The sequence below is a fragment of the Anopheles marshallii genome, chromosome 3, assembly GCF_943734725.1.
Source record: "Anopheles marshallii chromosome 3, idAnoMarsDA_429_01, whole genome shotgun sequence".
NCBI lineage: Eukaryota > Metazoa > Arthropoda > Insecta > Diptera > Culicidae > Anopheles > Anopheles marshallii.
The window spans coordinates 8,184,093-8,322,628 of NC_071327.1; the positions used below are offsets into that span (position 1 = coordinate 8,184,093).

General features: G+C 43.5%; 3 protein-coding genes across 3 annotated transcripts; 1 reads left to right on the plus strand and 2 right to left on the minus strand.

Annotated features, from left to right (window-relative positions):
- The first annotated feature begins 10,880 nt into the window (after window positions 1–10,880).
- LOC128716178 (uncharacterized) lies at window positions 10,881–115,695 on the plus strand. Its single transcript, XM_053811099.1, has 23 exons — window positions 10,881–11,539; window positions 24,175–24,276; window positions 25,018–25,106; window positions 34,412–34,513; window positions 36,703–36,821; window positions 65,498–65,562; window positions 66,245–66,476; window positions 67,498–67,634; window positions 68,344–68,449; window positions 73,775–74,041; window positions 74,108–74,398; window positions 76,829–76,963; window positions 78,698–78,814; window positions 79,457–79,674; window positions 80,387–80,536; window positions 81,384–81,563; window positions 83,318–83,456; window positions 89,557–89,766; window positions 100,848–101,242; window positions 109,651–109,783; window positions 113,822–113,960; window positions 114,040–114,648; window positions 115,085–115,695. Exons 1-23 carry the CDS (start codon window positions 10,881–10,883, stop codon window positions 115,693–115,695), a joined length of 5,205 nt encoding a protein of 1,734 aa, XP_053667074.1.
- On the minus strand, window positions 37,281–61,149 carry LOC128716179 (uncharacterized). The gene is made up of 12 exons (XM_053811100.1): window positions 61,086–61,149; window positions 58,436–58,740; window positions 57,780–57,952; window positions 57,474–57,536; window positions 56,306–56,446; window positions 55,999–56,128; window positions 53,771–53,904; window positions 52,042–52,186; window positions 48,906–49,171; window positions 44,397–44,486; window positions 43,449–43,584; window positions 37,281–37,844 (listed from the first exon to the last, which is right to left on the minus strand). The coding sequence occupies exons 1-12, from the start codon at window positions 61,147–61,149 to the stop codon at window positions 37,281–37,283; spliced, it is 2,211 nt and encodes a 736-aa protein (XP_053667075.1).
- A 5,401-nt stretch (window positions 115,696–121,096) lies between the features above and the next one.
- LOC128715939 (importin subunit alpha) lies at window positions 121,097–122,840 on the minus strand. Its single transcript, XM_053810863.1, has 3 exons — window positions 122,775–122,840; window positions 121,278–122,687; window positions 121,097–121,189 (listed from the first exon to the last, which is right to left on the minus strand). Exons 1-3 carry the CDS (start codon window positions 122,838–122,840, stop codon window positions 121,097–121,099), a joined length of 1,569 nt encoding a protein of 522 aa, XP_053666838.1.
- Window positions 122,841–138,536: the final 15,696 nt, after the last annotated feature.

The following is a 138,536-nucleotide window of genomic DNA, read 5'->3' on the forward strand; positions in this document are numbered from 1 at the left end:
TGGGAACCTTGCGAGATTGAGATGTAAACGGGAAAACCAATCAAACTGTCATCAGTTCCGGTGTGTGTCTCGATAGGAAAAATCGGCTCAATAGATGCGTATACGCATACAAATCAATCAGCTTGTGTGGAAGCACCAGAAGAAGCTTTTTCTTCTCTCTGTGCAATCTTCTCCGTGTGAAAAAGTCCTTCCAATGTGCGGTGTTTGATTTCTTGCCATCCGTTTTGGAGACACCTCGAGTAAGATCCCGTCACGAAAGTAAGCTATTGAATCGCTTTTCAATCGCTTACAAGCAGGTCGAATTCATTCGGTCAACCTGCTGGCAGCTCAATTTTGCTCGAAAGTCAATCCCGTAAACGGCGCGAATAAACGGAACGAATGCAAACGTTTCGCAGCAGCTCAAATCAAACATGATAATGCATAAATTTGAATTTTTGATTAATGGCTAACAATTTCATCCATCTCCATCCCTCACACGACCAGCCAGCACGATTACCTCCCCGTAACAATCAACGCTGGTACGGTTAGTGTTTCGCGTTTTTTCGGCACTGGCACCAGAAATGGTACGAACAGAAATTTCATTATCCTAGCGATCGAATGGAAAATTGGCCCCCGGGCATGGAAATCACTTTGGCTCGGTATCGGCAAAAAAAAAACGCTTGTGACAAAGCATCGAGAACGAAGAGCCCAAAGCACGGTGCGAGTGGGCTGGGGGAGGTTTTCTGCGGGAAAAGCTTGTACTCACCCATCGCCAATCACGAACCTCCACCCACTTTGACAAACAAAGTTCGAGAAAGCTGTTGCGTTTCGTTCGATGGCATATTTTACTTGTCCAGTGTGTGTGTGTGTGTGTGTGCCAGTGTTTTTTTTACCGATCCGTACCAATCATTCGAATTTGCCACTTGTTTTTTTCACTCCCCCTCCAAACGGTCCGCTGTAGGAGGGTGTGGTATGTAACGTTGGCCATATGGTTGTGTACATTTTTCTTACTTCTGTGCCTGTTGTAGTTTGTTGATGGACTGCAGCCCGAAGCATAATGTACCCTCCTGGTTTTGAAACCACGCTTCGCAAAGTATTAGTTTGAATTGATTCGATATGGTTACCGGCGGTTGGTATCACGCTAATGGAAATAAAACAAAAACCACAAATCAATACTTGCAGCAGTAGTAACAACACCACCGGTAGCAGTGAAATTGACTGTTTGAAAGTGCAGTATTTGCTAAAAACAAAAACTTTTACACCGTACGATATTGATTGATTTTGTTTTTGAGTTCGTTTCGCTAGTATACAAACACTCCGAGTAATGGAGACGCCTGGTTGTTCAAGCAGTACGGACGATGGAGACGCCTGGTGGTTGAATACAATTGAGGAAAAATAATTGCTAAACTTATTGTGCGGTTGGGTTAGATTGCTTTTTGCCATGATAAAACTTTGAAGTGTGCAATATATCAATTGGTTTTCACGATTTTTAATAAGAAAATAAGTTAATTAATTATTGGTAGGGCTTGTGTTGTTGTGAAAATCTTATTTCTCCACTGAAAATTAATGCACAACCGATTGTGCATTTAATTTGGGATAATTTAAAGAAAACCGTGATCATTCGCTGATGGCGCTGGCTTTATTTTCTTTACCTTTGATTTTTTAGCAAATTGTTCCATTACATTATACAACAAGTGGATTAGAAACCATCTCCATGGGCACCTTTAATCTTCCCACGATTGAATTTTTGAAAACCCGCGTTCAAAAGTGACCCGAGTGCCGATCTGCATACGAAAAAAAAAACGTGCTATTAATTGTGTTTACCTTGCCGAGCACACGGGTCTTAAAAAAATCGGCACGAGCCCGGCGACTACGTAGCCACATTGACTTAGTCTTTCCATTTAATTTACTGTTTATTTTTTACCAACCATCCACACCCATTAGTTACCCGCTGCTGGTGTCAATCTTCTGCCAGCGAGGTGTCCAGAGTTTGTCCGTAGATTTTTTTGGGGCCGCTAGCACGGGTGTGACGATGAGAAAATCCCACGGTAAACATTCATAGCAACGCTAGGAAATCCATCCATGGGGATATTTTTTTTTATTCCTTCCTCGTGCGAGGAGTTTACCTTTTCCAAATGATCTCCGAGCACCTTTCCGCGTTGAACAGGATGTGGCAGCAGAGGCAGAATGTTTTACTTCCATCCACCATTTCATGTTTTCCCTGTTTGTCCCTTCCGACTCTCTTTTTTTCGTGACATGTTTGCTTGATGGCACCTGTCATTAGATACTGTGACGAAATAGACCGTTTTATACCACAAGATTTACCTGTACAAAAAAAAAAAAATTCATCCCACCGCGTACACTCGTACCGGTTATGCTGGGGATTCCTTTATGGCGACCGTAGCACGTCTGCAAAAAAGGCCAGATTTTTAGCAGCACAAGGATAAAGCCGAATCTCACCCCAGCCGTTGAGTGTCTTAAAACCTGGCGATCTCATTGTGCTCGCTTTCCCCAGACGTTGGACAGTGGTATTCCAAAGAATAGCTCATTTTATGGTGAACTTTGAAAGCTTCCGCTTTGTTCCAGCATGGTTTTACTACGCTGTGCGGAGTTTTTTTTTTGTCATAGTGACGCGTTTATGGTTATTTTGGGAGTATTGTGGCAATTTTTTATTCCTCTTGTCTCGTCCCAGCGTCCCGTTGCGTATCGGTCCCTTCGGTGCACCTTATCAGAGGATTCATTGTTTTCATTTGTTAAGCTCCTCGTTCGTCGTCGTGCCGGTTGGTCACGTATTTTAACAACACCGAGCGTTGATGATCTTGCTGTTGAACGCACAAGCAAGGAGCAAGAGGATATGTTTTTCCTTGCGGTTAGATAAAATGTCTTCTCGAGCTACTTGATACGAGAGCGAGAAGAGGGCCGGTAATATGTCTGCGGTGGATGCGATAAATAATTCAGCTTTATCACTGGTTTCATCCTAACTAACCTTACGACGTTCGCCCCATCGCAAGCGAGTAGCTTTAAAATGCAAATGAAAAGCACGGAACAGTAATCCGGAGTCTGTGTGTCTTCATTAGGCTAATTTTAAATGCTTCATTCAAGTGTACCATTACTGTGTCTAATGCAAACAATCAACCTTTATTCTGCGACGTTCGGAGGGTGAAACATAATGCGCTTATTTCTCTCGTTCATCGTTTACTGCAAGTAAGAAAGTAAAAACGTAAAAAAGCATATTGTACAATGGGCTCAAGTCACCGTCGTTGTATCATGCTGCCAATTCGTACCTAACGAAGCCTTAACCCCGCCATTTAAACAAACCTTCTCATCCAATATGTTAGCGACTCGTCTTTATCGCGCATCAATCAGCTGTCAGTGAAAATCGTTAACTGATTCTAGGCTCGTTCATCTTGCGCTGCCAGACGGCATTTAGTAGTCGTTTGCACGAAACCCAACCCCCCCCCCCCAAAAAAAAAGCAACATCAAACCAGGCTCCGATAAGCCCGGATAAGGAAAATCAGATTTATTGATCTGCCAGCATACCGCATTGTGACGAAACGCAACCGTACGACTGATAATGTTTGAGCAGCGGAAAGACAGCACGAAATTGACTGTGACGCATTTGATCGCAGCGAGTGATTGGTGCGCCTGGAATTAGTCGTTTGGCATGTGACGAAAAAATAAAACGAATCAGTTCTAGGAGCATGAATTGTTGCGAATCAAATAACTGTAGTTGAAATAAATAGATTAAAGTGAATTTATTCGTCCACTGGAAAGGAATATCTTCCATGAGGGATAATTGAAGGCAATTACTGATAGGAAGTATGGAATGTTCCGGGCGAAATATGCGATTCGAAAAAGGTTTTCGTATTTTGGGATGAGTCGTGTAGATTTTTTCTTCCATTCTGATACTCGTTTTTGTACAAAAAAACACTTTCACATATTCGCTAACGAGATATGTACTGCATGGAAACACAATTCTTATAGCTATACTTTGCAGCATTGTGACAGCATCATAAAATAAAGTTTATGTCACGCTTGTGTAGTGTGTCATAAGTGTAAAACTCAAGCAATATAAACATGCTGTCGCACAAGCAGTGGATTAAGCGTACGGTGAGAAAATATTGTCATTTACCCTTATCCTCGTTATGCTGTGTTGTAAGGCACTCAGTTGCGTTATAAAAAATCACACAAAACAAGATACATTTCAAGCATTTTCCGGCATACCTTCACCACAACAACCAAACATTGCTTACTTTCATCGGTAATTTAAACCGTTTATCACAGCGCTCAACATGATCATAAATAAAATATCAACCCGTTGCGATCTTTACCGTGGCACGGCAAAAAGTTGTGACATCAGTTGTGTCTCTCATTGACTGTCACCCAGCGGGTGGAACGGCTAGCACGTTTCTTTAGCCGCGAAAGATTTAATCCCTTCGTGGCGTTAATTTTCATCATGCCTATCTTCGTCACCGGAGGCGGCAGTAGCAGAAACAATCCCGAAACGGACGCTGTCGCATGATGATCTTAATTCGTGCTTAATTATTCAGCCACTGCCCAGCTGGCCTCGCGGATGGGATGAATGACCGGAGGAGTTCATCCTTTTTTGTAATGCTGTCTTTAATTTTGGTTGGGAATGGGTACTTTACTTTCCATGGAAATGGATGAAAAGAAAGGTCGGTCTTTAAGAGAAGCACCATGAATCTTTAAGCTGGCTTAGTTTTTGTTTTGTAACAGCGTCCTTGACAATACGTTTAAAGAGAAAACGGTTTATGCATTTATAGTGACTTCTAGGCCATATTTAATTAAAAATAAATCAAATTCCAAAATTCAAAGCACATCACAAGAAACGGATGACCTCCAGGAAGATATTTCCTTGATGATCGATGAGCAAAATTAAACACAAGCACCAAGCCAAAACCCAATATTTCCATCGCTGTATAAACGTCATCGATTTGTCATTTTTGTCCCACCACTCCGAAATCGGAGAATCCAATTAATACCATCAACTCATCGCAAAAATTCCTGCCTCTTATTGACATTTTCACACACACACACACACACATACACATACGCAAACGCACAAGATTTTCTGATGATTGTGGCCTACATATCTCGTACGGAATGCCGCAGATGCTTGCGACCTTCGTTGGAATCTTTAATCATTCACCACGAACGAGGCTCGCCTGTTGTTCACTGTTGCCAGTACCATCCTTCATCGGCTCTCTTGTGTTTTACTGATGGGGATTTGCGTTGAGGGTCCCCTCAGCGTGACAAATCCGGAAGGACAAAAAGGTTCAATATTCGTAGTGCCTTCCTTTCATCTTGAAGATGAGTCATTCTCTGAGATTTCCTACGTCCCTGACTGTTTTGCAGTGTCTTACGGGTAGGGAGCAACGAAACACCTGCACTGAATCTAATGTTGGCGTGCGTTGAATCGATGCCTATTCCCGCTCGATGACGGATGGTGCGTTGGGATTCGTTCGATCCTCCGGCTGCCTTGACGTCGATTGATAAGATATCACACTGGAGGTGGAAAACCAATAGGTGGTGTATTTTTCCTTGGTGTGGTCTCCACCAAACATATCCACGCAACATATTAAACCAGCTTCATCTTGGGAGCAAGATTACCCCAATAGAAAGGAAGGGCAACCAGAAATTCGTCTTTCGATTATCTTCATGCGAGCATGCGAGATTTCTCGGCACGGATGCCGATCGGTTCACGTACCAACATCTTGGGAGCTTGAAAGCGTAAATTCCAGTGATGTTTAGCACCCTTCACACTCCAGCCAAAAGCCACCAAATTTCACCTTTGCGGGTAAATCATTCCTACTTTACTGGTTGTGTGGCTTTTTTCTGGATGCTTCCCCGTAAATATGTTTGCGGGTGTGGCTAACAAAGCCCCACCGAAGACGATAATGATGGCGGGCAGGCTGCGCTGCACGAGTGCGGAATAAATTGGAAGGTGTCAAAACGGAAGGTTAACACATTTCTAGAAGCTTTTCTTTCGCTGTGTGTTCGCACCACGAAGCTCACTCACTCAAAAAGCAATCCCGCAACGATGATCACAAAGACATTTGCGATTACCGCGGACGATGATTGAATTCGTGTGACATGTTCCCTGGCTTCGGTCGGGTCGGCACTGTGGCAACTGAGCGTTCGTTCGCTTGGCATTTCCCGCGCGGCTCGATACAGTTTTTGGCGTTGGGATTGTGGGGTCGTGGCCAAAGTCAGATAAGAGACGACACTCATCATATTCATCATTTTGATTTATTTGAATCTGGCAACTCCCGCTTCACCACCGCTGGTGGTGATATTCTAGGAAAATTGGCATCGAAAATTGAATCGCGGTGTCATCCGCTCCGTCCGTAAGGCTTACTTCCTATCCGTACGATGACTTTAAGTGACGGCCAGGTTTATCCTTTTCCCTCCCACCCCTCCGCCAACCACACCGTCCGCTTGGAATGTAATTTCAATTCCGGGAAAAAAGAACACGGGGGAAGCAGGCGCGCATTATCCCATTTGATTTGCAGATCCGTGCACATGGATGTGCACCGCACGCCGGCATTTAATTCTCTCCCTTTATCAAATAAATGTCATAAAATCAACAAACAATCGTCACCCGCATCCGCCCCAGGGACACCGGCGGTGGGGTAGAATTATTCATGAAAAGTTTCCACGGTTCGTGACAAAATGCGTAAAATTGGAATCAATTTCCTCGCACGCGCCATGTTTGTTTTCCCGGTTGTAAATTCATCGGTGTTTTGTCGTCCCGCTGCCTGAAACCGGTTCCAGGGGGCAGGGAGTGAGATTGCAGCTGAATTAATACGAGCGTCCGAACCCATGCTGACCGACACCGTCCAGAGGGCAACAAGTTTTATTATGTTTTGCCGGCCGGGTACGCTACCGATCGAACACGTAACGCTGTATCGAGGGGCACAGTGATGGTGATTTGGTTTATTTTCCATTATACAAACCACAAACTCCACTGGACTTGTCCTCTGTTGGCTGTGGCTGTGGGTTTTAGCCCTTTTTTGTGTTTATTCTGTCGCTTTTACCTCTGCGAGCGTGTGTGCGGACGATGCAACCGACAGTCGGTGACAAACGTGTCATCGATCGCGAAAAACCCACTACTAATTTATGCTTCCACAGGCACTCACTTTCGGACAAATATCATTTGCATAATTACATACCGACAGCTCCCGGTTGTCCAGCAGAATATCGGATGCCGCTATTTGTTTATACATCTCGGAAGCCCTACAAAACGGCCAATTGCAACGTTGTTATACAACTTCAACGATTGACGTTCGATCGGTTGATGAGTTTCGATTGTTTCCCTGAACGATGGGGAACAACAACTTTTTCCACCCATGGTCGTGGACAGTGGTCAGTGTAACCTAACCCATTCCGGAACGGTGCCCGCCGCTATGCCGGTGCTATAAAATTGGAATAATCAACGAGATTGTTCATTAGCGGGTAAAGCTGACTGTTGCAAGAGTGATTAGCCATTAGTTCTGTTCCGGTGGACATCGAGCAGCTCATCAGACAAATGAAACCGGGCAGCCTGGTGCCTCGTCGCCAACGAGCACGGATTAATTTGATTGAATTTGGGAAATGAGATTTTAACAGTTGCTTGTCGCTTTGATGCCATCCCGGCGAAGATGACTGGACAGTATCCGTGCATATATTATTGGAAATTACTTCGTTAGCGTAATGGATGGTCAGACAGTAGGATAAATGTGGGATTTGCTAAAGATATCTCCTGTTAGACATCGCAAATGCAGATGGATAAAATATGATTATGGCAATGGCTTTTCGGTAGATGATCAAACGTAGGTGCAGATGTATTTGAAGGCTGAATGGCATAAATATTCAATCTAAATCATAATAATTTATTGCGCTGTGCAAGTCAATTAGAAACTTGTTGAATGTGTTGGAAAATCATTTAAGCGGTCGGTCTAGGGGTGTTCTCCCCGCGTACGACTTTCGATGCCAAATGCTGGGCCTTGACACGGCGAACTATTCTTAAACATGCGCGAACTAATTTCTCTAGTCACTAATTTGGAAGGCTTCATCCCATGTTCGTCTTCATATTTTATTTAATCACATTCAATCTTTTTTTTTCTGTCAGAAATTTTATGTAAAAAAGAAACACAACTGCATAAAATGCATCGTGTGGCAATCAACCACAATAGCAATCTTAATTACTGTGATGCTTTTTTCCCCCGCAGCAAGAGAATTTCTTCAAATAAAACATTACTTAGCACGACATGCATTCCTACGAAACAGTTCTCTTAAACGTTTGCACTCACTCGTCTTGTCTTGATGAAGCATGTCGTGTCTTTTGTACACGAAAAGTAAATTGCACCTCCTCCTCCTACCATCACATCCCACACAGCACAGCGCAACAACATGCATGCTAAATTTATTACGTCAACAACTGGTGATATTTGCAAGATTACTGCTGCGAAAAGCTGAAAGGTCCCACGCTGCTTCATAAACCGCGTACGCGCGAAAACATCTTTGCTATTCTTTGACTGTACTGACGCTGTACACCTGATGCAGCGCTATGAAACGCATGCTTAATATGGCGCTCATTTGAACTAGCGCTTGAAGTTGGGTTTTTGCACGTGTTACGCAAAGCATGATGGTGGTAACCTTGCGCTGTGACAAATGGAACGCATCAACATGTTACAGCTGTCTGGTATGCGTGGAGCACAAATCACCACGCGATACGTTTTATGCGCTTGGCCGTGGTTTGCTTGCTAGTTCCACGAAAAGTTATCACAAACCCCAAATAAATGGTGTTGGTGTTCGGGGAAACGTTAGATGCTTCCACAGCTGCCTTATCTACTCGGTGGATGGTGTAACATAATCCGTTAAGTTGTTGCCATTTTGGCAATCTCCGCAACACAAACGGTGTAGCAAGGAACCGTCAAAAACTAGGATGCTTCGGTGAAATGTTTCCTTCTTGCTGGTTTTGTTGGAAGCGAAGGGGGAAGATCGATAAAACGGAAGCATCAGTTCTTCCGGATCCGAACATGGAGCTCGGTTTGGAAAGATTGAAGTTTACCATTTTAGTGCGGTAAACCATTCGTTCTATAGCAACGATACTACAAGGTTGTACCTCCAACATTATCGATACGAGCAGATGAGCGACAGGCGTCTTCCGATTGGTTACTTCCAGTAATATGGTTTATTGCGAGTTTCCTTGCAAGGATCTACAGATGTTATCGATTAGGTGGGTTAGATCAAGTTCCAAAGACATTACTATAAACTTGTGATGCAATGCCGACCTCTTCTATCTCCGATAGTACGAATTGTTCCATAATTAAACGCTCACACTGAATAGCGTAGCGTTTGTTTTCAAACATTAAAAGCCATCATTAAAGCCATTGATCCGTTTTATCAATTAAAAAAGCAACCTCCTAATGAGGTCATGTGCCAGATAGCAATCAACTCGTTCCCTCGAATGAATATTTAATTAAAAATTAAAACTCCATAACAATGATCAATAATTTAAATCGCATCAAACGCCACAACCTTCATTGTTGCAACGGGTGCATCACAATGCAGATGGCGCCGTTACCGCACGCTGCCAACCGTGAAGATCGCTTTAACTGTGCGCTTATCTATTCAATTCCACTCACGTGTGGCTAGAAACGTCACAACCAGTGTACAAAACTGCGTACAGCTCGTTAGTGCCGGGTTTCGCAACGAATCCATTCCCACCCACCCTCGTTGTGCATCTGTATGCAAATGCGGCAACAACGGAAATGCACATTAAAAGGGTTTAATTAACACCATATTTAACATTTCTCCGCTCTCGCCAGTAAACAAAACGGCGGCTCGGTTCTGGTTCGAACAGCTTTAATGGTTTTCCTGGATGAATTTAGTGCTTTTGTTTTCCATCTGCTTGATTAATACGTGGTGAAACTGGCAGCGTGTAAACAATCGCACACAGATGTGTGCGCATCACGCGGAAGAAAGGATTTGCGATGAAACAATAAAACTATTTAATGTGTGCCAGTATCGCCATCCCGTTCTCGTTGGGTGGAAATGATCCTTCGGGCGGTATTTCTCCCCAAAAAAAAAACAAACAGATATTTAGTTTGTGTATTTAACGGTCGCAACGAATTGATATCATTTATTTACGATATCGATACTGATAAGAGGCGAGCGAGGAGGAGTTGTCTAGCAAAACGCGGTAGATTTATGTTGCCGCCAATTTGTGGATTGGTCGGAAGAGCGAGTGTGGTGGTGGTAAATTCGGTTTGAACACCATCAGGGTCGCCGGCACGATGCGCAATCCATAGTCTGCATCGTCTCGCATACCAACCCATTAACCTCAAATACCATCGGCCATCAATTTTCAATCAACCTAGAGCGAAATTAAATTTTAAACGCCATGCCCCGCTGAAATGTTGTGTTAATCACTATCCTGTTACCATTTTCCCTCCGTCGCATCTTCGTATAATCATGTTTCTCTCTCTCTCTCTCTCTTCCATTTTCAGATAACACCCCACTATTCCGTGCGGTCGCTGCTGTTTGGTGTTTGGTTAAAGCCCACTTTTTTGTTGCGTTTTTGTTCATTACCCCGGAAGCTGTCCATTTGACCGATGGCCGAACGACCGCAAATGATTAACGAGCCATAATATTGAAATCACCTGACAGTGGGCACATAAATTTACTTGCCCGGGCACGTAATGGGTTTGGGGTGAGTTTGGTGCGGTTACGGCCTAAGAAAACACTTCCGCCAAGAAAAACACACCACGAACGAGTGCTTTTGTTTACGAAACGCCAGCCTCGAACGGATTGTGGAAGTGCACGGCATACGCGAAACGCGGTAGTGCTGCCGCGTCAAAAGCACGCCCTGCAATGTACGAACATCCGGTACGGTTATGTTGAGTGGTTCGGTCCGGTTTCGCAGCGTGCGATCTCCGATGTTCGCAGCGGTGCTCTGCGTGCACGATCGTCTGCTGCTACTGCTCGTGCTGCTGACGTCCTTTGGATGTGGCGAGCTCGGTTCGGCCCAGACCGGTTTGATCCGGGTGGAGCACGAACAGGGACCGGCCCTGTCGGCATCGTCGCAGCTGTGCGGCGGCAGTACGCTTACCGCACCGCACGGTGTCATCTCCACGCCCAACTTTCCCGCCCGGTTCCCGGTACCGATCAGCTGCACCTGGATCATCGACGCATCGGCCATTGTCGGTGCGAACGTGTCGATCGTGCTGTACCTTACGCAGCAGTACGTACTCGGCGGATTGCGGTTCACCGAGTACATGTACTACAGTGACGACTACAAGGTGCCGAGCATGAACGTGTACGAGTTGAGCGAGGACGACGTGACCAGCGTGCCGTGGATACGGTTTAACAGTCCGTACCTGGAGGTACGATTCACCATGGACAGCTTGTACGGGACACATCTGCGTGCGCTCGATCGGCTGTTGGATGTGTACGGGTTCAACATCACGTATGAGGTGGACACGGTTAAGCCTCACACATGTAACGCGCTGCGTTGCCGGTTTCTTGGCAACTGTTACGCGAAGCAGGATTTCTCGTAAGTATCTCATGCTTGTATTGCTTTTTTTCGGGAACATTTAGGTTGTGGAGTAATCCATCGTTGTAAATTGAAGTTTTACGAGATATCTATCAAGTTATTTAAACCTTCGGTCTGTATCTTTTACTTACTATTGTCGATTTTATTTTATTAGTTGGATGATTACCACAAACTTAAAGCTTGGCACATGGTCCAAGCTTTGAAAAATCTTCCAAGCATTTTCCAACATAAGTGCCCATTTTATCCTTTGGAGTTTTAGGACATTTTGACATGTTCCAGGCATGACCTGGTGTTCGACAGGAGTTATTTTGAAGGAGTATAATGTGACTTGTTCACTGGGTTTTGTAAACCTTACCCATTTAGAGATCCTTGTTGTTCATGACGTTCAAGTCTAGTATTTCCCATCAAACGATGTCTTATCTCTCCAGGACATCCTCAATGTCGGTATCTCTTGGGATAGTGATCAGATTTTACCATGGGATATTTTTTCTTCTGATATATATATTTTTTATTTGAGATACATTAAATATAACAGTCTTCTGTAACTATTCAAGGATCTCTGGCATCTTCAAGACTCTTGGAAAAGAAGGACGAAATATTAAGGGACGATAATAAAACAAATTAAAGAAAATCATGTCAACAACTTTAGATAAACAATTACATTATCTTTCAAAATATTTTGATAAATTGAAGTGCCATACTTAGCAGATGTCTCGTTTGACGTTTAGCGTTCATCAGCAGATGGCATTATCTATGCAGTCTTTCAAATTCTAGAAAAATGCTCCGCGCAACAGACATTTCTTGGAAGAAAAAGGTCCAGAAAGTATCCCACCGTAGCTGGTGGAACAAAAAACTCGCTTCACCGTGCCGTACAGCATCGTAATTGCTGCGGATGAAAAGTTTTTCACCCATCGACATTAGCGCAGGCACGTCCCAACATTTCCAACCGTAAGACAACCTGTCAAAACATTCGTGCTTGTTAATTTATTTCAATTGCGTCACAACGGTGCCGCAGACGTAGCACTGCCCATTCATTATCACTTCGACAGGACACGTGTCCTGCGACAGCAAACGTTCCTTCACACCTTTCTTTGTCCCATTTCTGGTTACCAATTATTCGGTAATTGGCAGAGCGTGTGCCGGTTTCGTTTCGAGGAAAAACGGGTGGTTCTATTACTTGGAACGCACCACAAGACGGCCCGCTATGATGCCATTTTGTTGTCAGTGCTGCCGGCAGATGAAGGTCCTTGAAGTCTTTGTTGTGGCTTGAAGCGTGAAGCGATGTCACGGTAGTATGCTCCGCCGCCTATCCCATACGAAGAGCGTGCGATTGTTAGCTAAACGTTAGCAGAGCGGTTGGTTTGCCGCTCTAGCATTAGCGTAGCCATCGAGAGCCTGCAATTAGTGCGTTCGATCCAGAAGACAGACAACGTGAGGGTTGACTTAAGCTTCTACCCAGTAATTTTACCTTCGTGCAATCGTTCTAATCGTTTAATGCTTCGGGTACTTCGGTGGTACTTCACGGAGAAGGTAAATTAAGCTCCCCCAGGTCGCTTCTTGGCGAAACGGTTGGCTTTGCATCTGCCTGGTGGTCGCACGCACTTACACGAGCACGTATCAATTTCATCTGCAGTTGTGTTTATCTCGTACTGCCGACCAACCGACACATCTGGTCAAGACGTGAGAAGGCGAACCCGGTACGGTCAGAGGTGTACCCATGCCGTGCAATTATCCTATCAAGATCATCGTCTACGTTTTGTGGTTTACGAGCTGCCTGGGAAGCGAGACCATCTTACCGCAAGTCCAGATAATTGCACACTGCAGCTCTTTTTTCCCATCTTCCGGTGCCTCCGAAATGAAGCTAATTAAAACAATTTACGCAACAGTGTGTTTTGCCGTGCCGGTGCCGGACGGACACGATCACCGTAGACGAGCGGCTGACAAGTAAAGCTTGTGGTTGCCCCCATGGAGAAAAGCAACGGAAGAAAAGCACAAACATTAGCATTAACACCTCCGAAAGCATTGACGGTACGGGCAACGGTGACGAAGTTGTCGACGGCACAATGCGGTACGAACTTGAGGCATTCAGCCAACCAAGTGTTGCCTTGGCGTCAGAGCAGAAAAGAAGAAGCGCCCAGGATGTTCGCTGCAACACGCTACTGGCAGTAAATTGCCATCGTGCCGAAACGAATGACAGGGATTTATTCCCCATTTCCTGATGCGCTTTTGCATGCTCGGCTCGGGCATCTTGAGCGACCATTTTCACACCGCAAGAAATTTCACAGCTCGCAAGAGCCATGTCGACCGTGGTGAGGTGACACGCTTCCCGAAGACATATGCATGCTATCAACGGGTAGCGGCATACCAAGCCCTAGCACATCCCGCATGTCATCGGGGTGAGCAAATGTGTCCGAGCAGCCGAGATGGGGAGGGCGGAAAAAGAAACCAAATATGTCACGGAGCAAAATATGTTCTTGTCATTCGCGCACCACCCCCGGGCACAAGCTACCGCCTTCGGCCCGGCGAGGCTGCTTTGGGTGGCGCGTTGGTTCCGTTTGTCGTACCGGCACGATGCCGCTTTTCCGGGAAAGGCCAACGGTTGGGTAAATATTTTACCGCGTCGAAGAATGTCGCCGGAGATGGTACACCGTGTGCGGACCGTGTGTAAACATTTGTGCTGGTACAATGTTGGCAGAGTGTTACCATTTTTCCGGGGTGTTATGGTGTAATGTGTGTGTGAGAACGGTATGCTTAGCATGTTTAGCAGTGGCCGATTCTCTCGAAGCGATGCGAAAACGAACGGCAGATGCGATGAATAAGTAAAGCTAACTCCTTGCATTCTTGATTGTTATTCATCCGGGATTCCGTTCGTTTCGGATGGCAAATGCTGTGCCGCCAACGGTGGGGGCGGGGTTGCAATTGAAAAGTTAAACGCAAAATTTAAAGCACCCGATTGCACGTCCAGTTGCGAGATTTTTCAAACCTGCCGAGCAGAAATTTCATGAAAAGCAGTTGCAGTAAAAAGGGAGTTGGCTTCTTGGTACAAAACAAAACGACTTATTTTCACTTTCATTCCTCAGCGGCAGCTCGTATTTGAAGGTTCCGAAAACTCCGAGTGCCCGGCAGAAGAAAAACTTCACTCCCGGGAAAACCACCACTTCATCTTCATCGGACGCAAAAAGCCGCACAAAATTGACTTGCCTGCCTTGAGTGAGCGGATTGCAAATATAAACCACACCGTGCCGGAGCTAACCCCAGGAGTCATTGGCACGAGGCTAGGAAAAGCCGTCCGAAATTATGTTCCTCAATTATCGCGCACCAATCGTGGCTGCAAACCCGGTCGACCCGGTATCCCGGGAAGCTTTTCTCGGACTTTTCCTATCCCCCAGTTGTGAAATGAGTTCGGGAAATTTTCTTTCCCTTCCAACCACCTTTCACCGTGTTTCGGCACGGACTGTGAAGCAGCTGTGAGTGAGGTTCAAGTTTATCCATTATTCTTCCCCGATGGCGGTAAGATTTTTGGCTCACCAGCCAGTAGGTCAAGATCTTACCTCTGTGCGCAACGGATGCGAATAGAAGCTTGCGAGGAACGCGGGTGTTGTGCTTCGTATTTTGCGCTTGTACCAGTTTTACGACTCCATAACGCTTTTACCGCTACATTTGGACGTGTTTCTTAGGGCCAGCAGGTGATGCTACCATTGCAGTTGTTCATCTGTTCGTCTTGTCAGAATTGTGCGGTCTCCATCAGTGTCAATTTCATATCCGCTGGCACCTGCCGTGTGATAACAGCGTTGTGCTTTTTGGCTTTCTTTTTGTGATTTTTTTTTAAGCGCACACCATTATTCATGTTGCAGATGTTTTTGTTTCGTTTGGACGGTACAAATAGAGGGAAACTAGTTTTTTTTTCATAAAGTTTCAGCATTAAACTACTATTTGTATTATGTCTTGACTTGATGCCCAAGGGAAAACAAGTCCAAAATCTTGTAGTTTACGCGAGAGATTCATTTCTGTAGATGATTTAAAGATAATCCAGTTAATTCAACACGTTCGGGAAAAAGGAAGTAAGGTGTTTCTTAGTACCTTATTTCTTTTTCTTATAAAAGTTACAATTGCAATCGTAGTGAACTGAGAAGAGGTAAATAAAATGTGTCCGTGATATTTAAACGAATTCTACATCAAATTTGATACTCTCCTGCTACCTACCTGCAGTGCTATGTGGTTTTACTGTGTTTGTTTTAAAGTTTTGTTTGTGATTGATCTTATCATATTAAATTTTTATATAATGTTATATGATATTATGATCTTATAAGAGATTTCTATATTAAGAGTTGTTAGAGGAATTAGCAGATAGTACAAACTTCGAAAATTCCTTTTTTCCAGTTTTTTTTAAATCCTACGTCTAAGAACGGTTCAAAGCTTCTCTTCTTCCCTATTGAGATTTTGCTCTGCTCTACTCTCTGCATCTGATTAAACATCTTTCAATAGTACTTCCAGCAGTCAGTTTTCTCTCGTATACCATTGTAAGATCTTCTTACGAAAGCGTAACAAGCAGTAACAATCGACTTAAGGGATGTCTTATTAAGACGATCGTTAAACAAACACTTCGGTGGGAAGTGTTGCTTGCAAAGACACGAAAACGTACAACAGCTTCGACAATATGAAACAAGCGCAAACTTTCACTTCGTGAGTAATTTTCGTACTAAAACACATTAATTAATAATCACTCCTTCCCAACTTATCACTTTTCCAATAACTCATCCTCATCATGTTTTTCGAGAAAAAAAATACACTTTATCAAAAATCGAGATAGAGATATTGCTTCGGCAAATTAAAAATACATTACGTTCCAGCAGCAAACGATTAAACTTTGCCAAACCGACCTCAGCGAACCTTCCGGTAACCTGAGGTCATATTCGTTTTGCATTATACATGATAAATTCAGTCCCGCATTCGGCGAAAGTGCTGCAAAAGGATTTTGATTCCGGGTGGAAGAATTTTCCACTCCGTTCAACCGGAGCACCGGAAGTAGATGCTGCTGATGACTTTACCAGCATTGCCGGGAGTACGCACGGCAAAAAGCCGGAAGCATCTTTGAAGCGGTTGCCGCTTGCCTTACTGCTGTAAAGGATTATCCCGTTTGCAGTTCGTACGCATCATACCACCGGCACCTTACTTCTTTTACATTTCCGGTTGGCTCGGGAAAAACCAAAAATCCTCCGCAGATCATTTATTCATGCAACGGGTGTCCCTCCGTACGGTTCGGGCGTAGAATTCAGGTCGACAGGATACGGGAGCTGATGCAGAACTTCACCCAGGTTGCTTCGTAGCTCATCATAGATGCTTCCGGTAGGGTTTCGTGGACGAGGCTGCGAGGTCGCTGATGTGTCTTCCGGAAACCCCGAGCCACTGCGTAACTATTCTCGACCACGAAGAGACGAACGGAAGTTTGGTGTTTTTGTGCGCCTCTCCTTCGCAGAAAGGAAACTACTAAATGACGCATGGGAAATGGGCCAACCCCTTCAGGGTAGGAAGTCGTTAGAAAGCTGACCGACCGGGATGCCTTTGATGTTGCTGCAAATCGTTGAGTGGTGGCCGGGTTTCATTACGAATGCAGTTTTGATTTATGCAACTCATTTCCCGATGCATAAACGGTTGCAATGGCCAGGAGCGTTCGACACGGACGTGTAAGTGTGAACGGAGGTTTGTTTTTTTTTGTTTGGTTTTGGCCAGCCTTCGTCCCTTTTGGCTCGTTTGAAGTGCAAAATGTTTATATTCATACATGCAGATTGGAGTATTGGAGATCAAAATTCAATTTCTCCCCAACTGCCACATCACATGGGTTGCAAGTCGAAGGTTTTAAGTATTCTTTGCGTTTGATGCCTTCTTCGCAAGATTCCACCGATACGAGGTGGTACAAAATTCGATGAACTTTTTTATCGTTATTGGTGTACCATCGTTTGCCGATATGCTCGTCGCACCATTAGACTTAAGTCGTCCAATTACGACACGGGTACGCGCACCGAACGGACGTGTCTAATTCAACCAGGAGGGTTTTTTTCTCTATCGTGCCAACCATTAAAGCGAATCGAATCATTTCAATTCCCTCTCATATCACACTCGCAAAGTCTGCTTTACGGTAATTCCTGCAACCATCAGCAGCGCAGCAGCACCGATTAACGGGGCAAACATTAGGATTTTGCCGAACTTAAACCCCTTGTACGGCGCAAGGCAATCAAAAGCCACCCGAGCTTAAGCTCGCAAACGATGCATTATTGGTGCTTAAATAACACACGTTCCGGCACGTACTGCTGCTAAATACGATGCCTCGAATCAAGCACTGTTTGCTCGTGAAACAGAGAAAGAGGGCGAAATGCAAACCCGAAAGGGCTGTGTGCTCTTTTGATAGCAATCAAGCATGCGTCCTTTCCAATCATTTATCTCGTCTGATAAGCCGGGCGAGAAGGTGTTACGGTTCGGGTTGGCATCGAATGCAGTTACCTTGGTTCTGCCCGCCTGCTCGCTTGCCACCCACCGCTAACCAACACATGCACCATACACTTATTTTGTGCTTTCGAATGAAGAATTATGCATGAACCAACTGCTTCAACCGTAATCATTTATTTGTAAGAAACGATTTCGGGCAGGAAGCACAATCTGAGCTTTCCAAACCAACCATTTAAACCGATGCTCAACGTCTTTATGTAAAGGTTTATGTGGCTATGAGTATCTCTGGCCGTGTCAGTTGGAAGGCTCGTGCTGTACAATGGAACGCTGCTAAATCATACCACTACCTGCTGGATGATGCTTCGGTTTTGTGGTACAAATATACTGACCAACAACATGATAATCCTATTCGGCAAGTGGATGGGTTGGCTATTTATTACACACTACGAGAAAAAGTGGCTTCTGCCTGCTATTTTGACCCGAATGCTTGAGCCGAGCCTTCTGAAGGAGAAAATTTTAAGGTGCGTTGTATGCAGAGTGTTAAAGTGGTAGGAATTATCTGAATATAATTCCAGTTCTTTGTAAGCTTTGAAATGCATTTATTTATGAAGAAGCACTATGATTACAACTTTCGTTTTAAAACTCGTTTTATTATTATTTGAGTGTGGTGGATCTTGGCGAAAATCGTTTATTTTTGGTTGTGATTCTATGTTGCTTCATGATTCTATGTTATTCATAAACAAATTTCTTAAATATTAAGGCATTCAAACTTTTGTTCTGTCAATTTTTAGTTACCAAAGATATTGACATACAAAACAACAAAAGTAAGAAGCAATTCATGTGTCCCGAATTATTACATTACTTCATAAATTCGCATGAAATTCCATTTCTGCAATCACACGGTGCATGGTTAAAAGCGACTCACACGCATAGCACTGCATACAACCCATCTTCGGAATGATGTGTAACAGAAAATGGAGTAGAGAAGAGTGGAGAAAAATCTGTGAAATACCCGTATACATTGTTACTGCATTTACTGTTGCTATAGTTTGCTTTCTCGAGTGAAAAAATGCCATCCGTAACGCGGATAGTCATACATCAAACAAATGTGATAATGATGTATTTTGAATGCAGTTCATGATGGTGGCACATAGATCAAACGATGCAATGGCAGTGGCAATAGTGTGCATTATTTTTCCATGAAAATTCCGCAGTCAAAAGGGGATTGGATTTATTACATGCGTTTACAAGAATTTAGGTCAGCCCTTATCGATAACTTTAAAATTCAGTAAAATTTACAAATATTGCCTATAAAAATGCCAATAAATGGCGGGGATTTATGGATTGAACTGAATAAAGCAACGCAACCTACGAGAGGTACTTCCTGGTATCTTGGCTTATACAGACTGTTAAAGGTTTTGGTTCTTGACAAACTGGTCTCCGCCCGCGATTCTCAGTATTTTTGCTAGTTTGATACAATTCTTGATGTTTCAAACTATACACCAACTTATTGTTTCATAAACCATAACCATATCGTCCAGTTTTCTGTACATTTTTTTTTAACAAAAGTCTTTACAAATTTTTCCCTCCCATGCCGTATCATCAAACTATGAAAGGTGAACCCGAAACTCCTGGCACTGTCTCAATACGCTGGCTTAAGGTTGGCCAGTTATCCTTTATCTTTAACAATGGTACGAAAACAATGAAGTCAACCAGCAAAAGAAACCATGATTCAGGTTGATTTGCTATTGCACCTTACTCTGCGAACAGCAAAAACACTTACACTGCAACGTCCACATTGCTGTGTTGCCCTCATTTTACACAACATCCACGGCGTGCAAAACGTTCACTCATTCTCGCTCACTCGTTATTCCATCGCATTGTCCAAGGTGCAGACCCGGTTACGAACGTTTTAGCAAGAAGCGGCTATTGTTTAGTCATTTGCGCTTTTTTTCAGTCGGTTTACCTCCGTCACGCTCCGAACCCTTCCCGTGCCATAGAACACTCACGACTGGAGCACGATCGCATCCTTACCGTTGGACGGATATCCTATCCGGGGATAACACGGATGGTTACGTGCCGACGCTGACCGACGGATGGATAAATGTAGCACCAGTAATAATGAACCATTTTCGCGTCAACCGGGGGCGCTAATGGAACGTCACAAAACGCTGTCATTGTGATCGCTTTTTTCCCCCCCAGGAATGGTCCAAAGACGTGCCGTTGTTCGGTGACTCGAATGGTGTTTGCTGGATTGCTGCGAACGGCACAGTGCTGGATGGACGTTGGTTGCTTAAGGTAAACCATGTCTGCACGTGTTTTATGATGCTTTACTGCTTTAAGATACGAAGCATTTGTTTTGGTTGGAAGGAAAAAAACACAGATATGGTCTGCGGAAATGATTTCTTTGTATAGTAATATTTTGCCCCAAAAGAAACATAATTGTTATATAAAATTGTATTTTTTTGTTTAATTTTATAATTTTAGTTAAAGAAGCATGCTTGGAGATCTAACTAAATCGTTAAATGATGAATTTTCTTTAAGAATCGACTTTCCTGGACATTTATACATCATTCTACTCGTCATACTGCAAATAGCCTCTAATGCGCCCTAAAATATCAAGTGTCGTACAACTGTGCACTAGACATGAAAACAGCATCGTTCAAACAAACAATCTTTAACCGTGGATCGTTTACGTTGCGCACGTGCGAACATTTTTGCTCCATTTGTCACAAACGATCTTGCGGGCGAACCGTTTTCCTGAACTACCGTATCGAAAGGATAAATTGATAGTACGCGACTTGAGGTTCCAGAAGGTGTACAGATCAATGCATGGCGACATCCACCATGTCTTCATGTATTTGCCGAAATGAGGCGGAAAATGATATTACGCGCCACGGCTGATTGTATGGCCGATTCAGATGACACCGACGTGTGCTGGGGTGCTGCTTGTCCGCTAAGCGTTTAATGGCGCTTGAGGCCATTTTCTCACCCACGGTCATGAATTAAAACGCATCAACATCCCGGACACGGACGCACAAGGAACGATACCACGATAAGGGACATCGATTCCGTGTGATGTGCCGAGAAGTTGGGGTCATTTATTACCCGCCATCCGTACTCCGTACTCCCGCCGTTTTGTAGGTGGAAAAGAACAACACAGAACAACAGCAAAAAATGGCCAAGCGGACGGGAAGGAAGCAAGAAAAATGGCCTTTGCGCGACTCGCCCACCACTGCTGATGGGGTGGACATGTGATGCCGATGCGGCCATTTCTGGCAGTGACGTACGAGTGTCGAGCAATGATTCGTTAATAAATTATGTGCTTCCCGGTTTTGTGGGCTCACCCGGGTCGGTAAACTAATGGCACTGCCGGGTGGTAGCGATGAGACGCAAAAATGAACCCAACCACACGCCTACACACACGCTACACCGGGACAATTTGTGTGGCGAGCTGTTGATTAACATCGTGATTCGTTCCAGCCAGTGTTTGAGTTTTATTTGTTCTCTCCTTCAACGGTTGTCGCTCATTTTACGCAAAACGTTTCCTTGTTTTTTTTTGTGTAGGTTTGTTTTTATATGTCCATACAATGTTTATGCACACGTACGCGGTGGCGGTTTGTTCACCGACGACTTTATCATCTCGATGACACTTGACTCGATTATGATTCGCGTTGATTGTTATGCACAAAACGGGCATACACACACACGCCCGTCTCAACGGGGGGTTGGACAAGGGCTGTGGACCATTAAATGCTCCGTCCAGAAAACCACACTCACCGGACAAGTGTGTAATGAAGTGGACACTGCACAGTGGTTTGCAGCTGTCCGGCTTTGTCCGGCTCAGACGGCAACGACGAGGACCGGTGACGGGACCGCTAAAAGTGTGATTACAATAATCGCACCCATTATGGAAATGATGGTTATTAATTATTGATTGAAACGAAACCGTATGCAAAGCAGGATGAATGTGCAGCCCTCTTGAGGTAGTTTTAAATATGCACGATGGAGAATTTGCTGCTGTAAATTATTGCACTGAGCCTTTAATGCAGTTCCTGGTTGCATTGACATACCAATGTTCAGCTTTGTCTTTGCTGTAGAAAATTATCGAGATAAAGCTGTGTTATTGTCTTTAAATTGAAATGTTTCAAACAGTCATCATCGTTGGATGTAGATCACATTCAAGAATTGATTCTTTCTCCCTTTCACTTGTAGGAAGTTTAATTTTAAATGATTAAAGGCCATTGTTTGGAACAATATTCGTTACATTTGTGCACTTTGAAAGATGGAATTGTTTTGAGCGTTAAGAATCATCCCCAAACAATCCATCAATGCCATTATTTACACTATGTTTATTGCGTGCTTAAAACTTTTTCTATGCATGGAATTTATTCTAAGATACTTAAATGTCAAACCACGCACGCTCGTAGAAAGGTAAATAAATGCTGAATGAAATTTCCCTCACTTGCACAGCGAATTTTAACTTCTTAACAATTGTTCCACAGTGCCACGAACAACACCCAACAAACTCAAACTCAAGAGCATTTTTTTTGAGCGCATGCTAAAAAACTTTTCTCCGCAAACGCAATTGAAATCCTTCAGCGCCATCCCTGAAGCGGCCAGATGGCTTTAGGTTTAGCTTGAAAGCGCCCCCTTTTTTCCGAATCATCCCTTTTCGCTGTGTGCATTGGAGCCGTACCTTAAGCAGCAGCTAAAGGATTACATGCTGCCCGTCGGATGTTCGGACAGGATTTGTCGCGTCTCCAGTTTTGCACCCGTCAGCCGTCTAACGAATCGTCACAAATTGAATTTCTTACTCCACCGAGACAATGCGTGGGCCCGAAAAGGCGGCAAAGGAAAACACGTTTCCCACAAAGTCAAAGTCCCAGTGAGTGAAAAAAAAAACATCCTCGAAAGGATGCGGCTTGTGGTCGCGAAAGAATGTGAATTCATTTGTCTCCCCTGAGGGACGAAGCAAGTGAGAAAGAAACGAAACATAAAAAAACACACACACAAAACACCGTAAAAGTCGCTGTTGTGAGCGAAAATATCCAACAAACAGATGGTAAACCCATTGGGGTCAAATGAACCTTCCTTTCTTCCTTTTCTTTTAAAAGGAAAACAAAATGGTACTACAATGGGCGACGAAAGGGAAAAGAGAGAAAGAATGGAACCAGACAACCGCAAGCGTATGCTGGCTGGTGCGTAAGAGGTCCGTACGATGATCGCGGCACATTTGCTTTCTCACCGCAACTTCACCCGGGTTTTCACGCCTGTGCAATCCTCAACCCGGAACAGGCCCCTAATCTTGGCTGGTGAACATAGACAACAGCTCCAAACAACAGCTCGAAATGGGAAAAGTAAAAGCGATGCTAATGCGGTACGCGGACTCTCTCACACACACACACACGCACACAGGACGCACACTCACCAAGAATGAATATTCATGAAAGCACAATAAATTTCGCCGCAAAGTTAATAAAAATAGATTTACTGACGCGCAAACTGGTTCGGCAAAATGTCAATGGCGGACACGGTGGCTTTAGACCGTTGCGAGGCAAAAAGGTGTGAGGCTGAACTTATTTGCTTTACACCATTGGTAAAAGCGATTGAAGCGGTGTGTGTGTGTGTGTTTACGTGAGAGAACGAAGGAGCTTTTCCAACTTGTGGTAACTTCAAGCATGATTGTCACTTCGAAGGTATGTCAATCGGCTCGATGCAAGTAATTTTGAATTCTTTCTTGTCACATTTGTCAGGTAGAGGGGTTTCTTGCGCGACAGAAAGCAAGGATTAAGCCATCGTGGTGTCCTTTATCGAGGGTTTGCCAAACACCTGTCCAGGATGGATGCCACGACGGTTTAGAGCCACAAAACTGTTTCCTTCAAACAGTTGCACTTCATCGATTTTTCGACTTGAATTTAACAACGCTTTTCCCATGATTTTCCAGTGATCGGAAAATGCATGGTACGTTTTCTTCCGCACTTACCGATTCCGGTGTACCACATCCGCTTGTACAAACGTACCGCGCAGCATTAAAAGGACACGGTTTTTTTCCGCCGTCATTCTTTGCGTTGGAATTTCGCTTGTCAACGGGTCGTTTGCTTGCGAAGCCTAGCAATGAAAGTGTCCGCCGTGCCTGTGTTCGGTGCGATCGATTTAAATCCTTTTTGCTTTTCCACTTTTACTTCCAGATCGTACTACTGTGACTGCTATGCTGGATTTAGTGGTCCTGATTGTGGCGACGGTCCGCTCTGCAAGGACGCGAATGTTTGTGAAAATGGTGGCACGTGCAAGTAAGTGTTATGCTGCTAACGATTTGACGGAGTTTTTCCTGTTTTTTTAAAATCTTTTTTATTTCATTTTGACAGATGAAAAAAGTTTTATTGTTGCAGAATTTAGAACACATATTTTCGATTTTTGATATTGCTTTATGTTTTATTTCGCGAAGTATTTCAATTATCATGTTGACTAACGATTGTTCCCAGTTTGTTGTGAACTTGTTTATTGTCCTTTTTCTGTTAATTATGTGTTATAAATTTGAATGTTGGTTTGAAAGATGTAAATATGTTCTATGGAAAACATTCGTGTGTGTAACAACTTTTTTATCTAAGTTTATAATAATGATTCTCCAGGACCTTTCCGAAATAGTTCATTTTATACTTCATTTTATCATCCATCACCATGGGCTCCTCCATGGGTGAAATGTCCCATAATTTCCTGTTAATGATATACTGACATAACACTAATCGTTCGTTACCGCCCAACATTCACACGCACATTCCGGAACAGCTTTTAGCGTTAAATGCATGCTTCATCATTTTACACTTTATGAGATTGTCCTTTCGCTCCATCCGTCAACCACAACCGTACTTGGACCTGCAATATTAATGGTACACCAGTTCCTCGTCCTACTCCAGCCAAATAACCCATTCCTTCTGCCTCATTGTGTGTGTGTGTGTCGTAAAGCAGCAAACCTTCGCTCATTAACAAAACATAGGCGCTAAACAGAGCTTGTCATTCTACTGCTTTCGCAGGCACATCGGTGACAACGCCATCATCTGCATCTGCCCGGCCGGATATAAGGGCAAACGGTGTGAGATCAACGAGTACGACGAGGTCACAGGTAAGCGTGCACCGTCGGTAAATATCCTCCACACCAGCCCCAACCCGCGGATTGCCCTTGATGCATTGACGACGGTGGGAGGGATCGTCTTTTTCAAACATTCCACCGGCATACTAATTTTCTTCAACTCCTGCCCCCGCGCGGGGTGATGAATTTGCCCCGAAAGTGTTCGGGAAATGCTGATGAAAGAGGATTTTAATTAATTAGCCACTTTAACGACTGTCATCTTGCCACGATAATCTACCTCCTGTTGTGTGCAGGGCTTGTTGGTGCCCGGCCGTTTGAACACCGAACGGTAAACAGTGTAGTGATTTTCAAAATACCTTAAAATTTGAGAGAATTTAAGTTTGTTTGTGAATTTTGCATGAGAATTCTTTTTGCCCACTGAGAAGCTTAGCCGTAAGAGAAGCTAAGGGTTACATATTGATGGCACACTTTTTATATTAAAGAGCACACTTTGAACATGTTTTCAAGGTTACTGCGTTCAACATCAGCGCACGATGTCATCTACTGTGGCAAAATATAATGGTGTGATATTTTCTCCCCTAATGGAAGATGTCCCACTTTCCGACAGATTGTACAAAGCTTCCTCTTCCTATCGTCTTGAAATTGAAAGTCCTTAGCGCACAGGTGCGTAACATGTAGCCGAACGTGTACATCACACGTCCACACTCAGTCATGTATCGTTCGTGGAAAACAATATCTTGCACTGGAGGTATCACATCGCAAAGACCTTCCCATCGTCAGCGCAGGCAAACGGAACCCCGGGACAAAGGGTGCCAACTTGTCATACTAATAAAAGCTGTTCTCAATCATGTTGCTCGAATGTACACCACCAGACCACTGCACTTTCCATCTGCCACACCGGTGCCGGCTAGCTTACCCCGTCGACCTGAAATTCATAGAAACTGATTTTATGTACAAAATACACGCACCCTCCCAAGAGGAAGTGTGTTCCGTAGAGTGTCACAAGTAAATGGAGGCGCCCAGTACTACAAGCACGGTCGGAGCTTTATTCCGTTGAACAACGTTGGTCCTTCGGTAAAAACCCTCCGTACGTACCAGCAAACGAGGCAAAAATGGTCCTCACTTCCCGGCACTCATTTGGGGGAAGAGCGATTAAACGAAAATTCCGATAGAGGCCCCGGGAAATCTAAAGGATCTTCGTGGAAGCGGACCGCCCGGCAGCTGTGGCTGGGAAATGTCAGAAAATAATTTTGAAAACGAAACGAAATTGATTCTTATCTTTAATTAAATCAGCCCCTGCAACGTTCCCATACCGAGCGGCCGCTCTCAGTACTTAGACACCCAAGGGACTTGTTCGCATATTGAACACTTCCTGCCACCTGTCGTACCGGCCGGAACAGGCGGGTCGCCTTTTGAGGTCGGTTTCGGTTCGATGACTAGGGTCGGTGCTTGTTACATGCACACGATTCGTTTCGCTTGCCAAGACCCAAAACCTCCGCTTGTCAGAGAGCTTCCGGAAGTACAAGAAAGCAGGCGTCCTGTGGTTTGACAAGAAAAAAAGCTGTGTTTTTTGTTTAAGAATTCAAAGAAAATGAACACCAAGGGTCAAAGTATGGGTACCAATTTATGCTGGAAGATAGATGAGGGTGAAGGTGGATTATGTTTTGATGGGATTTTTATTTTACAAACGAAACAATATCGAATTTCTGGTCCACCGTCCAGTGCAACAAGATCATTAAAACTGACAAGCGTGTTGTGTTGAAATTTCCAAAATGAGGGGAATACGCTGCTTTGTATCAGGAGCTTTGCATGTGTAGTGTAAACAAAGAGCAGGCTCTCGTAATATTTTGAAACAAAATATTTATAATACATTTTTCTTATTGTTATCCTGCTGCAACGCATTTCAATGTTTTCTACTCCCCAAAAAGCATTAATTAACATGCACATGAAAATAACTCCAAAAACGTATCGAAGCTGATGAGGATGCCATCGCTTTTAAATGGTCACCGGGACGGTGTAATGGACGATGATCAAAGTTGTAAGCGAAACATTCGGTCGCACTTTGAAGCAATTAACTTGATTTAGTGCACTACCATTTCGCTGAGTTCCAGCCCGCTGCGGACGCACCATTGCAAAACGGTGCGCCGTGGAAATCAATCTAATCCAGCGCGCGCCGTTGCTTTAATTGAGTGTTATTTTATTGATTGACTCGGAACGAGCCTGGCGCTCATTAGGTGGCAATTAGTGATGACGAATGGCCGCTTGCTGGTTTCGCTCGGGCTCGAAAAAGTCAACTCGCGGATAGATGATACGAATCATTGATCTTCATTAATTAAAATGAATTGCTTAAAATGGATGTTCAGGAACGGTGGATTTGTGGAACGGTCCTGGGCCAGAATTTAGAATTGTTCCGTTTCGATTGAGAATCTAAAATTGAGGTTCAACCATTATTTTAAATTGTTACACCGAAAGAAAGCAACTGTCAGTTAACTCTGCGTGTAATTTTCCAGTTTGTGGATATTAAAATATTAAAAGGATTCTTTACGATCATTGTGGATTGATTCATCCTGTGTTGAGAATCAGACATAAGAACTGATAATTAGATACATATCAATATGTTGAAAATTTGAAGGCTGTCCACCAGAGAAAAATTTCACACACAATCATTCAATACATGAGGGTGACCGTTTTTTATAAGACAATCTGGCAGGTTTTATGAAATCAGTTTTGGTCTTCCAATATGGTTTTGGCGTACGCAATTGGTACAGAATTGGTTTACATCGAGCATATAATCGCTTTATCATGTAACTGTTTGCTACAGGGACAAATTGTAATATTTATAATCACTTCATACTTTCCCCGATACTCTTTTATATCTTCTTCCCACTTGAGGAAAATCAATTCCACCAAATGCATCTAAATACGATATGAATAATTCAACAAGTATTGTTTATGCATGGCCGGAACGAACTTCCGTTACGGTTCGGCTGTTGCTTCAATGCACGATCGAGTGGGCTCATTGAATTCATCGAAAAACGTAGGTTCGATTAAAATCACATTACAAACATACTACTCTCTCCGTTTGCGTAGAAGCTAAAGCTTGTGCACAAATACAAAGTTCGATGGTAGCATCAATATTGCTTTTGATGTTAGGGTCGATGACATCTTTACTGCGAATTGAAACGAGAAATTCTTCTCACTCTAACGATTTTCTCATACAGGAAAAGCCTCTCTGCATGTAGGCAGTATAATTTATAAAGCGAAAATGGTAACGGAAGCAAAAACGTTTGTGTGCATCTGTAGGCTCCATTCCCCACTTAAAGCAGCAGCAAGAAACCGGGTCAATGTTCTTCCCAACTGTCCCGCAATGTTGTGACCCACTGACTTCTTAACCGCCAGCAGCGATGATAAAAGTCATAAAAATGAATTTCACCCAAAAGTTATTAAGATGAAATTCAATAATTTTTATTAAGTTTGTTATATCCTCTTTGATAGTCGGTACTATGAGATCAAGATAACTCAGCCCTATCTTATTGCCTTTTGCTTCTGGTTCGATTCTGGTTTGGGGGGTGAACATTTTACCCTCTTTTAGACAACTTTGTAAACGTAATATACAACTTTTCGAAGATGGGGAAAAAAATACTCCACCATCCTGTGGACTGTCGTTCAAGCCAGATGCTCAGGTAGCGTCAGCTTGCAAAAAAGAAAAAATGGAAAATACCAACTTAACCATAAAGCTAGTCACCTACCAGTAAGTTCTCTGCCCGGGCTGCCCGAATGTAGAATACGTTGCGTACACATTTCAAAAAACTTGAATGAAAAACGTCTCCTCTACCAAAAAGGGAGGAGAAAAAAAAACTTTTCCACCACTTCAGCACTCCGAAAAGTGGCCGGGACGACCAGAATCGAGTTTCGTTTGTAGCGGCGAAGGCAAAATTTATGCCACTCAATGGTGACATTCACGGTGGAAAAAGCTGCATCGAGAGAAGAGGGAAAAAAATCACACACGAAGACATGGCGGTAGTGTACCTCGTCAACCACTTCACATTGTGGCACTTTTGCGTTGGATGGACGTGAGGTATGTTCGTCAGGTAGGTAGAATGTATTTCCTGCACCCTCTGTGTGTTTGTGATTCCGGTCATTCATTCATGGTGCTGGAATTTTCTATGAATCGATGAGGAATGTATTTTTTTATTGTAAATAATTGAAACAAGTTTCGATCAAAATTCTATATGCCGTGCTCGTTTGTGCATTACATTTTGTAACCAATCTGTATCGTTCTGTCCCCGATAGGTACACTTCAACGAGATCGAGAAAGTATTGGAGAGCCTTTTTGTTGCAAAAATCATGCTTGCTTACATTTCAATATTTTGAGTCAAGTGCACGGCATGGCATGACATACCTTCGTTTGGGTGGTTATTTTTTCTGACAAATGTTGACACGAGGATACAGGAATTTTTCGGACAGTAACAATTCGCTACAAAATTTTGAACATACGTCTATGTGGAATTTGTATGTTTTGGTATGCAAATAATAACTGAGGCTGTGAAAATGAATGAAGAATGAAACATTTTGAAGCTGGCTCAACATCGACTTCGATGATCTAAAACTGTTTTAATATCCTCAAACGTTTTACTTTTTAGATTTGATTCAGACATTCTCAATGCCTACATCAGATACCAGAATATTCCTTATGTAGGCTCCATCACTCATATTTGCTTCGTAGACCAACCATTACCATATATTCCATAAATCCCTTCGTTATCATCTATTATCCCAGCATTAGCCTATAATATTGCCAATAGCTCTTTCACAGAGGGCATGGGTTTCAAGTGCACCAAACCAAATGTTGTAACAAATGGTTTGAACTCTCCTCTTGACATCAACGTAATTATTTAGCATATGTTTTAATAAGGATTTCGTTTTTGAATGAACTTACAGCCATAGGTAATCAAAAGAATTACCTTGCTCTATTAACTATGTTACACAAAAACCCCTGCTTATCTTCCTAAAATTTCCTTTCAATATTTCTTTCCCGCCCGTTAAACTATTACTCTAAAAGGATTTCCTTACTCTAACAGGATCTTTCCGTGACTCTATATGCCACCGCATTGAAAACTATTGCAAACTTTCATTTTAATGCACCACCTTTTGGCTTTTGCGTGCTGGCCCGTTCTATTGCACAGCTCCGCTGCTGAAACCATCCAGCAAACCACCACCGCGAAGTTTGCAAAATAGGTATAAAATTTTAATTGGATTTGCAAAAGCTTAACTCAACAGGCAGACTGCTTAAGCCTCGCGTCAAGTCACGCCAACTTCACTTATTTCGGTGCCTAACAGCAGTACGACGAGGGAGACGATACAAGTGGCACGAAAAACGCAATAAACTCCGCTGTCGAAACACCTTCTTCTAGCGAACGCTGCATGTCAATTTTCCCAGCTGCCGGTACGGTGTGGCGCGTGTGTGTATGTGTGTATTTTCACACAAACACACCTTTCCATGGTTTACTGAAAAGCGCTTTATCAAAGCGTAGCACTTTCGCGGAGCAAATCTTTATATTGCCCCGCCTTATGCTTGTGCGTGTGCATTAAGAATATGCTGATGTCTGTGTGTGGCCTCATTTTCATGACTCCCGAAATGGGGTTCTTTTTTCTCGCTGCTATGGAAGAGTTCCACTGCCGGCGATCCACCAGTTGGTGGGTGTGCACGAGTGCGAAATGAATGCCACCGGCTGAAGCGCAAATGGTGAAGAAAAATCGTCGACCGGCCCCGGGTGGCACGCCGTAGCTGGAAGACAGCATGGGAAAGCATCTACTTTGCACTTCCTCATCAGCAAATTAACAAGATTTATTGCTGTTTTATTTGGGAAAGTTTCATAATTTATTACGACCACAAGGGCGACGTCTTGGCATTGCCGGGCCGTTTCGGGAAGGACGAATATTGTCACTCTCGCGCGTAGCAAAGATTTGCACCAACACTGCTGTTTGCCCAGGGTACGAAAGAGCGAGAAAGTTTGGCCCCGGGTGGTATGGTGGTAAAGAGCAGGAAAAAACCGTCGATCCACCTCGGTTGCATTGTTCGGACGGGGCTGGACGGAAACGGTCTCGAAATGCCATTTTAATCCACAAGAAATTGGCTAAACCGTTCGACTGGCTTCATCCTCCAGCTGTCAAGACGGCTCGGTCGGAAAGATTTTCTTTCGCTAAATCACGCCTGCAGGTTTGGGCCTGTAAAAGGAGGTGGAACGAAAACGAATACAAAACCTGTCCGACACGTTTCGGATTTGGGCCAAAAATTTGGCGACAAATGTTTCACCCCATCGATCGGAAGTCAATAATTCATTCCATCGAAAGATTGAATGTAGTGCTGCGTTTTGTGCCCGTACTTTTTGGTCGAGTTTTTTTAAGATTTTTTCCTACCTCCAGTGAAGACTCAGACCATGGATGTCAGGGCCTGAAACGAAAGGACGAAAAAAAAAACCCTCAGCCACCGGTGGAACTTTGTGCGTCGGAAGTGAAAACGACATTAATTATGTCGTAAATCAACTTTGGACAATACTTTCCATTCGACCGACCGATAAACCTTGCCAATGCTGGCCCGCCTGCTCTGCCCCGCGGATGGGAGGGATAATTGTGGCTAGGTGCGAAAAAGTTTTTCCTTTCACTGCAAACCAGCCCTTGAATGGGTTTTGTGAGGCACCCGGATAAGTCCCGGTAACCGGATGGAATCAACGCCAGGCGGTGATAAAATTTATATTTCTTCACCGCTACAGCAGTTGGTCTTGTTCGTCTTGTACAATCATGATGTTTGTAACAGGGTTTGGTGTTGTTTCGCGCACTTTTTTTTCGGGTTGTATTTTGTACCTTGCTGTTTGCGAACGAATAAATCGCGATATTTTGCAACCACAACATAATTTCCATTAGCGAAACTTTTGTTTGTGCTCTTTTGTGTTGCGGTCAATGGAGAAACACGGGAAAACTAAATTAATTTAGTTAATAATATGTCACCGTACGCAAGGTGCGCTAACTGCACATTTCAGTGTCTTGAAAAATAGCTCATTTAGATCGTAGAATTTCCCTACCGATGATTCAATAATCTTCAAAAAATCAAATCAAATTCTCAAATCTTCAAATGTGTCTATAAGCCTGTTAGGAAATTGGACCAAGTACGAAAGCTCAGCAAGAGTGATCAAAGGAGTAGAAATTTGATGACATTGTATAGAAATAGTTATGGAAACCCATCATTGGTATTGGTGGGATCAAGCAGAAAGAATACACTAGGAGTTAATTTCCTTCTTTGATCTTAAACTTAGTAGGCATTAGAGATACCATGGACAAAGCAAATTTAATTTTGGAATTTATATTGCTTTTCTGGAACGTTTCACTACAATAATGAAATGCCTTAGAATTTTAACATATTTAAGTGCTTCTTTAGTCGGATAAAAAACTAAGATACACCCTACAGTACGCTAAATAAGATGCATTATATTTACGCACTTATTTTTAGGGACGATGTAAGGTTCTCTGGAGAAACTCATCGCTCTCTGGGGAGATGAACAATGATATGTCACATTTGGTACCGCGTTTATCAAGCAACACCATGGGACCAATCTCATACATTTTCCAAACATATCACCTTATTAAAATATGGAGCGAAGTAATCACCTCCACATTACGACTGCCATAATTTTATACCAACTTTTCCATATTCTCCAGCCGGTAAAACATCATTCTAAACTGTGTTTCGCCTCGTTCCATCTACCAAAAATGACCCAAAGAAATAAAAATCTACATTCCTGCATTCTCTCACTTCCTCCCGGTGTGGAAGGACACACCCGAAAAGCTGAAATTGCTATTTTCTTTGCCCACCCAAACACCACCAACCAGCAAAAAAAAAAACCCATTTTCACGCTCGCAACGGTTCGGTTGGTTTTGGTGCCTTCGTTAAATATTTACCAACCAATGATTTATGCCTAGCGATGCGGGACCGCGCAGGTCCCATCCGATAGGAGCGTATCCGGCACACTTTTTTTTTCTTACCGTGCTCCAGGTATCTGAGTAACCGTGCGTAAATGACCAGCACCCCGGGTGGATGCCGGAGCGCTGATTGAGTGGAATCGGTCGTACAGCTGCCAAGCGGACGCCGAAACAAACACAACACTTTTACAGCCGCTTGCAGGCCCCGGGTGGCGTGAACCTTTAGTGGCGTAAGTTCATTTCCTACCGTACCGTATCCCCTATCGGGGCGGTGCAGGTAGCGATGAGCTCGATATGATAAGCATAAAATATAACAATACCATTACGTGCACCGATCCCATCCACCACGCAAACTCGAACGTGTCCCAGTCCCGATTCTTCATAAGTGTCTTGTGCGCCCGAAAAAAACGAATGCCAAGGGTTTTTTTTATGGCCAAAGATGGCCGGAAAGGAAAATAATCCTGAAGCGATTTATTCTGCATCCGACCGACCGACATTACGGCCGTTTGTACGGGTGGTCGTCATCATTAAACCACCACACAAGAGCGAAACGTCACGTCCAGCCGAATACAAGGCAAGGGCCGTATTTGTTGCGAAAGAAAAGATCGAGTTCCATATTCAGTGCATGGTAAATAAACCGTTTTGTTCACGGCTAATGATGATGTCACTGCCGTGCTGCTACTTCTCCTCCGCTCGACGTCTACATCAACCCATTTCGTTCTGATTCTATACCGCAAGCAGCGGTACAAATGCTTCCCATCTAGGCCAGCATGCGCTTCGTTTGGAACTTGTACGATTTCCTGCAGTGGGAGTATATTTTGTTTCCGTGTAAACTTCCCGCTTGCAGGGTTGGGTGAGGATGTCCCTCCATAAGTGGGGCAGCGTCCCGACATGGCAAAAGTTAAAGTGTCGAGTGAAGTTGTTCAAGTTCAAAGGAACGAAAGTGATCTCACTCACTCTATCCGTGCTGCTGACTTTCACCGAGTGACACCTTTAGTGAATGGCAGAGTTCCACATCGGTCGCATGCAAACCCGGTCCCGGTTTCCTACCCACCCAGCATCAGCGTCCGATGTATCGTTCGGAGCCTGCATCAAACTGTATCCTCAAGTTAATGGTCCATGGACTTGCGGCTCCCGTGCCGAAAGAAACTATTTTTAGCATTCTCTTTCCATATCATTCAACCTTCCGAGTGGAGTGGAGTTACGTAGTGTTTCGACCCATCACGTGTTCGCCACCACTCCCACTACTCCAACAATCAGCTACAGCAAAACTTACTGCGAAGGATGAAAATTTGACCAACTTTCTTACCGTTTTTTTTTCTCTTTCTCTCTCTCTCTCTCGTTTTTATCTCCTCCTACAGGATGCAATCTCGACAAGGAAGGCGACGACTGCTTTCGGCAGTGTATTTCACCCGGTGACAGTCTCGACGTGTGCCGCTGTGACCAGAGCATATCGTCCTCGAGTAAGTATCGAACCCTCTTGGGCGTTTCACTTCTTACTGCCACTCTCGCCACCCGTGATGCAACTGTTACAGCGATAACAGCAAAACAACAACTTCTCTCCTCTGCACGTGACAGGTGGGCCCAAGACATAACCCCCAAACCCAGCGGGAAGTTGGCAGGAAGCGATAAAGTTCAGATGTTTTACGTCCAGCACAGATGAAACCAGGAAGGGATGCAGTAAATTTGTGATCAAACCCAGCTGGTGAAAGCGAGTAAGGGCACCTCGGGTGCCCAGGGTTGGGTGTAATTTGTTTTTGTTTTCCCTTGGAAGGGTAACCGGAAAGTTTGCTGCCCGGGCGTGAATGGGGAGTTTGCCCCAAACGAACGGGGGTAAAGTAAAGTTGTCGTAACTTAAAGCAATGCACATGTCACGTTGCATTGAATGATTTCAGACCGTCAAGCGGACATGCGAATGACAAGTATACGTTTAGCTTGACTTTAATACTCTTAACTTGAACGTCCCGTATGTGTGTATGTGCGTGTGAGTGCGTATGCACACAAGGATCGTTTACGCTGCACTACGCAAATTGGGCTTCCCCCCTAAATGTATGCAAAGTGCATGACAAAGTGAGACAACAATTTAAGCTACTGCTGCGAACAAGCTGCTCTACACTTTCGGTAAACAAAGCGTACATCCCCGGTGTGTGATGGTTGTCCCCACTGATGAATGCTTATTTGTTTACGCACTGGGCGGAGAAAAAAGAATTTTCCGCACGTGGAGCTCTCAACGTGGGCAAGCGAAACCAAGCCCCAAGATTACTTAACTGATTGAGATATGCATCTCGTATCACGGTAGTACGTGATGTTTTCCAACCATTGTTGTCTTTCCTCCCCCATCCCCCCCAAACGGCACAAACACTTAATCCTGGTGGATGGAAAATACGTGAAACTTTTCGGTCATTTCAATGACCACTAGTGAAATTTCGCCTTATTAAACCCACTGACAAACATTTGCATAATCATCTGACACACGAATCGGGTCGTTGCTGTTTTTCCCCCTTTGGCTTCAACTGGTGTTACGCAGCAAAAAGCAAACAGATTGTTCATGATTAATGGCATCCGGGCGGGTTTATGGTGCTTCCCCCACCGCTTTGTTGTTTGCTTTCCAAACTTGGTGGCAATAAATATTTTACCAAACTGATACGGAAAAATCAAAAGCCATACCAATCACTGGTGCGGCACTGGTAGTTGCCTTCGCTTTTCCTTCCCAATGATCCAGCAACTTCGCTTCTTTTGCATACATAATGCAAAGAACGGTAGGGGACAACTAGGACGGGGCTAGTTGAGCCCGCAATGGATTAGATTTGTGCGAAAAACTGGTACGGTTCCGCAACACTTCATTATCGTTTTTGGGGCCCGGGTTTACGGGTGAGCACCGGGTGACATAAGCGTAAATTATGCATTAGTTTAATAGGCCGATTATCAGCTGCCTAATCGGTTCGGGCTAGACTCCCGGAACGCCAAACTTCATTATGGTTCGCTTTTCTGTGGCCTTTTTGCTCGGGAAACCTCCCGCTGACTACTGACGCAACTGATAAGGAAGGAAGAAAGACAACGTCAGCAAAACCTTCCCAGCCGATGGCTCTGCTACTCTTGCACCGAGGGCAGGGAAGGAGTTGGAGAAAATTGGATGGAAAATTATATCACTTTCCTGCTTCCAATTCCACGCTTTTCTCTGTTGGCGCTGGGAAAAGATTATGGTTTTGATGAAAGTACAGCTTAGATAAGGCATAAACTGGTTTGCTTGATGGTTGCGGAATGACGCGATAAACCAGGAATGAGAATGTATAATGCGGAGAATGCGACACGGATGAAAAACTAATCAGGCTCTAGTGTAAGCACTACTAAATAGTTAGAAGGGGATAAACGGACAGATAAGCCACTAATATCCATCCCGGGGGATCATTTTCCGGGCATTTACTAAGAACGAAAGTAACACGGTTGGAGAGTGAAGAATGTGGAAAACCTTTTTTTTCGTTACACATTAAGCTAAACGAAATTTCTAGTAAAAGGATATTGTTCTTAGTAATTCTAGGAAAATTAAATTACATTACAGACACAAACAGCTGCTTTCGCCCCAAAAACCGGCTAGTAGCAACGCACAACTTTAAACACACATCACTGATCCTGGTCCGCAATTCTTTTGCAGGTCGTGGCAGAGCCAAGTACGAGATGACGGTACGGTTAGCAAACGCATCCCACTTCGAGCTAAACGACAACGGCGAACATCAGCTCAATGAAAACACGGTGACGGTGCTGGAAAAGCAGGTACATTGCATAACTGCAGGCGCCTTGGTATGACGATTGGTTTACCAACTTTCCTAGTTCCGCTGTTCTGCTAGTGGGGGATGAGGATCTCATTAAAATGAACAATAGAGCAATAGTTGTAAATGTAAAATTCCTATACGTGATAAAGTTACACATATGAGATGCGCTACACCACGTCCAAGGGGTCCAATCAGAATATTGTTCATGTGACACTCTTGGATTTATTTATCTCTGAACCAAAACACATTTCATTCAATTGATATTACATAAACTTGATCTATTATATCTTTTAATGTTGCAACATATTAAAGTGGTGAGATTTATCTCAATTCATTAACTCTACGCACTCTACAACCTGTCAAGTTACCGTGTGATAGGCCCAACCTCTAAAAAGACTCTCAAGCGGAGCAGTGCTTTTCAGTGAGGCCCATTATCCTTATTAACTTTGTCGCAACCCCGTCAAAGAATGTTCTGCGTCAAATTACTGCGCTCCTCGTCGTTATCCTGAAGTGGTCCGCCACCACTCAGCGACTGGCTGAACCGGTGCGGTGCATTAGCGATGGAGTTCAGCACCCGCCGCACATTACCACCGGCCCGGTCGTTCCAGGAATTTCGTCGTCCCCGGCTATCGCTGTTACGGTCGGTGCCAGATTCCTGAATAGTTGGCATCGTTCCCTCGCCGCCGGACACGCCCGTTCCACCGGCTCCCGTACCACCGGAAGAACCGACTGTGCCTTCGTTGCGTCTTCGCAGCGAACCTGTCGAGCGGAACGAGCGCGACATGGGACGGAAGCGCCCGAGTACGGATCCGCTTCGGTGAAGTCCTTCGGAGCGCCCATCACTTGCGGGACTGTTGTGCGTTTCCAGCAGTGAGCTGACGAGTTTCTCCAGCAGCTTCAAGTCGGCCGTCGTCTTCGTGCTGGAACCTACGGCGGTTGCCATGGGATTTCCAATTTGCCCTCCATTGGTGGACACTCCCGAGGCCCCGGAACCGGAACCGTGCCCAAACAGGCGCTCGGAAATCTGGAAATAAAATTTGCAACTTTAAATATCAGAACGGAAATAGCGTGAAAGTTTTGGGAAAGTTGCATCCAGAACCTTCATTTAACTCATTAAATTACTATAAAATTGTTTTATGAATACTAATATTTGAAACAGATTCAGGAGGTGCATCAATTGGAATATTTGATTAGCGATGAACGTCATCCGCAATGCCTGTTCATGAACCATAGTGTCCCATTTTTAATTACTATCGTTTCAAGTTTTCGGTATTGTTTCATTCAATATTATCGATGATACGAGGCTAGAATTACCCATCATCGATACCCTCGCACGAGGGAGTGCGGCCAATGGTGACGGCCATCAGTGACCTACTGCAATTAATTCCTATTCACACACGATTCAACGTATCATCGCATCCAAAACAAGCCTCCACGATTATCCTGCCCTCTAATCAACAACGCACACACCTGATGCAGGTTTAATGATAGGTCCAACACTACAAACAAAAACACAGGAAAAAGCGTACGAAAACAAATTTTCTGCCACACCAGTACTACACCACTTTTCCACCCCGTAAGTGTCACAAAATCACACTGCCTATCCATTTTATTATGCACATCCAAAGAAATGGGAAGCTGAGGCTCGATGGAAACAAGCGGTGTTCGCCGCTGGATTGGAAGCTAATTAAATTTTCACTCAAACTCGGGGCTTAATTATCGTTGTTCATAAAACGCGACCCGAGCGAGGAAGTGGCTCCGTGAGGCGCATATTGCCATATTGCCACCATTCACATGGACGATAGACGGTTGATGCGATGGATAGGGTTCAGGGAATTTGACCTGCAGTTGGGGCTAGAGCAAGAAGGGACTCAGCTAAGCATGAACATAATCTCCTCGTAACGGATACCCTTCCACTAAAAACAGGCCTGATTGCAGCATGAGAAAAATGGCATTGGATAGCAGACATTATTTTATTTTTAACGGTTTTGAATTGCAACTTGATTTTAAATCCTATTAATTTAAAGGGCTGGACACCCTTTTCGTTGGAATCAATTTATTCACTTACAATGCTACAATGTAACGAAAATCAAAGAGGCAACAACAACAATTGAACAATTTTTGGCATGATACAACATGTTATAAATCATCATAGAATTTAAATCTTTTAAAATGGTATTCAAAGAGCGCTACTGTCTTGCGTATTGCATAACTTTAGGCGTTTAATCACGAATAGTGCAAGTCAAGCAATTGATTTGTTTCGATAATCTAAACTAATTTTAGTCGTAGCTGTTAACAGTTTTTCGCATGCATCCTTCTAACTAAACTGATTTGAATTAAGTTGTTTAAACAATATACATAATAAATTATTGTTTAACTATATTTAAACAATTATTCCTTAGTGCACAGTTTAAAAATGCTAGTCAAAGTTAGTTAATTCAGAATGGTACAGACGCGTTGTTTAACAAATTATCACTTGTCGAACAGCACGTGCCAAATTGTAGACTGCTGCGGTGCGTGACTATGTAAACGAATACCAAACAAACCTACATGGCACCGGTATCAAGGTACCATATTAAAATGCATCATTCGTCACCATTCCGCGGGTTCGCGGGTTCGCGTACGGGCTGTCCTCGATACGTTCGTCCTTCACACGCGTACGCGTGACAAGACAACTGTCCAACTTTTCAAACTCATGCACCCCGTCTCCTGTCACATATATCGTTCGCATTTCGGCTCACGAATTCATCCAACGCGTCGCTGCCAAAAGCGACAATCCCTGCCAAAACGGAACCTTCCCAGTTGAAGCATTTGCCATTATGCCAGCCCTTTTTGTTGATTCCCACGATAGCGAAAATCGTTTACAGGACACATCAAGCCGCTAGGGGTGTGTATGTGTGAGGTGTGCGGGATTTTTAAATATGCCTTCACTGGTCCCCTGGTTTTTGTGTAAGGCTTCCCGAAAACTCGCACGAGGCCAAATCTGCCACTGTCACATTGTCATACACGTACGCGCGTGTGTTTGTTTCCCGTGTGGCGCCAAGCAAAATGTCGCAAAGCAAAATTTTCGAAACGTGTAAAAAAAACGAAACACAATGCCGAAGCGATTCTGCAGATTAAATGAAATGTGTGCCATTTAAATTCATCTCACGGTTCAACGCAGTTTTAGATTCTCCTATTTCTTTTTTTTGTTCGTCAAAGTCTCAAAGGTTTATATGTTTCAGCTAAAACGGATTATGTTGCTCGCTTTTATTTATATTGATTCCTGTTTTCTTGCTGTGCGTACCATTTGTTGCTGGTGGATAATATTCCATCCGCAGATGGTAGGCTGTTATCCCATACACTGCGTAGCGATTGGTATGAGATAAAGCATCACAGAAAGAGAAATGATCTACAGTTGCAGCAGCAACAGCAGCAGCAACACAAATGACAGTTGTTCACTTGCCCAAAGTGAAGCATCGCCACGTCCGCTTCACCCAAAATACTCATAAAACCTTCAAAATAGATACGAATCAGTAGACATTCCCCCGTTGAAGCGTTCCCGGAGTCGTGGAAATTATTCTCTCCCCGTCACCTTACATTAGCCGTGGCAGCTGTCAAATATTATTTCATACTTGTAAGCTCGCAGTAACGTTTAGCAGTTAAAAAAGCTTCCCCGGGTGTCAGCTTGTACCATGTGTAAGACATTTAGCGTTTCGAATGTGTCGGCCACAAAAATACGCTAGCAATTGTCGCATTCAAAAGAAAAAGATCCAAATTGTGCTTGGCGCCATCGCTGGCCTGTAAAACGCTATACACACAGGGAAATCTTTTGCTCGTTGCAAGGGCAAAAGGAAATAAACACACAAAGCAGAACACTTTCCTCATTATTATTCCCCAACAAGCGACACAAAATTGCATGGAATTCAGGCAGCCAAAACCCACCCCAAACGCGAGCTTACCAGAACCTGCTCGACGGGCAAGTAATGGGAAAACATTCTAACGACTTGACAGCCACTGGCAGAAATATGAAATGTTAACTAGGAAGAATCTGCACTGGTATAAATGCGGGAGGAATGTAACGGAATACAGGATGCCAGAGCAATACACACGGCACGAACCTAGACGTAATAATGCTAACGAGGCGAACAAACTGAGCATGTTCTATAAAAAGCATAAAAAATCTTCTAACTTAATGAAACAAGACGTTACAAAAATAATTTCGCACATGACAGAGATAGCTTTAAGTGAAGTTAATGATGCACAAACTACAAACTTTGCTTTATTTTCATGGTGCCGTATTGGATGTAGAAGAGTAATGAATAGTGATACATATCATTAGTATATATGACAGCATATTTTTCGCAAGAATTTAATATTCCTTTCCGTTGGGAGCACCACCGCATCGTATGGATCGTGTTTCTCGCAACAGTGCTATTTATGTTGCATGTTGAAACACCGCCATACAAGCGAAAAAAAGCCAAAGAAGCAAGACTAAACTACCAACCGACGATAAAGATCCTTTGCCGAAGCCCTGCAGCATAAGCTTTTGTGTAGCCAAGCGTTTGCCCTTCCACCGCGACATGCGCTCGTACCATCTTAATTTGCCCAGCCCGGTTTTGCTTTCATTTTCCCATTTTACCCATGCACTCGAGATAAAAATAAAATTCAACACAGGCACCACTTGATGCAAGCGAGATGATGTTTTCCTCACCCGAAGAGATGGATCCGCAAACATTGCAACGCTCGCAGCACGTAGGGTCCGGTGTTTCTTGCAACACGGGTGTGTGTATTTTTGTGTGGCCCATGACTTATGCTACCACCCATAAGTAACAATGTACTCTCGCACACACACACACACACACAGCAAAGCCAAACCAAACACGACAGACAAACACACGGGGACGGGCTTCTGGTAAACCCGAACCCTCACCAATGCTAGCCTTCACTGGCCTTCAACAAAGCATGGGAAAGCCAAAATCAACATTTATCAGTTGAGAGTGAAAAGCATGAAAAATGACAAACGAAGCTAAACATAAACCGCCACCGTCGTTCCCGCTTCGGGTGGTGCAATTTTCCGCGGCCCTAGGTGCGGACATAAATCACGGACGTACTGGAAATAGTGAAAAGGAGGAGGGGGGGCGGGGGACGGGGTGGCGAAACGACCTAACCCAACGAGTGGTCTGATGGCCGATCATTTGTTCAGCAGCTGTGCGTCCGGTTACGAGCGGGTTGCCAATCGGTTCCCTCGGCTTAAGAGGCACTCCACTGCACGGGCAAATCTGCATAACAAGTGCCGGCCCGTTTTGTGCTTCACGGTGCCAACAAACCACACGGTTTACTACTTCTTTTTTGTTACATCCTCCTGTGGGTTTATCATTAGGAGGGCCACACCGATCTAAACCACCTTCGGACGCGCCCACGAAAGCAAAGCGGTAGAAGATTGTTTTGTACGGTGGAAGATGGCTGCGATCTGCACTGACTTGATTGCAGAATAATAGAATTTGCCTTCCCACTTCCTGGCTGGAAGGATTGTTTGTATGAGATATGTGAAGTGTGTTTTCATTTGGCTCGGTACGAGCGTTGGGACGTGAAGAAGTATTATTAACTTTGCATGCTACTTGAAATGTGTCTTATCGTTGTTTAGTCGTGTTGTATAAGTGTTTTAGTAGGTGTGTTTTAAGGAAAGCAACTATATGCTACTTTAAGCTTTTGGCATGCGATGTTTATTACTAAAATTGTATATTGGAATTCTTTCCACATGAGTGACTGTATTATGTTACAAATGTTGCCAAAGGTTGCACAAAATTCCCCAATCTTCTTCACGTCATTTCGTAAAGTTTGTTATCGTGATTTAAACGCCTAAAAGTATGCAATTTAAACAAACATTTCTTAAAATTTATGTAACATTAGGAAATCTTGTTGATAATGTTAAGGTAAGTCGACTATAAAAAAGCATTTCAACATTCCCCTGCAATAAAATAAACTAAAAATAGACAAAACATCAGTTTTGGATACATATCATATCGTTGTAAATTACATACATTTAGGCGTCCTCGAGCTTTAACATGCACACTTAAAAGTGCTAAAAACAGTGTCCTCCTGATCGATTTACAGGCTTTACAGCACCAAACACCTGCAATACACTCTACTCCATCTGGTTCGGGCACTTTTCTTTAATCACCGATACTTCACCGCTATACGTCATACCCTGGTAAAACCTGATCCCTTTCCCAAGAGTTCATCGATACCAGCATTATTCTTCCGACGCAGAAGAATCGCCCAAAACCCCCGGACTCGGGTTTTGCGACAACGATAAATCGCTCTACTGCAGTACGTTCAAGCATACACCCGTACTTAAGCCATCTCGGGCCTGTTCGATCCGTATCGGTTCCAGGTCACGGTCCCAACACATTCTTCACCGTTCGATGACCAACTCCGGGGCCCATACAGCGAAGCAAGCGAAACCGAGCAAACTCCACACCCCGGGAGAACTTTGGAATTTATCTCCGAAGAATCGCCACCTGATCACTCGAAACAGATGGCGATGTGGAGCAAGGCGGTAGCTTAATTTCACTCTCACCCACGGGACGGTCCGGGAAAACGTGCCCTCGAAAAATCGGGCGACTGCCAGTGGCGTTAGACTTACCTCACCGGCTGCATTGCTGGAATAGCTCATCCGCTTGACCTTTCGGTAGGTGTCATCGTCGACGGCTTCCTTCAGGGCCTGTTCGAGTGCATTCTCCAGATTCCGTGCCTTCGGGTCATTTTCCAGCTCGGCATAGCTGGGGATGGAGGGCGGCGAGAATAGAAATGGAGGGAGAAGTGAAGGGTAGTTTAAAGAAGCAGCAGTAAAAAACCGAAATAAATCAAATTGAAGAAGCGAAAGACCCGGAAAACCCCGAGCACCCGGGGAAATATTTGTCCTAGCGATGTTCAGCGATGGTCCGCTCAGTTGGTGAAGTTGTCGGTGAAAATCGAACCGACAAATAACTTTCAACAGAGGAAAGTACTCGCCGCTCTTGTTGCTCACTGTCTTCGAACGATTGGGCCGTAACAGCTGCACTGACCGTTGTTTCATCGCTTATAAACCGCGCGAACCGTCGCCCCTCCCACAGGAACCCGGGAAACCGGTGGAACACTCGAGAAATTGTAGCGAACGATTGCAAATATTTATTAACTTTTCAAATATGACTCCTCGGGCGCTGTTGTAACTTTTTTATCGCTTTTCGAGGACTTTTACCAACGCGGCACAGTGGAACCGGCCATTTCATCAAATTGATCATCGGAACAGTGTGAGAGCGTTTGCGAAGTGATTTTTCATTTGACGCTATTTGGTACGAGTACACGCACAGCTTGTAACCGGTTACACTGCTAACGAGCATTAAGCGGAAAATGGTAAGAGAACTTAGCAGACTTTTGTTTGTTTTACGCACTGTAAATGGCCGGCTCGGTGGGGGTACACTCAGTGGAAATATTATCATAAAGAGTCTCAGTGAATGGTACACTTCCTGGAAGCGTTGGATGCGTTCGGTGCGACAGCACGGCGTAATTAAAATGTAGTAAGCTGCGTGTAAACCTGCTGTAAAATACTTACGTTGACATGATGTCCGCTTCACCGCCACGGTTGCGGCGTATTGTGGTACGGTTTGCAGTGCGCGCGGTACGTATATCCGTTTCCCAAAATCTGCAATTGAAACAATCAAAATGCGATACATCAATGATGGGCACGATGATCACGAATGGAAATGATTTAAATGATGAACTTCATTGACATGTAGCGTGTAATGCATTTTTTGAAAAAAATATATTACCAGTGAAAAGGTACAGTCACTAAAAATTTTAAATTAATTTCGATATCGATGTGGTGGATTTATTTTAAGCAGTCCTGTGTCACCTTTTCCATACAAACTGGAAAAATATGCCCTAAATGTCGATTGCTAACAAATTATCGTTTTAATTAAAAGAAGTACATTCTGTCGCATTTTTTTCATATGCGCAGCTGTTTCTAAACTCGCTTTAAATCATTAAGTCAATTTAGTTTCTGTTCCGTCCACCGTAAATACCAATTAGGGAACATTCTTTCCGCGCTATATTAACCTTTACCAGTTGGATGGAAGATCAACATCGGCTGGACGGCGTTGCACGCAAGCTGTTTCCCTGACCTGACGTACCTGTTTCGTCTTTCATTTCCGCGTCGGCAAAAAACACCAAAGCAGCGGACACACGCAAACCGCCCACGCCCGCAATTGACATTTATTTATGCAAATTTACGCCTGCCCCATTCCCACGGAAACTGCCAGTAACGAATGGCAAGGAGTGGGAGTACACCGCTCCAGCCCGAGCCTGTCAGTGTGGGGTGTGGGAAATTTATTCAAACGCACTTCTTCACCAAAAAATATGTTCTCCAGCGCGCGCCACGTGCATAGTGTGTTACATCTTATTGGGATTACGGTGGGTTCGGGGCTCGGTGGAAAACAATCATAAATATTAAAGTTTAGCGAAAGTACGGTTTTGTGACCTCCGGAAGCCTGGTACCGCGGTGTTGATTTTTCCAATTTCCTCTCCCAGTAGTACAGTGTGTGCGAGTGTGTGTGTGTGTGTGGAAGCTGTTAACCATTGGCCCACAATGAATACACCAACGCAACGACTTCGTTTAGTGATGTGTAGCCCGTTTGCTATCCACGGCGAACCATCGTGTACTGGGAAATTGGGCTCTCGTCGCTGTGGTGGAAAAACTTTGCGCTCTAACAATGCAGACAAGATAAGGTGGTACAGGCAGCAGCAGCAAGGTGCCTGCAAGTAACGATCTACTGACATCAAGATGGGAAGCTTAAGCGTCCCATCCCAGTACGGCAGCTTGTCCGAAGGTCTGTAAGGTCCCGCTTTAGCATGTCTAATTTTGAGCATCGTTTCATTTCGAGCCCATTACCAACTTCGGAACATCACATCGGAACGGCGCACGGGTATCTGATCCAGTGCATGCTTCACCAGCCCAGTGGTGGCTCAACTCATGGCCAAGGGTTTCATAAACATGTCAAACCGTACCTCCAACACTGGTGTTTGCTCATTTCCATGCCGTTCCCGGTAAGCCACTCGAACCGTTCCAGGAAGTACAACCGGTAGAGAGCAGCGCTTTCCCATCGCACAAATCGCACCAGGGAAAGCTGCACGATAAGTTCTAATCTAGTTGATTGTAAAGATTTTCCCTGCTCGAGCGACACCGAAAAGGTGGGCGTTGAAAAAATGGGCACACCCGTTCGGTCCTTTCTGTTGGGGCGTGTTGTGACTCCTAAAGGGTACACACGCTCCCGGACAGCATTACATCGATCTCTAGCGTTTGGTTTTTCTATTCGTTCACGGTTTTTTTCTGGGGATGTTCTTACGCGAATACAACGAATTCGGAACGACTCACTAACTCTCTTACTTCATTTCCACAAGTACACACTGTCGGGTGAATAATAGACGGGGCGTTTAAGTGGTGATTTAAGGATTATTTATCATTCTGCTTATTCGCTCGAATAAAAGTGTTTTTACTTTGGTTTTTTGATAGTTTTGATCAGTGAAGGTTATGCAGTAATATTGTTTAGTGTGTTTCTCTTTTTTTCACTCAGAACAAATAGATCTTATTATCAAACTTCTTATCTATTAGTTCTCAAATGTATCAAACTTTAGCGAAAAAGATCATCTTTATTAATTTATTATTTATTAAATAATACGCCAAAAATAAACAAATTAAAGTAGCAAATGAATTCCATCGTTTAAAATAAATTCTTAAAGGCTTGGCAACACTGCCACAGGACTGAAAAGGGTGCTACAATATAAATTGGTTTATCTGGGATTCATGTGGCAGTTCCAAACATAACAATTCAAGGAAGTATAAAAATAGCGCGAGAAGATCATTGGCCCATTACAAAAGAGAAGTAAATGCACTTTTTTAATTCTCCCATCCATCAAAGATTAAAATAGAGAATTTTTATAAAAAATATACGTAAAATGTTTTCTGAACAGTTCCTAACAATCTATAGTCTAACTAGTGTATATAGTATACAGTATTACAAAATAGATAGAATCATTTATGATGTTTTATACAAGTTGATAACGATTGAAACAAAATTGTTGTTAAACTTTTCTTATTAAAAAACAATCTAGCTCAACGGGCGTATAATAACGGCGTTGTGTTGAAACTGTTCTAACCAATCCAAACCAAACCAATGTAAACCACAAACAAATGTAAGGCCAGTTTATTTCGCACGTAACGAAAGATTTTTTTTTAACTGCAAATTTAACCTTAACTCTATCCTACCTCGGTAAGTAACGTCACAACCGTAAGCAAAAAGTGTACATTAATTTCCATCACAAACGTTTCACCACAAAACATGGCGCTTAAAACAACAGACAGCAGACGGTCGACGGTTCCGACTTCATTGCTTCCCACTAAACGGTGGCCGCCGCTGTTCAACCGCTCAAACAAAAGAGGAGAATATTATGAACACATTTATAAATGCCCGGTCGGTTATGATTTCCCGGCTCACAGGAAATCCTCACCCACCCACCGGTAGGATTTAGAGCAAAACACAGCAAAACCTGGGAAAAACAAAAAGCCTGGTTTCTGTGTTGATTCTGCTCGGTAATCTCCACCCTTATAAGCTTCGTAGCACCTTGCTCGGTTTTGCCGGTGTGGGTGCCTGTGTCACGGGTTGTTTTTATAACTACAAAAAAGTATTACATGCGATTATCGTTGTGAAAACAAACGAAAATTAGTTTTTCTCTAGTGCTACGGAATCAACTGGGTTACGGAATGGTTTTGCTTGTTATGTACCAGCTTTTTCATTCCCAAACAGACTTCCACTCTCATTGCCTCATAAACGCACTGCGTTCATTAGACTCGTTGGAAATTTGTTACACAATATTGTAATCAGTTTGTTTTTTGTTTTGTAATTGGTTTAAACTATTTAACTTCCAATGCCGACGGACTGGTGTGCTATTACGAGTGAAGGCTATTTGAAACATTTTCACAGAAACTATCAAACTAAATCATCATTGAGAAGCGGGGAAACCGATCCTGGTGAAGTGTGAAACTGCATCCTACCTACGGGCAATTAGGGAATATTCAATTTTCAACGGAAAGCAATAATTGTGCACAAAACGATAGAGCAGAGACTTAACACCGAGACACACAAAAACGATCAGCAGCAAAATGTCTAGTCCCATTCACTGCAAACACACATTCAGGTTGGAACGTGTTGAAAGGCTCCATTCTCTGGGGATACGGTGCAACGTGCAACCAAAGCCGCCGAAGGCACCTCGCATCGGGTGAGCCAATTATTTTACACCCATTAGTTTTTCATCTCGTGTCGTTTGGTTGATTGCGGGAAGTGTTAGTGCGTTTGTTTTTGTCGTTCGTTTTTTTTTGTTTGTTACCTAGAATCCCCAATACCCACGCGCCGTTCGTAACTATCTCACGTAACACACAGCAACTCGTTCTATGCCATTTAACAATGGACAAGGCGGATAAATGCACCTGCTGCACTGTAGCCATTCGCATTCGCATAGACTATGTACCATTTGTTCGATTTGGAATGTTTTTCTTTTGTGGCGAATATGGCCCCTCGTTGGTACACGTACAGTAACTGTTAGGCACACAAAAAACTAAACACCTTGTTTTTATAGCATCCATTTTTGATGTTCTGAATATGTTTTGAAATATTTGAGCATATAGTAAAATGGTTAAATAAAAATGCATTTTGTTTTATATTTAATTCTAACGATAAATGCGATAAAAATACGTATCGTAAATGATTGAGAACTAATTTAAAAAAATAAAACTATTGAGAAGAATAACCCCCAGCCGGAAATTCGCCATAAATGAACAACATCGCAATAACCTGCAAATATTAGAATTAAGTCGCTAATGAAAGAGCTAAAAAAAGTGATAATAAATCCTTTAGACCAGCACAGCATCGGATTTCCAACCGTAAATAATCTGCTGTCCAGCGGTAAAATGATCGCAACAGTGACAATGGCAGTGACCAGAAGGAAGGATCAAATGAAAGACAAAACTTTCCTAGCCGTGGTTCGCGCTGCCCTCGCCCATTGTACTTACCGGCGCAGATCCGGACTGGAGGTGTACGGGGCCGCTACCTCCTTAATCTTCAGCACGATGATGGCGGTAATAAAGATGCAAATAACGTTGATCACCGTCAGCAGACCGGAAACGATGCCGTTAATTAGGAACTCCGTGGGGATGTAATTGGTGTAGATGAATTCGTAGCTAGAGTTACCACTGTACGGTTCACCCTTCAGGTGCGGCATCTTGATGTCTTCCTCCTTGTATATAAGCCAAATGCAGGCCAATGCCCAGAACAGTCCCTGTGCAGATGCAGAAATGTGGAATGGGAAAAATTGTGTTTTGATGTAAGGAAAAGCTGGTGTATATAAAGCTCGACTACATCTGGGTTTGCTGGAGCAAAAGCAACATTTTAAACCGTAAAACTAATCGGAAAATTCATAGGAAATTATTTGTAGAACGTCAACTTTATTAGCTTTTCGCTATATTGTTTACTTGCCCAGTTTATTCCACACGAAAGTGTATTTCTGTGTTCTATTATACTCCCAACCTATTCTCATCACAAAACGTCTAAAGTTATGCAAATGATGTACTTAATTTGATTATTTATTCAACCCACAACTATAAACTCTACATGCAAAGCTTTGTAAAGCGAATGAATACTTGAAACAATCACGTCAAGTCTTCCAATACTATACAAGAGTTTATGACCTCTAACATTCTCCCCATAAACCACTGGTGGCTCCAAGCATAAACAATTCCATAGTGTAAACAATGCATCAAACTAATAACACACTACGACCACTGCATCACGTAGTAAACAAGAAGCATCGCTCTCAGTGAAAAATATCTCCAATGTTGTGAACATGTCTTCAAACCTCTTTTAGCGAACATATTGACAGGAATGGATGAGTGTTTAACAGCTCCACCACTCTCGCGAACTGACTTTAATCCTCCCATCCAAACGGCTCACTTCGCCACACGCCACTTTACAGTCGAACGCACCGGAACTCATCCGCACGCAAACCGAAGGATGGTCTTTACACGCCGATAAAACTTTACGATCCGCCCAGGGAATGGACGGATAGCGGACGCTAGCATAAGTCAAGAGAGCAAGAGATACAAAACTATGGTCATAAAATTAATGTTACCATACTCCGGCACACTGTCCGGGCTGCTGTGTGTATCTGGCCAAGCACATTCCGGGGAGCTTGTCATAAAAGCAAGGTCAGAAGCACGCTTCCTGCCTCCTATCGCAAGGAAATCTGCGCGCGATGTATCGCAGTTGAGGCTCAAAACTGGATCATCACTCAGGATGCTGGTAGGCAGCCGAATTCAACCCCTTCGCCGAGGGAGTGTAGAAGAAATGTTATCAACGTCCGGTTCCGTTCCTTTTCGGAATGTTGCATTTGAGTTTGGTTAGATCAATCTATTGCCGCATCACCACGATAGAAAGCGCACCGAATAGACACAGTTTAATGTCGCTTCCGCGTTTGAACCGAATCCGTTCACTCGCCACCGAAGGTGATGATTATGATGATGATGATGATGATGCTGATGATGGCGAGGTGATCGTCAGCAAAGCTGATGCTTCTCTGCCGGAAGTCGTTGGATTCGATCCAGCAGAAACTTTCAGCAGAACAATCAGCGGAAACCGCGCCGGCAAGGGAAATACCCGGCTATTAAAACGGGGATATAAAACCAAATGCTTGCCTGGTGCTTGCCGGCGGTGGACAGGCCCTATCGTTCGGCCTTGAAGCCCTTGAAGGCCTTTCGGTGGATGGCCGATTACAATATTCATCCAAACGCTTGTTCCCAATGTAGGCCCTTAGCTGGGAAGGCTGGCGTAATCTAACAAAGTTTCCCCAATGGACGAGCAGGGAAAGCATTGTGGGGGTTTGCTGGGGCCGGTAATGGTGTGCTAAAGAATCGTAATATTTTCCGTCGTTCGTTTATTGTAATGATTTTTGTATAATTGCTTCCGTCGTTCGGCTCGTTACTAGCGTCCTGTTCGCTGGCAGAAGTGCTGTTAGATTTGAGGAAAACGAGAATCATTTACGTGAAAAGCTGTCGATTGTCGCAGTTCCACACGAAGAAAAAAACCCTCTAGGGAGAAATAGCAAACAAATGTCCTTGAAATTCACATTTGCTAATGAATTCAATCTTAGAAGATGGATTTTATATATTGATAATTAAAACAGCATTATGAAATTCTCATAGTGTGTTTTCCTCTACAACTTTTGGTTTGATCAAATAAATTATTTTTTAGTGTAAAAAGACGAAGTAGATAAATAATTTCTATAATGTTAATTCTTGTATCATTCTATCCTTTTCACCTCACGTGTTAAGATCTCTGCGATAAAACACTTTCTCTGGCACAATTGGGATGTATTTTAGGCTAAATAAATATAACCATCATGTTGCTCCCAGAATGTCAGCATTAGCTAGCAGGACTTTGATGATATATCATATTTTCCCTGATCCCTCCACGCCATACGAACGCTCATTTGGATTGACAATAACCTTCGCGGGAACGGTTCTCCCAGTACGCGGCCAATGCACACCAGTATTGGCGGTACTCAAATCTCATAATCCCTAATGAATCGATTAACACCTCGGGGCCTTTCGAAGCCCGCCGACCATTTGCAGCTTTGAGTAGCTGCTCTAGCGAGCAGCAAAAGTGCTCAATTCAATTGCACCGCTTGAGGCGGGAACAATTTTACGCGAACCTCTGTACTGCATTGTTCATCCCTAATGACAGGATGCGTACGAATGAGGTCTTTCGGCACGGGAAGCTAAATGCGCATCGTTCTATCAATATCGCACCAATGCCTAGCGAAACCAATCCATTCGGTGAACGGTTCACACAACGGCGCCCTACGGCGCCATGTTCGGTATCCTTTTCGGGGGCTTCAACCGGCTATATGGGTTTGGCGCTTTTGATCCTGGACGGTACCGAATCGTGTAATCGGTTGCCAATTCACATGTTGGGTAGAAAGGCCACCCAGCGACACATGTTTGTAACGGAAATGGAGCATCATTATTGTGTGTTGGAAGTGTTGCAAGCGTATGCGTACGCCGTAGCAAAGTTCAACTCCATTCACGGTAGTTCGTGAAAGCGATTGCACAAAGGTAGAACCGAATGGCTTCATTTGATTGTGTTCATACTCACGCAGTTCACGACCGGTGGCAGCAACGAAGCGGAAATTGCAACACCTATCAATGGTCCGGCCGAGCCTTGAAGCAATGCTACCGCTACACCGCTACCGGATGTTAACGCCCAGAGTATGCCCATCCACAGGGAGCGTGCATTGCCACTAGGTAGAAAAGGGAAATATAACAAAGAAGTAAGGTTAAGTTAATCAATTAGTAACATAAAACATCAAATTTTGTGAATGCAAGAAAGGATACGATTCAATTTGATTGCTTCTATCGTGAGTAGGAATGTATGACCCCTGGAACTATGCAATTATGGGAATATAATCCCCTGGCATAATGCAATTACTGGTTGTGGAATAACTTGTCACCCTGATGGAGAGTTGGAAAATTGACTTTCAAAATATTTTAAACAAATACGTCGACGATCCGACAATAAGTTGTCCAAACAAATATCCAACCACCAATTGCATACTGTCAGGCGCTCATTTACACAATACAAACGGACGGAAAAATACTGTAATAGCATCAATAAACTATAGAATATTTTTATTTAAAAAAACAAATATAAAACTGATACATTATTAAATCACAAAAAGACAATTGAAAGCTTAATTAAATTTAAAAATATTATTACAATCCGCTGCCTTTCCTTCCACATGGTCATTTCAACCGCAACGTTACGATTAATTAATCGAAACCAAATAAAATCAATTTGTTAATCATTGAACCATTATTGCACAATCACAATATGCTTAAAACCAAACCGAACCACTTAATCCAACCGAAATCAAGCATGTTTCTAATTTAATTTCCCACTTCGTTACTACACAATTAGCTACAATGTTACAATAAACTAAAAAAAAACGAAATATCTAAAGTGGCGTTCATCGTGTGAGTTTAAGTGGAAACCACACAACAACCCTCAGCAACATCACCGCCGATGATCAATCGTCCAGCTTCGGTGGAGTATCCCATGGTGTGTTATTTATTTTCCATTTTCTAACCGAAACACCATCAACAACCGCACGGAATCCTATGAAGTGGGATTTTGGGGAGAAAAATCAACACATTTGGTGTGCGAGAAAGAAAAAAAAAGGGGAAGGGAAGTATAAGTGGGAGGCAACTGTGCTGTTGTTTGGATATTACCATTTCGGTATGGCGAAATGTATCCACCGCATACAAATTCCACCGTTCTCTAGTTCATTTCCGGTGGGGTTTCGGTTTCCGGCAAAAACCTGGCCTCGTTACAATGTTCGATACTGTGGTGAAGTGGAAGCGAAAACAGCCAAATGCTTCCCTTCCTGTGAACTCCTCCAATATGTGTGTATGTGTGTGTGCGCTATATTTTGCTTTAATTAATTCATTCCAAAATACCCACCGGATAGGGAGATGGTATGATGTCCGTGATTTCTGCTGTTTTACGAATATTTAACAACCAATTGGAGGTTTCATTCGTTATTTTCATTTCCCTGTGTATTATTATCAAGTTGCTTTTTCTACCACCTACATGTCGGTTGGGGCAATTTTTGGAGCGTTTTTCAGGTACGATGAATTTGTAATTCATTATCATCATCCGACATGCTCAACTACACCGTACACTTCCCGAGGCGAACGGGACATGTGGAATCGAACACTTAAATGTATGCGGATATGTTGATGAAAAGCGAAATGAGGAAAAATCTCAAGCACAGATAAACAACACACATACACACACACACACACACACACACCCATACACTTACCGGCCCTTCATTTCTTCCGTTGGGAAATCGCCGAAACCCCACGGCATCTGGGTGGTACCAAGTATGAGCCCGAAAATGAATCCAAACAGTATCGAGATGAACATACCGAGTGCGAGCGCTGTAAAGCCAACCTTCTGCAAAACACCCGGATGCGGAAGAGTGGGAAGAAAAGAAAGAAAACAATATTAAAAACGTGGAACAAAATGGTCCGTTCCGCGGGTATCAATTAGCAATGTGGAAATGTAGGCTGGGTAAATATTTTACAGCAAATTCGTACTGCACAGCATGTGCCATTCGCTAGGACGACACGATTGGAATGCGAAGAGACAGATAACCACACACTCACACAGACTCACACACATGGGATTAATCACAATTTGACCCATCTGTCCGATGTCCCTGGATCTGACTGGGTGATGAATGTGTTGTTTGCTTTTTTGACATTCAATTTAACATCGTTCAACACGACTCGTTTTCATCTTTTTGCCGGATTTTAGCGGGTGTGCTTCAGTGGCTCACATGGAAATTCTGGTAAATAGTTTGGGACACAGTTCTTTTTAAATAGTCACTCGTACTAGTAAATAAATTATAGATTTAAAAGTTGCACTGAACTATTATTTAATCGGTTTATTTGATGGATTAGTATTAGTATAGTTTCGAACCTATTTTTTTAAGTTGAACAACCTTGTCAAGAGTTGAAAATTGCGATAAGAAAAAAAAATAAATAAAAAAGTAATGTACAGACACTGAGCTGAATAGTGCATTTGATGAGTAAGCCTAAAAGTATGCAATGTGCTGCATGTAAACGTTAATATGAAAATAATATCAAAACTATGTTGTACTGATTGTAGTAAACCTTTTTCCACTTTTAGAATAGTGTTGCTTAGCAACCCATCATTCTAATTCATTTGTTACTTGCAAGTTCAAAGCCACGCTCTGAATGTCGACTATGTCGACGTTCACAGATAGCATCATCCCATAGGCGTAAGATTTATGAACGGAGTACAATAAAAGGCTTAACAGTCATATAATACTTAATCATGTGCCTTGAATAAAAATTAGCTAAGATGCGTTTCTAATGCCATAACTTCCAGAAGCACTCATAAAGCAATTAAACAATAATTTAATGAGTTCAGAAAGATATCACTTCAAGAGGCTTTTTCACACTACAAGGATTCAATAGTCTTGCGCGGGGCGCATAACATCTCATACCCAGCTCGTTTCACGCCGCGATATATTCCATCCCAAGAAAACAGTACCGTTTCGCTCGAAAGTGTGCAAAATATAGTTCCCCCTTACCGACAGGCCAGTTTCACACTCTCGAACTGCGAGGCAATTAATTTTTAAACTACTCCCTTTCTGCCATTTTGCTTTCAACCTTTTGCGGTGACCGCGGGGGAAACTTTTCAACGCGTCGTGCCCCCATCGCACAACCCCAGCAAGGCCAGCCATCGCTTTGAATGAAAATGTTTTAATTTAAATTTTCATCGACTGAGCACACCTGAGCACCGCAGAAAATTTTGTTTTTGCCCAGCTACGCTGCTGCCCGGGTGTGGTTTTTATTGCGGAGTTAGTTTTGTATGTGTGTTTTGGTTGGTATGTGAACGTGTTTTTTTTCTTTTTGCTCCGTATCAAAAAGTCGGCTTTATGAATGTGAACTTTCACCATGACTTCGTTGTACCGCGCAGTTTGCTCAGCGGGTGATAAAAAATGTGTGTTTTTTTGGGGTGAATGCTTACTTTTTTCTTGTTTGGTAGAATGCTTTGGAATTGAGTATTTGAAAATGCTAAGCGATGGATAAATTTATTGCAATTTTCGTGAAAGTTCAGTGTTTTATTTTTTTTATCAGTCCTCGCTTAATAACTACACCAGGATGAGCATAGTTTACGTTGTGAAATAATAAAAAAAGTCTACTACAGACCAAGTTCGGGGTGATGTAACGGATTTAACTGAAAATTCGTTCAACGATCATATTCCTGAAACAGCTAACTCCAACCACACATTTCTGCTTCAGATTGACTTTTCGTTGAACGATCACGAAACATTGTTACTCATAGTTTCATCATCACACACTAAAAGCATATTCGTGTACGCTGTAAAGTTCTTAAAAATCGAAAATTTCGTCTACCCATAAGCCACGTTCATGAATCAAGCGAAAAAGAAAGCAACATGCTGATCGTTTAGTTAACGAGAGTAAAAGAAAAAGCCACCAAACACAACACACTTACCACCAGCTCGCGGTCGGCTATGATCGTTCCGAAGGTAATCGACATTACCGGACCCATCAGCGGTGAAACCAGCATCGCGGCCACAATGTTTGGTGCATTATTTTCCACCAGTCCTAAGGCGGCTAGTGAGCTGCATCGAAGCGAAAGGAGAGAGAACAAAATGTACGCTAAATGAAGATGTGCCACACAGAGTACGATCAAGCGAAGCAAAGTGTTTTGTGACGGAAACCATTTTGCATTGCGCTCACCCTGCCCGGAAGGTGTTTTGTGGTGGTGCTTTAGCGTTATGGAACCCATCTGTACTTACTCTGCCGTGACGATGAGCAGCAAGTAGTCGAACGATAGTGAACCACCGGCCCGCACACCATCGACCACCTGCTTCACCGTGAGCTTCGACCGGATCGAGTCGACAAAGTTGTTCCACTTGGAGTTTTCCTCACATTCGTCCCTGTTGCAAAAGAGAATGAACCATCCCACACACATGTTTGAACGTTTAATTAAGCGTCATCTAACTGTCGTTCGTCGAACTTCCGCTACAGAATCGCTCACTAACTTAAAAGACATTTAATTATCGACCGATGACTGAGCGTTTAATCCCTTTACGCTCGACGGCAGGAACAAACGTCAAAATGCGCTCAACAGCAGCAAGAGAAGGTTTAATTAAAAGTCAACTCGTTGGCCTCGGGATCCTTGTTACTTTCTCCCCGCAGGATTAACCTTACAGTATGTCCTTACTTCATCCAAATAAATAAGAGAATTAATATTCACCAAGTCACCGATACGGGGTTATATGGGAAACATCCTTTGAGACACAACGCCCTGCATCCGATGGAGAACTCGCTTTTTCTTTTGTTCACATATTTAATAGGTGTGTGGATCAAGAATATTGAATTCAACGCTATATGCCCTTTGCTTCAGCTGTTATTTTATTCATTTTTATTCTCTTTTTTGTGCAAAGTCTTCCATCTTCCTGTATGCACGTTGCAATGTAGAGTGTACGTGAACCTAATCAAATTATGCAAATGCACATCGACAATAACGATGCCAACGGTTGCGAAAAACTAAAAAAAAAACACACACAGACGAAAGGCGAAGAAAGAACTAAGTAGCAGTACATCTAAAAAAACGGATATAAAACAAAGGAAAAAAGACACACACATCGACGAGTCGCGTTACTGAAACAAAAAGCTTTTGCCCGTAAAAACTGGCAAGTAACAAGTAAAAAGTGCAAAAGTAACAGAACGAAAGCAGTCTGTCGCAGTTCAGAGACATCTAGGAGAAACGAGACAAGAGAGCGTAAAGTACGCAGGACAATTTCTAGCACAGACAATTCGCTACTCTTCTTCATTTAAATAATAGTCAGCGACTGGATAGTGTCCAAAACGGGAAACCTTGAATGTTCGGTCGGGAAAGTGGAGGAAAATATGGACAGGGTATAAAGCACGGTGGACATAAAGAGAGGGAAGAATCCGTACCCGTATTCATCTTCGTTGCTGGTATCGTTGGAACCGTCGAAGCTGACACTGCAAGGCAGAACGCTGAAAACAGAGACGGAATATGATTAAAAATTATGTGAAAATTCGAATAGAGCGCCACAGACTATCAAACTGTTTAAAAATCACGCCTGACAGTATGCAATATCAAAGCACAATGCAATGATCAACTTACCAGGAGTAATAAAATGCCTTGCTTTGCATACTTTCTGGCGTTGTTAATCAAAGCCCTAATCCAATTGAGTTATTACATGAAAAGTATTCTAGACCATTTTGTATACAAATTACCTTACGCTGGAGTTGTACTTAATACCGATTCCTAACTCTGTGAGGCAGTGAAGTGTTGTTTCACATGGATCACCAGCTGCCAGAGGGAACACAACTTGATAGTACTGACCCTCTTTATCCGGGTGCCAAATGACGCGTTCAACGTCTAGCTTCTTGAGTAACTCGTCCAATACCTAGCAAAAGTAAAATCCATGTCACATTTCGTTTATTTTATCTGTAATTGTAATTGTTTCACCTTTTGCCCTAAATAGTTTCATACGAAAACCATTTTCCCAACAACTAGTTTCCGCTTAAGAATGTGCCTCTTGCAACCACAACGCTCGGGTTAAGGCAAAGCTCTACTGAAAACAAACCCCTTCTTCACCAATGCAAACAAACGGGCGAACTTTGTCGCCTACGAAAACATCGACCGACCGTTTCCAACCGAACACGACCAGGATGTGGCAAAGATTTATATCGTCCATCCGTGTGTCCACGTCCGCGTGCACCGTTCCGGAACCGTTAATGAAGGACAGTGTTGGTTCGGGCAGTTTTTTCACGGAAAACCCCTCAACGTTGCGGTCGACGCTTGGGTGCCCAAACCGTCACACGCTAACAGCAGCTTGATAAACGGTTGATGTTTGTTTTGCGAGTTGTGTCCAGTGTTCGGAACTTACCTTTTCGAGCGGTGCCGATCCACCATCGTTCGGTGGTGCTTTTAACGCGTTCGCTCCGTACGGTGGTTTGGGTGGTTTCGCTTTGTTTGCCGTACGACGTCCCTGTACGGCGTGTTTGTCACGCAGCTCAACCTCAAGCCGAAGGACTGCATTTCCGGCTGCACTGTCCGCTGGGTTGTGGTGCGTTCGCGGACCTCTCGGCCCGTGGGGCACATTTTCCGGGAGATTTATATTAAGATTACGTGGCGGTTGATGGGACGGTACCGGTGGAGGCAGCTGTTCATTATTCGGTGCATAATTTATGCCTATCGTGAAGAAAGAACAATTTTGGGCGAGATGTATTATGTTTTCGTCATTAGGACACCGTAGTAGTATTTGGGGGATATTATGCGTCAGCTGGTGAAGTATATGAAGTTTATGTAAATTAGAGAACTTCAAACATAGGAGAAGAAGTTTGCTGCACTTACCGAAATGAAGACACAGGTCTAACACGTGTTTCTTTAAATCTTTGTCTGCTAATCATAGTTTACCCAGTTCTTGTTGGCTTTGGTAGTAGCCTAAAGAATGCCAAAGAACGAAAGCAGAAGACAACGAATTTTAATACCCCACCAATTGATTTGATGCTTGATTTTGGACTGGCCGTGTTTTTTTTTTTCAATTGTAAGTCAAATTGTTATCTCTAAGCAACTTAAAAAGGTTGACCACTAAAGACTTCAAACCAAATTGAGAAATGAGACTTAATCCACTCAGGATCCACTTAAAAACTCTATCAAAATCCCTATTTTTGTAGCATTTTTTAAACAATTTCCAGCAAATTTTCCGCCAGATGACGTTCCAGCGCTCCATCACGGAACCCGAATCAGGCTGCATTCGCTATCAATTCCCCATTTCTGGTGGGTGCATCCATTAACAATACCATTTCGTACTTCGCTGCACTCAACGAAAACTCGAAGACCGGTCGGTTGTCAATTTCGGAATATCTTTTTGCGGGGGTCTCCGCAAGGTTGGCGGATGGGCGATTTGTTTTCGCTCATCCCCATCGCACCATCGCATTCAGAAGTGGAGCAAAACTCATCTGCAAATATTTACCCAACCCAGTGCCCTCGGTAGCGAAGAATGTTTCCGCTTTGCGAAGCACGAAGTGCACCCTTATGGCACTATTCCTTTCATGGCGGTTTTGCTTTCTTTACCTTTCTGCGGATGTAATAGTTGGTTGGATGATTTCTATTTCTGTGCGTGTTTTTTCTTCTTTTTTGTTTGCGTTTTTTTCTCTCCTCGCTCCCATTTTTCAACCCCTCCGGTATCCGGTACCAGAAGCTCGTCTCAAATAAGGGGCACCGAATCAAATAGCCCAAAAAAAAAAAATAGTCTGAGAGCAAATGAAGAAAAAAATCGCTTTTCCGATTAAGTTCGGAAAGCATAAAAGGGAACCAACAGCTAAACCCGCACCGAAAAGACAGAACTCATCCGTTGTACCGCGAAACAAGTTAGGCCGTGGTGGTATGAAAGACAGAGGCAGCAGGTGAACGATATTTACCTACAGCGGCTACGCCAGTTCTGTTGTTCGCTCGGAAGCTGCATCCGCCGATTGATGACGGAATGGAATTTTATTTTTCCACTCTACCAAATGGCCAAAGCCAAACACAATCAAGCTTCCGGCTTCCGGGGTGCAAACCGGGGTTAGTTTTCCCCTTTATTCCCATACAGTCAACGTTCCACCACAATTCCTAGGTTCACTTCTATTCGCCAGATCCGTCCACTAGCTGTCGGGTGCAGCTTCTTTGCTGCTCTTGCGAACCCAGTAAAAAGTAAGTTCATTTGACTGTTGCGGGCCCCGTCATGCCCGGTAGCACACCATCAGGAAGTAATCACTATGCTTTGGGGGGGAAGAATCCTAGTTTTCGGTGCTGAATCTTCCTTTGAAATATTTGGCAGCAGATTCGCTCATCATTTCCGAACTAAACGATGCATTCACAATCTGCCAAGAGGTACAGAATTGTACGGTTGATTGTGTTATCCTTTCTGTCTTACTCTTTTAAAGCCAGTTTGTTGAATTGTTTTTAATGCAAGCGATAAGATATGTAGAATCTTATAATCCTCCCCGTTCAAAATCTAACCAAAGTTTCTAAGAAATTAATCGGAAGTATTGGAAATGAAAATTGAAATCCTCTTTAGGTATTGAGTTGAACAATCCAGAGTAAATAATTGATTACATTCAATTCAGCAATTCAAATATCAGTGTTGTATTCTATTAATCAGAAAAGTAAACACGAATCTAACATAATTCCAAAATTCCTTCCATGAAACACAGGATATCTTTACAAAAACGAAGCTCACGAGACGGAAGTCTCTAGCCAACACGCTTTGATCCTGTTAATGAAGATGTTTGAAAGATTGCGCAACCTTTCCTTGTTCCTTTCCCTCTCGCCACACAAAATCCCGCAATCCGAGCCCGCTCACGAGCAAAAGGTTTGCCATTCATTTGCGTTGAGCACATATTTAACACCGTCAAAAGAAAACAGGAACCCGCACACAACGGATCCCGTCGTGTATGTTTTCCCCGGTGGGTCACCTGAACCATCCGTTGCTAACATAGGTGAGGATGGAGCATAAGCATAAGATGAATGTGCAATGGGCTAGCCATTCTTACCGTTAATTAACGTCCTTTCATAATTTGCCGTCGGAACGCAAACAAGAAACACCACTCCAGGCATCGTTCAGGCCGCATGCAAAAAACCCGTTTTACCCGCGGGGAAAAGTTTTGCGAACGATTCGCATAGACCCGAATGATGCTGGTGGTGTCGTGCTGGTGAGGGTTAAGAGTTTAATCCGCTTACTTCCTGCACCGATGTATGCATTCCCTGTTTACAGCACTCCGGATCACTGGGCGTACATTCTTTGGTGACACAACAGTAACTTCACAGGTGTGTCCGGTTGTTTCGGTAGGGTTGTAGCAACAAGTTTACACGCAATTAACAGCCAGATTTTACACAGAATTTCACAAAAGCTTCACTAGCTATCGATTGCAAACCACAAACACCAAAAAAAAAAAAATTAGAAAATGTTTTGTTCCTCCTTCTTCCTGTACGCAAATAAACCCTTTTCTGTATGCAAAAAGACAACATTTCTTAAAAGCTTTTCCACATTTTTTCCCCACAACCAAAGAGCCTATGAGATGTGGAAAGTTATCGTGCTTGTACTTCACGCACACCCTGTGGCCTTTACTTTTCCCTCGCACGTTGTTAAATGTAGAAAGAAATCAGGTAACAATTAAATTATCCTTCGCGCGGAAAACATCAAAGCGAACAATTAATTCTTAACTGTTTTTCACGCACATACACACCCCTTTCCGCGTAAACCCAAACCCATGCGCAATCGGCACGGCAAACAAATGACGAAAGGGAAAGTGTTGCGCGCCTACGAACGCAGCATGCGTACGAACGAACGGGGAAACTTTGCCGAAAAGTTGGCGTTGAAATCGGTGGTTGTACAAAACGCGAGTACATCGGTTAATTTCCCGAGCAAGAAGCAACGGTGTGTGATGCTGTTCATCACCGTCTTCCTTCAGGGTCGCTCAACAGTCAGCACCGAACCGTTTGTTTCCCTTTTTGGTATCCACTCACTCCGTACCGGCACACAAACGGAAAACGATAAACTTGTTCCGATCCCCACAACGCTTTTGAGGTAACGCGGTAAGTTCACTGCGAAATTTCTCTTCAACCTTCATCCCACACCAAGACCGTTTCTGAGCGTTTTTGGGTTGGGGAAAAACGCAACGGCAACTTGGATCTCGCGAACCTTTGATCCCATCCGAAGGATGCTGTTCCACCACGTCAGAATGCTTCAACTTCCACTGAAGGATTGTTGCGTTTCCTGTTCCGGTAAGGCGCAAAAAAAGACACTGCTCGTTTGTATCGAGATCCCAAGCGCCGCCTGGTAAAAGTTCACTTGTCACGCCACTGAACTCACCGCCGGACTAACTAGTCGTTTCGGACTAAGCACAAAGTTTTGCGCTTTCCGGTCGCAAAACATCGGCCGGCTAATTAATGTGACGAGCAAAGCGACTCCGCTCGAACGTCAATGGGCACTGGCAGTAATTAGAGTTTGTGTGTAAAGTGAAGAATGCACTGTTGATGTTTATGTGTTTCTTTTTTTTCGCCTTCATCCAGGCCGTAACGCGTTAAAAAGCTTCCACAGTATACAGAAAAGCATCCGATAACAAGCTAAACGAGAAGAAAAACCATTTCTCAACGAGTCAATATAGAAGAAAGCATCGGTTTTTTCTTCTTTCTTTTACTGGATGTCTAAACAAACAATGCGTTGGCCCATGAGGTTGGGTTAAGCATCACATGTTTACACATTGGTCTCGGTCGATATAGGCTCGGAAGGGTTCAAAACACCAACACAAACATGAACTCCTTCCTTTCGCCACCCCCAAAAAAGGGTCCCGTTCTTGCATCAAAAGAATGATGAGTCTTCAAACTAAGAAGCCTTGGACAGGTACAAACAACTCCCGGGACTGATCCGATGAAGGCATTAAAAAGGGGCTTTTGTAGTAGGATTGTATCGTTTGGGCAGCAACATTGTGCAATTTTTATACACATCCCATTTGTACGTGTATGAAGATGCGTGTATTGATTTAGTAAGGTAAGGGAAGGTAAACAACGGCGACCTTTTAGCCGACAATCCGCTCAAGGTGTACGGTGTTTAAGACAGTACTATTTTAAAAATGAATTGTTTACCACAAATCAACATACGCTTATCTCGGGGCCGCAATAATGAAATGCGGTATAAGGAACCCTTTAGTATTTTTATGTACCTCATTTCGCCATCATTTATAGTTTGTTTTTAGTAACGTACATAATAAGACTTACTTATGGCTTAATTAACATATTGTGTATTGATGATTGCATACTTTTGGGCTGTAATGGTCAGATAAGGATTTGCACCGCACAAAATCTACATAAACAGAAACGAATCATTTATTTAAGCAGTATAACTTCGTAAAAGACACAAAAGCGATCTTCTAACAACACAACTGCTGGCGTCTAGACTTCCTGGATCTGTGAAAATTCCTTTCAAAACAGCACCTACAGCACATTACAGCACCTTTCTTCGCACCTTTAGCCACCGTAAAGAACGAGTACAATTTCCTTAACCATTCGACTAGGTTTCCTCTAATGGAGTCGTTCAAAATCGCCCTCTGTACACTTTACCCTTGGTTGATTCCTGTCCACCGAAGTGCCCATTCTGCTGAGTGTATGCTTGAAAATCGTGCCCTACGGAATGAAATGCTTCCCAGTCCTTTTCAGCGAAATTAAGCTTAATGTTGAGAGGACGCAGCAACAAATGGGGGTTCTGCGGTATTCGCTGCACTACCTGCAGCATGCCGAAGAAACGCTTGATGCACTTGCACGTTATTTACCTTTTTGATTTTCCAAGAATTTTCCTACTTCCTTTGCCGGTTCGTACAAAGAATGGATTTTCACTCACCGGTAAAGGGGGGGTGTTTTTTTTTCATGCAGATTGTTGGGAAAAACAGGTTAAACGACATTCACCACGTTACGTAGCTGGTGGGTATCGTTCGTCAAAAGCTTCCGGGCCGAACCGGCGAGTGTGAGCTGGTTTGCTTGTTTGTTGCGAACCACAGCCCGCTAATTGAAGTATTTGTCGTGTGAAAACAGTCAACCAGCAACGGCCACGACACACCGACCGTAGCGGCTTGATTTCCACTTAATGAGAACAACCACCTGACGGTCGGTCGGGTGGCCCGACCATTCCAGACGTACCGCGTGGTCCGTTTTTCCGTACGCTCGGGCCATGTTCCGTGCCTTCGCTGAGTGATTTAACTCTTTCTGCACTCCGGTTTCGCTCCGGTGCCGTACCGCGGCTTGTGTCGCGGGATGAAAGGGCAAAGAAAACACAAAACATACCTAACCCGGTACTAAAGGTGACGGTGCCGCGTCAAGGCAAGCCCAGGTGCAGGTTTTGAACGTACGGCACCGGCGGCCTGAATGTTGGCCCGTGTGGTGTCGGCTTTTTGCATTTGATAATTAAACGAATATGCTAATTAATTTTCTAGATCACGTCAAAAGCAAGCCCATATCGCCCCCCAAAAACGAACGCGTTTTCGCACACATGAAAGAGAACTCCGTCCCGAGGAAGGTATGGGTGCGCTTGTTCGGTTGCCACCATTTGGCCGTTTGGGTGGATCCTTGGAAGTGTTGTGCCTTGTTTCAAAACACGACGGTACCGCGTCGCGTTGAACCAGTGCCACGTGTATTGTTTGTGTGATTGACTGCACGGGCGTATAAACGTGGCACCGATGATGTTTCAAATCCGCTACATTTAACTGCCCTGTTGTGATATGGTGTGTGCGTTAATGGAGATGTCGTGTGCGTGTGCAGTGGAGTGCATTTCACAGGATAATAGGGATTATTCATATTTTACCACTTTTCTTTATGACATTAATTTGGTTCAATTTAAGAGCATTACTTCATGTTTCATAATTTTTAATCGGTATTGAATGTCAAGTGAATGACGTTGAGGCAATCTTGAATATCTCTCATCTGAGCTTAACAGTCAGCATCTACAATGCTGATGCAATGGTCATAGACATCGGACATAGACATGGAAATGTTATACAATCCTTTTTCCTGGGATCTTTTAACATCATTGCGTAGATGTATCCTCTAAAATATACAATCTTCTGAAAGGATACGATGCTTTTAAAGCGTGATAAAATGAATCTTTGCAGCCAGCTTGAATGGTTTAGGAAAATATCTTTTACGAAACACAATTAATTTATTTTAATCGCATAAGATTTTTATATAAAAAGCCTTTTCATGATCAATTCAATATAATACCCTTATCCCAGCTGCATATTTCACGAACCTTTTACACAGTCGCATTAAAATGAGATTAAATTTAAATTCACTAGACCCTTTCTATTTATATTCGGGCTCTAAAAGACTTCCATAAAGTAAACGTTTGTACCTAACAAAAAAAAAACAACAACAGCCATCGATAATAAACCGTTTTATGTCGTCTCTTTTATTGTAGATCAACCGGTTTTTGAGGAATTTCAATCTATCCAAGATCAATGACCTGGAAGTGTTTACAACGCGGTGAGTATAATGGTACTTCTTTTATTGCTGCCTTTTCATTTTGCACTCTTACTAAGCAAACGAAACAAAAAAAAAACATATTTTGCTTTTCCATCGTTATTTTAAATTCGTTTGACTATTCCCGGCGAGACACGAACATCTCGACGGCTCGCTTTAATAGCTGTCTACCGATGTACTAAAAACACCTTGCTTAATTACTTCAATACGACGATAATTACCTACGTAAGCAAAATCCAGACCGGTCGGTCCTTGGATTAGCCTGCCGTACCTTTTCCCCGAGTGCGGCACAGCGGGAAGTAGCCTTTCGTTAATCTCGCCGGCATTCGACCCCATCTCGCGTATGATACCTTCCTGAAGAAACCATCCACATGCCAGTGCCGTTTGATCCTCTTGACCCGAGCAACGATGACGGTACACACCTTCCCACAGCCTCCCCTCGGCGTCGACGTAATGCGCCAGCGTACCTAATTACTTTGCATGCCGGCGACCGGCTAGCGCCAACCGGGGCAAACAAGGTTCAATCACCTGTGGCTGTGTGCGAGGGTGTACCTTCAAATGGGTGATGTTTTCATTGCCAGTGTGTTTCGTTTCGCATTTTGTAAAAACGCCATTCCGCACCAGCCATCGTTGCGCGATCGTTGCTTCATTCCCATTTGCTCATCGTGCCTTTCTTAATCCACAGGACAACGGCGGTCCCTACCGGTGCCAGCGGTGGAACGACGAGTGGCAAGACTGGACCATCAGTTGCCGTCGGAGGTGGTGAGGTAATGTTTCAATTTTTCGGCCCCAAAATCGACTCGGGCCGCGTGCGGGAAGCGATGGAAAAGATGACCGAACGGGGCCGGATCGGGAACGTGAGTCTCGTGCCTGGGACCAAGCTTACCTTTCGTCAGGATGTTGGCTTTATGTTGCAGGTAGGTTACATTTTCCCGTGCACTGAAACACACCGTACCGCGGATGTTTTGGGCATACGTTTTTATGATCATCGAAAGCAAACGACGTTAATGTGCATGTTTCAATGGTGCTTTTCCACCAGTGGGACAGCCGATCTCCATAATGGCGCGTAATAAGCCGTGTAAGTTAGTGTGCCGTGAAGTTTGTGCATTGGTTCAATTGTCCCTGGAGCCCCATTTCCGAATGCTACAGCTACGCTGTTCAATGTTTCGCGAAGGCATCACTGACGGCATAGGTAGACTTTTGCAATCATCGTGCATTAAAACAAGCTTTACAAGTCACGGCAACTGGTCTGATTTGTTTGGTTGCCTAAAACTGAAGATTGCACTGCACGTTGCGTCCTGACATGGAGCACACTATCGGATATCCAAAAAATATTTGAAAAATGGTTTCTAAAATTTTATAAGCAAATCTTACTACACCACAATTAAAGCACCTAAAATAGCTATCATTCCTTCAGAACAGACAACATAACTTGCTGCAAAGTGTTTTAATTGCCAGACAATCCTTTTACAAGCTACCCTTTGCTACACAATTCATCAAGATTGATGGTGACGTCTAATTTATTTACCTTCTATCCATCTCCCGGTGGAAAATCGATAACGATAGCAGCCCCTACCGTTCCTTCCTTCCGTCTAAAATATCCAATTTAGGCCATCCTCAGTTTACGACAATTTATGCACAGATTTGAACCACCAGTTTTGACCCACTTGGCGCAAGTGTCAGCAAGCTAAACCGGCTCGCCGGGTAATGTATACAAATTTGTGTCTTTCGGTCAAAAATGGTAGCCTCCCTCATCGTCGGACCATTAACAAACGCTGTCTTGTTGCTCGGAAAATTGTACACTCTTTCTCACTTCCGGCGGCTAAACATCCGGCTGGAGCAGCACAGTGAAGCACATCCCACCAGCCACTTATTGCTTATAGTGTCCTTCTCGCTTTACCCTCATCTCTTCTCGGTCTTCTCGGCACATCCGCACAGTCGGTGGTCATCAATCAAAAGGGACCGATCCGGGAGAACACCGAGTTCATACTGTCCTGTGTGGCGCAGGGCTCATCAACGATGTCCTTCCGGTGGTACAAGAACGGATACTTCGTGAACGTGACCAAAGCAACAAGGTAAATCGCTTGCGCCATGAACACGGGTGAATGGGGCCACCGGGGGTAGCAAGAGGAGGCTTAGATCCTTTCGGCCATTTGAGCCTCATCCATCATCTCGCGGAAGCCCGTGTGCCGAAGAAAGGCCGACCGAAATTAGTTCAGAAGCTCGCCGAAGAAAAAAGAAGTACGACTGACAGGACAACAGGAAGCTCGTCCCGGAAAAGAAGAGATTCACGTCAACCGGGGCCGAGAGAGCCGAGACTCGGTTTGGCAGCTCTTGTCCGTACCTCGCAGAGATTGTACGGGACGGGGGCTGCAGCAGGCGGCAACCTCAGAATGACGGTCTGATGTGGTTGAAACTTTAGGATTAGCTCCCGAGAAGACTCCACCACCGGACGGATGAAAGCCCGAAAACCTTTGATATGTTAAACATGTCATCCAGCCATAACCCTCAACGGTGAAGGGACATCATGCCGGCTTCTGGTATATCCTCCGGATCTGGACCTGGAGGTTATTTCAACAGATGATGTTATTTCTTCGGAAGGCACAACAAGCAAACTTACCCTCGCTGCCAAAACCGTGCTCTGTTTCTTCAACACCCACACTGCAACGATCTAACGAATTTCCTTTACAATCTTCCTTTCCACTCGCTCATCCGCAATCCGGTCGGCACGCTCGGACACTGGGTCGCTTTCGGTTGCCTTTCGGAACGTCATTATTAATGCAGGAACATGTGGACCCGCCTGCTACCGCTCGACTCCAAGGATCACTACACCGCCCTGCTGGGCATCAACCGGGCAAATCGTCTTGACGAGGGCATTTACACCTGCCAGGTACGAACATAAGCTGTAATGAAGCGCAAATCGTTGAAACACGAGAAGATTTGTATCGAAACGTAACATTTTACCGGAATAACGAACAACAGTAATGCAGCAAAAAAAATTCTTAGAATTCAGGTGGGGAACGAATAGTTTGTCCTAGAAGAGAGATAGATGAAGATATATTTTCGAGGGGATGGAAACCCATGAGACAAAATGCTTCACCGGCGTGGTGGTCTCAATTGGATTAAGATGTGATTGGATGGAACCACTCTTTCTTTACATGGTGTCAGATTTAAGATGGTATGCACGAGAGCTTTCTTTCCGACACGGAGTCTTGATTTCATGAAACAATGTTAACATGCGTTATGAGGAAAGTGGTGAGCAGCTAGTGATAATAGCTACAGCACAAAGTTGATAAAGATTAACACACGCGCTGAATTATGCATTAATGCGAGTATGAATCAAAATTCTATTATTCAAGATATACCCTTGACAGAATTCGAAGAATTTTGTAATAACGGCCAGGTCGTTTGATTGATACTCCTTGAAGTATGCAATTCTTTCTACACAATCACTTTTGACGACTTTTGTCAGTGTCAGTGTTGGTTCTCAAACACGCGTCCTAGACGACATTGGTCTTCCTTTTCTCGGATTGAATCTGTTTCTGGACAAATCTAGTAAAATACCAGAAGTTAGGAATTTGTATAAAGTTTCAGAACTTTGGTGTGCATTACAAACTTTTAAATATCTCTGTCTAGACACCTAGGAAGCGTCTTCACGGATGACATGCGTTTAATGTGTCGTCAAATTCTTTCTAAACTCCTGCAAAATTGTTCTCCAAACTGAAATAAGTTCCCTGAAGCATGCGTATGTCATCCTCAGTAAGGAATTTTTCACATTTTTTTGCATAATCGTTCACCTGCGGATGGTTGTTCGCTTCTGTTCCCCACGACAAGTTACACAGACCACAAGGGTGCACAAACAGAAAAGGCATTTCTTTCGGAAAGTTTTCCTTACAAATGCCGTCTGCAAATTAGTTCCCGGCCCATCCGGTACGCTTCAGATGCAGTGGCGGATAATTAGTGCCACCTTTAAATTATAATCTGGGCCTAGCAAGAGCAAATTTTGGACGTGTCCACATCCAACAAACACTACGCAACAGAGAAAAAAGAAAGAAACAGTCGCACTCACACACAAATGGAAACAAAAGCTTTTCAGTTGAAAAGGTACCAGCAAAAAAGGTCAAAGCTTGCTTTTTGTTCAAAAGCAAAATGTCAGCCCTGCGACACTTCACCGGAACAAACAGCAACCGGAGTGGATGGAAGATTTCATTATGCCTTTGCCCATTTGCAGGGCGATCTCTTTTTCGCAGGGTGACATTTTCCCGCTGCCAGCAGGCAGAATGGTTAAAGGCACGTGCCGCAAGTTTTTCGCATTTCATAATATTCATTTTCATTTACCACAGTGTGGTGAAATTTACAATTTAAATCGAAAAATGGCCTTTGCAAACATTCAGCCGCGCTGCTTTGTCTCTTAGTGGGTGAAAAGCTTGCCTTTTTTTTTTTAGTTGCTGCTGCTCGAGAAACTAACCGAACAATAGCGCCTGTAGTTACTGCTGGATCTTATTTCTGATGGTCGGCTTTTTCGTGGCTGTAATTTTCCCCAACCAACTGGCCCCATCGCTAGGAACGTATTCACCTTCTTAGCGCTCATCACATTCTTGGTGGTCCTTTCCTTACCGGCACGAAACAGTACCGACCGGTCACATCCGGCAGCACCGACGACTAACGACTAATCTTGCCAAAAGACAAAAGACCAACGAAAGCCGAACCGACCGTACGGCACCGTGGGCGAAGAAAATGAAGTGAGAATAATGAGCAAAGATTGCGTAAAATAGTTTCACTTTTGTGCGAATGACTTCTTCGTGCGATTCCGTTCCACGAGTGGAGTGTTGGGCTCCCAACGGAAAGCTTGATGAGGTCGCGGCTTCCCATCGACCACCCATCCGGACGAAATGAAGGCAAATTTACATCCAACTGTCAAACTCACTCTCGGCAGGCTCGGATAACTCTCGGCAGCGGCACAATCCGCGTTGTGTTGGGAGGACAAGGCCGGTGCGCTTTAATTATGCAGCTTGTAATAATTAAAAATTAGAACATCTCGCGTATTCGCGTTACTTTCGTCGAGTTCACATCTGTCTGTCGGTGCAAACTGTTTCTTATTTGAAGTTTGGTCCCACACAAGGTCACAGCGAACGTTTCGTGTGACGCAAAACGGATGACTACTCCCGGAGTCTAACAGTATCCTTGCGTAGGTCGAAACTAACTTCACAACCATTAATGATTGGGTCATGATGGGGAATTATGTTTTGGGTGCACAATATTTCTCACCGTACCACGAAACAAACAGCATTAGGGGATGCAGTTAAAGATGAAATCATTAGCCCAACGTTGGCAGCAGACAGACACGACGCTAGCAGGTCGAGAGAGAAAAAGGTTTCCAAGGGTGGGATACATTCTGGTAAGGAAATTATCTTCATCAGAAGAACCTTTCTTTTCTAACCAACCATCCGACCGGTCTTGGCAGTAAAGCTGAACGTCCGGCACAAGAAAGTAAAAAGCTTTCATTCGATCATGGGCCCGTTTCGAGCGAGATGCAATCTTTCTTCGCTGCTGTGTTGCTTCCTATTAAGGGTCGTAGTTTTGTTCTTAATTACATTTTTATGCAAATTGTGTCTGTACGACACTGTAGCGGGAATGGGAATGCAGAAATCCCATCTCGGAGAGATTCTGTTACTGCTTCCTTTCGAAGAAGTCATTGTACCATGGTGGCCGCGTGGATGATTTTAAAACACGTACCAAAGGCACTAATTTAATGTAACGCTTGTAACGCGAACGGTGTCGAGGGAGATGTAATTAATATTACATTTTCGGTTTATTTAAAGCAAATTACAACTACACAAGAATTTACTGTCAACTTCAGCGCTTAGTTGTGCGACTTAAAAGCTATGCTACTAAGCTATGTTTTCAAATCGGTTGTTTCTGCTTGAGAACAATTACACATTTTGCGTCGACATTGTATTGCGAAAACAGATTCCACTATATTGACAATGGAATATGGCATAATACTAGATTTCTAAATCGAATCTAATCAGCAAACATAATCCATGGCGTATAAATATTTGCATACGCATGTTAGAATTAAAACAAACACCACCAACCACACAGCAAAAAGCTAATAAATGTGCATCGATGAACTGCGCAGCAACATTGCACCAGTGCTACGTATCAAATCAACCTACATTGTAATCGTTCCAAACGTCAAATCACGATTCGATTCTATTAACCGGAAATCAATTCCATTTCACGTGTTTGCTTGTTCCAGTTCCGCCTCGCTGGGATTCCGGTTCAACGGCACACATTACCATCGACAGAGATGTGTGCTTTTATCGCCTTTTCCACCCCAGCCCGGGTTTCCGGCCCTTGGTGCTGCAGTCCCGACATCTTTCATCGCACGTATCGCGCAGAACATTGTTGTTTTATCTGCCACCCGTTCCCGAATTAAGAAATGGCCAACCGAACCGGCGAAAGCACACAGCACAGCACAGCAAAAAAGTGCACCCGTGGTAATAAATTACACACAATTTACCAGTGCACGGAATCAATTCCACTTAATTTAATTCAACCCGCTCTCCGAACCGGCACCACCGGCAGTGCAATTGCATTGGCAGCAGCATTCGCAGCCGAAAAGTGTACCGAACTCCCGCTCTACTAAAACCCAGCAACGTTCCCATTTTCCAAACAGCACGCAGTACCATGTACTGACTGCTCTACACTGCATTCACAGCTCAAAGCAACCGTTGAGATTGCTGTATGGCTTGTTCTCGCCGGGAGTAGCTTCTTAGCAAAAAACAGTAGTAAAAATACAGAAGCAGAGCGCAAAAAAAAAAAGGAAAAGCAATCTTACAAAACCCCTCAAGGGTTGGGAGTTTCGGTTCTTTGAAGATCGCATCTCTCGAGGGAAGTTATCCATGTTTCGGTTGCGCTGGTGCTTATGTTTCATTGCAATGCATTCATCTGCATCATCACTTAACTTCAAGATGCCCCCATTGCAATAGCAACGTGCTTGCTGTTGGAGAAGAGCAGCGCAATTTGGGGGCCACTTGAAATGGAAGGGCATTGAAATGGAATTAATTATTTCTAAATCTACTTATGGCTTTGCGCTGTCTACGTTGAATTTCGAGAAGATCAAAGTGTAGTACAAATCTATTAGTTTTAGCTAGAAGCTTTGGAAACACCGCACTTGAGTTACGTTTTGTGATGTGTTAGTGCAGAATGCGTGGAACACATCTCGAAATCTTTCACAATAATTAGGTCAGCTATTGAAATTTTGATCAAGTGATTTTTTACTGAACATCATAAAACACATTTAAATGCACATCCTGGCAACACCATGCTCTGCATAAGCTCTGTTAAGCTTCCTCCCTTACCGCATTTACTACTTCTGGACACTACCCAGCAGGGTCGCTGCTGTCGGCCAACCGTTATCGAAAAGATAAATCATTGTCCCAAAAGTAAATGAACGTGGCGTACAGTTGGGAAAAAGGCTAATCCCACCGTGCATCACCCAACCAAGCACAAAAAGCGCACCACACAAAATCGACACGTCTGCAGTCGGTGCGCTGTGTGGCCAACTAAACAAAAGCAAAACCATTAAATGCACATTTATTTCGTATCTCTTGACAAGCTCGTTGACGGGATCGTTTCCGGCGGATATTGAAACCGAACCCGAAAAAAAAAAACCAAACACATTCGCCGCCGTACACACGAGCGTACAATCCGGCTGCTCTTCCGTTCGTTCACTGTGAAAATCCACTCCAGAGTTGGCCGGGGCCGGGGAGAGTCTAATGATCCCCGATGTTCCAGCGGTGCGTCTTGTGCTTGGTATCGAGTAGAAGAACAAAGCAAGTTTACGGTGAAACAAAATACTACGAAAACAAATGAAAATCCATACTGGTGGGTGCACAGTGAGTGCTTGTGTTCTTATGATCTTATGCTTTTCGCATCGTCTAACGCTCCGCTAACACACCCGTCGATGATGATCCCCAACGAGGTAAAAACAATCGAGTGTTTTTCGTTTGCTTATGTGAACAGGAAATCGATTCCATCCCCACATGCTCGTTTCGTATTCATTAGCCTTCGCATAGCCAACAGCAGGCCGTACTAACCACATTCGGTTTTTGCTATGTATTTTTCTCCGGCTCTTGTCTTTTCTTCTCTTGGAATTTTGCTTTCAATCACGCCCAATGGATCCAATCGGTATCGTCATCATCGGTAGGTTTCCGACATGGGTATCCAGCAGTGCCGGTCGACGAAGGTACAAATCCTGGAGGTACCGCAACTGCGCGTTGATCCACCGAGCGTGACACTGTTCCGGGGCGATTCCCTGCTGATACGCTGCCTGTCACAGGACACCGACCGGCGGTTCGGTACGCTCGGTTACAGCTGGACGAAAAACGGTGCATTATTTCAATCCGACCCGCACGCTGAACTCTGGGAAGATCTCTATCCGGACGGAAGCATTCTTAAGGTGAACAACCTACAGGTAAGTGGTACACCGGAGTCGTTCGAGTAGAATTGCTTCTCCATAATAGCCTGTGTTCGGTTTCAGAAATCGGTCGTCTTTACCTGCATTGTGTCCAATTCGGTGGCACCGGTGTCACGCAGCGTGCACGTGACGGTGGTGGAACCGGGCACGGTCACCCTCTGTCCGCAGAGCGATGATTTCGGTGTGAGTTGGCCTGCCAGCGCTAGCGGGCCGGCTGTGCTGGCCGATTGTCCCAAGCGGGGTACGGGGCTGGCGAGCCGCATCTGTGAGCAGAGGGACTTTGGTCGTCCGGAATGGTTAGTGCCGGATTTTTCCGACTGTGTACCGGAGGAAGTTATCGAGATTGACAATGAGGTAAGAATTAGATCAAATTTGTATGTGACTTGGGTTTCCGGTGTTTCTATTTTTTTCGCCTTCCATAAAAGGCTTTGCACATTTTCCCAGGAATATATTTCTCGAATTCAACATTCACAGTGTTATTGATCTTCACTTTCACGCTGAAATCCTATAAAGCAATCAGGCGAAGGAAGGAGATACCTTTTTTCTAGCTATTTCCATTCAAATCATTCTCATCCTCACGAAGCCATCGTTGCAACACCAAACCGGCGACGTAAAACATTCCATGTTTTAAACTCAAACGGAAAAACACATTCCCATTCACCGATAGCACCAATTCCGGCCTCGACTGGCAAGCGCATCAAAAAATCATTTCGGTTACTTTGTGCGAACGAATTTCCGTTTGCCTGTGTCAGCGTTTCCAATTTCATCCAACAGAACGGAACCGTATTACATCGAAAAAGGAGTAGAAAAGCAAAAGTAAAAAAAGGACTAGAATAAAAAAAGAGACCCGGCAAAAAAACCCCCTACACCGCATGTATTCAACACCCACTCCCGGGACGATCTATCCCAATCGAACCAAAAGCGAACCAATGTCATTATCATATTTTCGCAAAGAAACAAACCGACCGCTGGTAAAGCTGGTGGCCAAGAATTTGGCAACAGACGAGAAAAAAAAATGCGGATCAAGAAAACGTAAATTTACTGACAAAACGCTCATCGACCATCACGTCAAAAGGGATAAGCGAAATTGGAGACATCGTCGCCTAACCAATGCTGTGACCGTGCGAAGGGTTGGGAAAAAAGGAGTCTCTGAAGAAAAAATACTGCCACTCAAGAACTTGTTCTTGCTTTTCAGTCAACGGAACACACTCAGTTTCCGATCGTGTAGCGATAGCGCGATAGGGCGATAAAGTCAGATGAGTGTTATGTGTTGTGCACGGGCACACACGAGAGAACAGCATATGATAATGTGCCCACTTGGGTGGTTGGAGCGGTTCCAGACCAACCAAAGGACACAAGTTAAGCGGGAGAGTTTCGCTTACGCAAGCGAAGCGAATATGCTTGAAGTGTGGTATTTTATGAGATCCTGCCGACTGGGCCACGGAATTGGATGGAAAGCGGATCGTTTTTGCGACAGTTTATTGCTGTTATCTGGAGCATCTTTGGTGGAGCAATTTTGCTGCAGTTACTTAATCCTTTCAACTGTTTACTAATGTTCGCTGAATAGCCATTCATCCTGTATTTGCAACGATTTAATATTAATTACCAAACAACGCTCGATACAAATGTCCTTTATAATTATCTGCTATACTCAACCTAAAAGCAATGGTAATTAGTTTCATTATGTTAATGCTTTGCCTGTTGCGATACCGATCGGTAGTTAGAATTCTTTATTTCCCCCCCCCCCCCCCCCCCCCCCCCCACTAGCACAGATCATCCGCGGCAAGCGTTATCGCACAATAAAACAATCCTTACCACAATGTTATGTCCAGTTACACCTTTATCGCGTACCGGTATCCGCAAAACAACAAAAGCATTACATCAGCAACTAAAAACACCCGACATGTTATCTCATTAGTTATCGTTTGCACAATGACAAGCCTCAAGCCTGCCAACACTAATGCCGATAATTACCTGTCAGGTGTTGTGTTATCAGCAAACTGCGCTTTTGAAATGTTGTGCACATTTTTCCTTTCCCGATCCATGCCCGATTGGATTCCCGAGGCGTATTGATTCCGAACAGGGACACCTAAATGGCACAAATTGCTTAGAACATGCAAAGGGTATCACATACGCAGTTCTATTTGCGGCAGGCGAGAGAAAGTCGTACAGCTGAATAGTAATTCCTTAACGGATTTAAGCTGGCCTCACGATGGTACGCTTTTATGTAACGTATGTTACAACTCTGATCTAATGGAAGTTACTTTTTACTACAATTTACACATCCCATACAGGATACATAATACACGCATAGGAATTATGTAACGCTCCAACCATAGAAAATGGCCAACCGCAACATCGAGAACGTACCCTGCGGTTGATGGACGAAAAGGAAAAGTTGTGTTGAAACCCATACGGCAGAGAATGTTTTATACCGTTCCGGTTTAGAGCGGCATGGAACGCAGGAATGTGACCGACGCGTATTTAAATCAACCTACACAACACACATTCGAATACACGCGATTCACCACCCGATATGTAGGCTTTACTATTTTATGTTCCTTTGTAAAGTACGCCTAGTGCCGGTGTGTGGTGAATACATACCGTTTTGTTTGTGGGAAGTTTTCTCGGTTGTAACTAAACTAAATGTTTTTTTTTTCTTCTTTTATTTCATCTCTTTTTCTACCACCATCACCACGGATGTTCATTCTCGGGACAAATGAATGTGAACCTACCGCAACAACAACGAACTGTGCTGATCTGGACGCAACACCCGCACCACAGTTCCGAGGGCTTACGTACGGTTATCAGAAGACTAACGGTTCCAATGTGCTGCAGTCGTGTTTGAAATTTGCCACAACCCACGCGGCCACCTTTCTGCCGGGTGAGGGTGGCGTATTGCTCGGTTTGCTGCAAGAGGTAAGCTTTTGTTTTTTTAAACGCTATGAGTACTATTTCCCTACACACGTATTTTTAAAAAGACTACCCCTTTTACAAATATACACCCCCGACGACAGGCGGTTGACAGCGCTGCTGCTAGATAGTCCTTAAGACACGACCCGAAAAGGGGACACTTAACCACACAGACAAAAAGCATTTAAATGAAATAAAAACTAACCATTCATCACAAGCTTGTCATGCCCAACCCTCGGTTTGCTATGTTCCCGAAACGCCTGCAGTTATGCAAAGCACTATTCTAAACCTCGCAAGACGACGTCTGCTCGTTTGCTTTTACTTTATCTTTCCGTGTGTTTGTAAATGTTAGTGGAATTACTTTATTGTAGAAACTATCACACAGAAAAAAACCATACTTTACTGAAGCTGGAAGGCACGGTTATGCTTCTGTGTAGGTCGGGCAGGTGCACGTTCACCAGTGGGATTAGGACGATATGAGCGATATCTGCTTTGTTCTTCGAGCAAGCTTATTACTTTAATTTATTTAACTTTCACTAACATTTCCCTTCTGTACCATGGCTGGTGCGGATGGTGGCAGTACCTAATCCACCCTGAAATCCATTTCGGCAAACTGTTGCTCGCAGCCTTGTCCACGGAGGCAAGCAAAAAAAAACGACGATTATTCTGTAATCATTTCGTTCCTTTTTAGCATGAAGCTACCCCGAAACAGGGCGAAAAAACAAACACGCAGGTTCTGCTAGCTTTTCATTTGTTTTGCACTGGCCTCATCTCACTGGAGGCCACCAACGGTCATTGTCGGTGGGCACAAAGCTCCCTCCCATGCTCCCTCAAGTGGATGTTTGTACACACGGTTGAATTGAAATGAGCAGAGCGAGGAGAAACAACAGCTGAGCAAAAAGTGCGAGGCCACTTCGCTTCGGGGAGTTTCTTGAGCTGGCTAGCTCAATTTTGTAACCGAATTGCAACCGGTCACCCTGGCCGCCGTCTGCCTCATCCTCGGCTATGGATAACGCTCAAACCGGAAGCAGCAACACTCACTGATCCTGTTTGGTTTTCTCTGAAACATAAAAACGGAAATACTCAGAACGAGCGCGCTACAAACGCGGTTTAAATATTCATAAGTTTTATGGTGAGTGAATAATTTATAGGAAAATTTAATTGCACTGCGTTTCGGTGTGCCAGTGCTGTGCTACGGGGAAGGGAAAACTTTTGCCAAACCCGGCGTGGATGAAACGATCGAGCGGTAAACTTTAGTTTCGGAAGATTTTAACTTCGTGAACATTCTTACCGTCCGTCGAGTACTTTATTATTTTCCTTCACATTTTGTTTACTATTTCATCGTTGTTACTTATTGTTTCCATATTTTCTACCTATTTTTATTTATTTGCGCGATGAAACAGCGAAAAAAACTTCATCTCGATCAGCGGCGAACGGTAGTGAAATTGAATATAAATTGAATATACCAATCAAACGGTAAATGTATTTAACTATCAATTTGCGTTCGCTGCGGTAGAAACCTCAACCATTAATCTGATCCTCCCGACTGGTCACAGACGTAATGACAAACATTTAACCACCAGTCTCATCCTTCACATCATTCAACACATGCTTGCATACACACAGGCGCTTGCTCACGACATCCGGTTACGGTTCACAGATAAACACCGTCATTGTACACCGCATCTGATACGGAAATATGTAATGTAAGTGTATCATTTCGTTTGTATTTTACCACAGGTATTTAGCTACATCGCTGCGACCGGAACGCGTCACGAGCAGGAAATCGCTTCGGACATCATTTTACGCATCGTTGACGTCATTATGCAGAACAAAGCGTCACTCAACAGTCAACAGGTGGGTGCAACTTGCATGCAGCTTTGCGTCCGTGCGTGGTTGGTTGTGTAATTTACCGGATTTACAGCTTCTTTTAATACGGTGTGATCATGCTTTCACCTCAAGAAACGATTGAAATCAATGGCAATCGATTGAATTAAATTCCCCACGGTTAACAGTTTGGGAATTCAGCACGAACAACCCAATCTCTCGAATAGATTATCGTGCCCTATCACACACACACACCCATCTGAGCACTCTAAAACCGATCCATTCGTTTAGATGATGGTCCAACAGAGACGGTTCGTTGGGTTTTGACCTTGCCGGGAAAACTCATCGAACCGTAGCCATAACATCAATCATGGAAATTTATCGAACCGAGCTTCTGCCATACGCGCACTGCAAATCGTTGTGCTGCACAATTTTCCCGATTCTTCACCCGAAGGTTTCATCCATGCGCTGGGTCGTGTGACTCACGATTCGGTGGGTGAAGAAAATCATTTACCCCATCCTTTCACGGGTCGTACCGGATCGAGGCAGTACGAATTCGTACAGCAAGCCATCGTCAGCATACGCCAATTGGCACACAATCGGAGTCAATTGGAAAATTTTCCTAATTTCCCCCCGATTCGCTCTTATTGCTCTCATTTTTACCCCGTTCAGCAAATCAAACAACTGCAGGACTTGGTGCAGGCAGCCGCACTCAATCACGAAACGACGATGGCAGCACCGATTTCATCGTCCTCCTCGTCGGCCCTCGGACCGGTGGCGGGATCCGGCGTGAAGCATGCCGCTTCTACCACCGCCACCCATCAGCTGAACTCGTTCTATCTGTACACGGAAACGGTCAAGGGCCTGCCGTTCAATCTGCAAATTTATGGGTAGGTATACTGATCGGGGGCATTTCTGCACGGCTTAACGCTCTGCATTATTGCATTTACATCAGCTAAGTGCTGGCGCAATGTTCACATTATGAACATTTATTACCTTATCGATGAATGGCAAACATTATGTGAAGCCAAGGGAAATTTTATAAAATCAGATTTCATATGTAGATTCAAACATATAAATAACGAACAAAATTAAACTGACTGAGCTCTGATTGACGAGAGTCCACTTAATTATGGATTATGGTTTCGTCGCCTGAAGGTATGCAATCACAGGACGATCAATGAATAGTGTACAATGCGATTGTAATTAATACTATTTTGCATAGCTTCAGGCGGCAAACCATACCATATCCAGTTTTATGAATTCTGGGGTGCTATCAAGACTCACTCATAATTTATAACACTTGTTATACGTAAGAATTTCTAGAAGCGACTCTATCGTACTGCAATTACTGAAGAATCTTTTTTATTACAAACAATGTCGAAACTAAAACAGGCAGTAACCGTTTTTGTCGATCTCGATACACGTAACAAAACCAGCCATTGATTTAAAATGTAAATAAAACGCTCTGTCCAGATTTCTGTTCCCACTGTGATTTGTTTCCGATTGTGCAACAGAGCGCATTTTTCACTCCGCCACACGAAACACGAATTTTACTATTTTCTTTCCTCTATCTCTATCTCGATCTCTTTTGCTATTCAGCGATCAACTCTACTCCGACCAGCTGTACATGGAAATGGATCGTTCCGCTTCACTGCAGGACATCGTGGCCAACGGGACCGTGCTGGTGACGGTGATATCGTACAAAAATCTTACCAGCTTTCTACCGCGCTTCTATTTTGCCAAAAACAGGTACGGTAAATAAAATGGATAAAAAAATCCTGCAGAGCTGTTTGCATAATTTAATCCATCACATGCGACATTCGATAGCCCAGTATCGTTGGTTTTACATTCCCGTGCCTATTAGTTTGATGCGCTGGTGGCTTGATCTACATGTGAAAATAAAAAAAAAATGTTTAAGCGATAGCCCAACAGTTTTTGAATGCGTTTTAGAAAATTGTTACCATGATTTAACAAATCTTCTAAATCATTATTTGGAGATAGTTCTTGTTGTATCGTGTTAAAAATCACGCCTAAATGTAGACTATTTGAGGAACAAAACTACATTTCCCTCCGCAATCACAGTAATATATAATTGCAAAAGCTTTTTTTTTGTTTACGTGCTTCTAATCGGTTAGTTTTAATTTAAAATTATACAACGCTTGGATGTATATTCAAAATACAATCGCTTTCTCTTTTCTTATAAACTTTAACATTAGCAAGAACAAAGAATTGCTTCACAGAACTTAGCTTTAAAAAAATAACTCCTTTGCGACGAAATGTCACGCTGAGCTTCAGATAATAAGCTGATAAAAGCATCAAATATCCAGCTGGGCATCGTCATAACCATCGGTCGTATCGACGTGGGCTTACATCCGTTTCCTTGGCAATATCCTATTCCTTCCTTCCTGGTACCACCCATGGCGACAACCCATCTTCTGCTCCACACAGACGCCCATTTACTGTGCCTACGTGCCCGTTTGTTATTCCACACTCGCATGCAAATACGGCAAAGAGGTTTTAAAAATATCTTTCATACTAACCACCAAATTTAACTTCATCGGTTCCATGTTTTTTTTTTTGTTCTTCCACCTGACAGCTTCGGCACCGATATCGACTACATCCCGGCGTCTAAAATCATCTCGAGCTGGCTGTACTACGCGAACCGTACCGGGAGCGAGGCGAACCAACCGCTACACGTGCCGCTGGAGGCTGCCCACGTGGAAATCGTTTTCCAGCATGAAAACTCACCCACCACCGAATGGATACCGCTGTGTGGGTAAGTGTAAACACCCCTGTCCAACTGAAAAGCAATGACCAGGATGCAGGGCGTTCAAATAACGCAACGTAACGAAATGAATGAATGAAAGTTTCAAATCGGGATCGTATACATGAATGAAAAAAAAGTATTTACAGTTTTCATCACTACGTACTAAAGGGTGATGATTTTAGTTCGTTGTACACGTACTACACCGTTAAGTCATAGGATTTTTTTATTTATTTTAAACTGTTGAACACTTAAGAGCTGACACGAACCAAGAAGCAACGACTTCTAAGCATCATTAAAGTCCCCCCAAAAAGCCAATCATCAGTTACTTGCCTTACAGCCGTAAGCAATATTTTGAGCTGCGTGTATCAACGATTCGCTTGATAGCGATTTTGCTTAAGCTTGGTACGTGATTTACGATCAACAAAGCCAATATGGAGCGTTTTCTTACTTTTACTGCCATTTCTAGCATCACTGATTGCAAAAAAAAAACCAACAACCACAACCTCAACAACAGTCTGCTTTGACAGGTATCGCTAGGAAAACAAATTGCGGCTGCTTTCGACGAGTCCTGGTAAAAAAAATATACCATGGAAAAGCAACACAAACACAGCTAAAACGGAGCTGCTAGTGTTTGTGTTCCGTGAAAAACAATGAAACCGCTACGACCTTTAAAAGGACTTCAAAAAGATCGAAGGCAAAAGAGGCATACCATAATGGCGTGATTAAAGAAAAATGTGTCCAAATCGGGTGTTTGGATATGGTGGTTCTGCTCAGCTACTAGTGCCAGACATGCTTTTAGCCGTTGTAAGCAGTTTGTTTTCGCCGGTGCGCCTGAAAGCTCTCAGAAGAGGAAAATTTCCGTTAAAAACAATATCAAAATAATATCCCGAAAAAAGTGCCTCGTCTGTGGAGATTTTTTTTCTAGAAGGAGATCCTATTGTGTTTTTTTTTATTTTACTTTCAAACACGCGCAACACATATCATCACATTCAATCGTAATAACACTTTCCTAAGGTCACACACAAATAGCACCGGATTGATCGCTCGCTCTCGTAATGGATGGCATTGCATAATTTGCTGTCGGTCGAGCATCATCGTGCGACTTGTGCGTATTTCAATCAACGTTGCATAATTCATCACCGTGAATGCTAATTCCACCAAACATTTTGCGTTAACGGAACCGAATACCACGAACTGTTCACCCTTCCTAATTAGGAGCCCTGTGCAGCACAGAACAGAAATCACCAATGATGGTAATTACTCTCTTCTTCTCGCAAGTTTGGCGTAATGTGCACCTGAAAGAGGACGATTAAAATTTCGTTATGAAATAATTTCTTCGACGAAAGCTGCTCATTTGCTTGAATGCATCATAAGCCTCAATCGGGTTGGTGTGGCAGCCCATTTGTCTCGGGCGTAAGAACGGCAATCGAAACAACCGAAGTACATTTTCCACCTTATTCCCAATCGGCATTACGTCTAGAGAAGCGAGCAAAACCCTTCTTCAAAGGAAGCCTGTTTCATTGGGAGCCCTGATAAAACCCCCTTTGCTCTGTTCATGGCAAGCGCGAACTAGCACGCAAGAACTCGCTGCTTCACCAATAGTACAATCAATTTAGATGATCAACGATTCCATGACGACTTCATGAGATTTGTATGCTTTCTCCGAAACCAGTCGGGGGAATCGTTTTAGCCACTCGCTTTGTACGAGACAGACAGCCACTCCACCACTAATGTTTGCGTCTTGCTCTTCTCCTGCTCCCTAGCTACGACTCGAAGGCGACGTTCGAACCAACGTGGCGTACGGATCTCTGCATCACCGAGAATCTGCTGGAAAACATCACTCGCTGCATCTGCCCATTGTCGGGCACGTTCGTGGTCCTGCTAGCGAAGAAGAACTACAACGTGAGTATTTCCATTTCATAGCAAAACATTTCTAAGACATATCTAAAAACCCGCTTGCCCGCAGCATTCCCACAGCCCTTGTCGAACGCAAAGGTCAATGAGTTCTATTGAACGGATTGTCTGAGTGGTAGGAAAAAAAGATCCATGTGTGCGAGGTTATTGTCCAACGGTCTTGGTTTCTTGAGAAATCGTATAAACCTCAGACAATTCGGACACAAACGGCAGTACGATAGCAATAAGTTCATGTCAAGTGCATTCAAGTGGCGGCATTCTTTTTTTTGCGCGAGATGATAGTGCACAAGGGAGTTTTGTCTTGATGGACACTCATACGCTACTGGTGAAACTGCATTCCAGTGGGACATTAGATGGAAACATGAATTGGACCATACAGTAAATCATTCCTCTTTGTGAAGAATTACCAAGTTTGAGGTTAAATAGAGGATAGCTTTATGAGATATTGTTCCGGAACCTCCCAACGGTAATGTACCAAACGTCAACGCGATCAGTAGCAATTGCATTATAGAGAAGATTAGCTGTTATTACAAGTTAACATAACAAACATTGGCATCAAATTGATTGAAGACCTTCTTCTTTTTTTACATTGGCACAACAACCTAAAGAGGTTTAGGACTGCGATTTTTGGCTTTCTTTGACATTATTTACCCGTAGCGAGTTTGTCCGTCCTACGTACGGAGGTTTGATCAGGATGAGATTTTGTCCCGGTCCGCTCGTGAGAAGACCGGTGCCGCTACCATTCTGCCAACGAGGCGTCCCTGATCGAGGACCTCTTGATGTAAAAATATAGCTTGAAGAGATCGAAAGTATAATAATCCTGTAAGGTCTGTTCTTGGACACTTCACCAAGAGTAGAATATGTGCATTTACACAAAGATCAAGTTAGTTAATTCGCAGAATATTATATATGGAGTATGTTCAAAATGTGGCATTTCGATGTACAATAAAATAGTAACTAATTCTATATAATGCTCTCAACCTATCCGTTTTCTAATGCTTGCCATTCGCCAGAACGACTTTAATTATGAATGACACTACTTCAGTTATCCACAATCAGTAACTATCATTCTGAACGCAGCTATATTTCAACTTCACACATGATTCCTTTTCTAATCCCTACGGAATACTCCAATAATGTCACCAAAGGAATTGTTTATCCTGCTGGAAAAGATTTTACAACTCCACGCCACCTATCAGGCCCTCTCCATTCGGCCTTCTGCCTTCACGAAACCGAAATATGTAAGCGGAATTACTTAACTGGAAAACAATAAATTTTCATTTGATTCAGTTTAATGATACTTAAGGCACCATTAGATTACATTCCGGCTTCAATTTGCTCGCAACTGGAAGCTTCGTCGTGGGCTCACCCACCCGCACAAAGCCGGAAAGAAACCCATTCCAAAAACCTCCAAATGGCTTTTCCACCGGTTCGCGCCATTCCGGATGTGAGCCGGAATGGAAACGCGTTTCGGATACAATGGTTGAAAGCTTCTCGTTCGCTTGGAGATAAAAATTGTAAACGGCGCCTTTAGCCTGATGAGCTTTCACGGGAGTAGAGATCGCTACCGTAGCTGGCACTCTCATCCGGGTTGCTCCAACTTGCTCCAATGAGATATCTGTTGTTTTTTTCGCTTCCTCTCGTTTTCTTTTTTGTTTTTGCCAAACTTTTCTTACCATTGGGCGATGAGTTAAGGATGGCAGCCCGGGCACTCGAGCGTCTTTGGCGAGCGCTTCCGATTCTGAAGACGTCAGACGTTTGAGGATTGCCTTCTGGTGTGGAGAGATTTACGTCGAGAAATGGAAAATAGATTCAAATGGTAGCGAGTTGATTATGCTAGACAAAATATGCTACCCTGCATCTGTTCCAACGCAATGCGTAACGTTTACAGTGACACTCACGGCCTCCCCTTCCCAGCCCGTGCGTACGGTCGTTTCAGACGTTGAAACGTTGGCGGTGTATGTGAGGCAAATTGTGCCCATTTCCTTTTTGCCAGCAGCAGCTGGCATGGAAACATGCGACTATGCAGAGGATTACGCGGGCACGAAGGAATCGGATCGTATCTTGAAGCTTCACGTTTCCCTATCTGTTGTCACCCTATTCATACCAACACCCAGCCGGGCAGCCAGGAGGCAAACGGAAGGACATAAATAAATCATCATTTTCTATTATACATTTACGCACCGCCGGTTGGGGACAGCGTATGGGTGCGATTGAAATGGCTCGTGAATATATTTGTACATTCAAATTGGTTCTAAAATATGTTGCTGCACTTGTTGTGTTACGATTATACAGCCAGGTCCAATTTACATACGATAAGGCAGGTACAATTAATTTCTGTTGAAATAAATTTACCTCAAACCGTGGTGTGGCCAATCATCCCTTAGCTAAGCGAGAAGTAACGTAGCTCTGGGAACATGTAATAAGATACTCATAATTTGTAACATAAATATTGAAATTTAAGAGCGAATCCTTAAATGTCCTTTTGGTCTTTTGCTATAATTATTAATCACGACTTATGAAGCGTTCCTGTGGCACTTTATCGGAAAAAGCCTTTTTCCTGGTTGATATCATCATGACGAAATATTAGTCTAACTTCATTAAATCCTCAAACTACGAATTATAATGCAGTAGAATGCCAATTATCCTGCTCCCGGTGGAATGTTTTTGGCGAGCTTTCAGTTGGATAATTATCCAACAACATCAAACCACATGTTTGACACTCGTGCCGAAGAATTTTGCTCACAACGTTTCCGGGCCTGAAACGCTCGTCGACGCTAGGAGCTCTTTAACGTTGATAAAAAATGCAAATCTTATTTCTCGCTGTTCGACATGATGCTCATCTACTAGCAACAGTATGCTCCGCGCCGTGCCAGAATCTATGTATGGTAATGCGCTTCAGCAACCCACACGGTACGGCAATTATCATAAATTATTAACGTGCGTTTCGCGCGCTACGATGCCGATACGCCCAAATGTGATAGCACAAAGAAACAGAGCAAAGATGGACCACAAATAGGGCTGCCCCGCGCCACCGGAAACAACCACGTCGTTGATGACCATCAGCATAAAACACGGAAACGATGATGATGATTCCGCTGGTAGAAGCTTTCGAGGTTTGCTCGCGAATATCGTTGTTGGGTTGTGAGAATATCCCTTTTTCTGCTGCTATGATGATTCATTCGGGAAAAGCTGCAACTTATTCGCTTTTTAAAGAGTAAAACAATATGTCCTACTCTTTCACTAGATCGTATCAATGGGGACGTAAAGAAAAACCGGCAACCCAACATAGATTGTTGTGCGATGGTTTTCTGACGTCAAAATGAGATTCTTAAGCAAGAAACGGTTTTTATTCCGTCAGCACCCGGTTCGATCATCGTGCTTAGCAACGTTTAAAATCATAAATTTATTCCACCGATCCATCGCGCCCACTTCGCCCAACCACAATGCTAGGGGTTTCTTGAAAGGCCATTTTCAATCCGCCCGTTTCCCGCGTGCACATTTTCCCGGGCCACACCCGACCCACGGTCGAGTGGCATTAGTTTCAGATTGGCGCATATTCACCACAGCGGTCTCCGTTCTTTGTCACTGCTCCATCACGTCACGTCGGCGACGATGTTACAAAGTTTTTAATGTTCTCCCTTCATCGCGACCCAGCGCGACACTCCGTTCTTCGCTAGTACGCACACAATGCCCGGCAACTGCACAGCGCCAAACGTCAACGGCGACGCCAGCACACTTGTCGATAGCGACCGATAGGAAATGTGACCGGATTTGCTTTTTTCTTTCTTTCCACTCACTCGCTCCCTCTCTCTCTCTCATCTATTGGCTCTTTCCTGTTCGTTCAACAAATTCCTTTTTACGATTGGCAGCATCCTTGACGCCCGCTTCCGGTTACCAGTTGTGCGCTTTCCCTTCCGCAAGCTTCAAGTTGGGCGGGAGGAATTTATGGTAGCAAGCTATAAAATCTTCGATACGACTGGTTTCTTATTGAAAGTTGCAGATTTACACAACGAGTGCTGGGGGGACGATTTTTAACGTCTTGCCACCCTGGAGTATTGCCCTCCTCCACTCGCCAGAAATCTGCCAATCTAATCCAATTCATTCAATCCATCCTGCTGGCGGGCACGAAATGTCCGCACGGAGGACGGCAGCACCGTACACAGTAACAATCGTCACAGTCCGTGCGAGGGCATTGGTGTTTATTTCCATTTTTATGTTGGTTTTTACGTGAAATAAAATGATAAGGTTATGGTTTTGCGGATGCCGCCCAGCTTCTATTGTGTCCGGCTTCGGATGCGACAGCAAAATATCGATAACTTCAAATGGTTGCCCCGGTGGGATGCGTGGAAAGTGGGAAACCCGTACCCCGGTAGCGTTAAAAGTTTGGATTCAAAAGTGCGATCATCGTTATATAAACAATCTTACAGATCGTTCCCGATGGGGCGCACGTCGCATTGTTACGATCGGTAGCGTCTGTTACTACATGCGCTCTTCACCCGGTTCCATAAGCAAACTGCTTTAATTGTTCATTTAAAGTGTCTTAATTGCCATCGGTAAAGCTCCTTTCCCGTATATTGTGTTAAAATGGCGGTCCCTTTTTTAACGTCACGAATATTCATTAAAGGCAGTTAGGCTGCACAGTTAGAACCATAAGCCTAATGAATTCCCTATTAATCACCGAAAAAGTTATAAATGAAATCCCTCTGCTACCTGTTAGACCCCATCCGAGAAGTATTACAAAACCCTTCACTCACAATCTTCAACCTTTCGCACATCCTTTCACCGAGACATGCGATAGTGTACACTGTTCAATACAAATTATCTCAAGCTTGCTACAACCTCTGCCCTTTCGGGACAGTTTGTGTCGGTATGTTCTCCTTCGTCATGATGCCGCATCATTCTCATGCTCGGTGTACGAAATTAATAACACTCAATCAAGCGTCAACGAACCGGTACGCCAGGCCAAGGGTTCATTCGAGTGTTGCACCGGTGGAACGTTTAGTGAATTTTTAATTGCCTCCAAATTACTCTCTCCCGCTCGCCCTTCGGGCAAATTTCATGGATAATTCAGTTTGGTTTTGACCGTGGTAAAGGAATTTTAATACATTACGAAGAACACGAAGCACACGAATTACGAAGAAACACGATGATGCCTGAGCACATCAAAATTAATTGATGACGTTCTGCTTCTAGGGGGAAGGTTTTATTAGTTACGGGTTTGAAAAGCCAGCAAATCAAGGCCAGCTTGTGGAAGTATTTTATTGTAATTAAAGAAAGAAATTTAGTCTTAGAATATTAAACTTCAGCTTAAAAATCTATAAAAATACAGAATTCTATATTTGCACGCCTAAAGGTATGCAATGCTGATGTTTCTTTGACACCAAATGGTTCAGGCTAAATATCATCAACATCACGGTGCCAAACGCTATACTTGCGCAGTAAAAAAAATACGTTGAGCAATTTTTAGCACCTCTTCACAAACACACTCTACCAATAATCTTCATCCTTTCAACTATTTGAACTAAACCTTTTTTTATGCACAGGGCCTTAACCACTATTTTAACCACATGGCCGAATAGCCCAGCACATCGGTCGATGCTACGGCAACATTCCAGCTCCATCCTTATATGCGTCTAAATACCACAACATTCCTTTCTATGAAACTTTTTCCCAAACCATATAACGAGGTGTGGGGCAGTTTCGCAAGTTTCTCGAATTGCGTTCAAACGAGACACGATCAACATTATATTCACACTCTAGCAACAAAACAGAAAAGGTGGATGTAATTTCACGATACTCCCAGTTGTGAGACCACACACAATCGAGTGCACGAAAGTCTAAACAAAAAAAAGGATTTTTTCCTCAAAACTTTTGCCCACGATGGTGTTGTTCGATCGTTGTGCTCATACCGGACGCACTCGCATCGATGCTCGCAAGGGAACTCATTTCCTGAAACAACCCCTATACCATGCCTCCGGCACCAATATTCTATCCTATAAGGCAACTCATTTCCATTTCCATTCATGGTTTGCATTTTCTTTTTCTCCCTATGTGCTCTGTTCTTTTTTTCTCTCTCTCCTTCTAGCCCACTGTACCGAAGGCAACCTCCCGGCCAATACTGGTCGTGATCAGCTGCGGATGTTGCTTCCTGCAGTCGTGCATCGCCTTCGCCATCATGCTGCCGATCCTGTACCAGCGACGGTGCTGTGTGACCTTTTTAAAAATGCAATTCTGCTCCGCCACCTCGATGGCGATGGCTATATTCATTCTCGGCCTGCTGCAGCTGTTCCCGCCGGTAAGTAGTCGCTGTATGTGGCGTGTGTGGCTGAATACGCCACACAGTCATGATACGTTCCGGGTAATCATCGGATAGATGGGTTTCTTTCCTTTTTTTTTACTTCTATCCTATGGGAGTGTACACGCAATTAAATTGTAAATTTGGAGCCAACAACCCTTATCGTACCTATTTCTCTACGAACGAGATGGTTTACCGGTGTTAAAACAATGTATTGTCACGAAACCGTGAGAGTACTATTAAAATTAAATTATTTAGATGCGTCATAAAAGTGTACTAAACCGTTCTAAATGGTTAAGTCGAGATTACCATTGTGCGCGATAGTTTTCAATTGAATTCACGACATGAATAACAAAACGCCTTTATTTATGCAATTTGAATGACATTTTGTCCATAGCAATCACAACTTTGCACAATTCTATGTAGTTGTAGTAATTTTACTAAGTGTTACGAAATTTTGAAATGGCGTAGGTCTGTTACTTTTACAATTTTTAATTTGTTCTACAACTTGAATCCATGCAATCTAAGTTTACCAGCGCCTTTCAGGTTCACAATCTTATTTATGTTGGTATAAGAACGAATATCCATTAATCATAAATCGTGTACTTCTGCGTGTCTACTATTAAACTATCCTTATCATGTAGCAACAGCATGTCATCCTTTCAAGTAAACTAACAAACGTTATCATGCAACGGCCCTTACCAGTGTCCCTTGTAAATTAATATGTCAACAGATTTCCCATAACCCAAAGCAACACACTTGACGATTGAAATCCATTTAAAACGATTCCAAACGCATTTGCAATTTATTTTACTTTACGCAAATAAACGTTACGCTTCGAATCGTTTTGGGGCCGAGCTGTCATCTGCTTTCGATTCCCATACCGTAAGCTTAACTGCTTTAACTGACGATTACATTTGGTTTCAGCAAAATTTGCTTGCCTGCAACTTTCTTTAACCGATGCTGGGGATACATTTTCTTGTCCGTTGAACCTTCGCACTGAAGTGCTCATGGTGCAATTTATGCTTGCCTTCTCCGTTGGCTTGCAGTGCAGCAAACATGCTTGCGTTGCCCTTCACACCCTCTTGTTCCAACCGTTGGGACCCCACCGAAACGTAAACTGATCTGGTTGGACTTTCACATAAACGGTCCCCAAGCTTACCACGGCTGGCGTTTAATAAAATGCTTATAAATAACGAGAAACTTTGTTATCGTCGTTATTGCACCACAACGAGGCCTCTCTGTCTGTCTATCGCACATGTGCAAACTGCAGCAGCACCGGCATCGGATTGCCTCGGAAAGCTAAACTTCGACGGCGTGTGCTGTTGAAGTGCCATTGCTCATGTGCTTGAAATCGCTCCGGCTGGCAGGACGGACAAAAACGAAACTGCAGCAGCGCGCATGCATTATTTCATGCTCGGAATTAGTTTGACAGCTGTTTTTCTTACCGGTGGACCGACGGTTGGCTTCTTAAGTGTGGCACGGTAGCGAAATGGAGGTACGGTATGTTTAGCTAGTTCCGTTTAGCCTCGTTAATAAACATGTTTGCCGCTGCTTGTTGAGACAGTGTCAGCACCGCTTCATGCTTCCCACTTTGCAACAACACATTTTTTCCCCACACGCGCTTATCGCTCGAGTAAAACACTGCTCTCGAGTGCACTATCAGCCCCTACTTGAGTGGAACGATTGTACGTCTGCTTCAGCAAATTACAATCAATTAAGCGAAACAATTCACTTATCATCGGAGCAAAACCCTCGACACATACCTGCCTGTCGGGCAAACAAGCTTGCCGGGCCCGAAGACTCTCGGCTGTACAAGGCAAAGCAAAACCTTTCTGCTCCTGCTCCTGGCAAGCCTTTTTTCGAGCAGGTTGCTCTGCGAATGGATGCGAGCGTCTCTTTTGAAGTGGCCATTCATTCAAGAAGGTGTTGCTGTGCCTCTTACTGAGCAGATGGAATGGTAAGCAATCGGGGAAAAGTGAAACAATGAAGGCAACTGTGTGCAATTTTGCTGTCGAAGTGTCGGAGTGTTTTGTGTGGGTTTTCTTTTCTTGTTCGTTTCTAAGAACTGCGGAGGAAGCTGTTTCACCTTCTACAGAAGAGATACTTCAATCAATTGAATCATAAATTAGAAAGGCTTTCCTTCCGAAGGAATATACTTCTTAAACGATCCTGCACTCGAATCGTTCTTTTCATGGTCCATTGTGAAATGGATACTCTTATTGTTTGAAGTGATTTCTTATTAACTTGATATGAAGTTTTGAGTATCCTTTAAAACATGCCTTAAGACTCCTGTCAACACGGTTGATTGAATTGCATACTTTCAGGCTGTTTAAGATCACACATAACCTAAAAAAAATCAACTGATCATAGCAGGACATGATTTCATTGATATTATTTCAGGCTCTAATAAGGTTAGGAAGCAGTTAACCACAATATTTAAACAGGGACTACGTAACAAAAGTTCCCAATAAATGTGCCCTTTAAATTTGAGCTTTTCTCACCATCCTTTCGGACTCACCGTTCCTACACGGTCACTGTTTGCCGATTAATTTCACGCAAACCGCAACGGCATACCGGTAGTCGCTGACGAAATTGGATCAGACCGGGATGGAAAACTTTTCCACTTTCATTCGCCCGAGAATTTTCCCTAATTCAATTAGACTTTCGAAAGTTTTCACTTTAAAAAATGAGCTTGCATCAACACCATTGAACCCGTGTGCCGTTTCGGGGTCTTAACGATCTGTGCCGTTGCCACATTTTTTTCTTGTTTTCTGTCACTTTCATTTTTCTACAACTTCTACCACACACATTAGTGGGCAAAAAGCTTCGGTATAAGAGCACAGCATCGACGCACCGATTATCCCCAACAGACCGACCGTGGCAGCAAATCGAGCGGAAACTCTTTAACGTGAATGACCTCGAACGATCATTCAACCTTTGGTGTCGTCAGAACGAAAATCGTGCACACAATGCGAATTGGAATCACCCGCAAGCCGAAAGTCAAAGCTATTGACACGGTGTGGTTGGGAAGTAGCACATGGACAACAAACACCAATGTATTCCGGGGTCGAATGTCTTCCCTTTTCATTTAATGCTACGCTCGGTTTATTATCAATATCAACGGTGGATGCTAGTGGCACATTTTATTATATGAATGAGTTTTAATTGAAATCACCAATCAGACTGTGATTAGGGCGTGAATTTAAATGATGATAAAAATTTATTCGATTTTTTTTTTCAAAAGGCTAAAACCTACCATGCGCCTCCATCGGGTTTTGCTTACGAAACCGGACACCAGGCGTCTCTACCGTCTTTTACATTTTAAATATAAGGATTTTATTCAAAAAATAATTTTCTTTCTGTCTTTTTAATTGCATTATTCGACAAATTAACGTTCAATTGTTTTTTTTTTGCTTTGGTTGACATAGTTTCTACTTTATTACATACATTTATAGCAATGAATCATACTGCAAGTTAGACAAACTTCTCATCCATTTGCAATTCACTAGCAGCTGACGAGCATCCACTGAAGATAATTAAAGTTAGATTACACCTACAGCGTCTCCTATCACGCCATCGGACATAGCAGAAATAATTTCTCTGCCAACGCTCCACAAACCGCTTCTCCACAGAAAAGGAGAAACGTACGTACAACTAATTCGCAAAGTCACCCACTAATCATACCGCACCCGAAACTCACACCATCACGCTGTTAAACATCCATAATCGCTCCATAAATGAATGCGTTCACACTTCCACTCAGCACGCTCCGAATGTGTCTAGTGTGCACGAAACTTCCGTGTCAAGGATTTCGTGACATTTGTCGCTACCGGAAGGATAATGCATCGCTTTCGCTAAATGCACCGAATGCACCGAGAACACGAACACACACACACACATAGTTTGCGATCGTTCGGGGTGTTTCTCCATTGAGTTGCCATAAATTGCGAACTCATGCAGTTTGCATCACGTCACACTAAAGCAAGCAGCAATTTCCTTGAATGAGTGCGTTCAAAAGTCAACAAGTTGCAAACTGCACTTATGATCGCATGGAGCGGTATATTTTCCAGCGCAATTTAGTAAAGTGTGTGCCCACAGTAGTACTGTTTCGGTGATTATAAAATATATCAACTGTGCATTTCGTCTCGCTTGCTAATGGGATAATAATTTTATCTTTCAATCTTATGGCTGGGGTTACAACTTACGAGGAAAATAATTTAAAGTAGTAAAGTAAATATTTTTTGTAATATTTTAGGCATATTGTGGAGTTTCTGATTTTATAATGTTTACGTAAGTTATAAAATACATTAGAACTATTCTGAGCAACGTTGGCTACGAATAGAATCTAAATTAATTCTGAAAAGTTGTTCAATGCCCATAAACATTCGGAAATAAGCATCAAATGAGCATTGCAATTAACAGGAATTGCAATGAACTGTATAAAAACGTGGTCAAAACGTCGGATGGAGGTAGGGTAGGGTCATACGAGACCCTACCTGTTTCTACGTTGTTCATTCCCTGTAAAGAAGAACATTAATGATAAACGTGAATAATTGAAAAAAAAAACAGCTCATACCCAATCATATAAAAGCCGCTGCGTACGTTATAATGATGACCACACTATGGCCATTCCAGGAACGGCCATTCCACCTCACTGCATCGGAATGCGTGCGGAAATGCTCATAGCATTGCGCACATGCATCGCCGGCACATTATCTCCACCGCAGCAAACGGTCAAAGCGGAATCGTTCGATCGATTTTAAACGAACCGATCCGTTTCGCCAACCGGCAAATATGCACCGGCATGCACTTTCGAGTGCTGGCAAATGCGATCATAAAAAAATATGCACACACAAACACACGCACCCACAAAAACGGCATCCGATGTAACCGGTGCAGCTGTAGCTTGTAACCAGCGTGCCCCGAGTTTCGAGGCAATGTTCGTGCTGGCAGAAAATCCGTGCCATATCGAGTTATCCGGCGACGTTAGATAACTAGCGCAACCGGTGCCGAAAAACCGTTACAGTTCGCAGTTTTTCCTTCCCGAGTGTCTCATTTTCGGTCCGTATTCCACCCAAACCGATCCACAGTGGACATAAAACTGCACGAGATAATACGCAGATCAGCAAAAAAAAAGGGCATCCATCTCTAGGGCCGCTATTTTCTCCATGCACGAAAGGTACAAACACACACACATGCTTGGGGGACGCTTTCACGCGTGTCACAACACGTGACCACGGTCCACTGTATGGTAACGCATGCTTATTGTCAAAGGCTACGCCAATGCAAAAACGGGCACCAAAGCTCCACCGTGTTTTATCGGACGGTGCCATCGAAAAGGACAATTTTCTCCACCGCGGTACCGCGGCTCCCGGTGGTGTGGTACGGAAACAGGACGGATAACGGATGATGTTTCACGCATTCATAAATAAATAACGGACACGGGCATAATTTATGCCGTTGTTCAACCGCGGTGATGGCGCTTAAGCCTGTTGCACGCACCTTTTCAATCGTGTGATATAAGCAAATGGATACCGTGGGCCGCTTTACCGTCCCCGCTGGTCAACGGTACGGTTACGACGGTTGCATTTTACGGGCTGGTAAAATTGAAATCATTTTCAGTGTAACGATGCGTCCGTTCAACTCTATTTGCTTGCACTGTCTAACTTTTGCACTGGTTTCCTGTTTTGTGCCATGTAGTTTTATCCTTGATTTATGAATTGAATATTAAAAAAAAAATATTCTTAATGTTCCTTTTTTCCTTTTTTATTTATCTTTGTAAAGTGTATGAAAATATTTTTAAAAAACTTCGGGCTATAGAGTAATGCTTATTGGTGAAAGTTTGTAAAATCTTCAAGAAGTGCTCAGTTCAACTTGGTCTTAACAAACAGCATGGACAATACAGTTTTACAATTTAATTATTCAAAAGCTTAATTCCGATGGAAATAAATTCCACTGTTTCATTTGAACTATCGCTCATTCACAAAGGAATTCACTGTAACAACCCACCCACGTCCGTCAATGGTGGGTGCATTTCAATCCAAAAACCTCTCCATTACCGACCGGCAAGGAAGTGGATAATCCTACAAGCTACAGAAATTAGTCCGCCGTTTAACTGTTGATGTTAACCTCTCCATCTTCCACGCCGTGACGTCTTAATCTTGCCAATTCCGGTGCGTATCAAGACGTCACGATCCCATCTTCAGTGATAAAGCCTTCAAAACCCGCACCCCAAACCCGCCTACCCGTTTGTGGATGGTGTTTGGGTCGTTGATCACACTTTCGGCAAACGGATTCGCCACCCTCCCCGACCCACGGTCAACACACGGTCAGACAGTCACCCACTCACGGGTAATTAACCTTATTAAATATGTCATCCTTCCGAATGCGTAGCTGACGCCAGCTGTCTTTAGATAGTTAAACCCAAAAACCGCCCGAAGCAACGATGGAACTCGAAGCAACGAGTTATCTGCCGATGCCGAAACCATCGAATGGGTGAGATAAATAAATTACAACCGTCACGCATAGCGGACGGGATCTGATGTGCCATACCTCACCCTACCCGCCCCTGCTAGGGTTGACCTGGCGCGTGGCTTGCATAAATGTGATTGAAAGTCTATTACTTACGACTCGATTGACGTCACGGTTCAAGTGCCGATGCAGCCAATAAATCGATCGTTCCGTGTGAGTGTCGTTGACATGCTAAGTCGAGCGTGGTACGGGTGCTGACCAAAGGTAATAAACCTGCATTCAAAGCTACTCTGTTTCTATGCTGCGTTGCACATTAAATTGATTTCAATGAAGATTTAATATTCCACTGTGGAAATTCCAGGCCAACTGCACGATTGCACTCTTTGAGGACCGATGAGTTGTGTGCTGGATGAGAATTAATGATGCCAGCATCTCCGTACAGAGAGGTTCATTTGTGTGCTGATTAACGATGTAGTCGGTGAGTCGTAATGGTGAGCTACTTCATTGTAATGCACACGCTGAACGGCAACATGAAAGGAGATAAAATTTAGGAATTGAAGTACATGGCGATCATATTTATTATTCATTTTAAATAAGTTTTTTTTAACACAAAAATATATTAACGTGGTTTGAGGATGATAAATAAATAATCGTGCATATAAATTTGTGCCAACCAGCAGTACTAATTACAAACTTGCCGGAAAACCGCTGCTTGATAAGACATATCGTTCGTTGCAACGTAAACTTTCCTCGACAATAGATATGTTAATAATACTTGCTTCATAAATCTTGCTCTTCTACCCTGAAGCAGATTACAAAGTCAAAATCAACCATTCAGTCTCTCTACCATCCAGTAAGACGCTCGCCACAAATCTTCGTACTACGTAACGGCTTTACAATAAGTCAGCCACCGCACACCATGCGCATGCATCATAAACCAATCGTCAATTTCTGCCCCTGCAATGTATAACCCCAACGATGTGTTTGCCACAGCTGTGATACTTCCTTGCTAGTTTGCTCTTATTCATTCCTTCAATAAATTGCACTTAATTTATTATCCACCAGTAAACACTCCCAAGGTATCCACCGCTGTATCATTGTTCCAACACAATCGTCTAGAGCATCTTTTGGTGCGTGTGTGCACGTGTTTCTGTTGGTCGGATCGAAAGACAAATAAGGCACACACTTGCATCACAATAAGGCAAAGGATGCACCAGGATTGCCAGATGTTACCACAAAACCATTGTGTGCACAAGCAAGCAACTCCGAACGGGCGGGGACATTTGGGCGCACTGCGTTGCCCATTGATGCGTGCACGATGGAACAAAACAATGGCAAACGACGGACAATGGTAAATCGTTCGGCTATAAGTCGTATTCTAGTGGTCTTTCTTTAACTGTGAACAATTTCCTCCTGTCTGCCAATCGTTTACAGCGGGCGTCTTATTGGACGTAATTCGGTTCATCTCAACATCTTGGGCTCGATCTACCTCGTCTTCTATCAACATACTCCAGCATCTGACCGAGACTGACAACATTACGATTGCACATGGCTGATTGATTGTTTGATAGGCTTCAGCGAAGTTACCTAATAGAATGAATGAAGGTGTGTCACTATTGGTTTGACTGATCTTCAACAACAAAAGAGATTATTTCACAGTCGATCAACCGACTACCTATCCTCATGTAAAGTTCTATTTCATAAGAGAGTTGTAGAGTAAAGATGTTAGTCTCAAAGGACTCAAACTTCATTCAATAAGCTTAGTGACTGCACAAAGTGAGTGTAGCAAATAGTTTTTAGTGTTTTCGCCTTTAAAAGTCACCTAACATGCACTATTTCGTGTAAACGAATTAAAACCCGTAATCTCTATTTCGAATTCTTTAACCAACCAATATGAAAAACTCGCCCAAACTAATCAACAATAATGATCTCAGACTAGCGTTTAAGTATAGGGAATATTTTTTCAAGTAATAATTAATTAGTAATCATTCCTAGGCATAATTATGAAAGATCTTAAAACTCCGAAAAAGAATAAAATCACGTTGCAAGAATCGTTGTTTTGCAGGAAAAGCATAAAAATTCCATTATCACTCACTTTTTCAATTACAGTTGCTCTTTCTGCTTTTTGTGCATTGTTTTAAGGATGATTTGCACCACATCTTTTTCTTGAGCGCATCATGAGAATGGACATTTTTTAACCTTTCGTTTTTTTTTATCATTTGTTTTGCCCTTTTCAATTTTATAATACACCATTAATAGTGCTTAAATTGTAGACAAAAAAAAGCTCTTTACTTCACGCTCCCTTGCGTATCACACCATCCGTTTAATGCGGCACGTAGTCGAAAACGGCACGCAAAGCACGTTTTAGTCCTTTTCCGTACAATTGCAGCGTGTTTTCATTTCCGCTTCGGTATATTCTGTTTTTTTGCCTCCCGCCAATGCACCATTTGTAGTTTTGAACGATTTTTACCTTCTGCAAGCAATTGTCGCTGGCAATGAAACGTGCACACGTCATCTTCCTGTCAGCTTGGAACGCATACAATCGCAGCACAAAAGAAAAGCATTTTTCTTGCCGCTTTTTTCGTTCAACTGGCATTCCTCTATAATATTCTAGCTTGTGACATCTCATCTCATCGTTATCGTTATCTTTCTATACGGATGATCGCGACGTTCCGACCCGCTCTGTGGCAGGAACAAGCTTTTGTGCAACGATTTGAGCAGCAAAAACAGGTTAAAAAAAAACATGCAACACATGCGACGAAGGTATGGTCGAGCAAGCACGAAGATGCGCCGGATGACAAATATTGCTTATAAACTTCAAAAAAGTTAACCCTCAATCTGTTCGCCTGCTGTTATGCAACGGCAGTGCAGTGTTTATCCTTTTATCTGTTTGCATTTGTGATTATTTCCTTCGCCACAGGAAGAAAAGAAAAGGAAAGTTTGATCTCTATTCTAGTGGGTTTTTGAGTGGGCAAACGAGCAGAACAATGTTTTGCCATAAAAAAAAAAAACAATCTATTATAACATCCGCCGGGACAGTGTATTATTTCACTATTTAGAAAATGATGAGCTCACGTGTCTCTCTCGTTTCATAAAAAGGTAACATAATAGTCCTTCATTATCACTCAATTAAATTGCCCAATTTATATGCTAATGTTACACGCTCTGCCGTCTAATGTCGACAAGTAATTTGACACCGAACAAATCGATCCTTCTTTTCCCCGTACTGCTTGTTCTGCTATAATTTCTCCATTTTCACTCAATTTGTGTCATAAAACATCAGCCGATCCACTTCACGCGCCAAAACCCTTACCGCATACGCACTAACAGGGAAAAAGTTTTCCCATTTTTCAAATCACTTCCACTCCGTCTCGTTGGCCGATTTTCCGACACCCTCTCAACAATGGAAACTTTCCATAACCATGCACGTGCGTTGACCGGTCGGGTACGGGCAGGTGCACTGGATTGATGCGAAGAGCTTTTCCCGCATGCGACAGGAAATGGATCGATGCGTTGCCCGGTGCGATGTACGAAAAGGCCAATAAATTTCATTTGCACTTGATTGATTACCAATTCCAAACCACGGGACACATCACGGCAAGGACTTACGATACAATCGCCATCCGAATTTCAAGAATTTGACGAAAGCTTTTAAAAAAGTCTATCAATTAAGATGAAACTTGTACAGAAAATCTTCTAACGCTTTTTTCCAGTTCTTAGAATTTTAACGATTTTTTAACGTTTTTCTACTCAATGGAAAGTTACATACAGTCACAACATCAAACGATACCATCTAGTAAAAAAAAAACCATCACATTTCATGGAATTTTATTTTAACCGAAGAACCGCGACGGTTTGTTTTACACCCATTATTAAGCTGCCATCATCACCAAGCTCTCCATCGATAGAAAACTCCTCGACATTACTCAGCAGGCTCTGTTAGCTTCTTATTGCTGAAAGTGCATTTACTTGCGGGATGTTCCGAGCTCTGACTGTCTAATTCCTTCACTTCGAAATTGTGGTAGATACTTATGACGTCCATCAATTGGCCGATGGCTCCAAACCACAAAACCGCTCCCCGGTAAGATTGCGGTGGTTGCAGTTCATTTATCATGAAGAAATTAATTGAGTGCTACCGGCCATATACGAGCTGCTAATTTGACGTACCACCCTGTTCAATGTGAACTAAGACGATTTCAGGATCGATGCTTAGCAACAGGGTATTATTGACGTACAACGTTGCCCTATAAGAACGTCCGGATATTAATATGACGACTAATAGGAACAAATGAAGACGCATTTGTTGACCATTTTAAAACCGAGTCTTACGGTACACTCGTTGCCGGAGAGAATTTTCCGAAGTGTTTCGATAGCATGCAGTGCTGGACCACCACACAATCTTCTCGTCCGCCAAGCTGACAGCTTCAAATGAAATGTTTGCTACCAAGAAAAGAAAATTGCGACTTCACCCACAAACAGCACAACAACATCTCGAAACTGCGGGAGTTGGAACGTTTTCCCACAAACCATAACACCAGATGCAAAGAAAAGATGACTCAGTTAACACAACCGTTCGTTTCCATGTTTTTTCTTCTCTCCCTCTCCAGGAATGGTACGCACTGGTGATGGCATTGCTGTCCGGTTTTCTGCTACTGAGCACCTCCACGCTGGTTGCCATCACCGTCCTGGTAACGACGGAACTGCACGGTCCGAGTCGCAAACTGATCGCTGCCACCAACCTGGCCACCGGTATCTCGGGCAGCATCGGGCTGAGCTGGTTTCTGCCAATACTGTGTGCCACCTCGACACCGCTCGTGTACAACGTGATGGTCGAATCACCGTCGCACTGGTGGCATACGTCCGACTCCTTCGGTTTCGTGCTGTTCGTCGTCATCGAGGCACTGTTTGTGGTGCTGTTCGTGCTGCTCTTCATCACCCTCATCAAGCGGCTGCTCTATCTGGCCCGGAAGCACGACAAACACAACACTTCCATCCTGCGCAGGTAAGTAAAGCCATGCTTATACTAACAACCGCACCATCCGTCCGTAATGGTGTAACCGGTTGCAAGAATTCGTTCGAGTTGCTGGCTCTCTCCCTTCCGATGACTCGATAACAGCCCGCGAGTGCTCGGCTCGAAATTCGATACATAGTACCGCTCGTTGTTGCATCTGTATCCTTCTGGTCGTTGCTTTTTTGTTTTCTACAGCAGCTCTTGAAAATATACTTCCTCTGCTGCATCAAAAAAAGGTAAGCTTCGTTCGCTCTGTCTGTTCGCATTCCGTGCACTTGTTTCGATCGATGAGCGGCAGCAATTTTTAGAACCGTTTTCTTTTGCTACCATCATTTCTGTTCCCAGAACAAGTGGAAAACATTTTCTTTCACCCAGCGATGCTGCGGGCACTCGTTTTGAAAGCAGTCAAATCATTACGCCATCTGTAGAGGGTGGTAAGCCTCTGCTTCGTCTAGCCGGTGTTCAATTGAATGATCTCCATTTCAATCGAAAGCATTCCCATAATGATACATTTTTATAAGCAAAGACAAATACGCCATAGAGTGGAAACATCTGAGAAATGGCACTGCACTTATCCAAATCAAATTTAATCATCCATTTAGTTTGTATTACGAATGACCTGATTTTGCATTCGAACGAAAGGTTTTATTGCGAGATCGTTTTGATTACTGTTCTGCGGACCTTCTGAGCTTATAGTTTTGCAGTGCAAATGGCAATCGCTATGAAATTTATAGCTCAAATAATCATCAATTGATGTTGAAGACATTCTAACCCATTAAAAGGATCAACAAAACGAGTTCAGCAATGTGAAACACATGATACTGGCGCATGGGTAATGCGCATTGCATACCTTGCGGAGTTTATCGAGCATCTAACAAAACGCCTAAATTTATGCAATAAAACAATTTTTTAACAAATAAACAAAATAAACAAATTATTTCCTTTTGTTCATACAATAATCAACACATTTAGATAAAAATATTTCATCGTTATGATATTTTTATCTATAATACGATGCTATCCTCCCTTTATCGTGCTAAATTATGGCGCATTTCAGTTGATCGACGGGTATCTAAACTGATTCCCTTGTCTCTTTTTTACGCCACCAGGCATACATTCATCCTCTTGAGGACAACTTTCACCTTTCAATCGAACCTTTAAAGTTCATGAATATCCCATCTCGCTATTGCTGCCATGCAAATAACATTCATCGATGCCAGAGGCCTCTACGGGGCACGTTTAACTCTTTAAGCTGATAATAACCGTCCATTGGGACGCAAAAGGACAAACGTTCTGGGCCCGTTTTTTCTCCATTTGCTCACACCTCTCCAGACCACCCGCTCTCGGTCAACAAAAGGACAATCGAAGAACATTATCCCGGGACGGAAAAACCATCCTATTCGTCCCTGCCATAAAAGTCTGAGACAAAGTTTACTTTGGTTCTGTGTGTGTGTGTGTTTATCGGTGTGAGTGTTCCTTCTTTTTTTTCCTTCCCCGTATCCGATTCATCCTACCCTTAGGCTGATCTCCAGTCTGTTCAATAGTATTTATTAAATTTGTTTTCCATATGGCCTACGATGGATTCCGCTGGTCAACATCCCGCACGCGGCACATCATCCTAGATCACTCCAAGCCGATACGGACCGGAAAAGTGTTGGCCCTGAGGTCAACCGAAGGGCGACGGGAAAGATGACAAGAACAGGAAACCTTTCCCGATAATCTGATTACAAGAAAAATCGAACGCTCCGAGAAACGAGAAAGGATGCGCAACGACGATGGAAGATGAAATCATTCTATCGTCCGTTTCACTTTTCCGACCCGACCTCGTAAACCCTGGGTCGCGTATGTATATATCTGGTTGTGTGATATGCTTCGTCGTCTGTACCTTCCAGCGCTGGTGTTCCACCGTCCCCAAGGGTGGACTTGTTGAGCTCGCTGCAGACAGGGATTCGAACCGAAGGGATATACACCTTCTGGGCAGATTTTGCCTTCACCCAGGAAATCCATCCATCCAGCAACGACCGTACGGATCCGGTGCTGGTGCGGATCTGCCGGGCTGATTATATCGATATCACACAACATTTCTCTTGCTTCGTCAAGCTCACTAGCAACCGAAAGCTTCTCACACGGTAGGCCATGCGATTCCGGGCTCTAGAGACACGGTTCAAGGATGTTGGGCCTCTCCTACGCACCAAGCAGCTATTTATTTATGAACCCCAAAACCGAAACACAACTTGTTCTTGGTCGTTTTTTGCTTCCCCTCTTTTCGCTACCCATCGCGCCAACTTCGGCCCATCCGGTTGGGACAGTGAAGCAAATACCCAATCGGTTGCCTATGGTGAAACCGAAGAAACAATAAGCAAACGGATTTCATTGGATTCGGCACCAAGTAGCTTTTGTCTGTGGCACGTGCACGGCTGGAGATCCATTTTTACCACAGATCAACAAAATAGAACAAAAATACCTTTTAACCATCTCATGGCGAGCATTCTTCTCGTCCTTCTGTTCGTCATTATTATCCAGCAAAACTGCTTCGGTACAGCCACACATGCAACCGCCCTGCGTGTGGGTGGGTTTCCAAGGCTCCGGGGAACGGGGAAAGTCTATGGGGTGGAAAAATAGACGAAAAGAAAACCCCACTCCACGCTCTCGGCTCCATTGTGGCTCCCAATGCAAATCGATGGAGAAAATTGAATAAACGTCGTTATTTATTGCTCGACGGCTGGTGCCTGCTGGAGTGGTGAGCGAACGCGTTTGATCGTGGCCCATTTTGTGCCGATTACCCTGTTACGGTATTTCATTGCAGCAATAACCATTTGAGCGTTATCGAAAGCTCGCCTAATGGTTGTAGTTGGCATAATGATAATGGAGAACAGTAATCCATGCTGTATGTTAATACTTTATTGTTTAATCAGTGGAAGTTACGCGTTATGTCGGAAAACAATTCGAAAATAAATGCGCTCTGTGTAGAAACAACCTTCTGTAAAACACCTTCAAGATTGGTAAAATTTATATCACTCGTTGTTTACTTATCATGTTCTAAAGCGCATACGAGCAATTAATTGGAAAGCATTCTTTTCCATTACACGTTCAAATATCGATTCGCCAAAAGAAGAAACTTCCCTTGCGCTAGTTCTCACCGGCACTAAATCATTGCCCAACCAACGCCCCCCGAAAACTGTTCCAACCAATTTAACAACAAATCACCGTAAAGACGTCCGCTTTTGGTGAACCAATTTCGAAACGGGGCACTATCGAACCCCCGTCCATATTTACCATCCCCCGGTACATACACAATCGAATACGGAACCGAAACGTTGCTGGTGCAGAAAATAAAGTTTAATTTGTTGCACGTTTTGTTAGCGCCGCAGAGTACCGAAACAGTGCCACCGCCATTTTTGCCAATGCTGCTACGATTACTGCAAACGCCCACCGACGCGAAGAAGCCATCATCAAAAGCTTCCTCTTCTGCTCTTGTACAATCTTTTTCTTTCTTTTACGGGGAGGAGGGAAAATCTCTGGCAGGGACGTATCATTTTCCACTGACCGGTCTTTTGCTTCAACAATTTACCCAACCCCAAGTTCGTTGAACTTCAAGTCCTTGTAAGACTTTCGTCTTTCGGGGAGACACACTTTTGTGGGTTAGCCCGGCTGGGCAAGGAATGGGACAAGAATTTTCTGCAATTTTCACACTGCATCTTCGCGCTGGAATGGCAACAACAAAAAAGGCAAGCTTACGATCAAAACTTTGGGCAACATCCAAACGCAACCCTGTAAGACTTGGACGAGACGAGTGAAGGAAGGTTTGCGTGCCGTTTGTTGGTGCAACGGTATCGTGGAAAGCAGTATCGCTAGTAGCGCATTGTTATTCGACACTGCAATTCTTTGGCATTTATGTTATTCCACTTTCTTTCGCTTCGTTACCTTCGTTAGTGTGATTGCAATCGCCGGGCAAGTCGAGACTTTCATGCCCAACAAAAGCACACTCTCGCTGTGCATTGCCTTTCTCACTTTTGCATAGAGTGGCCTTCCGCATGCAGTTTGTCCGAGGACTGCTGTCCAGACGATACCGAACCCCATTAAAATCCGCTCCCGTCACTGTATAAACGTCGCCGGATAAAGGACAATCTTTCGCATACATGGTGCCGCATGCATATACACCAGCAGACCACCAGCAGCCAACACAAAGCCAAATAAATCCTTCCCTTATCCGGTCATCCGGTTCACCAGCAGGCTGGCAAACTCTCCGCCAGTTGGCGTGGTAAGACTTTCGGGCAATCCTCGGTGCCACTCGCTCCGGTTTGGGCTTCTTAACGAGCCTTCGGATAGAAATGGGGTGTGGGGAGGGGAGTGGGGGTGGGGGTTCCAAGTTTTCTTAGCAATATCTTGCAGCACCACCCTGCCAGCTGGGTCTAGGAAGTTGTTCCAAACGGAGTTTTCAAGATCCGAGATGCTTGGCAAAGCTTTGAGTCGGTTTTGCCCGATGTCCTTAGCACACGATTTTAATACCCTTTCCCCGGAAGGCGCACAAGTATTACCCAAGCTCAGCTGCTGCTCAAAAGAGCACCGGTGGTGGTGTGGTTCAAAGCTACGAACGATGGCAAGGATTATGGAGGCGAGCTTGTACACTCACCGTCACCGATGACCTCTAGGCACAACCGCAACCTTTTCCAAACCAAATGTTCGGATGTAAACGATTTCTTTCAATCATGCAGATAAAGCGAGATTTACGACAGCAAAGCCGAAGGGGAAGCTGGGTGGGGGGAAGATGGGATTTCGCCGTGCAAATCGCTAGCCAAATTGTCCCCTTCCGGGTAGCTCTGGCAAGGGGTGCAGAAGACTGTTGAAGCTCGTTAGGCATAACTAACCTTTGGAAAAATGCGATTGATTTTAATGATCATGATTTGTTGACGCTTGCAAATGATGCCGGTTTGATTGTTGTGCGTGCAGAGGAACGATTTATCTCCCTCGAATTTGTTTGCCTGATCGGGACAGTTTTCTGCGACAATTTACATTTATAATAATTGTAAACATGTTCTTGTTGGTACCCGCTGCTGACTGGCAATCAATTTGATGGACGATATTTCACCCATAATTTAAGCTTTTAATGAATTACTGTACCTCTACAATCAATTAGCTTCACGACAAACGAGGTGCAAATTCGCTTTCCTTTAGCAAATCTATTCCAAAAATACCTAAGAGTTAGCATTTTATTTTATAAAGCTTGTTAAACATTTAAACGAACAAATTAATTGACCATTTTTGCAATCAAAACTAGAATAAGTTTTATTCCCTCAGTCGTGAAAGCAAGTCGTTGGGGATTGCAATCTACCACACAATCATCGTTTTATTTCAATTATGCATAACGCCAACTAGCAAACTTGATTCGAAACAAACACTTTTTTCCCTTAAAACAATATGGTTTTTGTGCTGGATTGTCTTTGAAACCATCACATGCTTCAGTTCTGTTCACGACAATTGTACAAAAAGTGTACAGAAAACAACAAACTGCCACATACGCACTACATCTCCCCAGGAGCATCATCGAAATCAATCCTTAAATTGCTCAATCTGTTAGTCTCAGTTACGGTGCAATCATCTAATTCGATTTACAAAACTGCTAGTGAAAACAAACCCACTGAACCGCACAGTCAAACGATTATGGTCCAGGGGACCAGAAAAGTGGTCGGAAAAGGACAACGCGCCGGACAGTGAGCTGAACCAGAGCACAAAATAATCAAACCAAACTGACCTTCCGTGTGGTATTCAACCTTCAAATGAGCATACATCAGCTCTACCCTGAATGCCCTGTCTGCCTTCTGCTTTCGCTTCCAGTGTCACCAACTGGGTTTGCCGATTGGTTCGCAAATAAACCAAGGTAAAAGTCTAACCCTGCAGTTTCCTCGCTGGTGAAATCCCGGTGGACGATGATGCATCGTTCCACTTTTTTTTTCTGCGCTCTACTCTTTGCTATCTGTCCTAACCGACAGAGAAATGCGCACAGCAAAAAGGAAAGTTCTCAGAACACAGGGAATCTTCCTTCCGCGCGTACACATGTTAGCTTTTATTAGATTGGGAAGGAAGTGGTCGGTAAGCACCAGAAAAACAATCGGATGTAAAATATCCGCCCACCATGACAATAATAATCATGACGTACTAGCCGATGTGCGGTGGTATCCTCTTAACGCCCTAAAGTATGCAATCCCGCATCCCGTCGGTCATGAAGCGTGTCCGGAACAGGGAATTCCGGAAGGCGGAAGGTGGAATTGCCGTGCTACGATAATCGAAAAATATTTGCCCCTTCGGTATTCCAATGTGTGTGCTTGTGTGTGTGTGCTAAGTACGGTGAAACAATTTGGAGTATTTTTGGATCACACGCACAGCACTGTGAATACAAAGACTATCGATGCCCCAATACTGCATCAAGCCGAGTCTCTAATAATATTGACTTCAAAAAGAGTTTCGTTTTCCACTCACCTTACAGTCCTATGTATTATAAATTGGCTTTTTTACTGAATCCAGTTTCAATGGAAAGTTTTGTAAATTCCTTAACATGGTTTATTTGTTGGTAAGTAAGTACATCGTAAGCCTGTTTCTTCGATAAGCTGATCCATTCCGAAACTGTCAATTTGACAACGGGAATCGGAATGCCAGTACGACTGTCAATATGCTGGCCATCATCGATTTAAACCTTATGCCTCCTTTATATTGCCAAAGTACAACACAACTTCAAAGATACAAGCAGTGGTTCACCTATCCTGGAAGCAAACGGTTAGTCCCCCGGTGTACGATATTGATTAGAAACTCGTGCAAAACTTTTGCTCAGACAATATGGTTTGGATTGGGGTGTGTTTGACGCTGCCTACCCGTATTGAAATGGAAGAAAAGTTTCTATCCTCCCGAAACAGTGATATCGATATGTGTTGCCTTCCATGAAGAAGGCAGCGAAATTTCGTAATGAATCTACGCTTTACAGCAGCGTGTTTGCTACATCACTTGCCTACATTTAGGCGCATAACAATCTATTTTATTAAATACTTTTAAAGCATTCTTTCCGAAGTAATGCTACTGAAGTTCGTTTTAGCCATAGCTTAGCCGTGGCTTAAACATTCAATCGATCGAAAATTTAATCTATATGCTTCAGAGAAGGAAATTTAAAAAAGGACACAAAAAGGACGGGTGGAAAGCGAAACATAAAACCCCATCCTAAACACATGCTACATTCAACTCCACCAATCTGACCATAGCTTTGTCATTTCCTCGTTTGATGTTTTACTTGCTCTACGGGTTTGACGGAATGGCTTCATCCGCATCATCATCACCACGAGAAGCTTTTTCGCTTTCATCATCATCATCATCCTCTTCTTGAGCAGCAGCAGCAAAATGCTGTCCTTTCGCAAAGACAGCTGAGACAGCCACCGGGAAATTTCCAAATCTGGGCCCAATTTGTTCCACACTCCACTGCACACTTCCAGCTCCAGCACCACAAAACCTTTCTCTCCCCGTTGTGTGGTAAAATTCGGTTGGGCACCAGTGGATAACAGTGATGCCCGGAGCGGATGTTTGCTAGTTGAAGCTACATCCACTACACTTTCCTCTTGGATGTGGTAATTTAACCACCACTGGGACGTAATCTGCCACCAAAGGGACATGAGGTCGCCTGCCACGAACGGACTCGCTGACAGTGTGCTGCAGGAGGCAATGGGTTTCCATTCGATATCAGCATACCGAAGTCAAAAAAATAATCGACTGTTCCGCTTTGTTTTCCTGCACAACGTAAAGTGCCGACAGCAGCTCTGGATGGAGTTTAAGACATCGTTTGGAACAAGTGTCAATCGACTAGCACCTGTTCCCGCTGGAAAAAGAACTTAGACGATAGTGTTGATTCGAAGGATAAAAACAACAGAAAACAACAATTTGTCTTGCAGATTGCATACGTTCAGGCGAATCTTGTGATGATTCACGCTTTTCGATTCACAACATCCTAGCCGATGGAATTTCTTGCTGCAAAAATTAGTTTGTTTCAACTGGTTTGTCGTTCTTGCAAAGCTTCTCACGAGAGCTTCTTAGTAAAGAAAAAGTCCCCACCATTTTCCACCTAACGATTCGATTCGAAAAAATCCAAAATCTCTGCTGTGATATTCAAATAAACATTTGCTCAACTTCCTTACAATGTACGACAGGGGAATTCTATCCATCGACCTCGTTAAACCTTTGGGAGCAGCAACATCATCCATACCTTTTACCGTAGATTCTTTTCCCTTTCCCTTGTTGCACAAATCACACTTACGATCTTGAGCCTTCCTTGGATGCCTTTGGTGGCCCGATTTTTCTATATATGTATAATATACACGTTTGTTTGCTTCTCCCTTTCATTCCATCTACCGCAACTCTACCAGGATTCGTTTGCTCTACCGGACCGGGTTACTGTTCGTGTCGAATGTGCTCTGCCACACGTTCTACCTGGTGTACGTCAACACGGACGGTTTGACGTCGGGCGGTTATCTTTTCGGCGGTAACAGCATAGCACTGGTAAGTAGGAAGTAGTGCCGAAATCGAATTATCCACACGCCACATATTGGAAGATAGTTTGCTGCTCATGCAGGATGGTAAAGCCCGTAAGTGTGGTATGCTATTGGAGGAGTGAATTTCAAACAGCACGTTGAAGCACGCTCTTAACCGCTTGAGGTCGGCTGATCTTTATATGTTTGCATTTGCTGCGATAAACGGTTTAAATTTGAAAAGAAGCAACTGTTAAAACGTTGTGATGATAAACGAGTTTCTATAGACATATCGAACTCATTTTTAACAAAGAATTTGTTCAGCAGTTCAGTTCCTCTCTCTTTCAACTTAAATTTAGAACAATAACCAAGCAATAAAACCGCTAAAGTAAGCGGTACCAATACTCCAATCCAATTACACCAGTAATAATACCGCTAAAGTAAACACTGTACGTAGCAATTAAATATAGAGCTGTATTGAATATTGTATTCGTTCAATCACAACGCTGGTAGCCTACAACATCACAAACAAGTCTGATTCCGATCATCTACAGTCAATGAGAACGAACTCCCACCGTCTAAAATGAGCTCTTCTACATCAGAACACCACAGTTTCAATTGCCAAGATTCAGCACTGGCCACGTTCGTAACGTCCAAATCGTACCTCGAACGGTTAGCCACGCAATCAGAAAAATTATGAATTATTCACCTACCGCTGGAGTTTCCTTTCCCCGTTGCATTCCCGTTTGTCTCTGCCAAGCTGGGGATGGGAAAAAAATGGTTGTCTATTCTTTCCAAAACACGGTGAATGGAAAATTCATACACATGAAACCGGTAGTCTCGTGGGACAAGTTTCACTGGATCGCTTCCCAACTCCATCCATACTTTAACGCCAACCGGACCGGCAATACACGATTACCCAACAAGCAACGATTGCCCAAACGCGTCCGTTTTCGGTACGGTGGAAAGTACCTTGAAAAAGGAACTATCTCTTCACCTTTGAACGCGACAGCCAGTCGGTGCGATGCTGGTAGAATATTCGATTAGTAAGTTTCTCCTATTTGCTCGGCACACTGATACCATCAACATCATGTGTTTCGGTGGAACGTGAATCCACACCGACCGACCGTCTCTCCCGGTGCCGCTTGGTACTCAAAACCAAGTACAAACAAATAGCATTCACCGTTGGGGAATAGCTTCCCCGTAAAACCACCGATTCCTTCGTCACCGTGTACCGCAGCAAGGTGCAAAAGCAACAAAAGCGAATGATCATCCCGAACGTCATATAGGGGCAAGCGAAAAGGGGAAATTCCATTTTAACAATCGATCCGGGAATTTTTCTGCCCCGGTTCGGGGACACCCATAACAATCAGTGTCGTGTCTTGCCCGTAGTATGGTCCTTCAGATCGTTTTCCCTGTTCCCTTTTTTGTTCCAGTGCTTTTTTATTCCACTTTTTAACCGGTTGCAGTAGAAAAACTCGCCATGGTGCATTGCAACCGATCCGTGCCATCAACACACCGTCGCGAGAAATCTCTGCCACTCTTTGTCAGGACTCAACCTGTCTTTACATCTGAAATGCGTCTGCAAGGAAAGGTTGAAGGTTTTTTTTGGTACAAATCCAAACACTTCTCCTGAGCGGAAGTGAGCTTTCCAGGAAAGTTCGTTTATCGGTTAACATTACTGCGATGCGATGTAACACGTGCAGACAACATTTGGTAACGGTTTCGACGTCTAGCAAACGGGAGATACTAACAGCTATTTGCACATAATCGATGAACCATAAGGCGATGGTGCAGTTTAAAGTTACTCCATATCAAGCATAGAATTAGTTTTCAGAAGTTCATCAAGTTCATAAAGTTTTGTACGTTAAGAAGGTGTAAAGCGGACAAAAGCTGAGAGGTGAACTGTTATGATTTGATGTTACGTATATTGGTAACATATACTAGATAATTATGGTTAACTAATTATATTTTCCCATGAAACGTTAGCAAATTTGTTAAAGACAAATACATATTCCACAAAAATACATATTCCAATTTGTCAAAGATCATTGAGATGTTAAATGCAATCGACGTGTAATCCACCTTCAAATCTACAGCATACAACACAATTTATTGTACTGATTATTGAAATCAAACGCCTAAAGGTATGCACTTTACTGTTTTTAAACTGACAACTTCCCAAGTCGAAATCACTTCAAGCCTAAAGGTATGCAATCAGTACTCGTATGTACTTTCTACTCGAAAGCGTTGAGAAATGATGTTCCATTTTTCGGCACAATTTAAACAACGCTTCCTTTCGTACACTTTTTAACAAGGTGTGTATTTTTGCATGCTCATAAGCACAAGCCAGAAAAAATTCACGGCCTACGCAAGAATTCCTATGGTAATACAATATGTGTCCCATTAGACCATTGCCATCGATACATTACAAAGCGTTAGCAGAAGACAGTCTGTAGGGACGGTTTTATTTGGTGACTGTCGACTACAACTGTTAATGATGCAGTATCTCATTTCCTGTGCTGGCCTGCAATGGTGGTTTTCTTTGAGGACCGAACACACCGGCGACAGAAAGCAGCGATGTCCCTGTAATGTTCATATGTCTCACAGTGCATAATGAGTGTCACCGATCCCGAACGGTTAATGACTTCATTTGTCACTCGGTAATTCCGTGATGGTTAGTTGCAAAAGGGCCTCAAATCTGTTTGAAGCAAAAAAAAACAACGCAACCCAACACAACTGTACACGCGAACCTCAGACTCTACGTGGGTTTTACACAGCAACAGCAGCAACAGGATCATGACGTAAGCACATCATTAATTGAGTCGTGCCATAGCTACATTTCCAATCAGATCGGCACAACGAAGTGGTGAGTCCACAACAAATGAAAAAAAAAACCCCGCACTACAACAACACACTGGACGAACTTTGGTACGAAACCGATGAGGACCGTCGCCGCAGGGCACTGGGAAAACACTCGATTTGCTTATACCTCGGTTTGCTGCATGTGTGTACAGCGCACACAAAAAACAGCGGACGGTTGCCGGAGCAAGTTCCCGCCATCATCGCGCAGTACGTGACAACGTGACATTCGTCGAGTGGATGGACGGCACACCCCAGAGGGCCAAGAGTTCGATGAACAAACGAAACCCTCGACGTTGCCCGATTTATATTTGCCGTGAAACGAGCGAGAAACAGAGCCGTAGGACGTCCGTGGACGTCATCACATCCTTATAAACACTGGGATTGTGATGCTTCACGAGCGGGAAAATACTTCCGGCTTGCGCCAATTAGTTGACCGATCGTTCGTTCCTCGGATATGTGGAGATACCTTTCCGCGGAACTAATTGGAAATGCATGAGTCAAACTAAGCAGTCCCGTCGTTGCCAGTTACTCAACGAACTGGAACCGATGCGGTCAGCTACGATTTGAATAGGGTTTTCGATTTAATGGCAAATTTTAATGGAACCCACGAGTAGTTAGATAACGTTTCCTTTATCGTTACAAACGGTTCTGATGATGAGAAAAATTACAAATTGTATGTAAACATAGGGACATTATAATCTTTTAATTTGTTGCTAAGCTACTTAGAAAGTTGCTGAATATACCATGAATGAATATTTTGAACTCAGTTAGTGAACTGTGATCTAATGATGATTCGGTAAAAGAAAAACACCTTAAAGAACGGCAGTCAGAGGATTCAATCTCATTTTGTAATAAAAGTTGCATACTTTCAGGAGCAGCATCTGGTTGGTGAAATCTATACTACAAAACTTTGGTTTCGATGCTTTTTATGGCGTTTAACAAATAACTAATAAGGACCCTAGTGTCTTAGCAATCAGGTTTGAGGACCTTAGTTGTAGACACAGGAACCTTTATGACATTTGATTGCATTGAAAAATTGCATACCAGTAGGCGCTTCAAAACATCGATATTGCATATTTAACCAAAATCAGAAGCAAATCATAAAACTTACCATCAATTCTGGAAACTGCAATTTCTCCATATGTTTTTTTTAGAATAATCTTAACTTTATCCTCCGTTTTTATGTATTTTCACTCTTTTCCAGGGATTTTGTATACTGTTTAGCTTTATAGTGAAGGCGGAACTGAAGCAAGACACAACCGAGTCGACCAGCAGCAAGTCTAGCACTAAAAATAGTTTGGACGAAAACTTTTGCTCGGGATCAATCAATAGTCCGTTAAGTTGTGAGTGTTTTTCCTGCTTCCACCAGCGAAACGTTCAAACGCTTACGAACCAATCCATTCCGGTTTCCTTTCTCTACAGTTTATACAAATCAGGAACTAGATAAGGATAACGAATGCCTCTCGTCGGTGGGTAAGACAACGAAGATTCCTCTGACAATACTTTCCTCCCAGCAACCCCCGGCTTCGGCCCAATCGGTACAGCAGGGCCCTTCCGGGCAGCAACAGACCGCACCGCACATTACCACCATCGAACCCTGCCTGCAGGTGGACCTTGAAGGCCACAGCATGGACACGTTTCTCGGTGCTGCGGGAGGGCTCTGCAACTATGCCACCGTCACCGCACCACCGTTTGGGGGAGCTGCTTGCTATGATCTTGCCGGGAGTATACTGCTGCCACCCGGACCGGGTGGTCCGACCGTTCCGGGGACGGCACTCATCACGATCGAAACCAGCCCCAGCATAGTGCTGGCGGGACCATCACCGTTAGCGAATGTACCAACCGCTGCCAGCGTTAGCATCGAATGGCACCAGCAGCAGCAGCAGCAGCAGCAACAACATTCACACGCCTGTGGTCATCGGCCGGAACCACTGCCGGCCACCGTGAGCTTCCTGCCCACGATACCAACCGCCGATGCGAGCGATTTCGTCGGTGTGGGCACACTGGACATACTGAAAGGCGTTGGGCAAGGTAGTTAATTTATGCATACATACGCGGCGAACGGTTTACCTTACTGATATGACCTCGTTAGCTTCAGCATTGATGAAGTGGTCTGAAGCATCTACTGACAGGGCATTCGTTCGACGGTCAGGAATTCTATAAAATGCACACGCTAACAGAAACAAAAATCAAGCACCACCCTGACATCTCATTAACCATCTTAAGAACGGTTCGATGATGCCACTTTGCACTCGTGCATCGGCAAACAAAGTATCCTCCCGCTCGAAGAACCAACCACCGCTCGGAAGGCCCTTGAGCAACATCGTCAACAGCTTGTCTGCCTTCAGCATGCACCGCTGTCTTAGTTGACGCTCCTCGTAATACTCACACCCAAGCGTACACATCCCCTACTAACAGCCCGCATTCGTCCCCGGGACATTCTTTCTTTCTCGCTTCCTTCCCGCAGACAGCATCATCGGCATCCGTGGCAAAGCGCTCGAAGTTGGCAGCAACGATGGCAAGAAGGTAGTTACGGTAATCGAATCATCTACCCAGCTGCCACCGACGGGAACGCTACCACGACCCTCGGGGAAAGCAATCATGACAACGACATCGTCATCTGCTCCGACGCCCACACCGCCCCCAACCGGACCCGCGCCCGTGCCACTCATCCCCTACTACTCGGAGCAATCGGGGGCAGCCGGTGCATCGGCAGTGCATCACAAACCGGGCCCGGTACCAGCGCCGCCCATCATTACCGTCACGGCAACCGACGACGGTCGGACGGGTGGGCGAATCGACGGGATGCTGGATCGAATCTCGCACGATCTTGACTACCTGCTGAACCGTACGGGTGATACCGTGGTGTCCTCCTCCTCCTCCACCACCAATGCCACCACCACATCGTCGGTTGTGCCGATCCAGCTACGTCCAACGACCGGGTCACCGGGAGCAGGAGCATCCACCGTCAACAGCCCTGCACCGCCACAGCAGGGCTCCATTAGCGCACCACTAATACCCGCTTGCCACAGTGTTCACGAAGTAATTATCGAAGAGTCTGAAGAAGTAGATAGTTAAATATTTGCCCATACTCCCACACACACACACACAGGGTGGGGTTTGGGACACCAGCCCAATTGAATGCTGACTCTCCTTTGCTATATTGATTTGTTAAGGATGTGACTTTTCTTATTGAAGACGTTTAGGAATATAAGTTAACAAACAAGGAAGAAGCGCCATTGTTCCAAAACGAAAAGATAATATTGTTCCAATATGTCCGCCTTTGTTTAGATCGCTTACAATCATGCCTGGGCCATGGTTTGATTATGTTAAACCAGTTCCGTTTTACGCCAGACATCATCCAACTGGGGAAACCGGGGGAAAGTTTGGAACAGGATTGGCCGTCTTCTATCGTGCCGTACGCTCCATTACATTCAATCATCATTCTCATCATCCTTCCGCAGGCTCATTCGCGCTCCACACCGGATATTGACGATCTTCACCGTACACGCGGAACGGTCGGGAAGATTGCCTTCATCATTATGCTCGGCAAAGCGTTCCACTTGGCGCTGCTTTGCGTGCGTCAATCAATTTCGCCACGGTGCAGTATCGAGGGATCATGCAATTAGTGATAATGTAATAAGGCAACATTATGGTACCGAAAGGAAACACCCCGCACTGGGGATCGGTTTTCTTATCGTAATACACCCGTTAAAAGGGAACTTTCGGAATGATGCAGCCGTTTTGCTTCTTGGAAGTCCCCAACCACGGCATCTCAGGGGTGATTTTTTGCACATCACTCGCTAAGGGATCGTCTTCTGACCTCCTTCTCCATTCGGAGGCATCGACCAATCGATTCGCATCGGGAAAGGCAACTAATTGATCGGATTTTTCTTACATCAATCCCATCGCAGCCGCATCCTATGGGGTGTGGGCAAAACTTTTCCCGCCAGTTATCACTCATCCTGTTTGGCGGTGGTGTTGTGCTGATTGTGCGTGGATTCTCATTCTCCATTTTGTTTCCATGCACGCAACAAGGGTGTGGAGAAAAAGATCTCCAGCGCCCGCTCGTCTCACCTGTCAGAAGCAGATCAGTTCCTTTTCGTGGTCACTTATCAACCTTATGCTAGTAGAAGCTGACTTTTATCTTCCATTGCTTTCGTGGACTGGATTTTCGCTGTGGTGAATATCTCTACCCCAACGGCAACTTCTCTGTGGGAAGTGAGGCATCTAGGCACCTAGGCTCGTGCCTATCCCCTCTGGGAAGGATAATAAATCTTCTGGCGCCATTTTAACCGGGACAGGAAGCGGAACAATGTTTGTGTGCGTGGTGAAGATGATACGAAATGATAATATTAAACCACGAACTGGACATGGCATAAACACATGGAACGGACGGAAAACAGATCTTAAGTAGAGCAAATATTTAATTCAACAAATGCATACGGTTCGTAACGCGATGATAATAAGGTGCGGAACGCAAGGGAGCCAACTCGTTTAATGAGTCAGCGTAATTACGTTACGGGCAGGGACGATTTCGACTGTAAATAGTAGTCCAGTTTGTACATTATTAGTGAAAATTGAACACACAGCAGCAGTAAACAATACGACATGGTAATTTGCACCGTACAAGCATTAGAAGGGAGTCTTACTACGTTAAGGCACCACACTCTATACTCGTTATCTGTTTTTCCTTTTCCCTGTGGTGTGAATGGATGATAGCGGGAGGTGTCTTTAAGGCTGATTAAGTAACCGTCTTTTGTACATAGAGATATTCATCGGAAAGTAGGCAGAAGTATGAGAAGCATGGGGAAGAAAACTATTGCCATGGGAGGATTATTACAGTTATAAAAAAAACGGAGAAGTCTTAATTAGAAGTTTTTTTTTTTTCCTTTTTCAATTAATTTATTACGTTTGTACTGTAGTTAATATACTAAGACGCTAACTGTGAAACTTTCCCCCAACAAGCCGAAAACCCCTACATTTCTACGGCGGCCTTTTGTACTTGCACGAATGAGGGGGGTTTTGTTAACTTCTTTAGCAAAGAATACACCTATGTTTGGAAAAAAAGCCAACAAAACTATTTTGAGAAAATTGGGGAATGCTTTTCTGTTTACCGAAAAAAGACGAAACAAGTGAACCTCCTTTTGCCGATGTAAACACACATGTATAGAGCGAAAGATTTCCTTTCATCCCACACTTTCGTGCCACATTTATAAAACAAAAACTAGCAAAACGAAGCAGAACAGTCGAAGTTGTTTAAATGAAAAAGAAAAACTGTGTGGAAAACGCAAAATTTATTGAAAAACAAAACACGATCGCACCGTTAAAACAGTGAGTGAGAAAGAAAGCGCAACAAAGATAGAGTGCAAGAGAGAAGAAAACGAAAGAAATTATAGGGAGGAAAACAGCAATAGCTAGCGGCAGTAAAAAAAAGGTTACGGTGAAAATTTTAGTTTCCCTTAAATGTACAGCTAAAAGTATAAAACAAAAATTTGAACCAACAAAACAAAAACAAGAAACCCGTATAGAGAAAGATTAAAGAAAAACGGAACGGGAACTGTCGCTTCGACAGCTTCGTGTCGGCCTCCCCCGACACACCTCATCGCCGTTTCCGTTTGTGCACACGGTCGTTGTGTGCACGCTGAAAATAATTAAAAAAGTTCGTTTGATTTTTCCCGAAACTGGTGCCGAAAAGCAACCGTTGTTTTTAGGGTGGGGTGGCGAAACATAAGGTAAGATATGTTGTTGTCGGTTGTTTTTTCAATCCTCCCAATTTTAACAGGTGTATTTCACAGCGGGGAAAATTTAAAAAAATGAAGCTTTCTAAATTATAGGATACTTTCCGACGTTTTGCACGAACTACCCTGCCTGCCTGTGCAATGCATGATCAAAGCGAGCCTCAAAATGCTGACGAAATGCTGCTTAGCAACCGCGCTTTGTTTCCAAGCCGTACCGATTTGCGTTGTAAAGTAATCAAATCATAGTAAGCCATGCAGCGAAAGAAAAAGATGAATGCTATCCCACGGTACGGCTTCGGAGCTTTTACTTCTGTTTACAGTAATTCAAAGACGAAATGGGACATGTTACGGGCAACAACTATTCGTTTGGGGTTTTTAGCAATAGTGTGTACAATGTGTTTAAAACATCTTGAAGATGTGTTTGCTGTGATACACTACGAACTAAATCAATCTTGTACGGTACATAAATTGTTCCATTTTGAGGGCTACAGTTGAGCGATACCTTTTATTACGCGCCTGGAGTTATGCAATATTTTTTAACAGCTTTCCACATTCGGAGAAGCATAGGCCATGACGAGTAACTCCAGATGGACTCTGTTGAAAGGTATTTAAACCCATCCCTAACGCCTAGTAGACTCTTAACAAATTTTTTAAATATTGCATACTTTTAGGCGTCTGCCTGTTTTCAAACGCCGTCTACAGCTGTACATGGTTATTAGAGGCACGAACAGCACTGAAATTAGCCTCAAAATAACCTCATTATTTATCCAAGGTCAAATATCAAAACAATCGTTAGAAATCTAAAGGGCCATTTTTTAACATTTTAAACGCAGTTCATTCTCCAGATCCATTCTTTTACACTACACTATCCAATTAAACTATTCGTAATAATGGTGTGCCAGTGTTTAAAACAATATAAATTAAGCCTTGTGGTAAATATACTCACAAAACTCTGAAGCTTCCTTCGTCGCTTACTAATTCAAGGACATTGGAGCTTCATTCGCCTTGCATAAAAATAACCTCCACAAACCAGAAATAAAGCACACGAAGAAATCACGAACCCAGAGGCACGTTTTTATCTTTCCGAATGTTCTTTTTGTTACTTCTAGCGGCCGTAAGATAGCCACGATGAAATCCGGCTTTTCATCGCTTGATGCGGCTAATTTCGCAAATGACTGCAAATCTGTGTGCCTTAAGTGAATGCGAACAAAACTTCGGTACGGAACGCGAATCCCCACACCGCACCGACGGCCGGCTTTTCACGCACGCATTTCACACACACGGACACACCCTTCGCTAGGGTACCGGGTCTTTAGCATGCGAAAAGCGCGGTGTGCGTTTTTCGTCCTGAGTAAATGGTCCCCGGTCGCGCCAATCGTACGTGCACGGCAATCGGAATCATGACCCCGGGGTGTTGTAGAAACTGCGCCAAACCGCGCAACTGCCACTCATTACACACGCTCCGCCACCACATTTGTTCGCCCGGGGTTTTTTTTGTTTGTTTTAATCTCTTAAGTGTAACGGTCGAAATGCACGAACGAGACTTCGGTGGGCCAGGGGAGTCCTGGTCCGTGATATCATTCACCGTCATTTTACGCACTTTTTTACGACGACTCTCCTCATTCCCATATACGAATACTAAGTTCTCCGGCTTAGTGCTGTAACGGAAGAAGTTTGAGTTAGTTTTGATGCTTATTCACTGTTTGTTAACATTATGACCAAGCTGAATCACTCGTCACATTTTATTGTGCTACCCGTATGGGAGTTAAATTATAATGCTCATTATATCTTTCTCTCATTTACATTACAGAATTTTGTAAGAATGCAAATTTCGAACAACTTAGAAGCGAATTGAATTGACAACACAAGTGAGATTTTAAATTGTTTATAAGGACACGTGTTTAGTGGAAGGTATGATCCAAGCATGATTACCTTCAACAACTATGATGTAATAGTGATAATTGTCACCATGTGATAACTGCTGCAACAGGAGCTATTCGAAAAGAAATACGTTTGTACGCTGATATTTCCATTAATTCTTTGTGGGACTGAAATCAATAAACAGCTGTGAAAGCGCTTTCGAAGATCGGCATTAATTAGAGCACATAACCATACTGGGGAAGGTGATGGATTAATGGACCATTAAGGATCTTAAGATCAAGTAAAGCAGGAGCAGCTACCAATTTTTTGATAGCTTATTTATTGCATCAGTTTGATATCGTTGTCATCGTTCTTTCAATCATGTCAAATCAAATTTAATAAGCCCCTAGTATACGACACATTCGCTTGTTATAGTTTTCCTTTTGTGAATGTATTTAAGACCGAACGCTTCCGCGTCGAACGCGTTGGATAAATTGCATATTTAGAATATATAAAACATACCGCAGCATTAACAAGAGCATTAAAAACATAAGCTCCAAACAGACCATTCACAGTGGCCGCAAAGCAAGCTAGCGGAAAGCAGGACCAGAATACAAACTGTAACGCAAATGGTTAATCACTGAACGATTTTCAGCCGAAATTTTGATACTAATTTTCACAGACATAAAAAAAAACGTTACTGACATATAAACACTCAAACGCTATTCCTAACAGCTGTAGACAGCCTTTTGACAGAAACGTTAAATTATTTTACCCACTTTGTTGGTACGCTATTTTGCGTTCTTACATGGGAGTGCACGATCGTATGGATTGTTGGGATGGGGAAGTGAATAGGATGATACTTTAGACGAAATAATTTAGAAGGAAAATCCACCGTCCTGCGGAGTGGTGGGATTGAACTCCAGCGCTCCATTGACTTCTTTCGGGGCACATTCCGGGTTGACGTCTTCCTGCAGAGATTGAAAGGTGGAAACAAGAAAATTAGTAATGAAAAACACTCCAAACAATGCAACAATGTCACAAACGCTCTTATCTTACCGCATCACAGAAGTACGTCTCGATCAACTGCAGCGCCTTCTGATAGATGTCTTCGTTTTCGTGGTTCTGTAACGTTTCCAGCTTGTCTAGTGCACCGATCTCCTCGAACAGTGTGCATAGGTTCTCGATGCCACCGATCTGCGATGCGATCTGGAAGATGTTGGCCACACCGCTCAACACCACACGAACCGTGCGCGTTTCCTTCGCCTCCAGCAGATCACAGTACGGCTTCATGATCGGGTACTTCTCAACCAGCTGGATGATCTGCTCGGTTGATCCACCCGTGGTAGTGTTGGTGACCGCCCAGGCCGCCTCCTTCTGAGATTTGAAATCTCCGTTCGCCAGCACGTCGATCAGCACGTTAAAGATGCCGGAATCCAACACATGCTGAATCTGGCTCTGATTTCCCGCCGTTATGTTGCTCACCGTCCAGGCCGCTTCCTTCACGATCGTGTTCTTCGTATGGCGCAACAGGTTCGTAAGCAGCGCTAGTGCATTCGCGGCTATCACAGCATCCGTCTGCGTATCATTGCCCGTCACAATGTTGCCTACACTGCGCAGTGCCGGCGTGATAATGGCCGGATTGTTGGTGCCGAGCAGTCGAACCAACTTGGGCACTGCGCCGGAAGCAACGACCGAATCTAGCTTCACCACATCATCATCCGTAACGTACGATAAGGCCCAGCAGGCGTCCGACAGCACCTGTGCATCCTCATGATCAAGCAGCGCAGACAGAACCGGAATCATCGGCTCAATCCGGTTGAACGGTGGGGCCGGATTCTTGTTGCGGCACAAGTTCGACATCAGCCACACGATGTTGCGAAGGAATGAGATCTGCGTGTTGCCATTGCTCACGAGTGCGATAATAGCGTCTACACTGTTGTGTTCCAGCACAATGTCACGCGCCTTCGATCCATCACCAGCAATGTTACCGAGCGCCCAGACGGCCTGTTCCGCTACCGTAACCGATGGGGATCTAAGCAGGTCGATAAAGCGTGGAATCGCGTTCGCCTCGATTACGACCTTGGTCTGCTCGGACGTACCAGATGCAATGTTTGTGAGTGCCCAGGCTGCCTCAAACTGAAGGCCCGGACGGTCGGATGCGGAAAGGTACTTCACACACACCGGCACCATGCCCAGACCGATGATTTTATCGATCGGTGGGTTCTTCTCTCGGCTCAACATCTTACGCGCGGCCTGTACGGCGGCAAGTTCCTTCTCCGGCTGCCCACTTCGGATGTACTGCATGATTTCCTCGAACTTAAGCGCCACCGGGCTCTGGGCGTTATTTTCCTGCAGCGGCGACGTTGGCCCATCATCTTCGGTAATGTTACGACGTTTAAGCAGCTGATCTTCCTTCTTGTTCTTGCGCAGTTCCACCGTTACCTCGTGGCGTTTTTGCCGAAGTTCCTGTAAGCATAGAGAGCCAGCAAGCAAACAATAAAAGAAATCGTCAAACGGTACACATTTGACCAAACGGCCAAACTTTCTCCTTACCGTGTTCGATTTGGAACCATGTTTGTACGCCGCCAGGCGGTTGCTAGGAACGTTTTCCGTATCCATTTTGTATAGCGCACCCGTACGAAACAAAAGAGACTCGGCGATAACCTCACACTTTTATATCAATCGTAAAGCTAATGTAAGCTGCGAGTCGATAGTTTGATAAACGGTACAAATAATGAACAAACAATAAAATTCACTTTAGCAGTAGTATTACTATGCTCAAACAGTTAACCGAGTTAAAGCACTGTTGCAGGTCAAAGCGTCCGCAGCTCTTGCTTCGATGGCGATCAGAGATGCTGCCGTTTCGGGCGGGAGATCGATGACGTTTGAAGCCGTTGAGGCTTTAAACTTCGAAAGCGATCACAATCCCAACTAGCACTTTTGACAGCTGTTGCTCAAGTGAGCCGCGATTACACACCGTTGAAAGGAACGTGATGAAATATTTCAACACAGCAAAAACATGAACGTGAAAAACATCAAACATGGTTACGTTTTCAAACAATTATTTCGGATTGAGAGCAATCGAATTGTTACAGCATCTAAAGACAACACTTTCAAACAGCTTTCGAGTGTCTAGATAATGTCCGCTCTTTCGTTTTATTTCCTTATCCACTCTGGTTGCTTTTCACTCTTAAACAGCAATTAAGTTCCTGATTACTCGACACAAGTTCTTAACAAGCTTTAAAGATTCGAAGAAGGTATTAATTGGAATTCTTATTTAATCAGTTTAACGGAGGTCCTTAAACTTTATAAAAGTTTATCATTATCATCGTTATGATCATCAATTGTATAATTTATTCCACGCCGTACTACGCGCCGAGTTAGCTTTCCGTTCTCAAACATTCCAAACTTCAATTGTTTACTGAATGGAATTCATGGCGAATTTGGTAAATTTTAATTGCACTCATCAAAAACCGCCGATAAGCATCCCGCTCACACCTCTGATGATGTGCTGTATGAGTGTGTGTGTGTGTGTATGTGCGTGGAACCGTATCGAGACTAATAAGATAACATACACAAAACAAGTTCGTCCGCTCTCATTAAACAGCGTGTACGCGGAACGCAAAACAAACAATCGCCCCAGTCCGTTAGTGTAAGCGCACATGGTTAGGAGCACCGTTGAAAAGACTCACCAAACAGCACTCTAACGTTGTAGCACAGAAAACGGTGCACAAAAGCCAACCGACCCTGGGACATTGGACCAGAATATATAGAATGTAACAGTGAGATGGATACATAATGCAGTAGGGAAACATCAAATAAAAGTAAATGTGAAAAGAAAAATTCTCTTTACGCTCGTTCGGGGCTCCGGAGGCTACGGACACAGGATTTCGGACACATCCGTTTATGGCCTTGCTGGTGAATGCCTCGTCTGCCGTATGCCAAATGTTTGGTGCTGTTGACATTGCATTGCTATCAACAGCATGGCGTACGTAAAGGCCTACTACGAGCGGTCAAAGCAAATTCAAATATGTTTGCCCTAGTGTTTTCAATATTTCTTTTGCATGATGTGCTTTAAGATCTTAGCTTACATTTTTACTAATTGCTCTTGAGCGGAAGCTGGAACAACCTTTTTGTTGCAACAAATAAACTAACATGTGGAACAAAATTCCGATTATAAATCTTTTTCATGTCGAACATGGCGTAATGCTGAACAAATAAAATTACTACAACGATGGAATAGAAATTCTAGATCCATCTAAACCTACGCATGCCCAACGCCCGGGTGAATTTTGATAATTTGTAAACACACCGTGTCAAAACAACGAAAAACAAGTCCGCTGGAATTGGAAATGGACACTGTGTGGGTTGTTTATTTGGTGTGGAATGTTTAATCGCATTCATTATTCACGCCGATGCACCTCCACCTCGCTAGAAAATGGAAATGCTCTGTTCTCGATTGTGTCTGAATTCGAAACACTTTGGGATATGTTGGTAAAAAAAAACCATTGTTTTCCCATCATCGAAACGGTGATGGTAAGGGTTTTTGGAACGGAGTGCGTCGGTGGTTGGATGTTTGATTTTGATGGTAATTTAGTTTTGTAATTTAGCAAATACTCAATGATATTCATTAGGGTTAATTCTAAACAATTGCGAACAAATCCTTTGCTGTTGACAAAATAGAGACCGGGAACGGAACGCTAGCGAGGAAGCGTTATTTTCATAATTCTGAGCAGAAGATACTTCTACGCAAACTTATTTCATCATTACAAAAGAAAAATACCATTTAAAATAACAGAAGTATTTTAAATAAAACCACATTCGGCTGCCAATAAAATATTAAACCAATTTTCGCAAAGTATTGCAAACATTTGATTTGGAAGCAACGTAAAACTGCATCTAATAAATTGTGTTTTCACATGCCCAATAACAGAACAAAAGCTATCCATCAGCACAGAATGTTTTCCCAGTGGTAAGCTACACGGAAACTTTCCTTTGTGTAAGCATCAACCAACGTTGCGGGAACTGGAACGCCAAGAATTAAGACGTCGGTCAACACTGCTTTCTTATTTGCAACTCTCCCGTGGCCACATTTTCTCGTTCGCAAAATCGCAAGCAACAATGCAATGAGATTTTCTAGAATAAATTTACACAAAACTTACAATTTAATGCAACGAAGGTGTGCGCCCGGCGGAAAACAAACGGTGTTAATTCTTCCTCCAGCATAAACTTTTCACCCAAACCATCGCTGCATTTATCATTTTGCTAATTGCCATTGTCTGGTAAGCATAAATCGGTAAGCACAACACAAACACGATAAACTACACTCGTGCAACAAACACCATTGGAATAGTAAAGGCGGAACTTGCTATAGGATCATACCTCCAACGTTTCCATTCCACGATCAATGATAACTTATATCTGATCAAACAAACATCAAACTAACCACACCCTCGGGGAACCAGCGCCGGGTAACGGCTGTAGCAGTAGTGATGAAATACGATCCATCCCTTATAACGCATTCAAATCAGCTGTTTACTTTATGCGTCTATTTTTACAACCCTGCCAATAGGGACCCAGGTCCCAGATTGATGGATAATCCGGTACGATAATCCACCGTAGATTGAACGGAGCACAAACATCAGCTCACCACCCGGGAATCGTCCTTCGCTGATAAAGTTATGAAGTGACCCTGACATATGGTCCTGTCAACTGGCGTGCATTTCATTTTCGTTCATTATGTTCGAACTATTTCCATACTATTCGCGTATGATACCCACAGCATTCGAGATACGCTCCCCTTCTGCATTCGTAACTACAATAATGCAATAAAAATCATACCAGCATACAAATGATAACTTATTTATCAAGCAGCGCTGGCAATCGTTGCATTTTTGCATTTGCTTCAGTTCATATTTTCCATTGCGTGTGCCATCTACTTGCGCCCGGGGAACCCTTGCAATGACGACGGTGATGATGAGAAGATGGCTACAGATGGCGTACGTTGGTGCAACGAGTCTTCAAGGATTCGTGCAATATTCCAATGCACGATGCATGATATATATCTGTGCGGTGGCAACAACTGTGAATGCAATATATCATATTCATACCGGCGTCTGTACGATCTAAGGCAATAGCTGCAAGATATTGGACCAACCGTTTCAGGAGCGATCAATGCTGGACTGGACGCATTGCAAGGGAATCGGTTAGCCAAATGTCACTCTCGCACAGAAGCTATATTTAGACATATTTTGCTTTGCCTTACTAACTTTTAATATGAGATTCTTGTGCAAAATTTCTACCCAATAAAAGCAACTTTCTGATTTCTTCGACTTGACAGTGTGTCCATTTTTTCCGAGACGAAGTTATACCAGAAAGTCATTTCAAGCGTCATGCATCATTTACAGCATAAAAAGAGGGTGATACTTTGCTGGAGCAAAGGTTGGAAAAAATACCAACGCCTTGCATCATTAGCATAAGGCTTTCCATTTGGGGCACTGTTTCTTAAGTACGATCTTTGCTGCGATCGACCAGTCACTCCAATTGCCTGTATGCGGCAACAGTGTGTGTCAAACAAAACTTATATTGGAAATTATTTTTATTTAATAAACAAGTGTGTTGATGGTCTTAAAAGTTAAGTGTTTGTTTTATTTATTAAAACCGTGTTCGAGATTATGGTTCAATGTAACTAAAAGAAGAAATAATCGTTGGGACCACCCGGTGTTGTGCTGTGCAATTGGTGGGACCAGTTGATTGTTATGTATTAAGAGTGATTAATTTAAGGCACGGAAAAAGCATCCGTAAGCCGTAAACCTCAAAGTCTGCAGGTAATTTATATCAATTAAACGAGGTTTTATGGCAATGGGACTCATTGTTCAAACAACAAATTTACTTATCCTGCACCACAACCGCTTCACGGTCTTGGCCTGCTGCCAAGGACTGTCCTCTAAACCGCTCACGATCGAACACCGCCGTCTGGTAATCAATCGTTCCGGCCTTTCTTGCGGACCCATCAACGCCATCACTCCATCTCAATTTGGGCGTACCATGCCTCCTCTGTCCATGTGGACGACCTAAAAGGACTTTACAGGATGTGTCGTACGGTGTCATTCTCATGACGTGACCAACCCACCCTGACCCAGACCCTGGCGAGTCTGATCTGCTGTATGAAAGTAAGTTAACCGTACAGTTCTTAGAGCTCGTCATTGTGCCGGCTCCTCCGCTGTCCTTCTACACATCCGGGGCCAAAAATCCTTCTGAGCATCATCTTCCTCTCGAACGCGGCTAATAGGGTTTCGTCAGTTTTGGACAAAGTCCATGCCTGACAAAGGCATGTATGTGCGTACTGGAACTATATAACTTCTATATGCAAACAATAAAACACCAGCAAGATATGTTTCCACTTGTACTAAATTGCAAACGTGATGAAGAACACTGTAGCGCATCCTTTTCACAACCGTTCCCGGCACGGAAGGAACGCCAAAGTACAGACGCTCGCGTATGATAAGAATTACTATCTGAGCGCGCCCGGTTCATCATAAACATAAAACATGCATGGACAGCTTCATGTAGCACATGTACCGCCCGCTTTGAGACACACTCACCCGATCCCGAATGCCATATTTCGGTCCCATTCCGTTTGATTTACTTCGAGCAGTGCTGTGTGCAATCACGATTTATTGAGCACATTTTGTGCTGGCGCTGTGTGTGGAGAGGGGGCACCTACGCAACAAGGTGAGCCGGATGGTAGATGTTCGTCATTGGTATTTTTATCTTCGACCAATGTTTCCGATAGTCGGTGTCTGTGCTATTGAGAAGAGGTGTTTTCTTAGATGTGTTTTTTTTCTGTTTTGTTTTGGCATTCTTTTATTAATACCTCTCCCGGCAAAAACAAAAAACTTATCGCAGGCATCGCAGGAATTCATCCTTGCGCTCCGTGTCCGGTACGCAATCGCTCCTGCTTCACAAAACATTCTTCCATTCGCAGCGCTTACCGTGTGGAAGAAATCATTGTACGTATGTTTTGCCCCACTTCATGTTTCACACTCTATTCAGAGCACTTTTTTTTTGAAGAAGCGTAAAATACCTTCATTCCGATGGTTCGTTTGATGTTACCGGTGAACCAGATCTGGCAGACAGCATCTGATCTAATTACTCCAGGTGCATCTGGTCAAATGTACTTCCCAAACGTTCCGGATGATGTAAACGTTCGCAAGGTTTGTAACATTTTTCGAACGCTTCCTGTGCATGCTTGCACGTAAATTGATTTACACACGTGTGCTTGACTGCAGCGCTGCAAGATGAAATGGAATTTTGGTACGGTGAAGCAGCACTAGGGCGTAAGCTGCCGGTGAGTGCTGCTGTCGATTGGTTAAGGGCAATGTTTACTAGAAAACACAATTACAATGTAGACAAAAAAAACACGAGGAATGGCATTTGGTAAGGACACTAGTTTTGAGGGTTTTCTAAATGGATCGCCCGAAGGATCCAGCATCGTTTTGTGCATCGTTGCGGATGGACAATGTGCATGGCAGAGTGAGTAAGTAATGGGATGAATGATGAAGTTCGAATACCAGTCGTACAGAGGAATCGATAACGCACCAGTAAACAGTAATACCTTTTAAGAGATTAGAGACTTGTTCTTCTTTACCGACCCAACAAAACCTCAAGAGTACTAGGCCTGCCATTTTTGGGATTGTTTGACTATGACGTCGACTACACTGTGTACGGAGGATTGGTCCGGATGTGATTTCTCACCACTATCAAATGCTGAAACCACCTTAGCAGTACTACATTTAATTCTCTTTTATAGAAAAATCAAAAACACTCACTCGTTAACGTATTCTTATGCAACATATTACAGTACATTACACTAGTAGTACACTCTCCTGCCTAGAGATATCACTTTCGACTCTTCTAGAAGAATGTCTCTTAATGTTTCACTCTCTCGAGAGAGTCGACTCTCGCGAATAAAAAATATGAAGAATCGATTCGTTCGTTATTTTGAAAGAATTACTCTGAATGAGAGAGTCGACTCTTTTCACCCATCTCTAGTCCTGACAAAAGGTGACTTTCGCCATTTATTTTAAAGATAACTATAAATATATAACAAATTTGTGATAAAAATAGTAAAGAAATGTTTTTATGTGTTAGTTTTAGGCTACTAGGATTATTTGTCCTACATAGGGCCACACCTACGGCCGCTTTACTTAGGTGCAGCATGACACTTTTAATATCGTAGCAGCCTTACTTTTCGACCTGTAACTTTACACCGAAGTGTCTTAACGATAACGATCACGAAAAAACTGCAAGAATGTTTACTGATGAAATATTTTTTTCTTCGCTGAAAAACCTTCAAAGAATACAATACCCCCTTGAGAAAAGATGCGCAAAACATGGTTCAGTAACCAATCAGTTTGTCACTAACAAATTGCACGTTCCAGGTTTACGCTCATTCGTGGCAGGTGAGAGGCATGTTACCACCTTCTTGGTACGGCTGGAGCAAACTCACGCAGAAGGACATGTCTCGTAGCGTTCATCATCAACGTAACTTTCCAGACGACGTCTTCGTTTCGTCTTGGAGATGGGATCGATTTGTTTTTTGTTCTCTTCTTCTAAGGGCAGAAAATGCATACCGAGGTGCACTCTCCGTAAGTAAGGTTGGCAGCTAGACGTGCACATGTTCGAATAGTTGTATACTCGTGATTAAGCGCTCCACAGGCACACCGAACCGAACCGATGGGTGATTGATCGGCAGGGATTTGTTCCAGCGCATAGCGTTTCGTGTGTGCGTTTGGTAAAGGTTTTACGAAACCAGCAGCAATGCGCGTTGACTGTGTGCTCCTTTTTACCAAGAAGATCCATTTTGCTAAAAACCCTGCTCTGTGCTTCTATTTACAGCGAAGCGGTGCGAACGCTTTCTGGTTTATTTTATGATGTGTTTTTCGTTCTCATGTATGCTTAACTACAAATCCTCCAGGGCGAGCGTGATCAGCCCGGGAAGTGGGGTCTGCATGAACAACAACAAAAAATGCACACCTAGCACACCGTTACAGGGCGGCGTGCCGGACGGAAACAAGGTCGACACGAATATTGCACCGAGTGAAAATTCAATTCCAATCACGTCGCTTTCCATGCTCACTCGGGACCACCCGTCTTGTGGCTGGGTAGCAGTACAGGCATCGAAGAACTGAGGCACTTCACCTTAAAGCCTGGTAAGTAAATGTCGGTAGCAAATTGACGAATAAGCTGCTATCTAATCTCGGTTGCAGAGATTCCGTGCGAATGTTACGGGGGGCAGTACGTGCAGTTTTACTGATGAATTTATGCTGCTACAAACCACCACCATCGAACGGCGGTAATAACTCATCGATCATCGACGTCCTTTGAAGTTTTCCAACCTTATCTGCTGCCGTGTAAAAGGCCGTGCGGTGGCCAGATCAATAGAGCATATTATTAATTAATTAGCATAAAATGAAGCTTTCAATGTTCGGTGGCGAAGCAGACACGAACAGTGGTGAGTTAAGATGTGTTTGTGTTCTCATTAAACTTTGTGCTTGCGGTATACCTTGACTGATTATACATTTATGCATGATCTTTATGCAATTTATCAATCCGGTTTCCTTGCAATTGCTATAATTGATTGCCTGCGAAGAAAGAAAATTGAAACAAAACACGAAAACTTGGTAAAGATATTGATAACGATACTGGAAAAGTTTCTACAGTAGATTTGTAATTGTTTGCGCCTAAAACTAGGCAATTCACAATACAAACATATCTTATTACGACCAAATTGAATGCAAATATTAGTGAAATAGTGACATTATTGGGCTTACACTGATGTTCTTGTGGGATTTGATGTTTTTATACATGTTAATATATATTTTGTCATGTAGTATGCTTGCCATCGTCAAAAGAAAAGGACTTATTTCTTGTGTGTTACTTACTTCTACTACTTGCTATCCTTACTGTGCTGTACTCAGATATCATCGTAGATCAATCCTTATCTTTAATAGTAAGAACACTTCCTGGAATGTTTGTAAAATTGTTGCTACCTTCTGAACATTTCCAGAGTAATCTCTAGCAGGTAGCATATCTGATGCTACAGTACACAAGGATGTACACCTCAACTTATCGGCAATGCGGTGCGTGTAGTTTCAATCCGGCAGCACCCTAATCTCAACATTAATGCACTCATTAATCTCAACACGCAGCAAACCACCGGGAAGCGATATTAATCAATTGATTTGCTATTTAGCGATCGCGGCACAACAGAGACTGTTCTAACCCGTTGTTGCCATCTGCTAGTTTCGCTCGATATACATCGTGATTAATCACCCATCTACCTGTGTCTGCCTGCGGACGCATTTACAGGACCGTCGACTTTACCATCGGTTGCGCGTAAATTGATTGTAATCGATTGCAAGAATTGTATTGAAAGTGTTTCTTCCATACGGCACCGTACACTGGCGTACAAGGATAAGAGCTAATGTACCGCTAACGAAATTCTCCCATCCTGGAAACAACAAACATTACGCCGTTGCGTGCGCTCAAACCATTTGAATGCCAAGACTCAACACTTTAAGTGCGTGTGTAGTATTCCAGTTGCGTATTGTGTGCTGCTTGAGTGGAACAGATTTGTGGTTAGAGCTAAAGGTGGAAATACTGCTAGCGTGTTCCAAGCTATCTTCGTCACTTCTTTACGCCCAATTTAATCATGAAGAGGTCAAGGGGTATGTCACATTAAGTGGGCTGTAGTTGAAATCAAAGACTTACTTTAGACATTTCTTTCAAGTAATTAGCAAAGGCACAATCTTCAACTAATTGATGAATGTTATAAGCATTGGCACTAATTGACCTTCTTAGCAAGTTAATATTGAATGGAAAACTGCTTCAAGTGCTTTCATCCCAACACTAAACTGTGCATTCGTCTAATTTCGGTGATAAATAATCTGATGTGCTTTTCCTCTTGGTACGAAAAATCAAGCGACTAATCTCAGCCACTCCCTACATCTTAAGACTTTAATCAGACCAACGGCCAAATGTTTCCTGTACCTTTACGATCGACGGACAAAAGCACTGTGCTACCGTACCGTTTTACTGGGGGCACCGTTACTAGTTTTGGCGTTCGGCGTAACCAGCCGACAATTTCCGCCACATTCCAGCCGGAAGGGACCACGCTGGGCCACTAACGTGCACGGAAGTGCTTCGGAAAGTTAACTCACCCGGCCGGATTATAGCATCGTAGGTGGAGTTTTGAACCAGCGGCAGCACCAACAAACAAACAAAAACAAAAAAACACACACAGAATGCCTTACATCTTGCGTTGTTCTATGCGCCACCGGACGCAACCTCGGTACCGGAAGCAGAAAAAAAGCATCCGACAATGTGGCTGCCGTGCGCCTGCATGAAGCCCTTGCTAGTCCCTTTTAGTTTGGCAACTGTGGACTGTGCTTGGGCAATATTTTACACCGTCCCGTTTTACATTCCATCCTGCCGGATACGGCACAAAGCCGGCACACCGACTGGGTGGTATCAGCAAGAGCTTGCTTGACCGTTCCGGGAGTGGTACTTATGAATAACTAACTAACACAATTACTCCACGGAAGCACCGCAAGCCCAACCGTTCGGAAGCAAACAAAAGTGGCTATAGTTTGTCAAAATGTTGATATTTTCTATAATGAAACACAAATAAAGCTCACTTGTTTCCCCTTTAAGCGTTAACCGCGTACTCGTGGGTATCGAGATTTCGTGCCAATTATTAAAGCTCTTTGCTCTACCAACTCAAGCCCTCCGTAGCCAGGCATACACAATCATCGTAAAACCTCGCCCCTAATAGCAACGAACGACCTCAGCCTACGGAGAACGGGATGCCACAAAAAAATATATATAAAAGGAACGTTGCCAAATTATTAGTGCTCCGTACGGGAAGCATACACACAAACCGAAACCCAAGCGTTTACATCACCCATAAACCATGATCAATTCGTCCTGATCAATAGCTATTACCAGCGCTTAGCTATTGCATTATTTACGCGAGTAATTAGTCGCCAAAGTCGCCACTAACGAGCCGCCAAGTATCAATGTCGGTGCGGGCCCGGATACGCGTCCATGGAATCGTAGCTGCTCTGTTCGCTTCGCTGAAACTTTTGCCCTCATCCGCACCACTCACTGCTACTCGGTGTGTATTTTGCTTAGTATAAATCATTCATCTGTCAGATTACTTTCGAAGGTGTCTTCGAAGACGGTACGCAGGCGAACAGGCCCCATTTCGCTACAGCCATAAAATTGTCTTCTCGTTGGATTTCCCTTCCCAAACGGTAGCGTTGCTGGTATGGCGAAAGTGGACCGCTGCCTCTGCTGCTGCAGCATGCATAATAATATTACAACCTAATGAGATTTTGGCTCGGAAGCCGAGAAATCGATCGATCGCTTTGCTTCCCGGATGGGGATGTTATAGCGCATCAAGCAATCAGCTATTTATTCGTCTAATTTATAGTAAACTAAAATTTCTTGCAAGTGGTACTTTATTGCGAAACTGTCACAGTAGATTTTATTTTATGTCAAAACTTTGTTGTTTTACAAAAGGCGTTTATTTTTAAACTTACTTGACTAGTTATGTTATTGAAGCTGTTGGGAAGTATAGCATCAATACATCGGAAAAGTCATGGGGATTTTTATTTTAGAGCTTTTGTGGTTGCAAGATAATAAAACGGGTACTTAGTTGGTACGTTGGTAAATCCAATAATTGGAGTATTACACAGTAAAGCTAGCAGGTATGCAGGCAGACAGTGCTGTAAACCAATACACAGTCAATAGATGCTAAAGGTAATCATGGTTGAAAAAAAAACCGTCCAGGTAAGGATACACACAATGTTCAAATGTTGGCTGAGTTCTTTACCTGCAGGTAAAACTCCCACCCCGCTTTTTTAGCCCATGTTATGAAATATTATAATCAGGGCAACTAAGTTGGGTATACACGGGTAGATTGTGTGCTACATCTAGGACAGGTATGTTGTTATGCAGACAGTATATAAGGGCAGGATAATGTGGTCATCTTCATCATTCGCTGTGTGTACGTTACCGAATAAACAGACCCCTAAAAATGTCTTCGCCAGTCAAAAAACAACGATGGACTAAACGCAAGAAGGCTACCGCGATCGCCAACCGTACAACCGACGTCAAGTTGCCTTCTTCTAACCAAAGATCAAGAGTTCCTGTTGCAACAGACGCCCAGCAGCCTTCAAGCAATTCACATAAACAGCCAGCATCATCATCATCAAAACCATCAACAAGCGCAGCTCCTCGGCGGATAAAATCAAAGCCTCCTTCATCATCATCATCATCATCATCAAAACCATCAACAAGCACAGCTCCTCGATGGATAAAATCAGAGTCTCCTTCATCATCATCAAAACCATCAACAAGCACAGCTCCTGGTTGGATAAAATCAGAGTCTCCATCATCATCATCATCATCAAATCCATCAACAAGCGCAGCTCCTCGACGCATAAAATCAAAGTCGCCTTCAACATCATTATCATCATCATCATCATCAAAACCATCAACAAGCGCTGCTCCTCGATGCATAAAATCAGAGTCGTCTTCAACATCATCATCATCATCATCATCATCATCATCATCATCATCATCATCAAAACCATCAACAAGCGCTGCTCCTCGACGCATAAAATCAGAATCGCCTGCCACCAATATGCTGAACGCTAACAACGCAACGATCAAAGATGAACAGTATGAAGAACACGACATACTACTTACAATTGAATATGCATATAGGAAGTTAGCGGAAGTAGCCACCAAGGTCAGAGCCGACTGCATTGCACAATCTAAGGAGCGAAGGGGAAATGCACCCCTTTTATCGCAGATACAGACAGAAAAAAAATCAGAGTCGCCTTCATCATCATCATCAAAACCATCAACAAGCGCAGTTCCTCGACGCATACAATCAGAGTCGCCTTCAACATCATCATCATCATCATCATCATCATCATCATCAAAACCATCAACAAGCGCTGCTCCTCGACGCATAAAATCAGAATCGCCTGCCACCAATATCCTGAACGCTAACAACGCAACGGTCAAAGATGAACAGTATGAAGAACACGACATACTACTTACAATTGAACATGCATATAGGAAGTTAGCGGAAGTAGCCACCAAGGTCAGAGCCGACTGCATTGCGCAATCTAAGGAGCGAAGGGGAAATGCACCCCTTTTATCGCAGATACAGACAGAAAAAAAATCAGAGTCGCCTTCATCATCATCATCAAAACCATCAACAAGCGCAGCTCCTCGACGCATACAATCAGAGTCGCCTTCAACATCATCATCATCATCATCATCATCATCATCATCAAAACCATCAACAAGCACTGCTCCTCGACGCATAACATCAGAGTCGCCTTCAACATCATCATCATCATCATCATTATCATCATCATTAGCATCATCATCAAAACCATCAACAAGCGCAGCCCCTCGACGCATAAAATCAGAGTCGCCTGTCACCAATATCCGGAACAACGCAACGGTCAATGAACAGCGTGAACACTTACGTTGCTTTAAACTTGCACTGCAAGAATTACTAGAAAGTTATAGGTAGGAATACGAAAGAGTCGCCAACTTCAAGGCCAACTAGGCAGCGCTTACTAAGGAGCGAAGTGGTACATTTGCTTTGCTAAGGCACACATCATTATTAGAAGATGTGATTAGAAGATCAACTGTATGTTGTGTACCATTTGAACAGAGATGTTTCGTTCAATTAGATGTAAATAAACCAGGCTTTTTGTTTTAGAAATAAATTAACAAGAGAAAAAAAACCTTTGGGCCAGGCTCAATGTACTACACGCTCCAGGTGGAACTTTGCGTCAAAGTGTGGATTTTGATAGAAAATATCCAGCCAAAATGCCCTCGTGTAATACGGGTTTTGCATTCTACATACATCTGTGTTACATACAAATGAAATAAAAAATATTTGCTTCCAACTTACCTACCTATTTGCTTTACTTACCTACCATTTAAAAATATACTATCTGAAATTCTTCCAAATTATTCGGATGTATCAGATTTCTCGAACTCTGATATTTTTTTTTCGATCTTCGCTTCGCTGCGTACACTTCTGCAAAACATTTCTGCATACTCTTTCCATTTATTTTTTGAATGTTTTAATGCTTTCGCCATCTGAAAATGGAATGTCTAGTAAGGCCATAAAACGATCTGTAAAAATATTTTCAACCAAACCTGCCCGGAGCTCAGTTCTCCGAGCACCGTGCCATGTTCCGAACTGGTTTGGACAAATTAGGAATTAAAACATGAATTACACGCAAGCACTTCTGCTAAATGTTTCAACCAAACATAAACTGTCTCGCAATTCCGACTCATCGGAAAATTTTCAAAACAGACCCGGCTAGAATGACGAATTTCGTTCCATGAAATCCTCAAACACGCACATACACCAATACGGTGTATACACTTTTCCAAAAATCGTTCCCAGCTAAATCCATTTCTTCTCAGCTCATAAACCGTAAATCGCAGCACATAAAATGTTGGCAATCTCTTTTTTTTCTGGGTAGCCCAATCCAACGACAGTCCAACGTCAGGCAAGAGCATGCAGGGACCATGCATTTCTGTGCAGCAGAATTAATTTCGACACATTCCGGGCTGTGGTTTGAACGTAAATTGTTCATCCGTATGGGCAGGTTGATTAGAAAAACCAAATAATTTAATTTACGAACAAGAGGCGAAATGTTTCCCCATAAATCCGGTGCAGTAAAAGCGAACCACTAACCGATGTGGATGTTTGTATTAATTAAATATGGCAAAGGTTTTAAAGCATTTCTAAATCATATGAGAATGACCAACGGGTGCGCATTTCACAGCATAGAAAAACCCCACCAACAGCGTACCGTCCGTACCGTACTTGTACCGCAAATTGTATTTTCTTTTGGCCTGACAGCAATAATTTATGTAGCTGCCTACGCATTCAAATTCTGCCGAAGAATTGCTTTACGCAGAACGGTCCCTTCTTGAGCCAACAGTGGGTTCCAAAAGTAGGACCAAGTCTGCTTCGGGACCTAGCATCCCTGGGAGCTAGGGAACTTCAAGGATATTTTATTTCCACCACTAGCGCGGTCCATGCACTGGTAGGTCAAATGCAACGGGTAAAAAAGGCAACATTATTTTTCATTTTGTTTCCCCTTTTTTTGGAACATACTTTTCCCACGCACCCACAAATAACCATCATTGGTCCCAACCACCACCGATGCCATTTGTGAATGGGGCGTCCCAATGTGTGGTTCAATACAGGTTTCAGATAACATTTAATACTTCCGAGTAAAATCCGGCACCCTTCGGAATTGCTTCCGTCCGTGGGTTGATCATGCCTTCGCCCGTCTATGGCGGTGTACCGGAAAAATGACGAAACATTCTTTTTCAAGCTTCAACACAGAGAAGGGGAGCGCGTTTTTTTTTTTGTTTGGAACACAGCTTTTGTGTATGTGTGTTTAAGTGTGCCTTGTTACGGACCATATTTCAAGCGTACTGGCTCAATAAAGTTAAATTTTCACTGCGGAACATCGTTCCAGAAAGGGGCCAGAAAAAGTACACCGAATGGATAACGACCGCCACCCATATCCGGGGTGCGGGCAGAAAAGAAACATAACCTATCACGATGTACGGGGGAAAATTTCGTGCATCTACTTATAAAACCCACAAACAGACATGCCCCAGCGACACGCTGGTACTGTATGCCAGTGTGTGAGTGTTGATTGTGGTTAACAACTTTCGATGCAAACTTTTGACATTCACACCACACCGCGCTGGAAGGATGAAGCACAATAGAGTGAACAAGGGATGGGATTAGCATGCTGGAAGGGAACGCAGGAAAATTCGTTAGCAGGAAAGCACTGAGAAAGTAGACCCTCTGCCATTGCTCCTCTTTGTCAGGAGTGCGTGTCAAAGGAGACCTCAACGTGTACCCAAAAATCCCCCCGAAGAAACTGCTACTTGCTGCTTCTTATCAGAGTAACTTTTCTCTGCCACAAGCCGTAACCGATCCTTCCTGTTAGTAGTTGAGTGAAATTGCGGTTTCTTGTTTTTGGGTGCAGTGGGGGGAAAAAATACACAAACTACTAAACTACAGAATGTGGCCAATGTTTAAGCTTTCAACTGTTTACTCTTCCATTTCCTTAGAAGAATGGAATGTGGATAAACTTCAAATTATGTATAAAAGAGATACAGGGAAGTTTCAGAAAATGAAATACAATTACAACTATTATCAGTATTAGCAGGTCAATT

Bases quoted from the DNA above. Each gene is read 5' to 3' on its own strand.
- LOC128716178 (XM_053811099.1), top strand. From the start codon at position 10,881: ATGTTGAGTGGTTCGGTCCGGTTTCGCAGCGTGCGATCTCCGATGTTC. The intron at 36,822-65,497 runs GTACATTGCATA...CTTTTATTGTAG, and splicing joins TGACGGTGCTGGAAAAGCAG to ATCAACCGGTTTTTGAGGAA. The intron at 68,450-73,774 runs GTACGAACATAA...CATCATCGGTAG, and splicing joins AGGGCATTTACACCTGCCAG to GTTTCCGACATGGGTATCCA.
- LOC128716179 (XM_053811100.1), bottom strand. From the start codon at position 61,149: ATGCCTGGAGTGGTGTTTCTTGTTTGCGTTCCGACGGCAAATTATGAA. The intron at 58,741-61,085 runs GTAAGAATGGCT...TCTTCACGATAG, and splicing joins TGAAAGGACGTTAATTAACG to GCATAAATTATGCACCGAAT. The intron at 56,447-57,473 runs GTACGGATTCTT...CTTTTGCAACAG, and splicing joins AGCAACGAAGATGAATACGG to GGACGAATGTGAGGAAAACT.
- LOC128715939 (XM_053810863.1), bottom strand. From the start codon at position 122,840: ATGGATACGGAAAACGTTCCTAGCAACCGCCTGGCGGCGTACAAACAT. The intron at 122,688-122,774 runs GTAAGGAGAAAG...CTATGCTTACAG, and splicing joins ATGGTTCCAAATCGAACACG to GAACTTCGGCAAAAACGCCA. The intron at 121,190-121,277 runs GTAAGATAAGAG...CAATCTCTGCAG, and splicing joins AGACGTACTTCTGTGATGCG to GAAGACGTCAACCCGGAATG.